This window comes from Ictalurus punctatus, chromosome 3, assembly GCF_001660625.3.
Source record: "Ictalurus punctatus breed USDA103 chromosome 3, Coco_2.0, whole genome shotgun sequence".
NCBI lineage: Eukaryota > Metazoa > Chordata > Actinopteri > Siluriformes > Ictaluridae > Ictalurus > Ictalurus punctatus.
In genome coordinates, this window is record NC_030418.2 from 19,128,110 (window position 1) to 19,254,315 (window position 126,206).

The following is a 126,206-nucleotide window of genomic DNA, read 5'->3' on the forward strand; positions in this document are numbered from 1 at the left end:
CTGTAAAGCTGCTTTGTGGAATCAGGTACAGATGGAATAATTCACCTTTATTACGAATAGATATAGCCAAGATAAGAGTTTGTAGTGAAGAACAAAATGTGTGGGTGGGGCAAACTATGAGAATCAGTGGTTGGTCTTTGTGAACAACTGTCATCAGTGATTTGTCTTTGAAAACAGTCGTGATTGGTGATTGGTCATTGGGAACAGAGGAGATCAGTGATTGGTTGTGGGGAACAAGTGGAACTCAGTCAGGTTTTACACACTGGTGGTGAGTTGAGTGATCCTTCTCCTCAAATTGTATAACCATAAGTTATGAGCTAGAGAGCTGTATGGAGTGCAGGACAGTCGCTCGTGTCTGCTCAAAAAAGCACTAGATTTGTTGCTAGGCTGTTTTTTTTTTTTTTTTTTTTTTTTTTTTTTTTTTTTTTTAATGTAGTTGCTAAAGAAGTCTAAAAATGAGACCTTGTATGACAGCTAGAGCTTTGGTTCTAGTTAGTTGGCAGGTGAAGTTTTGCTAACTTGGCTACTAAATCGATCCATCTATTTTCCATACTACTTAACCTACACAGGGTCACAAGGGAACCTGGGAACTCTGGAATATAAGGTGGGGGACACACACTGGACAGGGTGCCAACCCATTTCAGTGCACAGTTGCACACACATTAACACACTAAGAACCATCTGAAAATGCCAATCAACCTACAAGCATGGGGAGAACATGCAAACGCCATGCACACAGGTTAAAGGTGGGATTTGAACCCCCAACCCCAGAGGTGTGAGGCAATGTGTTAACCAATAATCCAGATGCCACTCTAGATATTAAATTTAATACCTTTTTTCTGACCTGACTTGTACTTAGATTATGGGATGAAGTCATTCACTTTTGTTAATGCACAATGAGTGGTTGCCTTTTAACAAACATACTTTCTCCCATGGGTATGGTGAATTTGTGCACATGGTGGCTCTCTTTTCACTGGACTACAGTGGCATCAGACTAATAGAATGAAGGCTAACACAAATATCCTCCAACTTATATATATTACTAGACATTTGTGTGTTAGCCTTCATTCTATTAGTCTGATGCTACATAAGGGAAAGAGAGACATGGAGAGACAATACACTTGTAGAAGCATGCACTTTGATACCAACATTTGCAAGGATCCTGTGATGAAATTTTTGGGTTCTTGGAGACTTCTTTTTGCATCAGATGGGCTGCTCTTTGGCTGAATTTGCTGGAATGGCCAGTCCTGGACAAATTGGCAGCTGTTTGAAATCTGTGGCATTTACAGATTCTTTTCCTTACAGTGAAATTATATAGTTCAAATAATTTCAAGTTCTTTTTAAATCCCTTGCCAGACTCATAGGCATTCACAACCATTTTTTCCCTGAAGGCCTTATAGAACCCTTTAGATCTTGGCATGATGACACCACACACCTCTATAGCAAAGGGAACACCAGACACTAGATCTAAGAGGTTTAAATAATACCTGCACTCCCTAAGCAGGCTATAATCACTGGCACCCTGATTCTAATATAATCAAAATCTGATTCTAATTTTATGGATTTAAGGTGTGATATTTATGGAGCATAAGGTGTGATCAGTATAGGGGTGTACTTACTTTTCCTTTTATTACTTTTTCTATGCGACTGATCTGTTTTTTTGTCAATTTAAATTGTGAAAATTGTTTCAAAGCAGATCAAATGTTTGCTTGTCCAAATATGTCAAAAAAGCCAACAATTTTCAAGGGGTTTACTAATTTTTTCCGACAAAAAAAAATGTGTGTGTGTGTGTGTGTGTGTGTGTGTGTGTGTGTGTGTGTGTGTGTGTGTGTATATATATATATATATATATATATATATATATATATATATATATATATATATATATGTATGTATATATATATATATATATATATATGTATGTATATATATATATGTATGTATATATATATATATATGTATGTATATATATATATATGTATGTTAATAATAATTACTTTTTCCACATTTTGTTACAGCCTTATTCCAAAATGGATTAAATTCATTATTTTCCTCAAAATTCTACAAACAATACCCCATAATGTGAAAGAAGTTTGTTTGAAATCTTTGCAAATTTATTAAAAATAAAAAACAAAAAAGCACACGTGCATAATTCAATTCAATTCAATTCAATTCAATTTTATTTGTATAGCGCTTTTTACAATAGACATTGTCTCAAAGCAGCTTTACAGAAATATCAACACGGTATACAGATATTAAAGGTGTGAATTTATCCCAACTGAGCAAGCCACTGAGTGGCGACGGTGGCAAGGAAAAACTCCCTAAGATGTTTTAAGAGGAAGAAACCTTGAGAGGAACCCGACTCAGAAGGGAACCCATCCTCATCTGGGTAACAACAGATATTGTGAAAAAGTTCATTATGGATTTATATGAAGTCTGTATGGCGTTAAGAGCAGCCGTAGTCCCAGCAGTCTGGAATTAAAGAAGATTTGAGCTCCATCCAGAGGCAGAAAGGATCTGGATCTCTAGTATCTCCATAAATTCGTGTGGGGCTCGGCGAAAGGAGAGAGGGAGAAAGTAGAACAGAATCTAGTCAGGGTAGGCTTGAGTAAACAAATACGTTTTAAGCTTAGACTTAAACACTGAGACTGTGTCTGAGTCCCGAACACTAATAGGAAGACTGTTCCATAACTGTGGGGCCCTATAAGAGAAAGCTCTTCCCCCTGCTGTAGCCTTCACTATTCGAGGTACCGTCAGATAGCCTGCATCTTTTGATCTAAGTAGGCGTGGCGGATCATATAAAACCAAAAGGTCGCTTAGATATTGTGGCGCGAGACCATTTAGTGCTTTATAGGTTAATAAGAGTATTTTATAATTAATGCGAGATTTTACTGGGAGCCAATGCAGTATTGATAATATCGGTGTGATATGGTCGTATCTTCTAGTTCTAGTTAGGACTCTAGCAGCTGCATTCTGGACTAATTGGAGCTTATTTATATTCCTACTGGAACATCCAGACAGTATGGCATTACAATAATCTAATCTAGAGGTGACGAATGCATGAACTAGTATTTCCGCATCATGTAGTGACAATATGTTTCTTATTTTAGAAATATTTCTGAAATGAAAGAAGGCTATCCTAGTAATATTATCTACATGAGCATCAAATGATAGGCTGGAGTCAATAATCACTCCAAGGTCTTTAACTGCTGCACATGATGAAACAGAAAGACCATCCAGAGTAACCATGTGATCAGAAAGAATACTTCTAGCTACACGTGGGCCTAATAAAAGTATTTCTGTTTTATCAGAATTAAGCAGAAGGAAGTTAATTAACATCCAATGTCTAATGTCCTTTACACAATCCTCAACTTTACTAAGCTTATGTCTGTCCTCTGGCTTCGCTGAAACATACAACTGTGTATCATCAGCATAACAGTGGAAGCTAATTCCATGTTTACGAATAATTTGACCTAGGGGTAGCATATATAAAGTAAAGAGCAGTGGGCCTAAAACAGAACCCTGTGGAACTCCAAAAGTAACCTCAGTACGCATGGAGAATTCACCATTTACATCTACGAACTGATAACGATCGGTCAGATAAGACCTGAGCCAGGAGAGGACTGTTCCCTTAATACCAACAACATTTTCTAATCTATCAAGGAGAATAGTGTGATCTATAGTATCAAAAGCTGCACTAAGGTCGAGTAACACAAGCAGCGAGACACAACCCTGATCGTAAGTCAGTAGAAGGTCATTTACTACTTTAACTAACGCTGTCTCTGTGCTATGATGAGGTCTAAATCCTGACTGATATATTTCATGAATGTTATTCCTATCTAAGTATGAGCATAACTGCTTTGCTACAACCTTTTCTAAAATCTTAGAGATGAAGGGGAGATTTGATATTGGTCTATAGTTGGACAATTGAGACGGGTCAAGATCAGTATTCACAGCCTCTGCCATGACACTCAAAATTGAGCTCAGGTGCATCCTGTTTCCACTGATCATCCTTGAGATGTTTCTTCAACTCGATTGGAGTCCACCTGTGGTAAATTCATTTGATTGGGCATGATTTGGAAAGGCACACACCTGTCTATATAAGGTCACAGTTAACAATGCATGTCAGAGCACAAAGTTCAAGGAATTGTCTGTAGACCTCTGAGACAGGATTGTATCGAGGCACAGATCTGGGGAAGGGTACAGAAACATTTCTGCAGCATTGAAGGTCCCAATGAGCACAGTGGTCTCCATCATCCGTAAATGGAAGAAGTTTGGAACCACTAGGACTCTTCCTAGAGCTGGCCACCCAGCCAAACTGAGCAATCGGGGGAGAAGAGCCTTAGTCAGGGAGGTGACCAAGAACCCGATGGTCACTCTGACAGAGCTCCAGCGTGTCTCTGTGGAGAGAGGAGAACCTTCCAGAATAACAACCATCTCTGCAGCACTCCACCAATCAGACCTGTATGGTAGAGTGGCCATACAGAAGCCACAGCCCACCTGGAGTTTGCCAAAAGGCACCTGAAAGACCCTCAGACCATGAGAAACAAAATTCTCTGGTCTGATGAAACAAAGATTGAACTCTTTGGCTTGAATGGCAAGCATCATGTCTGGAGGAAACCAGGCACCACTCATTACGTGGCCAATACCATCCCTACAAAGAAGCATGGTGGTGGCAGCATCATGCTGTGGGGATGTTTTTCAGTGGCAGGAACTGGGAGACTAGTCAGGATCGAGGGAAAGATGATTGCAGCAAAGTACAGAGACATCCTTGAGGAAAACCTGCTCCAGAGTGCTCTGGACCTCAGACTGGGGCGAAGGTTCATCTTCCAAAAGAACAACGACCCTAAGCACACAGCCAAGATAACAAGGGAGTGGCTACAGGACAACTCTGTGAATGTCCATGAGAGGCCCATCCAGAGCCCAGATTTGAACCCAGTTGAACATCTCTGGAGAGATCTGATAATGGCTGTGTACCAACACTTCCCATCCAACCTGATGGAGCTTGAGAGGTCCTGCAAAGAAGAATGGGAGAAACTGCCCACAAATAGGTGTGCCAAGCTTGTAGCATCATACTCAAAAAGGCTTGAGGCTGTAATTGGTGTCAAAGGTGCTTCACAAAGTATTTAGCAAAGGCTGTGAATACTTATGTACATGTGCTTTTTTTGTGTTTTTTAATACATTTGCAAAGATTTCAAACAAACTTCTTTCATCATGGCATTGCTTCTGTCATTGTGGGGTATTGTCTGTAGAATTTTGAGGGAAATAATGATTGTAATCCATTTTGGAATATGGCTGTAACATAACAAAATGTGGAAAAAGTGAAGCGCTATGAATACTTTCTGGATGCACTGTATGTATGTATGTATTTATGTATGTGTATATATATATATATATATATATATATATATATATATATATATATATATATATATATATATATATAAATATATATATATATATATATGTGTGTGTGTGTGTGTGTGTGTGTGTGTGTGTGTATGAAGCCTGACAAAAGTGTTTCGTCTTTCCATGTCTCTCTTACCATACTCAGAGAAAAACACATCCAGATGCTAGATTGGCTAGTATATACATCTGCCCTTTCTTCCTTTCCTCACAATGAAAGCATGATAAGCTACATTCTCACAAAACCTTCAACCGCATAGTACACAAGCATTGCTGAGGTCTAGCTGTTGCATGCATGTCTGCAATGCCAAGCTGCAGTTTTCTTTCCAGAATAACAAAATGTGGATAAGTTGAATTATGTTCAGAATTGCAAGCAGTTTTCTCTTAATATAAGCAGATTATTCCCCCAAGACTGTGACTCATGGTACAGAGTGAGTGTATATTGCTGTGTACACATACCTGCTTAATTCTATCAGTGTCATTTTCAGCAAAGCATGCCACATAAAAGAATTCTTCTCTTTTATAACATAATACCAGGTTAAGTTCAAGTTCATATAGACTCACAGTCCTTAATAAACAAAACACTAAAACACACTTTGCTGTACTCAGTCAAAAAAAAGCATCCCTAGGCTATATAGCACAAACGATTTCTGATCAAACGCTTTACGCAGAGCAAGACAAGCTCACTAATTAGTTTAACCTCAAATGTCTAGACACATTTAACTCTTGTCTTTACCTGTCTGTTTCAAAAATAGGGCTGTTTGAAACATGTGCCAAGACTTTTAAGATTACAAGGAGGGAGAGAATGGATAATTTTACCTATGGGTATTCAGATTAATTAGGTCTGTAAAATATAGGCTGAAGCAAAGGCCAGAGTGAGAGATAAATCTGATTAGTGCTATCATGGGGATCTGGAGACATACAGTAGGTAAGACCTGTGCCCATTTTACCATTCCCCTGTTTGTTTTTTATGCCTGTGTTAAAATGTATGGCATTTCATTTCTTTTATTATTGTACACATGATGCACATTTCCATGCTTCTGAATTTTATGCTTTTTAGCACCAGAGAGTTGCTTTCAACCTGAAAAGCTGATCTGATATAAGTTTTCTTTTATAACACTACATCAGCCCATGCTGATATCACAGCTCTGTAGTCCCTCAAGAACCATATTATTTATGATAAAGCAGACGGGAAAGGAGTGTTTCACAAGGAACATAATGAAACTAGTTATAACTATTAGCAAGCAAATTCCATTAATTTTTTTTCTGGGGAGAAGTGAATAAGGGTGCAGACTTCAGTTACAGCAGTAGTAATCGGCACAACATTACTAATCTGCGAAATTTCAAGATGGTATCAGTAAGCATTAAATCCAGGGCCGTTCTGCTAAATTTCAGAGTAATGGTAAAAGTTAAGAGTTCAGTTACACTTGATATTCCATATTCCCAAATGGATCTGGAAACCAGTGCCAGAGAGGCTGCGACCCAGTACTCCACATGAAAAGGAATTTAAAAAAAAATCACATGGGTTTAGAGAAAGTGCTGACCTTCCTGAATGTTCTCAGATTGCAGTATGTTTTATGAGGGTAATAATGGCTTCAGGGGTCACCAGAAAACAATGCTTAGTTGGCTAAAGAAGATTCAGAGATTCCACTTTTTCATCTTCTTTCCAGTTATAACAAGTGATATTTCGGTTGATTTGGAATCAACTTTGTGTCTTATCTAAAAATGAAATATAATCTGTCATTTGTTTTATAAAAAACAAAAATGGAACTTTCCTGATAAATTCCTTATAATTCTTGACTATAGGTTCAATCTAGCATTACAATATTTCAAAATTATCTTTCCTTAATTCATTATCATAACATTACATTTACTTGCTTGTTTTGGGGGAATTTGATTGAAATAAGCAAAATATATGCTAAACGTTTTCTTTTTCAGAGTCTTTTCTTTATCGCTACAAAAAAAGAAAAAAGAATTAATCATTCACAGCTTTAGCAAAACGATAACAGTTTAACGATTTAGCTTCCAGTCCTGTGTGTGTAATTTCCTGCTTGGTGTTCCTGCTAGGGTTCTATGTGAAGGTGAAGGTCATGGGCCTCTGGGACATTTTCAGGAAACAGCAGCTCACAGTATATATGTTAATGAATATAACTGTGTCACTGTATATACAACGGCAAAACTGTGGCTTTGGAGGTTGCCTTGTTGAATTTTTCTATCTACAAAAGCATGCTGGTGAACACAACCTCAAGGCTAACTTTTCTTGAGTGCTAGGTTTTCACACATGTGGGGGGTAGGGGTTAGAGAGCTGCAGTTGGGGACCATGAAACCAACTGTCAAGAAGTGGCTCCAAGGGGATTATGTTACCCTCAAAATCAAGTCATTTATATTTTTGAGTGGTTGAGAAATCCTTTCCTTTGTCACTGCCAAAAACTATTAAGATGCATATCTACTGAAAATGACCAGCTGCCATAGCTAATTTAAAAAATGCTGTTGATAACTAATTTGTACTTTGAGTCCTTTGAATAATAACAATAATAATAATAATAATAATAATAATAATAATAATAATAATAATAATAATAATAATAACAACAAGAAGAATCATAATCATAATAATAAAAAAACAGGCCCAAACTTTGGTACTAGAAAATTAGAAAAGTATAAATTATAAAATTATTACATTATTGTCTAATTCTATTATATGCCAAATGGATTAAGAATAAAGAAGCAGCTTCTGTTTGTTAGGTATAACACAAGTAGCAGTTCATCCATAGCAGAGGTAGGACAGAACTCCACCATATATATCAGCCATTCAACATATGTTAATCTTAAAGTCCTCAGAACTTACAACACCAAACATTTTAAATTCCTTTCAAATAAATACTAATTAACTCTTTTGAGCAAGCAACCACTTAAACATAAATGTTCCTTATTTGACAGATATAAGAGGATGCTCCATTGATTTAGTCATCTTTATTGCCCCACTTAGCTTGGTAGATTTATTATTGCATGTTGAGGTCAAAAAACAACAAGCACTAACAGAACCCCATTGGGACAGGTATCACATTGCCTTATGCTCACTCTATGAACATATTGTTAATAGCAGTTAATAACATCTGTGTTTATTTCACATACTGTGACAATGGCGATGGGAGCCACACCTGCTCTATCAAACACAGCTGAATTTATTTACAACAACAATTGTAGAGTGGTGCTGAAAGTTTATGAACCTTTTAGAATTTTCTACATTTCTGCATAAATATGACCTAAAACAACATCAGATGTCCACACAAGTCCTAAAAGCAGATAAAGAGAACCCGATTAAACAAATGAGACAAAAATATTATACTGGTTCATTTATTTATTGAGGAAAATGATCCAATATTACACATCTGTGAGCAGCAAAAATATCTGAATGTTTGCTTTCAGTATCTGGTGGGACTAAACTTTCCTGTAACTGTTGATCAGTCCTGCACATCGGCTTAGAGGAATTTTAGTCCATTCCTCAGTACAGAACAGCTTCAACTCTGGGACATTGGTGAGTTTCCTCACATGAACTGCTTGCTTCAGGTCCTTCCACAACATTTCTATTGGATTCAGGTCAGGACTTGGACATTCCTCTTTAACCATTCTTTAGTAGAACAACTTGTGTGCTTAGGGTCATTGTCTTGCTGCATTACCCACTTTCTCTTGAGATTCATTTCATGGACTGATGATAAATTCATTGTTCCATCAAGTCGTCCAGTCTGAGATTGAGCAAAACAAGTCCAAACCATGATACTGCCACCACTATGTTTCACTGACAGGATAAGGTTCTTGTCCTGGAATTCAGTGTTTTGCACCTTACATTGGCGTTGGTGTGAGAGTGTGTGTGTGAATGGATGAATTAGAAACAATGTAAAATGCTTTGTAGAACTGTTAAGGTTAAAAAGCACTATATAATTGCAGACCATTTACCATTTTCTCCAAACACAATGCTTCTCATTTAAACCAAGAAATTCTATTTCTATTTCTCTTTTGCATATGATCTTTAGCAAACAGCAGACGGGCAGCAATGTTCTTTTTGGAAGTCAGTGGCTTTCTCCTTGCAACCTGCCATGCACACCATTGTTGTTCAGTGTTCTCCTGATGGTGGAGTAATGAACATTAATATTAGCCAATGTGAGAGAAGCCTTTACTTGCATAGAAGTTACCCTGGCTCCTTTGTTACCTTGTGGACCATTACACATCTTGCTCTTGGAGTGATCTTTGTTGGTCCTCACTCCTGGGGAGGGTAACAATGGTCTTGAATTTCCTCCAATTGTGCACAATGTGTCTGACTGTGGATTGCTCAGTCCAAACTCTTTAGAGATGGTTTTGTAACCTTTTCCAGCTTGATGAGCATCAACAACTCTTTTTCTGAGGTCCTCAGAAATCTCCTTTGTTTGTGCCATGATACACTTCCACAGACATTTGCTGTGAAGATCAGAGTTAAAATTAACTGCTAATCCCAGAGGTTCACATACTTTTGCAACTCACAGATATGTAACATTGAATCGTTTTCCTCAATATATAAATTACCAAGTATAATATTTTTGTCCCATTTGTTTAATTGGGTTTTCATTATCTACTTTTAGGACTTGTGTGAAAATCTAATGATGTTTTAGGTCATATTATGCAGATATATGGAAAATTCAAACTTTCAAACACCACTGTACCAACTGCTTATAAAATTATAAAGATTGATTTCAATAAAGCAGGAAGATTGATGAGCCAAATTGCTAATGTCAGACGTTCAGTTTGATCAACTCAGGAATTTGAAGGCCCTGGAGGTCCCAGCTATTAGACACGACTACTTCGGTTCTCGTTCTGTTCTGTCTTTGAAAAATGGAGTACATAGTTTGTTTAAGTTCATTCAAGACTTGTTGACTACTAACTTCCTATTATGGAGTTAAAAAATTAGTAATACTCGAGATAGTCGCCTAATTCAAGTGCGGTTGCATAATTGCATAATTCAAGTGTGGCTGTCTTGACTTCATTTTGTTTGAGACTATGTCCTCATTTGATGTCTTCCCTGCTGAAATCTATGGACACAAGCTGTTGAGGTATTGGGGTTGCTGTTTTAATAGTCTCTTCATATTTGTCAACAAAAGTCGAAAGTTATTAAACAAACAAAAAAAAATTCTCAAAACAGCGTTGACCTTAAAAACCAAGAAATACATTAGTACACTGCTGGAAGGCTTTAAGCACATTTTTCCCACACAACCACACAAGCCAGGCAACTACTGTAGACAATGTGGATAATCACAAATGTAAAATAAATCAATCTGTGCTCAGTTTTCCCCCCTTCATTAACACAAGAGACCCCATAAAACCTTTGGCCACCTGCAGGAACAGCAGTACAATAGCAAAAATAGGGAACATAGGGAAGAGGGGATTGCAGAGAAAGACTATTTATTGAGACAATTTCTGTGAAGGAAGAAAAATATTTGATTGGCTTAGCAGTGAGCAGTTGGCGGTGTTGCTCTAGCCCGTGATGATATGGAGGAGAACAGCAGGCCTTTGTTTGCAGGCAGAATGGTGCTCTCTATGGGGTCACCACAGGATTCCAAACATCACAGACAGGGGAAAACTATACACTGGAATTCCTCTCTCCCCTATGAATGTTTTATTAGCCATGTGAACAGGTCAGAAAGTCACTCCCCATCACACAGTCACCCACTCTGGCACAGGGGCAGTTGTGTATAAGTGTGCTCTGAGCCCAGCTTATAGGCTCCTGACTGGATCAGCTCAGATGTGGCCATGGTGATGAAGACAGGATCAGTTTTAAAGCTAAAAGAACAGCATTCCAATGTTCTGGAAAAAGATGTACTAATGGAATGCACATGTGGGAAGTCAAAAGCAGTGTTGAGCATTTGTAAATGTAAGATATTGTCTCAGCATTTCAGCTTTAATAGTTGGCCTGCATAGAAACACTATGATTTCCATTAGTGACCCAATAAAATATAAAATAATCTCAAAAGACAGGTTTCTAATAAATTATTTGAGTTGATCAGAAACTAACTGTGATTAAATGTTTAATGTTAACAAACCTGAGCATTGAATGTGATATTACTTCAGCCTTGTGCATACTTCTTTGTTATGTCCAGTGCTGATTTAGAGCACTTTTGAGAGGACATCCATCACACCAAATATTTTGAATGTGCAGCAACGAAAAAAGTGAATGACAAATCTCTATTGTAGGCTTAAAGTTAAAATGACCATTATTGGAGCTCCAGAGCCTCAGAAAATGTAGATTTGAAGCTCGTAGTTATATTGGGAGGTTTTCAAGAACCATGGATTTGTGCTCCTATAGAAATGTTTAAGTGCACATAGATGTAGATATTAATCTAGCACTAACCAAGGTGAAAGGCCAATGTAATTTAGTACTCTGAAAGTTGGCCTTTTTGCTCCCTCTGGGTATTTATCCTAACCCAAATGCCATGGTTTCCCCTGTCCATTAACCTCTGCCTAGCTTAGACCATTGTTAATGGCGCGAACAATCTCCAAAGTCAAATGGCTTTCCGTAAATCAAACGGGATCAGGACTGGGAGTATAAAACAGACTCATGCTCTTTAATCTGGAGATCTGTGTGTGTAGTCAGGATAAAAAAGACATGCACACAAACATAAAGCAGTACACCGTCCTGTAGCAGGGATGAAAAATGATACAGGAAATGCAAATAATGGGTGATGATTGAAACCACTGATATCTTTTGAATTGTCAGGATTAAAGAACAAAACGATCACTTAAAAATACAACATAGATAAATAGAGATAAAGAAAAATAGATTGACACAATTTCTATATTATTTTTATATTTTGAAAAATATATATATTTTTTTATATTATCAAACAAATAAAAAGATTAAACTGATAAAAAAATGACATTTTACATTACTTAATTCAAGTTGCTCTAAAATTAATAGTATAAAATTAATAAATGTATAGATATTGTATTTAGAGAAAAGAGTTAATAATGTGACAAGACAAGTTTATTATCTATGTTTCTTTTTATTTGTAAGATACCATATAGGCATGGGAAAGGCTGCCAATTCCACATGCACCACTGATTATTTTCATCTTTAACAAAGTGGAATCAGAGAACATTAAACTGAAAAGTGCTGGCTTTAGCTTTTTGTGGTTCTGCAACATTGAATGATCTCAAGAATTCTTTCACTCCCTCTTTTCTCCCGAGCTTTGGTCTTAATACCCTTTATAGCCCCTGAACCCCCCCCCCCCACACACACACACAATCTGTGCTCCTAGTTTACAGGGTGTCATGTGTGCTTCTACTGCAGGTCAGTAGGCAGGAGCAGATAGAGCCATTATTTGGTTAGCTTTCACACCAGCTGGCCTTCTCATGCGGTGAATGAAGCTGCCATTGTGGAGCATAAGAGACCTGCTGGGCATGGTGAAAAAACATCCACGGGGTGAGCTGGGAAAGTGACAGCCTCTGCCAAAGCATAGCACAGTCACAGCCATACTCTAGCTCTGGAGGAATATTATCCTTGTGGCAGCCCTCAGAGCAGAGGGCTAGACTGATGCAGGAGACGGTTATGGAAGTAAAATCAACAGGCTGAAATGTTTCAGCAAACCGAAGGGGTCTTAAAGCAAACTGAGCAAAACTAGCATAATGTCCTGCAGCATATTTTTCACTTTGAAAGACTTATTATAACTATGAGCTCTTTGTCTACATACAAAGCAAAATAAATGAAGGAAAAGAGCACATGTAGAAATCAAAAAAGCATTTCATATGATGTTTAAAGATCAAAGAACAGATAATATGTCAAGAGATAAAAGAAAATAAATTCACCACGACGGTGGCCAGTGTCTGTGAAACAGTGGCTCGTCTATGACAGCATTTTGCTGTAACGCTGACACATCTGGAGCAGCAGAAGACTGATGGGTCCTGTCATCTTTGGTCACATTTTTTGAATGCCAGGTTATTACCATGGTGTTAACTGAGGAGTAATTGATCTCAGCTGTAGCAGCGTTCAAGTCAGTAGCAGGTGTGACATGTTGCTCTGATGTCCTTTAGGCTGTTTGGAAAGAACACAGTCTTTGTTAGAGCCATAGTGACAAACCTCTAAAGCTAATTCAGTTCATTTACTATAAACTCCCATATATTATATTTCAAAGGATTTCCGGCTGCAGAGCAAGAAATTCATCCACCAGTCTGAATAATTCCAGATTGCCTCTTAAATCTTCAATTCAGTGTCTTTTCACACCTGGCATAAGTTATAATATTATTTTCACCATGATGTTCAGTAAAAGCTAACCCAATTTTCTATGATGTAGTCTTAAAAAGAGATGAGACAGATGTAATATATATCAGAAAATAATATCTTATAAAATAAGTTTTCTAAATTACAGGAAGTTCTAAATTCCTAGTATCACAGGGGAGTACTGGCCTCTGGGTACTGTAAAGTTCTTAAAATGAAATATATAATGCTGACATTGGAGATAAAGTCATGACTTACTACAGCTGAAGGTGCCAAAGAAATTTATAGCATTTATAGAAGTTTTAACATGTGTTCAGTTCTAGTCTTGTGCTATTGGTTTTGCAGCACTGGTGTTAACTACCAAAAGCTCAGTAAAAACAAACAAGCTAAAATAAATAAATTAATTAATTAAAAAGAAAAAACACACAGGACCCCAAACTAAATCCTCAGCTGGCTTTGTATTGAGTGCAGAAAGATGGTATGACAAAGGCAAAACATGCTGAGGGGGCAGAATGCAATAAATACAAGCTGGGAAGACTTTGCAGCTCTTTTTTCAGCGGCATATATTTAAATCCTATTTGCATTTAATATGTACAATTATTAATGGAAAGTCTTTTTTTTATTATTATTATTTTTTACTTTTCCCCAAAGATCTTGCCATAGTGTAAAAAGGACAGCTATTCATGTTACTTTTACTCAAAGGGTTTCCTCCAGTGGCTAAAAACCTCAGCTGTATTTAAAAAAAACAAAACCTTGTTTGAAAACAGAGTTCCCCTCACCATTTCCTGAAGACTTTCATACATTCCAGTCCAAACAGGGATAGCCCCAGGCACACTTTCTTCCAGGCTGGTTGGTGTGGAAAATGCGAGTGTTTCCCCATGACCTACAGAACCAGAACACTTCAAACATGGAAGGAAACCTCGGCAGTTCCCATCAATGAGGCTTTTCTCTCAATAAAGTGCAAGCCCTCCAGCTCTGGCCAGGGTAAATGTCAGGACTCAAGAGTATATTTTTCTTGGAGCAAGTTGATATTTTTACACCTTTCATAAAAGTCTTGCCTGGCCACTCCATTAGCAGGAGGCCGTCACTGGACAGGCGTCTGCTCTCAGAAACCATACATTTCTCCTGTCATGCCAGTACATGGTGTGTGTGTGTGTGTGTGTGTGTGTGTGTGTGTGTGTGTGTGTGTGCCAGCACACCTATATAGAGTAAACATTTAAATATTAATAATGTAGTAGAGCACAATTTAGTTCATGTTGTGCATATTAAGGTGTATGCATGCATATTGGCTATTCATAAAGTCTGTCCTATTCTTTACCTCATTAGTCATGAGATATGAGCAGCTGTTTTTTTAGCAGCAGAATGTTGCCCTCTGAGCTCTTATTCAACTGTAAGTTATATTTATGTAGATTTTCCTCCAATCTTTGAAAATTGAATGAATATTCTGACATACACAAGAATAATAATAAATAATAAATAAAAATAATAAAGTAATAATAAAGTGACAGGTCATTCAAAGCAGGCGATTTCCATTTATAGTGCTCTCACTAACCAAAGCCTGGGTTAATTTTATCCAAACATTTTAAGGTGTAGGTTAATATTGTGCAAATAAACTTTTTTTTTTTTTTTTTTGTAAATGTGATAACTGTGCAGTTATACAAGGCAATGAACTGCTTTCACTGTGGACTAAACACTCATTTCCTCTTGAGATGATTTTGTTTAGGGATTTGGGTAAAACGAACAGAATACGGGCCTCGTTCCCACTATCGCAGCTGTAGTTTATTTTTGCTAACCTGCATCAGGTCTCTAACACGGCAGCCTCTGCTGAATAAGACATAGCGAGATGTTACTGTGTACAAAGCCTGTCGTTTCTCCCTGCTGTGCAACCCATGAACATAAATTGCTAAAGGCCCTGCCATGTATAAATGCTTTCTATACCAAATTAGTCACACTCACCCGCTGAGCAATGCAGTGTGACTCACACTGTAGGTAGAACTAAAGGCACACAATGCACATCAGCAATCTTTACCAGTGAAATGGTGCCAAAGTTTGCTTAAATGGAAATGAATACAATTTAGAGTACTGTGTTGAATTACAGTGTGATTAATTCTTACGCATTTAAAATGGATAATTCAAATGAGTTTTCTTGAACCATGTTTAACTTTTGGAAACAATAATGAAGAATTAAAAAGCAGACTTTAGCAGATCTCTCAGGAGTGACACATCTTTGGAGGTGAAAAAGATTGCCAGTGATTTAAAAAATATATATTTAAACTGTAAATTCTCATATTGATAAAATATGATGAATCGTATAATTCTTCATTCTAGCTAAAGCAATGCAATCTCAGGAAATTTCTGTGCAGACACTGCTCTCACATGCTGTTTACTCTTGCCAAATTACCAAAGTGTGTGAAGACCTGGAAAATGTCCCCAGAAAAAAAGAAAGAATGTATATATATATATATATATATATATATATATATATATATATATATATATATATATATATATATAGAGAGAGAGAGAGAGAGAGAGAGAGAGAATATGAGAATGGCAGATCACTTATGACCTCACTGCTTTTTGGATTGCTATACGCATGGAGGTGGCAAACTTAATATTTCAGTGCTGCCTAACGACTTGTGAATTTCATATTTCACAAAAATGGAGTGTGAGTGAGCACTCATTGTTGCATGATATTAATCATGGCTTTGAACCCCAGTGGAACCACAAAGCCAGTGACCTTATATGGCAGCAGTAAAAAGGCAGGGGGGCTTTCATTTACTCATGCTCTCAGGAACTGCAGACCTACTATTTTCCTATAGCAGTATTTCATGTCATCCCTGCTGTTTGGGATGGCTCAGTTACTGGCTTCAGTTTTACAGGTAGACTTTTTGGCATTTCTAATTTTAGTGATACATAATTCATACATCCATTCATTCATCTTCAACCATTTTGTCATGGTCAAGGCTGTTTTTACATAGCACAGTCATTCTTACCAGTATAACATAATTATGCATGACACTACAACAATAACAACAACAACAACAATAACAACAACAACAGTAACAATAGTAACAACAACGACAACAACAACAACAATACTACTACTACTACTACTACTACTACTACTAATAATAATAATAATAAATTGATAGATCTGATCATTAATACCCTTTCACTTTCATCTTCCTCTCCTTGTTGCTTTACTTTGGGTAATATAATCTTGGCCATTTTAAATTTATTGAGTTTCCATATGTGGAAAAATATTACTAGCCCTTCACTCATCACTTTCTTAACGCTCAAATTTGTATTTTTTTTGGGCAAAAAGGTGATAAATTTAACAAATGTTAAATTACTTACCAAGTTACCATGCTTTATGACTGTCTTACCTCCTTTTCTGAGCTTTCTTTCTAAACCCTGTTGAAATGTAGTAATCTGAGCTGATGTTAGTGCTTTGTATGAGAAAGAACTGTGTGTCTTTTGTATCAGGATACACAGGCTCTTGTACCATAGTGTCTGTCTCTTTTAACAATGGTATAACATTACACCTGAATAAAAAACATGAAACATATGCTTGTAAATGCATGGTACAAGCTGTCAATGAAGTTACAACACTGAGGCATATATATATAAAAATAGATGTCATGAATAATGGGCTCTTTATTAGTAATTTACTTCTACTATAATGCTATAAATACATCATTCCTAAAGCTCTGAAAAACCTGATTATCAGATTTTCTCATTTGCACATGACAGGCTTTTCCTTATGCCTTATCAAAACTCCCATAAAGGGCCAAAATTCCCTAAATGTATAGAAAATTTATACAATCTTGTCTTTATATGACAATATTATATTATACATATTAAATTCAATGCTATTTAATTCAGTTTAAAAAACTGATATCAGTGAAGCCATTTGTGCCACCTACTGGTAGACTGACAGCTCATGGTACATTTTCTCATTCTAAAGTTATACTAACGGGTTAAGAACATGTCATCATATGTGTTTCCCTTGTATCTTTGCAGTTCCTTGTACAGTATGAATAAATATAAAACCCCTTTTTATCTCAGAGTTTCCATTCTTGTAACGGATGATGTCATTGGCAGCCATGTTCTCTCTTGACCCAAACAAAGAGCCTTTAGCGCCTCAGGAACCTGCACATTACAGCAGGTGATAAGAGGCACAGTGCAGAGCATGCCAAATACACAGACATGTCTGCAAAAAAAAAAAAAAAAAAAGGAGAATCTGTCTGTATTTCCCAAATGAATTCCATATGGCGTGCTACTGTTGCAAATGAAAAGAACTCAAGAGCACCTCATTTTACATAACAGAAGTTAATCATACAAATAAGTGCTTTTAGCTTTAAATCATTAATAAGCACATATTTGAATGGCAAATATATGTTTGCAACGTTTCATCCATTTAAATCAATTGATTTTGTCTTAAGGATTGACAGAAACTTTCCTAATGCATAATGAATGAGATTTGATTCTTGCATTTTGGCTTTGACATATTTCCATTTTTTTCCTTCAGCTTAATAAATGAAGTGGCATATAGGAAAAAACTTGGCTTTCTAAAACTTTGTATTTTCAACATATTTCTTACCATAGGATTAGGATTAGAAACACAATATTTTGTCTTTTCACGCCTAAAGAACACTGTTACTGTAACTGTATCCTCTCACACATACCAAGGCAAATCCCATTAGATTGAGCTTTTGTCCTTTTTTCGGATGAAGACAGGAGTGAATTTTTCACATAGGCCTGCTGATTAAATGACCTTTGGCAGTTTGCATCTGATAAAGTTACTCACTTTCCAATGTGCCATGATGGATCAACACTCATTCAGCATCAGAGCTGTTTGTATTGCTGCTCCAGCGCCATGTGACAAGTGAAGGAACAAGAACTCAGTGTCATTTGATGTTATCTGAATGACAGTGACCTACTTTTGCCCTTTTGTTCTGTCAAATGTCACTAGGATTCTGAATGGAGAGTCTGTGTCTGGCTTTTTGAATTCAGAGCAAAGTGATTTTGGTGACTTTGTGACTCCTGATAGCTTGTTGTGTCTTTGCTAGCCAGAATGATGCGCTCACTGTGCTGTGGCCATCAATTTGGATGGCTCAGAAGCAAATCAAGCACAAAATGAAGGAGGTACGTAAAAGGCATCTCTCACATGGCTCATATGCTGGAAACAAGTGACCTGAATTAAAGGTCTCATCAGGGCTGTCTTACCGATTAAAGCCCCTCTGGCTGTCAAAGTCACATTTTAATCACAGACGTAATTTAAAATTGCATTAATGAAAACAAATGGCTCTCTTGGTTCCTGGTGCTCTGCATAATGAATTATTATCGCTGCTAACAATCACATTTCTCTGCATTTTTCAATTACATGCCCCGGCTGAGTTGCTCAAGGATAGCCCTCTTTGATGAAGATAAACGATGTTCATGGGGTAGATTAAGTTTCTGGTACTTCACTATAATAGTTTTCTAATTTGGGCACATTTTCTGTGATGCAAGACATGATTTATCTATTTGTAACTCCAGCTTGACACTGCAGTAATATAATTGAAAGCAGGTGCTAATTATACTTTTGATTGGGCTCGGAAGTTAACAAATAGAAGACAGCATCCTGATTAACTAGCCTGTTTTCAACACATAGCAATTAAACAATAATTAGGACCTTGTCACCAAGTTTTCTTCATAAAAGTCAAACCCAGGCTAATACTTCTTGTGCATAGTCTTTGGATGAACCTTGCAACTGGTGTTCTAAAGTATGGGATTGTTTCCTTCTTCATCTGGCAATGTGTTTCATTGTGTTTATATTTTATTCTGTTGTCACCACTTCCCTGAGCCTTACTATTAATGACTATTATCTATCACATGATTCTAGCTGTATTTGGTTTTTGTCTGCCTATATACAGCAAACTCTGCAAAAGCTTTTGATTTATTATTTTGAAACCATATTTATTATTTGTTATACCCTATTAAAATGATCAACTGCCTGAATATATACAACAGTCTGAGAAACGGAAGCACCATGTGGATTCTGTTGACTTCAGATGTGAAATTGTTTAAACTTGGCTCTGTAAAACAATGAGATATAATTTTGATTAATCATCTCAAAACACGCAAGCCAACGTTCGCTTGAGTTGTGGTGGGAAATGACATCAGCATAATCATCACTACACAGGGACTTAAAGTTCACAGGTCTGAACTGAGGTGAAATATCTAAATAAGTAACACAGTGTTGCTGAGAAGAACAACAGCACCTCTTTTGAAAGAAAGGTGTTCATTTTTGCAGACACGCATTTGAGAACACAGCGCCAACCCACAGTCATGTTAATGATGGGTACTCATTCAATGTCTCCCGCTCCCTGGAAGAACTTATGATAATTGCTCTAATGTCGTGGAAAATTTGAGCTCGGAAGATGGGCTGAGACTTGAGACCCAGCCAACGGGCCTGAAACTAGATGATTCACTTTCTCCTGTTGAATTTATGATTTGTTTTTGAGTGAAAAAAACCCTTCCATTTGTTTTTATTTCATCAGAGTGGCTGGGTTTGGGGGATGGAGGCTGTCAAAGAGGTGTTTTTATTAATTCTGGCACAAATGTGAGGCTAGTAGAGAGGTTGCAATGTTGGCAGTCTGTCCAGTTCAGAACTTTTATTAAAAAATAAAAAAGAAAGAAAGAAAGAAAGAAGAAAGAAAGAAAGAAAGAAAGAAAGAAAGAAAGAAAGAAAGGTCTGACTTTGGTGATAGAGTACATATATACAGTACAGTGGTTTGTGGTCAATGGACACATGATATCACAAGATGCAAATGGCTAACTGTATCACGTTCCAAACCAAGGCTCACATCTGCAATGCGTTTCACATTTCACAACCTTGGGCTCATCCTTGGTTGCAAGTTAATAATGAAACATAACTCCAATATCAAAATATTCTCCATTCACCCTACAGACATTCGCTTTGTCTTTAGATCAGATTCTTGCTGAATGACATAAAAGAGGCTGTTTGGAAAGTGCTTGGAAAGTGCTTTTCAGTATCGTTTTTGATTATTTCATTGACATTGCCCGTCCTTGGAGGACCACTGAACTCTTTAACGGGATGCAAATCAGAACTGACTCACAAATGTTCACCTCAGTTTACCTCTGAAGTCATCAAATTGTGTCTGTCTTCTCTCACTTGGAGTCTTAGTATCACTTGCCATGCTATATTGGGGATTGAGTTGCTTGGTGATGGTCCAACAAGTCATAATGCTACATTTTGTTTGGGCAACACATGAGCATGACCTGTGAGCATGAATGCCATATTAAGCTTAAAGTATACTTCACGTTTTATGCATACGCTAGGAACAATGTACAATATGCATGACGCAAATTTCATCATCAGCAGAGTACGTGTGTACTGTACGTGTGCCGCCAGATTTTTCAAACCGCATATGTGAAAGTGATTCTTTTGCACTATTTCATTGCTCCATAAGATGGCAACAGTGACCCAGGGCCATTGATTCTCAAGGTAGTCAAAGAAAAAAATGGAATAAATGGAAAAGACAGAAACGAGTGCAGGTTAGAAAGTACTCACATTTGTATAATTCTAGCCTTAGATAGCTAATTTTGGTGAGAGATTGCCTAAGCATTGTTCTGTCAGTTGTGATTCTTCTTCATTGTCATCTTTCACACCAAAATACCTGCTTTACTGCTCTGTACTGACTCTTGTAGGTCTGGAGGGATAGTGCAAGTTGTCATAATGCGCATAAGTCGACCACCTGTGTACACGTACATGTCAAATGGAGTATACTTTGAAAGGCTAAGCGTACGACTGTGCGCATACGCTAACATACGCTTAAAAAAAATATACCAGTATACCAAAGTATACCAGAGGCTTAACAGAAGGCAGTTAGCTTTAGCTAAGTTCCATTAGCTCAGTAGTAACTGGAAAATTCATTCATTCAACTTCAGTAACCACTTTAGTCAATCCACTGAATGACATGTTTTTGGGAAGTGGGAGAAAACTGGAGAACTCAGAGGAAACCCGCACAGTGTTCGGGAGAGCATGTGAAACATCACACATACAGTGAGGGAAAGAAGTATTTGATCCCCTGCTGATTTTGTACGTTTGCCCACTGACAAAGAAATGATCAGTCTATAATTTTAATGGTAGGTTTATTTGAACAGTGAGAGACAGAATAACAACAAGAAAATACAGAAAAACACATGTCAAAAATGTTATTTGTTATTTGCATTTTAATGAGGGAAATAAGTATTTGACCCCCTCAATCAGATCTCTCAATCAGAGAGATTTCTGGCTCCCAGGTGTCTTTTATACAGGTAACGAGCTGAGATGAGGAGCACACTATTAAAGGGAGTGCTCCTAATCTCAGCTTGTTACCTGTATAAAAGACACCTGTCCACAGAAGCAATCAATCAATCAGATTCCAAACTCTCCACCATGGCCAAGACCAAAGAGCTCTCCAAGGATGTCAGGGACAAGATTGTAGACCTACACAAGTCTGGTCTGGCTACAAGACCATTGCCAAGCAGCTTGGTGAGAAGGTGACAACAGTTGGTGCGATTATTCGCACATGGAAGAAACACAAAAGAACTGTCAATCTCTCTCGGCCTGGGGCTCCATGCAAGATCTCACCTCGTGGAGTTGCAATGATCATGTGAACAGTGAGGAATCAGCCCAGAACTACACGGGAGGATCTTGTCAATGATCTCAAGGCAGGTGGGACCATAGTCACCAAGAAAACAATTGGTAACACACTATGCCGTGAAGGACTGAAATCCTGCAGCGCCCGCAAGGTCCCCCTGCTCAAGAAAGCACATATACATGCCTGTCTGAAGTTTGCCAATGAACATCTGAATGATTCAGAGGACAACTGGGTGAAAGTGGTGTGGTCAGATGAGACCAAAATGGAGCTCTTTGGCATCAACTCAACTCGCCGTGTTTGGAGGAGGAGGAATGCTGCCTATGACCTCAAGAACACCATCCCCACCGTCAAACCTGGAGGTGGAAACATTACGCTTTGGGGGTGTTTTTCTGCTAAGGGGACAGGACAACTTCACCGCATCAAAGGGACGATGGACGGGGCCATGTACCATCAAATCTTGGGTGAGAACCTCCTTCCCTCAGCCAGGGCATTAAAAATGGGTCGTGGATGGGTATTCCAGCATGACAATGACCCAAAACACACGGCCTAGGCAACAAAGGAGTGGCTCAAGAAGAAGCACATTAGGGTCCTGTAGTGGCCTAGCCAGTCTCCAGACCTTATTCCCATAGAAAATCTGTGGAGGGAGCTGAAGGTTCGAGTTGCCAAACGTCAGCCTTGAAACCTTAATGACTTGGAGAAGATCTGCAAAGAGGAGTGGGACAAAATCCCTCCTGAGATGTGTGCAAACCTGGTGGCCAACTACAAGAAACGTCCGTCTGACCTCTGTGATTGCCAACAAGGGTTTTGCCACCAAGTACTAAGTCATGTTTTGCAGAGGGGTCAAATACATATTTCCTTCATTAAAATGCAAATCAATTTATAACATTTTTGACATGCGTGTTTCTGGATATTTTTTGTTGTTATTCTGTCTCTCACTGTTCAAACAAATCTACTAAATTATAGACTGATCATTTCTTTGTCAGTGGGCAAACATACAAAATCAGCAGGGATTCAAATACTTTTTTCCCCTCGCTGTACAGTAACCTGGGCTCAGTATCAAACCTGGAGTGCTTAAGGTTTATCAAGGCACTAGGGGAAAGAAGGCTATTCCATCTTGTTCGAACTGTCAGAAGGTCTACTGTGGCACATATCACAGAAAATTATAATGATATTTATAGGAGTAATGTGTCACATGTTAAATTGAAAAACATTCACTGAAAGTGCCTACAACTGGACCTTGGAGCAATGGAAGAAGGTGGTCTGTCTGAGGAGTCTCATTTTCTTTCACATCAAGTGGGGGGCTGGGTATGTGTGTGCCATTTACCTGGGGAAGTGATGGCACCAGGATCCACTGTGGGAGGAAGACAAGTCAGTGGAAGGAGTGAGATGTTCTGGCCAATGTACTGCTGGGAAAACATGGGTCCATTCATGTGGATGTCAGTTTGACACATGCCACCTACCTAAACATCATTGCAGACCATTGCAGAGCATGGATAATACATCCTTCCACACTGCACTCATTGGTTGGGAATGGTTTAAGGAACATGCAAAGAGTTCAACGTGCTGAGTTGGACTCAGAATTCCCCAGATCTCAGTCAAATCTAGCATCTGTGTAATGTGCGGGAAGTCCAATCTTCAGCAAGCACACTTTACAACTTAAAGGATATGCTGCTACCATCTTAATGAAAGATACAGTACCACAGGGCACCTTTAGAGGTCTTGTAGAGTCCATGCCTCAGCAAGTCAGACCAGTTTTAGTGAGATGCAGAGGAACAACAGCATATTAGGCAGGTAGTCATAATGTTTTGGCTCATTAGTGTATGCAGTATATACTATAGATATAGTGATGAAAACCTTTGAATACAATACATGACATGATAGAGCCATAGACAAAGAGTTATAATATTTAATATTATTGTTTTTACAAACCATTCAGGAAAGCAACATGTTCTTCAAACTCTGCATTGCAATGTACTATTGAACCAGCAAAGAGGTCTTTGGGTAAAATTCACAACTAAATGTATAGTGCAAGACAGAGAATAAAAGCCATCTCCAGCTCTAGTATGAAAATTCCCAACAAAACCTACAAGACTGGCCTGTCATAATTGGCTTTTCTTGACTTTCCTTTGCCTCTTTCTCATTACTGTGATTTGGCAAAGCCTAAGTTAATTTCTTTTCAGGCTTGCGCTGAATGGCTCTTCTGCGTATCACTACTCGATCACCAGAGAGACGCCGAAGGGGTGTATTCATACAAAGGACAACGTCAACAACAAACACACCAGAACCACAGCCAGCTGCACAGTGCTGGCTCAGATGGACTTGTCTTCAGTTGTCTCATATTCAACAGACCACCTTTCAGAGGTAAATGTTGAGAGTCTTTATTCATAGGCTTGTTGCTAACCAAATACAGAGAACTTTTAATTAGTAAATAATTACTTCCACAGGGTTAGAGCTGATATGTTCTGAGGTCTTTTCCAAACCCATTATACTTTGACTTGTTAACATAGCTACCATTCAGTGTTACATTTGCTTTGACTGTGGAATCACCATCATGAATAAAAGGTGTTCGTCTAAACACTTTCTTGACAAGGAAGCAGCCAAGATTTGACCTGACATTATTATTATATCTTTCAGCCCAAACACAAACTTTGTTATAGATTTTTTATTTTATGACTTCTACATTATCAAGTTAGTGCAAAAAACATTTTAGATTCCCAAATATTATTATCCCAAACACAAAATTAAATGTTACAGAAAAATGTTTGTATGTCAGTAAAGAAAGCAGCATATTAAGTGGCAAGAGACACTTTTCAGACAAAAAAAACACAATAAAGGCTGCTGGGTTTGCTGCAAAAATAAGGAGAAAGTGCGACACTCAAAGTCTCCAGAAGAACCGTGACTGGTTCTGCAAGATGCTCAATAAAACTCACATTACCTTATAAAACTGCACAAATTGTACTAGCGACTACTATTTTTATTTATTTATTTTTTGTCACACCAAAATATTCACTTTGTTTCATTTACTACTGTTTACTGCTCTTTACTGTATTTTTTTTTAAAATGTAGAAACATTTAATTTCATTATTTTGAAGGCATCTTTGCTCTACAGCATTGCTTTGCATATGCCTAACTTTTGCACAGTACTGTGTATATATATATATATATATATATATATATATATATATATATATATATATATATATATATATATATATATATATATGTGAGCGAGTGATCATATGAGCGAGAGAGAGAGAGAGAGAGAGAGAGAGAGAGAGACACTGCACGCATGTGAATTATGCAGTCTGTCTGTCTACTAATAATGAAGCTGTGAGTTTTTTAACAAAGAAAAGATGAGAGGAAGATGAGAGACACCAGGTCCAACAATACAGATGAGCTGAAAGCCGCTATCAACGCAACCTGGGCTTCCATAACACCTCAGCAGTGCCACAGGCTGATTGCCTCCATGCCATGCACCACAGATGCAGGAATTCATGCAAAAGGAGTCCCGACCAAGTAAATTAACATACTTTTCAGAAGGTCGACATTTCTGTATTATAAATTCTTTACTCAAATATTTTGAGATACTAGATTTTTGATTTCCATGAGCTGTAAACTGTAATCATCAAGATTAAAACAAAAAAAGGCTTGAAATATTTCACTTTATGTGTAATGAATCTAGAATTTATGAAAGTCCCACTTTTTTAATTCAACTACAGGAAAAAATGTACTTTTCCACGATATTCAAATTTTTTGAGATGCACTTGTGTGTGTCTGTCTGTGTGTGTGTGTGTGTGTGTGTGTGTGTGTGTGTGTGTATATATATATATATATATATATATATATATATATATATATATATATATATATATATATATATATATATATATATACGACAAAAAAAAAAAAAAGCCCAGTTTGTAGTGTTACTGAGAAACCAGAAATTGGAAACTCCACTGTCATGCAAACTCTCCTGTGGTGGAAAACTTACTGACTGTTGCAATGCACTAGCACCTGAGACTCCTCCCATAAAGGTTAAATACATCTCCTTAAGCTCCATTATATGAATGATTATGCAGTTTTCTTTGTTAAATAAAATTGTTTCCTTAATCTATTTATTCTTAAATTATGTGGAGTGTCTGCCATACAGTACAAGTCCCTGTGAATGAGTTACTATAGCAAAAATAATGCTGTAGAACAGGCTCATTAACATAAATCTGTCATTTATGTTATAGAAAATGAATCAACACCTTCTGATTCAAGAAATCAACAGTGCTGTTGTATAAAAGCTGAAACAAGATTGGTTCTTGATGTGTCCTGTGAAACAAGTTTGGTTTCTGTGAAGCAGTGACTGTGAGTTTGGTTCCTGCTGTCCATCATACCACAGATACCATCAGATAATTTTACCCTCTCCAAGTTACTGAAAGTGAGGGAAGGAGTTCCGGATTGTCTTGGCTCACTTTAACAAATGCTCTGAGGTTACTATTAAAAAATGTTTTCTTGATGACATGGTGATAAGTTTGTACATGATCTCTGTGAGCCAGTCATAAATAGCAGGACACACGTAGAGACAGTGGAGGTGAAACACCATCCTACTGGCCTTCCTGTCATCACATGCCCTAGAGCTACAAAACCCACACTCAGAGAGAAAGAAACCGGCTAACACACACATCTGCTTCCTCCATTAGTCCCTCCCATCATCATCATCATCATCATCATCATCATCATCATCATCATCATCATCATTTTCTGATGCTCTCCAGGTAAACTTTTCGTAAGTGAAGGTCCAGCTGCTTGTATCTGACACATGCTTTCAGCATATTGGTCTCAAGTTATTCCCAAAAGTCAAATGGTAAGCCATTAGGGGGAAAATAGTTCTCATCTGATTTCAACATGCCTGCATGGTCCACAAACAACAGTTAATACACTGAACTGGTATTTTTAATGGATTCATAAACATATTGGTGACTAGCAAGTTTTCTGGCCAACTGAATGGATGAGGTAATAAAAATTTATACCAGCAATGTGGCTAGTACTTGTTTTGTAAGCAGTAACTCCACTTTAATTGTGATTCATAAAGTAGAATTAGAATGGTCAGGTATAAGCCCATTATTTGGTTTCTATTTTTACATTTGCACTAGAAAAAGTCATGTCTGCACAACGTAGTGAACCCAGCGGTTGGTGGATTTACAAGGAGGCTGTGAGATCATTTCTACACTTTCCATGGCTTGTAAAATTACTGCCCCCCCACCCTCCCACCCCCAAAAATGTACTGTTTCAAATGACTTTACCACTTCAGTAAACCTATTCCTCTATATTTCACAGTGAAATGAGAGTGTACCTTGTCTTTAGTAACAGCAGAAGATTAACTTTTTTTCCTTTTCCTCTGTGGGTGAATATAGGATGTGCTCAGTTCCTTTTTATAGTAGCCTTTAAAAAAAAAAAAAATATATATATATATATATATATATATATATATATATATATATATATATATAATGTTAGAAATTGGGGATTAATTGTAGATTTGTAGCACTCTAATTATAAATTAGATGAACTAAATGCTTTTAAGCAATATCCCTGGTATTAGTTTTACAGTGGTCTTCTTGGTACAAACTTATTGAAATCATGTACACTTCGTTTTAATGGAAACAGAGGTGTTAATGCATTCCAGATGGGCTACTAAAAATCTGACAGCTTGAACATAGGCAATAAACTAGAGCAATACACACAAACATAGACTCTAATCCAAAGCATTATTGTTTCCTACTCCAGGTAAAAATACAGATTATTTTTCCTTGGTGGTGTAAGAAACTTGCACATTCCCTTAAGGAAAATTCACTACCACAACTGAAAGAATAATAGGGCCTGGATTTTCCCACTCCTGAACACAACAGTCTCTGGCTTTCCATACTGTCACTATGATCCATGGGAGAGGCTGTATTTATTCAGCAGTAAAAGTTGAACATGAGGACCCTGCTTCATGTGCGTGTGTTTGACTGGCAAATCCTGTTTATGTTTCGCCCCTGAAATGCATCAGAAACGGTGAAACAGTAGCAGGACCTGCAACCATGTGAGGAAATCAGCAGACACAGATATCTGTCGAAGTTGTGTCTTGTATCAATCTGCTCTACAGAATAATCTAAGAACTTTGTTAAACTTGAAACATTCACATGTCAGAACCACTTAATAACTATTTTAAACATATACTTATAAATGTGTTATTATTAGTATTTGCAAAATAACTAAAATAACAGATTACTTAGGTATTTAAACATTTCTAAATATAATACATTCACCCTAGAGATTCCAAAGACACTGCAAATATACTGTATATCTACAATGTGAACAAATAACAGCAGCACATCTCTGCACACCACGAATAATCATAAAAAAAATGATCATAGCAATACAGCATAAGCAGCAAAATGATATTGGATAAATAGCAGCTTCAACGTGTTCATTTACTGTAACAGCATGGAAATAAGTTCCATTTCATATTTCAGCTGACCAGGTGAGTAGAATGAATCATGTTTCACCAAGGCATTTTTAGATTTTAGAAATTGAGAAGAAAACCTGGAATCTTAAGCATTAAAGAATAAATAAAAATCTCTGTCATACAAGTCTGCCTCTTTTATTTGGTGATATACTGTATCGGAAATGTTCTTTGGAACATTGGCAGTTTTCATACTACTACTGCTACTCCATGTTTTCGATGTGGAGCATGCTCTATATAAATCATTTCAAGTTTTCCGACATGACTTGAAATGTTTAAAACAAGTGGAATACTAAAAATCTGATGCTTAAGATGTGTAAGCAAAGGGTAGAGCCCAGAAATATATATCCTTAATTTTAGAATTCTATATCCTTAAGTCACTCAAACTTTACTGTGTGTATGTGTGTGTGTAAAAAGAATAGCATAAGTTTTACCTAATTCTGATTCATACATGATTTTACAACCCATTTTCAATATAGTCCTGACCAAAAAACAAACAAAAAATTTTAACTGGAAAAATGACCATCTTTCTTTTGTCTTTTTCTTCAGTCGATCATAAGTACACAACTGAAATAAAAGAAACTATGCAGTAAACAAGATTATCATGAGGGAAAAATATGGAATTAATGGCATTATTTCATGCCTGCTGCTAAGGTTTTGGAATTTACAAATACTAATAAGAAGGTTCTATTTGCTAATTTCATATATTCACCCACTCTTCTTTGGGTTAGTTTGATTTTTGATTTCTGACAGCTTGCAGCTTGCAGCCAAAATTAGTTTACTTCAGTGAGAGAGACAACTGAGGAAGCTCCTCAACAGGAAAAATTAAAAGGCACTTTTCTCAATGTTTTTTTAGCTCTTAAAAGTAAAAATAGCTCTTTAAAATGATTAAGTCATGTCTAAGAAAAGTATAATAATGACTTCTAGTTGAATTTTGTTTTTAAATCCTACATGAAATATCAGTCGGTTGTTCGCTTATATTGCTGTTGTCATGATATTGTGCAGCATTGATCTTGTCTAAATAATAGTAGTAACAATAATGACAATTAATGAAAGATACATATTAAAAGACACGTTTCCATATATTCAGTCGGCTGTACCTGACTACACATTCAAGGCAAAATAGCAAAGCGCATTTGATGGCTAGGAAATCTGTGCTTTGAGTTATGCATGGTAGGTGAAGATATAAATCAAGTCATACGAGGTCATAACACAGTTGATGAAAATGTCTAGTGTGCTTCCTGTGCCATATATTTAATACTAAACGATCAGAACAGCACTGAAACTCAAACTCAGTGCACGTGATTAACTTCTTATAACAGTATTTCAACACCATTCAAACAGATGAGAGCTGTCGCCCCACTGAGGAAACTGTGGAATAACTTAACGTGGAAAAAAGCCAGAACTCATTCACTCGTTCACAAGGGGGTTTCTGATTGCCACTGGTTGCCATGAAGAAGGGAGATGCTCTGCAACACATCCAGCCACACTTTGTAACAGAAGATGTACTGTTCCTGGAAACAAAAAGAACAACAGTAAGTCCATAAACTCAGTCTCATTAATGAAACCCTGCCTGGGCAATTATCATATCAGTGTCTGTAAATCATATATCAAAGTATACAAAAGCAAACACATGCCCTTCCTGAAACAGAGAGACATTCCATTGAGACAGCTAATTATAGGCTGCTTAAATCAGAGATGATACATTAGTGGTTATCAGGGATGGGTGGGAATCTGGCAGCATTCGGATCTGTAAATGCTCTAATTAGTGTGGGCTATTGAAATCCTAAATAGTAAGGTCACATACATTTCACTTTACAACTAGCAGCTTGACTTACTGACCTTGGTTTGAATCATCCCATGGCGCTGGAGCCGCATCTCCTTCACAATCTCACTCACATTAATCTGAGAGGCAGATTAAGCAGACGCAGGTGGGTGTATGTTATAAGCAGTTCAAATAGGAAACCAGATCATACTTCATTAAATTTGATGGTTAAAAAAAAACTTAAAAGCAGCAGGAACAAAATTTGCTTTAGGGAGACCAAGTGAATTTCAAACGTTTTGCAAATTACCAAATCGGAATATTTATTGTCAGTCTGGTAATTAATTTTTTCCTACCTCTATCATAGTTACATTCTATTCACTTACCTCTATTGTCCTTTTCCTTAACACTCTACCCCAGTTAGTTACACACGTGTCTTGTTGTTAATATGATCTTTGCACTCAACTTTATGCCTTATGAATATACTATGGTCAAGCATTTTGGACTGCTATTATCTTATTTTCCTCTTTGCTCACCTTTATACTTACACAGCAAAAAATGTCTTAGCAAGGGAAAATATCTTGAATATAGTCAAATTTATCGAGTATTTCCTATTATAAGATTACAGTAAACTAAATATAAGATTATTAAACCTATTTCTAGACATTATATTTTTTTTTACACATTTCAAGCTTGAAATAGTCTTGTTCTTTTGCCAGATAATTTTGATAATTTTAAACATTTATTTCTAAAAAGATCTGACATTAGAATATCAGATTTTCAAGCATTTTAAGGTTGAATTTCATAAGAATAATCTTAAATTATCTTAAAAATAATTATAGTCTTAATCTGATTAATTATCTTATATTTGGTTTATTATAATCTTATAATAGGAAATACTAGATAATTTGTATTTTCTTTTGCAAAGATGTATTAGTTTTTCATTGTATTACAACATTTATTAATTAATTCATCTTCAATAGCCTCTTTTTCCTCATCAAGATCACTTTGGATCCAGAGTCTATCCTGGTAATACTCAGCACAATGCAGAATACATGGTTGATAGGATGCCAGTCCATCACAGGACACCATCTGTATACCATCATATAGCCAATCTGCCTACAGATGTATGTACTTGTTTTGGACAGTAAGAGGAAAATGGAAAGCCAACAGGAAACCCATGCAGACATGGGGAGATAATGCGAAAATCTGCACAGACAGTAACCTGAGCTCAGGATCAAACCTAGGACCCTGGAACTGTGAGGCAGGAATGCTACCCACTGTGGTAACATTCCACCCCTTATTACAGCATATATTGTTATGAATCTGTTCACATTTATTTTGCTGATTACTCTAACTACCATAGCATTGTTTAGTATCTATATTTTTTCCTCATTACTATACTGTGTGAATCACCAAACAAATATATCCATGGAAAAACAGATACCTCATGGAAAACATGTACCACATATACTCACAGTGAGGTCTCGCTCTATGAGGCCGAGTATGACATCAGTGCAGATGAGGACACCGGCCCGGCCTATGCCTGCGCTGCAGTGTACTGTGATGGGCCCGTTCAAGTGTACTGCACGCATGTATCGGATAAAGTGCACTAGCTGCTTGGAAGAGCGAGGCGTGCTGTGGTCAGGCCATGTGGTGAACTTCAGGTGCTTCACAAAGTGTGTGGCTCCAGTCTAGAGTTGAGCACAGGGTATAACAGGATGAGGATTTGTTGTCATCCCATATAGACATTTACTATAGGATGAATTATTAGGCCTAATATTTTGCAGACTAAAAACCAATGAATGTCTCTCTGTGATTGACTACAAAGTACAAATGGTATGAAAGTGTAAAAGAGAGACTGTAAAGGACCGAAGGGATAACTATACACTTCCTACAGGAACAGCATGACGAGAATCAGCACTAAACTGAGCAGTTGGGACATGCAAACTGAAAAGCAACAAAAATAACAGCAAGTAACAGTAAGTGAATAATAAGTATTGATAAATAAGCAAAACATCTGAAACTACTGTGAAGCCTCTGTGTTGTATGATCACTAATAAAAAATATAATGGCCAATCCAGCACTAAACACTAACTGTCTACAGTAGTGGTCACCAACCCTGTTCCTGGAGATCTACCTTCCTGAAGACTTTAACTCCAAAAATAATTGCGCCCACCTGACCATCTAATCATTGCCTTAAGAAGTTCTTTATCAACTAAAACAGGTGTGTTTGATTTTGGCTGGAGATGAAACCTGCAGGAAGGTAGGTCTCAAGGAAGATGGTAGGTGACCACTGCTCTGGGGTCTACCTCTCACCTCTTTCTCTACCATCTTGATGACCTTTATGTGGAAGTAGTCCAAGTTCTGGTAGTTCTTCAGGATCAGTTGGTAGTGGCTAGTTTCTATGGGAACATCAAGTTTCTCAGGCCAGTACTTGTGGCACTTGATTCTGCCGCGCTCCACTTCCCGGGTCATCATGGCAATGATGTCAGACTTGTTCTCCCAAACCATTTGCCAGAAGCAGTCCTGAGTGTTGGGCAGAGGTCCCTGTGATGAGATGTAGAAAAACTCATCTGGGCCCACCTTCATCTGGATGTAGCTGGCATTAATATAGTCCTGTTTCTCTCCCACAGGAACTCGTGTCTTATCATCTGTGTGTAGAAGTATGAGAGTCCAAATTAGTTTAGAGGTTAATTTCAGGTCTATTTTACTGGCACCTTTTTTACTGCTCATGTATCATTCCTATATTTTGGGTCCCTCATAAAAGTTTACGGGAAGTTGAGCCTATTGTAAATTTTGTGTGTTATGATGAGCTGATTAATGTTAGTTTAACACTACACTACCTAAAGCACCCATAGCAGTAGCCATTAGCATCGCCAAATTCTGTTTTAAGCACTATTATATCACAGTACTGTTGAATTCTCATTTCTGATTGGTCAGATGTTGCTGGCTGTCATTCAAAATATACTTTAGGTTATTATTAATTCAATTGTTGTAATATGTTATTGTTTCTATAGTAACAGCTAATTCATAGAGACATGGAGTACAGACGCATCTAATCATCTAATAATCAACATAATCTAAGCCCTAATAGTAAACAGACAATGTTAGAAAATGTTATTTAACAAAGAAAAATATAATCATTGGTCATGCTTTTTGTATGGAAATATTTATTTAACAGCTATGGAATGAGTTTTCCTACGCAATAAATTAAGTCTAAGGCTGGAGAGCATTGCATTTAGCAGATTACCTTGTTACGCTGTAACAAGGTAAAAGAAGAAAAAAAAGAAGAACTGGACCCCAGTTTGAGAGCCACTGATCAAAAACACAGGTCAACAAAAACAAACAACAAAACAGCTATTGGTATTTTGATCATAGTTTGTTTTGCTGCTTTGAAATCTAACAGTATTAATTATCTGAGACCAAAATGCTAATTGTGAAGAATTAAATTAACTGAATATCCCCCTGGTTTAATAAATAAGTACAAATTTAAAAAAGCAGGAAGGCAGACCAGGATGACTGTACAGAGAGGAATGTTCTAGACTATTCCCATAGTAGTCATTTTGGTTGATACAGTCATGTTTGTGGGAATGAAGGAAGGCATGTTGAGGTGTCTCTGCATGAAGTCTTGGTACATGATTTCTCACTACCCTGGTAGCTTGCTGACCTACATGTAAGACTGGACCTACATGTAATGATCTACAAGGGGCCTGCCTGTAAAAACATGTTCAACAGCCGCAGAGAGAAAGGGGTTCATGAAAAAGAGTGAAAACACAAAAGAGGCTTCCAAAGAGAAGTGGAATTCTCTGAGAGTAGGTAGATGTGTGCAGAGACATCCTCACAATGGGTGGCATCAGACTTCTTATTGGAGGCCTTGAACTACTTCCACCAAAAACAGTCAAGTCTCAGGGGCCTCACACTTTGTAATCATAGGGGCTTTATTTGAGGGAACAGAAGCCCAGTGAACAGCCATGATAATAAACAAACACTCAAGGGCAGGCAAGGGCCAGTCTGCCTCCTGCCAGCACAAGAACTCCTGCATTGTACCTCAGTGCCCGCCTCTGAGCACACACATCGCCTGTGTGTGTTCCTCAGGGACTCATATAGCCCTCTCGCACAAACACAGTACCAACCCAGAGGTTTACAAATCTTTCAGACTGCTTCCCATTACAGTAAAAGAGGAACTGCAGGTCAAAATGATGTAAAAATGGAGGAGTGTAAACTTGATAACAAAAGCTGCAGTGTGAGAATCAGGCCAAGAGAGGAGGCCTGGAAAACCACAATAAGGGAATGACTGGAGTTTAGTCATACAGACACACAAGAACTGTAAAGCGACACCCTCTAATGTGTGTCAGTAGATTGGCTACTCTACATTGCCACTAGATGTGACTGAGTGTGTGATTGTATATGTGCATGGTGCCCTGCACTGAAATGTCCTATTCAGGATCTATTCCTTCCTCATGCCTGGTGTTTGCAGGATGGGCTTCAGCTCCACTGTGACGAGGATGAAGCAGTTAGTGAAGATGAATGAATGGATGAATGGATGAATGAATGAATTAATGAAAATTGTTTTAGCAGTGTTTCTTTGCAATAAATACTTGCAGGAGGGCTTACAGGGCAGGATTTCTCTGTATCGGTTCTTCTCTCGGTTCTCTGGTGCTTTTCCAACCAGGCAGTTATCTGAGGGTGTCAGATGCCCTAATGCCTACAGTGAAAAAGATACATATGTAATATTGTTTGAATAAACATCACATTAAGAAGTGAAATGGAACAAAGGTAAGTGAAACCCAAGTTTTGCAAAGCCACTTTCATGATGGATAATTACACTTTTTCCAAAATAGGTCAGATTACCATATAAGCTCAGTAAACAGTACATCATAAGGCAGCTACTGCAGCTGTAACTAGAAGGAGCTGAATAATGTTAGTTCCTGATTTACTTTATGTATTTTTTCTCAAAAGTGTTATAGTTGCTTTGTGGGCTGTGTATTAAAAAATACATGTCAGAACATTTATTTAAAATCTTTTACTAAAGGAAAGTGTGAAGATGCTGTGCTGTAATCACAGCCTGTAACATTTTCTAGCCAACTATCAGCCAGACATAATGGTGTAATGTCATTATGTGTTATTTGTAGAGGACCGATAGCCTTTATGTTCAGTGTTAGCCTTAATGTCTAACTCTATAGCGGGAGCTCATTTGACCCTACAGATTCAGTGGACGTAAAACACTAACATGGAACAAATGACTGGATGCAAAATGACAAAAATAATGTAAAGATTTTCTTTCTACTAAATGTTATTTAATCTACCTCTAGTGGGACAAAAAAATATAGCTATATTATTCCATTCTAAATAATTCCAAATTAGGCACATTTCAAACCTTGAAAATGTTAGAAATCAAGCAATTTCCACATTTTGAGCATTTATATGAATTACATTTATATGAACAGGAATCTAATGAAAAGAACCTACCATAAACTCTTTGACCAGGTCATGCTGATCCAATTGATTATGAAGATTTTGAATAAGACTTTTGAGCCTGGACCCTGAGTACTGGCCATTCATAGGTGGGCTGATCAAGGCAAGTCTGGTCAGTTCCTCCTCTGACACAATGGGTGGACCTAAAATTGAATGCATGCATGTTTAATATTCTAATATTAAAACTATGCATTTACTTGTAACTTTAATACAATGATATGACATACTTCAGTATAAACCTGGTCTCAATGCATATAAAATATAGTCAATGTATAACATTCAGTTTCCTCTACCTGTGTGTGGTGTTGTTTCTTTAGAGGAAGGCTGAGAAGTATCATCACCATCGCCTTCATCTTCATCATCATCACTGCTCCAGCTGTCTGTGGAATTTTTTTCCATGATTTTGCCAGAATTTTCTAGATTCTGTTTCTGGGGGTCTGTCCTGAAAGGGGTATAGGGTTGGTATGAACATGACTTTTATCATGCAAGGCTAATATTCCTGTGACTTTTCCTCCTAACATGCAAAAAACGGCTAAATGGAGTGCACTACAAGATGTACACTAGAAGAAAAAAAAAAGCTCAGCATTTAGTGTGGGAAAGTTGGGTCTGTTTCATTCATAACTTGTTGGTGCCCCCTTGTGTTCTACACAAAGCAACACAAAACCCAATGTCATTCTGCAGTTCAGTATTTGACTTAATTATTTATTCTCACACTGCAGCATGTTTTATTTTATGGATGATTTGGTACAGTGATCATTAGTCTGCCAAAGGTTAAAAAGTCAAGTGAAGATTTACTTTCATAATTATGAAACAATCCTGCTATTATGGAAGAATCAATTTTTATTTGAGGAACCTCTATACATTAATTTTTGCAGATACTGAATATGGTGAAAACAAGCTAAACCATTGTCAGACAGAAAGAAATAACACTTACCTGCTCTGTAGCATATCTGTGACACTCAGAGATGGGCAACAGCCCTGAAAGGTAGGTGTACAGTTTCCACTATCCTGCAGAGAGAGGATTTAAGATTTAAAGCCAGGCGCATTGTTGAGTTTCAGCATCTTCTGCTAAGTTTATTTTGATGGGTTGTGCAAATTAATTTTTTGATTTCCTATTACAAAAGTCATAAAACAGTTTATATTGTCTTAATGTCTTAATGTTTGGGCAGGCGGGTGTTACTCTGAAATATATGTTGCAATATATTCACAATGAAAGTGTGAAAGTTTAATAACCTGTTCTGATTCCAGCTTTACCCCAGGACACCCGGACGACTGAAAAGACAAATGATCCTCCGGCACCTCTAGAAGTGAGCTTACTCCTGCCAGAGAAATACACCACACTTGACCTTGATTAAAATACAATGTGAAGTGAGAACATGAACACTTACAATACCTAAATTCTAACCCCTGAACATTTGCAGCCATATTATGTGTGGTTTGCTCTAATCGTGCAGAATAAACGTGTCATAGTTGGTCAGAGGCTTAGGTGAATGGAGAGATGGAAGACCTTTAGTGTTGCGCTCTTGAGGGTCTTCAGTATAGGAATTAGGGCCAGTGCAGGAAGTGATGGGGAAAGTGTCTCTGTATACAGTCAGCTGAACTGTCCCCTCTGTTCTTCTCAGAATATCCACAACTTTAATGTAGCTCAATCCTGACACGATCACACCATTCACCTGCACACAGAGGTTAGAATTTTTCTGCTCTGGTCATGTGACTAAGCTTAAACAAAACTGGAAGGACACATAAATTCTTTATTGACACCCACCTCCAGGAGGATGTCTCCCACATGTAGACGGCCATCCTGCTCAGCCATGCCCCCACAGCAGATGTCCTTTATTTGCAGACTGCTGCCATTGATTCCACCTACCAGAGAAAAGCCCAACCCACCTCTCTCAGGTTTAGTAAACTCCAGCTGAAGAATGCAGCTCTGAGTGAGACAGACATAGAGCACAAACATATAAATGGCAACCCTTCACATGGTGATATATTTAAAAATATATATATTTTCCACTATACAAAGTTATGAACACTACTATCCACATTAACAGGAACAACTGTAAACATGTACATTCATGTAATCAACAGTTTACACAGAATGGTACAAAAACAAAAAATGTCCAGTGTGCAGTGGTTCTTCAGGCAGAAATGTTGATAAGAGAGCTCTGAGGAGATTGGCCAGATTCATTCAGGCTTCATTCAGGTTTATTCAGACAAAAAGTCAACAATAACTCAAATAACCACTCTCTACAATCATACTAAGCAGTTCATTATTTTGCACATGTTGATCCCTGAAGGTGATGGGCTACAGCAGTAGACCACCACAACAGGTTCCACTCCTATCAGCCAAGAACAGGAATCTGAAGGTACAGTGGACACAGGTATACTGAAACTAAACACTTGAAAACTGGAAAAATGTTGCATGCTCTGATGAATCTCAATTCTTACTGCCAACAATCAGATGGTAGGGTCAGAATTCAGCATCAACAGCAAGAATCCATGGACTAAACCTGCATTGTATTGTATCAACAGTCCTTAATACTAATCGAGCATTGTTTGAATGTCACAGCCTGGCTGAGTATTGCTGCTAACCACATGCATCCCTACATGGACACAATTTACCATCTTATAATTGTGAGATATAAGATATTTTGGACCTTCCAGTTGGACATGTTTGATATGGCTATCCTTGGAGCTGATCAGGGATATACAAATAATACATATGAGCATTAAAAACTATGCCTTATCTTTAATTACTATAATAACTTTAATAACTAAGATGTGCCTTAAGCCATTTTGAAACCTGGCTCCTTATGATTTTTTATTTTTTTTTTTTTTGGCTCCTTATGACATAATTTTAATTTTATGTTTTTGGAAAAAAATATTTGCAAGTTTAGAAAGTTAATGAAAACATTTGTATATCATTATAGGAAAGTATATTTCTGTTTTCTATAGGCAGAAAAAAAAAAAAAAACTTTTGGTCAAAATCATTTTGGACTGTTTGCCAGAAAAATACAACTGTGACCCGAAGTGACTAATAGGACTCAGTTTTACACAAAACTCCAAAGATCAGAGAAGACTACTCAAAAGACCATTCCTCTGATCCCTGACTGTATGAGTACTTTCAAACCGAGAAATATTAATGTATGAATCAATGGCAAAAATTGTGACAAAGATAGTAAACAGAGAGAGGATTACTAGACTCAGGTTTCAGTGTCATCATTTAGATACAAAGCACAATTACCTCTTGCTGAGAGGTTACAGAGGGCATTGGCCCAAATCCTTCTGCCTTTTCAGCCATGAGTTTAACTGCAAAAACAAAGAAAGAGAGACAAACAGAGACAAATATGAGACCCAGAAACATGCATTTTATATAAGAACAGGTTATGCAGTAAACCTGTAACGTAAACACACCCAAAGCAAAACTGAAAATTTACAGATGTACAATATCTCCACAAAACAAACCTCTAAAGCATTTATGAAACAGACTCAACACTCACGGTAACCTCCCTCCTCTGCCGCCATCCCAGGAGGAGATGTGCTGACTGGCGTAATACTCTGAAAGGTGAGCAACACTAGCCTTTTCAGGCGCTGTTGGACCCCCCAGCTAGCCGTCGCCCAGCAACCCAGGTGTCACACAGGATCACCTGGGACACGTCCATCAGGCACGACAAAAATGCCATATGATGGTTGAAAGAGGGTAGGGGCACTCGCTAATAATTAATTTTGCACTTTATGCCCTTTGGTCCAGGCACGCTCTGTCTGTCAGCATGGAGCTAAAGCTACAGCACTCAGGGAATAGAGACAAAGAGACGCAGAAACCAGAGTCCTTACCATCAGCAGCAGCCTCCACCTCAGATGACCTAGGCTCCTCATAGTGAGGGACGGACTTCTTCTCTTTCTTCCAATCAAAGAAACCTGGGGATGAAAAGAATAAGAACGGACCAAGAAATGTAAACATATTATGAAAACAACATTATGGTACAAACAATGGTAGATCTAATTTAATCTATATTTTTGTACATACAGTACATAAATTATTGTTTTGTATACTGCAGAGTAGACTCATAGATAACTGAATTTAATTGCACTGTTATTGTTCTTTTCCTTACTATTTTTTTCTGTCCTCTTTTACTTAATTTCTGCATGTAACAAAGGAGCAATAGCATATAGACTGAACCAACCCTGTCATTTCATATTTACGTATTATTTTCTACACTAAAATCTGGGCTATTGACAAATTATCAATATAAATCACTAAGAAAATAATTTGTATTAATTTCACGTAGCAAGACCTGAACCCTAATCCTGAACAATTTTCTTGTTTCCCAAGGTAGAACAGGACTATTATACTCAATAAATATTGGAATATAGGGTTTTGATATTGCAGAATCACTAGTGAACATTTCTGCTCAATATTTTGAGCTTCACGCCAAGACCCAAAATTGGTGGGTGGGTCCAAATCCCGGGAACAGCGGGAATACACCATGGATGGGACGCTAGTCAACTGCAGGGCACAATTAAGGCTAAGTTCACACTACACGACTTTCAATGTAGGCATATCGCTGTGCTGTTCACACCACACAACTTACTCTCTTGTAATCGGGCATCATGAAGTTGTTGTGGTGTTCACACTATGTCGCTCAGTGACAGGGGGTCACACACTACACGATCTGACAATGACTCTGTCACCCAAATGACTCTATCTGGTGTCCAAACTACATTTTGTCACGAAAAAACACGTGACAAGTGACACGGATATATTACGCAAAAAACCATGCGCAAAAACAAGAGTTGTTTATTTGAAGATGGTCATGGAGAGAAACAAGCGGTGTGCCCTGTTTGCGCAATGATTTGTGCTGAAGAAACCCCAAAAAGGAAAAGTCAAAGAAAATGGGTGAAAGAATGATGGATTAGCACATGCAGGTAGCAGGGATTGTGTGTGTTACAGAGAGAGTTGGAGGTGAGTAAAAATTTTTTTGTAATAACAAGCCAGTTTCACAGAAGGAAGGTTTCGTGGGTTTCCCATCCTCACGGTGACCTCACCCCATGCCTTTCTCTCTCATTGGCTGTAGCTCATCACCACAATCACTGCCAGTGATGACACTTTTCACATCACAGGATGTGGAGTCACCCATCAGCTAGAGATATTTAACATGCCAAATATCTGTTTGGCATTGGTGATGCCTGCGATGAGTCGTTGAGTAGGTCACACATAACTATCGACTGCCGATTGGCGGGCGCCAATTGCTTGCCGAGTTGCCTCAGATCAAAGTTTTTGTCTGCGAGCTTGACGACTTGCAAATCAAGCTTAAAATCATGTAGTGTGAACTAGGCTTAACACACACATTCACACATAGGGGCAATTTATCTTAGCCAGCCAACCTACTGGCATGTTTTTGGGAAGTGGAAGAAAACCGACATTCTCTGTTGACATGAGGAGAACATGCACAGAACCTCCACACATAAAGTCACCCAAGCTGGAGCAATGACACAATCTGCTGCACTATGCTGCTGTGACCCAAACCAACAGAATAAAACATTAGTCAGCACTGAAGTTGAAGGAGGGCGCTCATCTAATCTGAGCTGACAATGCACTCAACAATGTCGCTGTGGCCACTGAAGCATTCAGTGAATCCCAGGCCACAGTGGCAGCCACCGGAGCAGCTCGCTGTCTCACTTCTGTCACTTTAGACTAGAATGAGACATGTCGGCCATGTGCTGAGAGCGTGACAAGCACATACACCCACTCGTGTCTTATAGAGAGGAGTATGAAGCCTAACCCAGGGCAAGGTGAAATGCTGTATACTGAACACTGACTAACAGCTAAATGCAGACAACATATCCATAGGTTACTTATAATCTTAGATGGTTCGTGGCATTAATTTAAAGAATAAACATGTTTAAAACATCTTATTCTTATGCTAGTGATTAAATTAATCAGATGCCTACCATTCCATTTGCTTTTGGGTATCACAGGTTGATCATCTCTGTAGTAAAGGGAATAAAAACAAAAAAGGATGAACCAATATAAACATTTTATAGACATTTTTAATTGACTCCCATATTTGTCAGGTATCTTCTGCAACCTGCAACCTAAATTTTTCAAGAATGAACTGTATTATTTCTGATTTTAATAGATGGAGATACCGTGCACATCTTATATTGTGTAGGTCCCCCTTGTGCCGCCAAAACGGTTGTGACCTATTAAGTCATGGACTCCAAAAGACCTTTAAAGATCTCTGACCTCTGCTATGCTATCTGGCACTAAGACGTTAGCAGCAGATCCTTTAAATCCTTTAAGTTGTAAGGTGTGGCCTCTATGGATTGGACTTCTTTGTTCAGCACATCCCACAGATGCTCAATCAGATTGAAATCTGGGGAATTTGGAGGCCAGGTCAACACCTTGAACTTTTTTTTTCATGTTCCTCAAACTATTTCTGAACAATTTTTTTTGCAGTTTGGAAGAGGGCATTATCCTGCTGAAAGAAGCCACTGCCATTAGGGAATACCATTGCCATGAAGGGGTGTACTTGGTCTGCGACATTGTTTAGGTAGGTGGTACATGTCAAAGTCTTGTCTGTGGTCCCTAGTTTAGCAACAGGGTGGAGCTGCCTACAGAGCCAGTATGCTGCTGTGGGTGCCGCTGGATTTTGAACCTCACTCATGATGTCTTTCCATGCTATACGATCAGTTGTCTTGGGATCATGGAGACTGAATCGTTGGTTTTTCAGAACCACCTTGATTTGCTTGGACCATGTCTTCTTTGGCTCAGAACTTTGCACCTTCCAGTCTGCTGGTCTGTCAAGGTGAACATGGCATGTGAACCATCCATTGTCAGGACTTTGGTTTTGTCTGGGTTGATCTTCAGGTAATATGGCTGGGTGACGTAAGCAATGACATAAAGGATATTGGTGGCCTTAGCATCTGTGTCAGCAAATATGGCACTGTCATCGGTCAAATCAGTCACAAAGCTCTTGTCGTCATACTGGACTCCTTGTATGCCCTCAAATACATTGCTCATAGTTGTGTCTAACACTGTGTTGAACAGCAGAGGAGAGATGATTCCTTGGCAGACGTCTTTGGATATTTCATTGCGGAGCCACACCGTTAGTCGATCCTTTGCATGACTCTTGGAGGAGTCAGATGATTTTCTGAGGCACGTGCTTGGCTTCCAATGTCCTCCTCAGGGCTGGCCAATAAAAGACAAAGAAGATAATGACAGTATGCTTCCCACACTTAATCCTCTCTTCCATCAGTTGACAAATAGCAAAGATCTGATCACAGCAGCCCTGATTTGGACTGAATCCTGTTTGTTCCTCTCAGCTGGTCTGCTCATGGTGGTTCTCTAGTCTAGATTAAGTGACCTTCATGAAGACCTTGCAGACAATGGATAGAAGGCTGATGTTGTGGTAGTTCTTGCATTCCCCATTGTTGACTTTCATCAAATTGGCACGATGACAGCCTCCTTCCAGATGATTCTGCATTCATGCATTCTGTATGACAGATCAGTTTCAGGAGCATATGGAGTCAATGCAGTAGGATGTCTCCTACAGCCTTGAGCACTTCAGTGGTTTTGAAAAAATATGCCCAGCTCAGTTTCTCCCATTTGAACCTTGGAAGCCTTTTGGTCACGTGGGCCATGAATTATAAAAAGGGCTAACAATGGTTTACAGTATCTCACCTCATGGCTTTGAGTTTGACTTTGTGGGAAGCATGTTCACAGGTCTTCACAGCATCTTCCAACGTCATTCCCAGGGTACACCTGCCACTAATGTAGACAATTCGGTCATTTGGCTGAATGCTGCCCTCCTCACTGGCAGGTGAGTTTGGCACCACTTCTTGAACATAAATCCCCTGCCATTTACTGCCAATGCCACCTCTGAGCTTAATTCCTGCATAGCAAAAACAAGACAACTGTAATTAAATAGAAGAAAGAGAAAGATATATTTATCTCTTTGATGTCACAGTTGTATAATTATCTATATATCCAACCAAACTACCAGAACTGAAGTACAGTATAGATTGAGTAGACTGGAATACACAAAGAAGACACGTGGTGTAAGATGTGCTCAATTCTATTTATATTCATGAATCAACACACATTCTTTAAAATCTACAGTACTGTGCAAAAGTCTTATGCACCCTAATGCACCCCAATTTTTAATTCTAATTTTGCCTTAGAAGTTTATTTTATGACTTTATAATATAATAATATAAATAATATAATATATTTATATTATTATAAACAGTACATTTAGATTGGGTAAGTAAAATATTTCCAAACATTACTTTTCCAACCAAAATTTGTGACATGTGACAGAAAAATGCTAGAAATGTTGGATGCTTAGAAAAACTTAACAGCCATATTCCTTATAAAACTGGTCAAATTATACCTGAGGGTACAGATGCATTTTTAAAGACAAAGGGTTGTCATGCCAAATATTGATTTTGTTCAGTTTAGTGCTGTTTACGGCTCTTTTTTAAATGTAGAAAATGTTATAGTAACTGCATTATTTTTTAAAACCATGTCAGCATTTATTTACACAAGACTTTTTCTCAGTACTCTATATATCGTCCATTTGTAATGCCTCACCCATTTGTCCAGAGGTGGGCTTGTATATGATAATGTCCTGAAGGCTGTCTGGTGGTGGAGGAGGCAAGAGGTTCTGTACAGCTCTGCCTAACACCATGTGGAGTCTTTTAGGGGAGTATCTCAGAATAGCCATGGCCACTTCATCAGACACATTGGTCACATAGTGACCATTCACCTGAAAAAAAATATGATATGAGTTAGTCAGACTTGCTAGATTACTAACTAGACTTTACTGACTAGATACAGTAGTAACTGTGTTTTGTAAAGTATCACTGAAATAAATAGAAAAATTAGAAACTATTAGAAAAATTGTATCACTGTTAATGGATGCATTTCCTGAATTTTTTGTCAGACTGAATCCATGGCTGTGAAATGGGCCAAGCATTTTTAATTATGATACATAATAAGTACCATGATTAGCCTGTCTCCCGCTCTGAGTCGGCCATCTGCCTTGGCTGGATTATCCAGGATTTCCTGTATGTAATAGCAATTGTCTAATTTACTCCTGGTGATAGTAAACCCAAAACTTCCACTTCTGGATTTAGTAAGGGTTACTGTCAGCTCAAACTCCTTAAACACTTCCTGTACAAAAAAATAAATAAATCAAAAACAAAACAAAACAAAACAAAACAAAAAAACCCCAGAAAATTAACCTTAGGACATCTTTTTATGTCTAAGCACATCAAATAATGCTACATCATATAAATTGTAAAAATTAACAAGTCTACACATCTTGTACCCTTCTAGGGTCTTCATCATCCTCCTCCTCATCATCATCCCAGCCATTGTTTGTGTTTGTTGAAGTGGGCTGAGCTAGAGGAGGGGGTGATTTTGTTGTTTTAGATGGACTGGTATGTGGAGAAGGTGAGGGAGGTAGTGGAAAAGGTGCAGGAGGGATCAAAGCATTGGTAGAGTCAGTGCTGCAGATTGGAGGACTAGCTGCAGTGGTGGTAATGGTCAAATATTCTTCATCAGCTAAGATATCCAGTCCATTGGCCATGAAGCATGCTCTACTTCCATCCAAATCCTCAGCAAGCTCACTGTAAGCACAAGTGATTATTAAATTATTTTGTATTGCACTACAAAGAGTCTACTACAAAGAATAGCATTTCTTTCAATAGATTAAACAATGTTAAATGATATTACATCAAATAAGATTGCAACATTCTTTACTTTTTTCATTTAAAATATAATAAAATAAAATAAAAATTATGAATATATGCTAAAAGCAGTACACCAAAATCAATCCTGTGTTCAATAACTCAAAAACATAGAATGGCAATTACAAAATTCACAATATTAAGAATCTTTCATAATTTCAAGATCGTGAGATATAATTTCAAGAAGCTAAAGGTTTTATTTTGTCTTCAAATAACAGAAATGGGCTTATAATTTTTTTTTTAGCTGCTCTGAGGTGGTATTAATTGGTCTATGCAGTTGTGACATCGTTAAGTGTGGTTTAGCAAATATCTTTGTGGATACTAAATTTATTTACATTGGCATGACTATATTTTACATCCTACATTTCTGTAGAAATGCCCTAAAATGTATATGCATTAAGACCAGGCTTGGGGAGTAACAGAATACATGTAACAGCACTACAAAATCAAGAAACAAAAATCTGGTAACTGTAGTCTGTTACAGTTAAGTAAAAAAACAAAATAATCATATTGCAGGTACATTTAGTAAAAAATTGTAATACTATCAGTATTACAATTTCTTTTCATTTAAAACCAAAGTAATTAATCTATTGACAAAACACAATATAGACAGCTGCTTGATTATAGTTCTGGTTCTCTCTTGCCAGTCATGACTCACATGATCAACGGCCTGGGGCATGCGCAAATAAATTTGGTAGAAATTTGGTAGATATTAACACAAATACATTCTCTTTTTTTATGACACGTAATCTTTTTCAGACCTTAAAAAAGCGTCCGGCCGGAATTTCTAAATTTGAGAAAATGTCCGGGATTCAGCTTTAGTTTCATTATGATGTGCTTATGGTCTAATTCATGTGTGCACATGTTTGCATTGCTTTAACCCCTCTCCGTAATTCCCACCTTCTCGTACACCATTTGGTCGATTATAAAAGGCTTGCAGCAACTATTGGCCAGATTCCTGCCTTTCAACCATTAGCCTACTCTCAGTGAACACACGTAGGTGAAGCGCTGTTGTATAGAGCTTCAAACAGTTGCTTGACAATAGCAGCAAATGACAGCTGTCCTGAGTCAAAACAATGCCCATTGAATACATCACAACTTTTTTGGAGCTGGGGTTGTAGGGTTGCACGAGGTCATTTTTAATTTCATGTTATCACATTGCTTCATATTACATGACCATTCAAAAGTGTAAATGATGGCAGTAGGTACACTCATGGCATCTGATATTGTATTTTATTCCATGGACATTCAAAATAATGTTTTGAAACGTGGTCAGAGTGAAACCAATTTTATTTATATATATTTATGTGATGCTAATAGTGTCTTTTTCAGTGAATTAAAGTCTGCATTCATAGTAATACTGTTTTAAATGCTATTAAGCCCCCCCCCACCTCAAAAAAAGGTCACAACAAATCCAAACAAACAAATCCAAACATTGAACATGTTTTTAAACTCTGAAATAAGATCTAAATAAAATTATTTTAGTATTTTAAATATTTTCATATTGCTTTTCTCTTGACATTATTTACATATCTGGCCTTGAAGTAATCAGATTACATTACTTTAATATGATGATACTTGGATTACTTTACTGATTACATTTTTTATGAAGTAGTTTGTAACTGTAACGGAATTCATTTTTAAAGTAACCCTCCCAACCCTGATTAAGACAAACATGCAAAACAGACAAGACATGTTATTTTGTTTAATTTGAAAAACACAGTCTTACTTACGTCCTGTTTGTAAATCAGCTTACACATTTTTGTTTCGTGGATATTGTCAAGTTTGCATGTGATTTTGTAGTAAATCATGGCCTTAGTGCTTAACAATTTAAATAATATATGTGGAATCACAATATTTTTCTTCAAAGAAGCAAATGGTTCACAATCTGAAGATTCGGGATTTTTAACAAAAAATTTCAAATAAGGATTTATTAAATACTTAAAATCTCCATATCTCCATTTTTAATTAATGTATTCCAGAATAACAAGCATCACCGAATTACTGTTGGATGAATAATAAAGTAGTTAGGTATTTGGGCTCTAGTGTAGTTCATATTTACTGTAGTGTCAACAGAACAGTATGACCTTGTGTGAGCCAGTCCTGTCTATATAAATCCAAATATAGTGTGGGAGAGTACCTGGTAATAGCTGAGCTGTGGTTGCTTTTTGAGGACATATTTGAGGACTCTTTTACTTCTGGCTCTGGGTTTGGGAATGTTGGAGAAGGTGCTAGTAAGAGTGGAGGTTGTACAGGGTTCGGGGTTGTTGTTGTGAGTGTGGTTGGTGTTTGGGAAAGAGAAGTGCCGGAGAGAACATGCTCCTCAACTGGATTTTCTTCTTGCTGTCCATCAGTAGATGGAGTAGGAGGAGATGACAGGGTGGATGGAGTCTCATCCTGTTCGCTGTCCTGTCTCTGATGAATTAATTGGACATTATGGGGTTTGGGTGAAGCACAGTCCTTCCTCTGGCATAGTGCTGTGTTTTTTTGTTGGAGTATTTCACTGAAGTCCGGAGAGACAGACTCCTCCCGCAGGTCTAACGACCGAGACCTCTGTTTTTTACTCGGAAATGGGGAAGGACTCTATCATAGAAAGATAACAAAAAATATTTATATGACACACTGGAATGACTTTTAAAAAGAGATCAAATTCACTGATTTTACAATCTTACCAGTGAGATGAAGTCCATCTCTGGAAGTTGGCCAGATGAAGGTCTGCAGATTAACAGCTTGAGCTCAGATGGTGTTCCCCGCAGCAGCTGTAGGACTTTCTGTTGGTGACATGAAACATCTTTAGCAGGCCTAGCTCTCAGAAAATACATACATTCCATATTCTTTAAAAAAAAAAAGGTACAAAACAATACCTTTCCTTATCACCAGGGTGTTACCATCAATGATACATCTTTTGTACATATTGATTGTACTGCCCCATGACAAGGAAAAGTACAGTTTGATCCTTTTATTCCTGAGAATACATAGTCCAGCATGTCTATCTTTTATACATACATACATAAATATATACATATATGTGTGTGTATATATATATATATATATATATATATATATATATATATATATATATATATATATATATATATGTGTGTGTGTGTGTGTGTGTGTGTGTGTGTGTGTGTGTGTGATTGTGATGTACCTTTTTTAAAAAAAGAAAAGAAAAGAATATTATCTTTAAAATGATATCAATACTTTAATTATTGGTTTGTGTTTCCATTTAAAATAATACACTGTATTATGAAGTATAAGCAAAGCTTTTTATTTCTTTTTTATTTATTATGTTTATTATTATTTTATTATTTATTATTATTTGATTTAACAGTTGAAGACTAAAATAACTCAACAATTAAAATGCCTAATCCTGATCTTCTGCCAGACACAATATGGTGTAATACATCATCTTTTCTTAAATATTACGTGTACATGAGCACAGTACCTCATAGGAAAGTCCTTTCACAGATTCTCCATTAACCGCGAGGATGACGTCTCCCTCCCTGAGTTGGCTGATCTCTTCAGACGACTGACCAGAGAACAGTTTCCTAATGCGCACTACACTTCCTTCCCCAGGACTAAAGTCACTGATGAGGAAGCTAAAGCCCAAAACACCTAGTCTCTTCTCTAGAGTCACCTCCAGAGTGTTCTCTAGCACCCAAAAAAGCAAACATACAGATGTATTTAACTACACAGGTCATACTAGCAGAAAGAGTGATTATTAGTGGTGGCATTATTTAAACATACAATATACATATGATTGATGTCGTGTTGTTTATATATGTTTTATGCTAACAATAATGTGTTATTGCATAAAATGTGATTGTTAATGTAATACATATAGTACTAAATTAATTCCAAACTTTTTAACCACATGCTCAAAAAACAATATAATTTTCAACCTTTATTTATTTATTTTTTTAAAATTTAGAGTTACATTTGCAGAACAGATAAGGCAGCTAGCCCAACAATGCTGTCAAATTTATTTGAAATGTCTCACTATGCTGCCTTCCTGCTCTCACCGCTGTTTCGTACCGTCTGACACAAAGCTGTAGTCCTTGGTCCTGACAGACAAGGGCGTTTCCATGGTAGTGTATTTGCCAGTGGGGGTGCTGGTGCTCTGTGCACTGAGGGATAATGGAGATTTCTGTCTTTTCACTGCGGACGGGGAACTGGAGGTCTCCATCACCAGAGGAGGCTCCCGCTCTAGAAGCAGAGACACAACCTAAAACAGAGCATTGCTCATTATAAATTATCAAAAAGGATTCTCCTACACAAAACTTTCTCAGTTTTTCTAGTGAAGATCTTTTAAAAACATTTATATAACAAAAGTAATGCCCTCAAACATCAATGAAATGTGACAATGTGACAGTCTGATAAACTCCTACAGAAAATGTTTACTCCAGGTTATTGTTGCTAAAGGTGGTTCTATAATTACAGGGCATTCTTATTTGTTCCCACCTGGTTTCTGAATCTTGGTTTGCTTTTTGGAAAGAAAATATTATATATTGAAATCTGTTGTGTTTTTCTGTTGTTACCTGAGGTTATTTGTTTATTTATAGAAGCTGGAGAGGACAATACAATTGTTATTTAGGCCCTGATGAATAAAAACATTGAATTCGAGGAAGATGTACTTTCTTTTTCCCATGACACTATGTAATTGTGAAGCCAATTATGCTGAAATTTTCCGTGTTAAAATGTTCTGTACATTTCAATGTTCTGTACAGTTCAGCACCTCTCCAGTTTTCTTCAAACAATCCACAGCTTGCTTGTGGGTGACACCTTGCAGGTTACAGCCATTCACCTCCAGTAGCCTATCACCTATAACACACACACACACACACACACACACACACACACACACACACACACACACACACACACACACACACACACACACAGGTGGGATAAATTAGGTAAGTAGTTGTAACTAATTAAAGTAGTCAAATGTACAGTTAATAACAAACCATACATATACAGTAGTTGTTGATGGGTTTATTTTTTTATTAACATAAAATATTGCTGTTTGGTGCCACAACTTAGTCATAGAGTGTATTCAAGATCAGTTTGTTTATATACCAGTCTGTATTCGACCATCCAGATCGGCAGCTCCTCCAGGTATCAGGCTTTTGATATAGATCCCTCCATGGCGCACACTGGTGTTGATGCCACCCTGGAAATGACTGACACTGACTTTTGTTCCAAAAGCTTATTTAAATATTTCAACTGTCTTTTTGTCTATTGGTAAGATGTACTTATCAGCATTAGATGACAATATATTGATATATTAAACTGTCTTGTTTTAATTTTTTCACATGTTAATTAAAACAAGTAAAGATTTACAGCAACACAGATGCCCAGGCTGCCATTGACTTTCTTGAGCTCCACACTGACCAAGTCACCTGGCCTGAGACTGGACTTAGAGGATGACCTAGAGAACACATCCTGCACAGGGAAGACAAGGAACAAGATCAGTCGTTCTGGCTCATATACACTGCCTTACGTAAGTATTCATCCTCCTTGAGTTTTCCTCCTTGAAAGTTGTAATGTTGCAACCTAGAATTGAAATGGACTTGGGATTTTTACCATTTGATTTACACAATGTGTCTAATGGGTCAGTACTTGGTAGTCCCATCTTTGGCTGCGATTATTGCTGCAAGTCATGGGGGATATGTCTCCACAAGATTTACACATTTTAATCCATATTTTTGCCCATTCTTCTGGGTGAAATTGCTCAAGCTCTGTTAGATTGGATGGAGACAGTTAGTGAACGACAATGTTCAGGTTTTTCCCCAATCTCAATCAGATTGAGGTCTGAGCTTTGTCTGGTATAATCAAATAAGCTCAGGTTTGAACCACTCCTATGTTGCTTTGACAGTATGCATATGGTTGTTGTCCTGAAGGTGAACCACACCGGTTCCACATGTCTCATGGCAGACTGGAACAGATTTTCTTCTAGGACTGTCCCGTAGTTGACTCTATGCCCTCAACCTCAACCAGTTTTCCAGTCCCTGCTGATGAAAAGCATCTCCACAACAACACAGTGCTACTACCACCATGCTTCACTGAGGGGATAGCATTCTCTGTTTACTGTGTATGTCTTTTGACAAACATCAAACTTTTATTTTATTTTTTTAAATTATGGCTTTCTTCTTTCTTTCTTCCCCTGGCCACTTGATTGTTTCCCTGACTCCTCAATGCAGAGTCAGTATTGTGCCAAATTATTCCCATTTTTAATAATAGATGGGATGTTCAAAGTTTGGGATGTTTTGCTTATAATCAAGCAAAAATTGTCCTGGACATGGTTTGGTATCTGGGGCCTTCCAGGAACAGGTATATTTATATTGATATCACGTGACCCTTTAACTGCACACAGGTGAACTCCATTCAACTAATTATGTGACTTCTGATAGCACCTGGCACCAGAACTAATATAATCCTTTCACAGTAATGTAGGTGAATACTTTTGCAATCAAAAATATATATATATTTTTTAAATAATTATTGTGCGCTTTATACATTTTCCCCCTACTTCAATATTATAGGTTATTTTGTGAAGCTTTCTGATATATAATTCCAAATAAGTCCATTTCATTTCCAGGTTATAATGCTACAAAATGTGGAAAGGTTTAAGTTGAGTGAATACTTACAGCAAGAAACAGAAATAACTGTCTTCACCAAATAACTTCATACCTTAGTATCTAGAATTCGTACAACAGGGATATGTAACTTTTTTCCCATTTTGGGAGTGACAGTGTTGGATTCAGTGTCCTCTTTCACTGTCTTGTTCTCTGCATTCTGGGTAATCCGAGAGTCAGAGCCTCTCTCCAGCATCAGCCCTAGGTTGCCAGGAGTCAGAGAGCTTTTACGGTCCCCAAACTCATCTGATAATACAACAGTAAAAAAAATGTTCTGTTTTAAACAATGCTAACATTGCATAAACATTTAAACAATTAAATAATTACAATATCAAGATATACATTTTGGTTGAGACACTATAAGATCCACTTCATCTGGGCTGTTCTGTAAGATGGCAGCAGCTGCACTGAAAGTTACTCCTTCCAGACTGGTCTTATTAAGAGAAATCAGTCGTCCTCCTATATAAAAAAACATTGTAAAAAGTAAATGTGAAACCTGTAGAGTGTGAATCCACTGGGTATTGAAAAGGGGGAAAAAATTCCTACCTGGCCTGATTCTGCCATCTTTATCAGCTGGCCCATCAGGTATGATGGATGCGATGAAGATTCCGAGATCTAATTTTCCTGTATTGTCCTCTCCAACTATTATAAATCCTGTCATAAAAAGGGGCATGCATTATGACTGTTATATAACATAATATTTGTTTGTCTGGCTGGTAATATATTAGGCAGCTTTTCACATTGGAAAGGAGGAGGCATTGTCAAACCATTCAATTCATAACAGTTCTGCTACTATTACACGAAATTCAATTACCAAAGCCGTGTTTTGGATCTTTCTTCAATGTAACACAGATAATTTCTCTTTCTGGTGGAGTTCTAACAGGAGTGTCGACTGTCAAAACAAAAAAGTTGTTTAAAGTGACAGCATACTTGCAATTAAAATCCATTAACATGAAAAACAGACGTAAGTGCATGAGATTACCTCTGGATGAGACTGAGTAAGGCTCGGAGTCTTGCCTTTGCAGGGAGACGTTCGACATTATCCGATAAATTGGCGAACCAAAGCTCTCTGGGGAGCTGAGAGAAAGAAAGCAAGAATTATAATGACTAGCTCATGCTGTACCATATGTGAATGTCTCGTCCCCATGTTTATGAAAAACACATGTGGTTATGTGAAGTGCTCTCAGTACCTGCAGCTCTCACTTGGTTTCGTCAGTTCTTTCAGACTTCTTATTCCGGCAATGTCATGTGTTTTGTGCAGGTCTCTTGACTGCTGGATTTTGGCTGAAAGGTCATCGCATGACTTGCTTATGGAGTTTATAGATGATATGCTCAGACCAACATTATTTAGCCCAACTTCTGAACATGACATCCTCTTCAACAGGTTTTGTCGAGCACGCCATATCAAAGGATGTTTCACTTTGTTGCCATCTGGAGCAAATAAAATACTCTAAATTGCAGTCTAGGATATTGGAAGAGCACTCAGACAATTACTATATTATAGTCCCTTTTGAAAATAAATTTTATTACCACAGTGGTTAAATGTGACAGAGCAGGAGTAATAGGAATTATTTAATGAAAGCACCTGATGCTGAACTGTAGGTGAGCTGTCGAGAAGTCATCTCACTATGGAATTTGTGCTGAGCAGAGCAGAGGTCCAGGAGGTATTGTGCTATCTTGGAACTCTCAGTTACAAAGGAGTGCTTTTTCCCACTGGGGCCACATTCTACAGTGAATTTCCGCCACTACAGGAGAGAAAGAAAAGCAGAACAACATTACCATTATATATGCTGTATTATCACATGCACTTCTGGTTTATTTAAAATATATTATTGTTTTCCAGAGAAAATGTACATTTAATTTTTCTGTAAATATTTAAAGAACACTTTTAAGGATATGTTCATCAATGTCTGGGTAATCTCAAGGACAAACAATGAGAATGCAATCTGGTCTCTTCTCTGAGATTAAGAACCTTATACTATTCTCTTTATTAGGAACTCTATACTAATACTGGCTAGGACCTCCCTTTGCTCTCAAAACAGCCTCAGTTCTTCATGTCATTGATTCCACAAGATGATGGAAACAGTCCTTTGAGATTCTGGTCCATGTTGACATGCATGATTGCATCACACAATTCCTGCAGATTTTTCAGGTGCAGTTTCATGCTGTAAATCTCCCGGTCTACCACATCCCAAAGGTGTTCTATTGAATTTAGATCTGGTGACTGGGAAGACCACTGAAGATCATTGAACTCAAGTGATATTTGATTGGTATTAAGTGGCCAAATGTGTGCCAAGAATCATTCCCCACAACATTACACTACCTCCACCATCCTGGAATATTGGCACAAGGCAGGTTGGATTGATGGATATATTTGTAGAATAAATTTGTATTCAATAAAATGTTGTCCAGAGGATAGTGGATGATGTGTTAAGATTCACTTGCAATTATTAGCATCTAACACAAACTCTCAAACTGCACATTATAGTACATGCCTTTTCTTCTGATCCTCCACCCAGCTCAACTATCAGTTATTACTGTCTTCTGTTTCTTCAAAATATGATATTTAAACTGATCTGTGGTCTAAATCACAGTTTTTCGGTGCTAAAAGATTTGTTATCATCAAGTTCAGCTAATTTAATATAACCATTTGATGGTCTTTCATTTGAACTCCTTTAACTAACATTTGCATTTTTTTATAATGCTGTCTTTAAGCAGTTTAATTATTATATATTTAAGTTCATTGGTAATATCTCCTTCAGGGAATGGGTTCAAAAATAAAGTCAGTGTTACATTTGCACAGCTTTTTTGTAAAATGTATGAACACACAAAAAAGTGGACATACATAAAATAATACTATTAATAGTAATATTTGTTTTGTTGTAAGTTCATAATGAATATATTAGATAAAATTGCTTATATTAACATATTTTCAAATGCTATAACATTGCTTTTTGCAGTGTTTTGCTTAATCAGGCGGAAATATCTGCATTGACACAAACACACAAAAATATAGAATTGCATTGTTCACCTGCCTTTGAACAGTAAATAGATCCAATTTTGAATCATTTATGAGAAACATTTCACTGTTAACATCGGTTCAGCTAATTTATAGCCACCAAACTTTGTTATTTTACTCTGTATAAAATACAATTTAGAAGTGAGTTTTACAGTTGTTGTACTCACACTTGTGGAAACACTGTCAATTTCAGACCACTGAAATCTGCGGATTAATATACGACAGTTGTTCTTGACTTCATAAACCATAATTCCTTTGGCACAAACTCCAAGAAGGAGTTCTCCAATGGCAAGCTTCTTCTCTCGAGCAACTCGATGAAACAACACCCCATATTCCGGCAGCTGTTGTGCAATCTGTGGATGTGTGCCAGAATGTATTACTCAGGAGACAATATAAACTAAATATACTGTATTCTGACCTAAAAACTCTCAGCAACTGTTGTATTTCTAGAACTACCTAAACACTTATTATGACTGGTTCGATCTGCTGTGTAACATGCAATGAAACTAATTGATTACCTTTACAAATTCTATCTCCGCATCTTCTCGAAGAATATTTGCATTACTGGCATGTAACCTTGACAACTCATCCCTCACACAATGCATGGCCATTTTTTCCATCACTCTTTTTGGAATGTAGTGCTCCATCTGGAAGTAGTTCTTTCCATAAACCTGGATAAAATCAGTAACATTACTGCAAAATAAACAGTCCACAATAAAGTACGATGGAGGAAATGAAGTTGATATTCTGATCGTCCTCCAATCTACTAAATGCACAAACAATTAAAATGATACACTATATTTTACCTCTGGTATGTAGTCTCCAAACTCAGCCTGCAGAGCCAAGGCAGCAAGGAACATGGCACTGTCCTCACTACAGTACACTCTGCCCTCCAAAATATCTCTTCTCAGCTGGATATAGTACTGATGACGTGTGAGTTTGTGCCTTCCAGATCAAACAACAAGAGCTTATTGTCCTTTCCATAAATGTTAAGAGTAAATTGTCCTAAGTGAAACTTTGACCATGCAATTCAGACTTGTAGCAGACACAGTACTGCACAGATTAGCACTTACAATATGTAGGAGACATCATCAGCAAAAAATTTCACACGGAGAAACAGTGTGAATGTCGAAGTCGCTAATTTCTTCCAACAGTCTGGCGCCACTTTGGAGATTTTCGTCTCATGTTTCAAAAAGAAAAATTCATCATCTAGTCGAGATATAACATGCAAAGGCATTAAGTGATTAAAACAAACAAACAAAACAGCTGGTGACAAAGTGGAATTCTGAAAACTTTGAAAATAACTGTCAGACAGTAACAAAATTTATATTACCATCCATGAAAGCAAGGCCAAAGTAAAAATGCTCCACAAGGTTTGCATGAGCGACGACCATGTCGAAGACATCTCTTCCCCTAGACTTAATATCACATCTCACCACCATACACTGTGCATTTGGCATCATCACATTAACTTCCCTCTGAGATAAGGAAGACCTTCCTTTCTTTGACTGTATTGAATCACAGTATCAAAGAAAAAAGGAGCATTCACTCTAACTGGTATTACATAATGTGCTTTGACTAATCCTAAACATTATCTATGATATTAAAATAAAGTTTACCACTATAGATCCAGGCAGCTCTAAAATAATATGAGGCTCATCAGCCATTTTTGCAAACTCAGGTCCTAGACTCTGAAATCCAAAACACAGAAAACACATTATCATGAATATATAGAATAAAGAGATAAGTGTATATATTATAAAACAAACAAACAAAACAAAAATAGAAAAATGTACTTTTGTCTTCCTTTGGCTGAGGCTGACTGTAGACTCGCTGAGAGAAATAGAAGGGTTGGAAAGTCTATGTTCAGTTTTGCAGGGTGTGGTATGGTATGAATTCCTAGACAGCCAACTTTCATCTCCAATGTTATGAGCTCCATGTAGAAATCTGGGACATCAAATCAAAAGTTCTTCCAATCAGAGAAAAATATTTCTCTAACATCAACTTCTAGTCACTTCAAACTGTGTCAGATGTTTACCTGCTCTGAATGCTTTGGTAAACAGGAATCTGCGAGCATCTGTTTTTGAGGGACCAGGATTTCTGTTGATGTACAGCTGCTGGTCAACAAAACATACTATCTTAAAATACATCATACCCAAGTGATGTCTGCTTGTGATATTAGATTGGAGGGCTAAAATCTAATATCTATCAATCACTTGACAATGAACCTAATAGGGTTGAGTCTTGCATCATATGACAAGGACACATCAATAGAATAAAAAGAATGATGTGGGCAAATTATTATACACACACCCCTGCTGAACCCGCCGGGTTCACTGGACATGACAATGTCTCCTCTGTTTACTATTAGCTTCTCATTGGATCAGTACACCTATGACTGTATTTTACATGAGCTTTCTCAATCACTGCAGGTGGTGTGTTTCTGATGTGTCAGCATTATGGGATGAAAAAAAAATATTAGCCCAAAGGAAGATTACATGTGCTTCACCTGAGACAAAGCTGACTTATTGGCTGCATGAATTTACACTATGGCCTAGAATGAAATCAGCCTCAGCCTTGCTTCTTATAATTCTGTGTATTTGGTTTTTCGACCATTGGTAGTGCTGTTGCGCTTCATTCCATAAAAACTAAAATAATCCACCTGAAAACCTGTTAACAGCAAATAATTTGGCTCCTGTAGTAACCTGCCATATTTGACTAGACAATTTTGAAAAGCAAAATACAGCATGTTTTTGCTCATTGCTCAACTCATATAAAACCATTTCATACCCTTATTGGCAAAGAAATTCCACTCATTAAGCATACAATTGACACTGTAGAGACACTGTAGCAGGAAAATGCTTGGATCACCCTGTTTTAGCTCTGAGTCAAGTGACAGTCTGCGTCTCACTGCTGCACTTGCATTCCCTTCTGCATATGCAGGGTACGCTATCCGTTTTCCTGTCAAGCCAGTAGAGAAACAGATAATTAATCAAAGAGCTACTACACAAGCAGCAACGCATAACCTCACACAGACTGGATCTTTCCTTTATCTTAACAGCAGAACGCCACAACAAGGTCTAACTCTAAGCAGCTTACCTTAGGCTGATTATCAGTTTTCAGTCAGCTGTTCAGTTTATTGTAAACCTTTAATCCTATTTTGAATCCCTGGTTGGTATTAAGGCAAACATAACACGAGCACGGTTTAGTTTTACTATCCATCTTATGGCTAGCATATACTGTATCAGCATTATGTCCATGATGAGCAGTGAAAAAAGTATAAATCTTTAATGGATAAATATTAATGGATGAAGTGATATGAAATATGATGATAATAATATGAATAATAATATAATAATATTAAAGTGCATGCCATTTTGGGTTCTATTCAAGCATTATTTGTTTGAGATTTAATAGATCTCACTTTAGCTGCTTAATGTACTTCAGTAGTATCTCATCATCAGTTTTGCACACAATTAACTTTGACAACATTATAGGTTTCTTTATAAAAAATAAAAAATGCAAAATGATTAAAAGTATAATTTTTTGTGCAATATTGAACTAGATTAACAGCAACAGAAGCATTATAATACTGTTCAATAGCTCATAGCTACTGTAACTATGCAGGAAATAAGAAGAAATAAATGAGTAGTACTACAGGGAGTCCAAAAGTCAGAAACCAATGGGAATATGTTCAGCAAATATGAGCAAAATTTGAAAAAACATTAAATAGAGGCTGAGAAAATACATAGAGCATAATGGTGCAAAAGCATTTGTTGTAAGTAATAAATACAAAATTAAGTATATGTACTTTTACTCTCCTTGGTTTCTGACATTTCAGACACTGTATATTAACACCTAAGTCCTTACTATAATAATACTAATGAATACTGGGTAATTATTCATTAAGTAATAATAAAGTAATGCAGTAATTACTGAGATTTATATCTATTAGCTACCTACTGATTACTTATTGAGTAATTACAAAGTAATTCTCCAGAATTAATTAGCTGTTAATATGAGTGACTTATGTCTTACTATAGTACTACTCATTAATAAGGTATTGCTAAAAATTATTGAACCGTTTTGTAAAGTATTTACTCCCACTAGTTTGATGTCAAAGATATAAAAACAATGGCTACAGCACCTAAAATGTTATTAAATGTATATATTGTATAGCCATCCATCAATTTTCCATACTGCTTATCCTACACAGGGTCACAAGGGAGCCTGGAGCCTATCCCAGGGAACTCGGGTCACAAGACAGGGGACACCTTGGACGGGTTGCCAACCCATTGCAGGGCACAATCGCACACACATTCATACACTATGGACAATTTGTAAATGCCAATCATTTTGTGGGAGGAAACCAGAGTACCCAAAGTAAACCCTGAGGGACAGGGAGAACATGCAAACTCCAAGCACATAGGGTGGAGGCAGGATTCGAACCTACAATCCCGGAGGTATTTTTTTAAAAAATGAAACGATGGCATCATGATCTATGCTGAAGTCTTTGATTACTCAACCAGGAATGGCTTGGTTGATACTCATCATTATATCATGGTTCTAACATTTGGAAATATTAAAGTGATTAAATCCATGAACGTGTAGCTTTCTAAATACATTGCAAGCAGTCTTACCATGAAGTCTTTCTCTGACCATCAAACTTCTCCCACTTAGCTGCACAGTGTTCTCTGTGAGAGTGGGTTGGTCAACCTAAAGGCACACAAAAAAAGTATTAATAAAGTGACTCAAGTTGCTGTGAATCTTGAATGATTTGTTGTATTTAAGACACACAGAGTTTTGGAAGAGCTCTTCCACCAGCCGCTGGATGACTTTGTTGGGTGGCGGCAGGATTGAGGCTTTATGGTGTGATTCACAGGCCTCCAGGATGGTGCTGAGGTTCCCTCGCCAATGGGCCACATCCTCACACATGCTCAGGAGGAGGCGGTTCAGAGAATCACTTAGCTGAACAGGCTGCACATCGGAACAACACATTTTGTAGTCCAAAGATAAGTTATTCAACCAAACTAAATATCTATATGTAGCATTCTAATTAAATCTTCTTGTTGGACTCACTTGGTTTTGAGGAATGTGATAGTCAACTGACCAATAGAGAGTCATGCCAAGAGAGTATACAATCATCTGAAAAGAAAAGGAAACATGTTAAATGTACTATACTTTAGAAATAGTCATTGCATAAAGTCTATAATGCTTTTTACTGGCCATCACTATGGTGAGACTAGAAGCTAAATGTGTTATTAGTCAGCACTCTCTATCTGAGTGTCTGTCTGGGGAGCTAAGTTCAAACATGTGGCCAAAACCAGAATATCTACCAAAGATGTTGATGCAGCAATTTATCAGTAAATCTCTTCCACTTGCAGGTGAGACTGTATCCTTTTCACATTTATGTTTACATACACTATATTGCCTAGTGTATGTGGACACCTGACCAATCATGTGTCTCATATGTGCTTTTTGAACATCCCATTCCAAATATAGACCGCCGTTTTCTATACATCTTGGAGCATGGTTGTGGGGATTTGCTCATTCGGCCACGACAGCATTAGTGAGGTCAGGCACTGATGTCGGGTGAGGAGTCCTGGTGTGCAGTTGGCATTCCATTTCATCCCAAAGGTGTTCAGTGGGGTTGAGGTCAGGGCTCTGTGGAGACCATTCAAATTCTTCCATACCAACCTTGGCAAACCATGTCTTCATGGATTTCATTTTGTGCACAGGAACATTGTCATGCTGGAACAGGTTTGGGCTAGGCTCCATAGTTCCAGTGAAGAGAAAACTTAATGCTACATAGGGCTTTTTTTTTTTTTTTTTTAGGTTCAGTCCATTGTAGAACCACAGTTACATATGTAACCCCAATGTTTCTAATGAGGCTTCCTAAGCAAGTTGGAACCCTCTCTGATAGGGAAACATTATGTTGTAACATTCTACATAGAACCTTTAAGAGTTTTCTAAGGGGACAAAAGCATAAATTAGGATGGAAGAATGAACCTTTTCCCCTCAACTAGTTCATATATTTATATTTTGACTTGCTGTGTCTTGTTATTACTGATATCCAGCACTAGATGGCAGGCTCATTAAGCCGAGGGTCTGTTTTAATAATGTGTATTATTACTGTGCTAGGACTAATGCTGACTTTTTCCATAGCCGTTCTGGTGGTGATGGAACGGCCCTGCAGCATCTCTGGTGCAGTGAAGGCACACGCCTCATCCGTCATTGTGCAGTTCTTAAATGCTAGTGTACCGTTTGCAGACAAGAGCAGTGATGTCGGACTCATGATGCTGCAGATGTTGCTATGACCTAGAAAAATAAAACAGACACTTACTCAACACAACATATACCAAAGTATAGACCTAATTTGTGATTGGATTTTACTGCTTGTCTGCATGCTTTACCTGTGCTAAAGATATCCAGCAGTGATTCAGCAGAGGTGATCAAGATGGCCCAAACCTCATCCTCCTCCAGTGGCCCTCCTCTAGCCTCCAGCACTTCAGCTAGGGTCACAAATGTGCTGCTCATCCTGTACACTCACAGGACACACTACTGATCATATAGAATCTAGCTCACTAAATGGAGGCAGGTGGAGACAAGAGAAAGAAGAAGGTGCATGTGGATTATGAGTATGATGTGGATGATGGAGGCAAAAAAAAAAAAATCAGTTTTCATCAGCATCATTGCTACCAGCAAAGTATATTTGAAAGATAGCATTTACGGGTTTTTATATTAAGCCTTTTTCAAAGAAGACAGTAAGGATATTTCAATAATACCTGTTTACTCCAAGCTTGCTCACTAGATTTAGTTACCTGGCATTTTACCACACATTATTTTTCTGCATCCCTTTAGACACTTGTTGAGGTCCACTTGACATGTCTTCACTTTTCATACTTTAATGTCATAAACTCTTCCTTGAATTTCAAACAATACACATACAGTGTAGGCACTGTACTACTCTATATACATATATACAGTATGTATGCTAGATCATTTTTAAACTAGATAAACATATTGTCTAACTTGCATATAAAATGTTTTAGCAGCTTTCAGTGAAATTAATCATTATTATCAACACGATCTACTTCATTAAGTGTTTAAAAAAACCTTGGCTGAACATAACCACATTGCATTTACCACTCGATTCCACTTACATCATATTTATTGAAGATATAAGGTCCAGGAACTCTCATGCAAATCAAAGATAATGGATTCTAATGTAAAAAATAATATTATAAATATTAATTTATGTTCTTCTAACTAAACATCCAAAAGATTAGCCTTTATAACATAAAACCATGGTTTAATTAATTTATTTATTTATGCAAATAAGAATATGGTTTACTTTATTAAGCTTTGTCTCTTAATTTCTGACTTAACATTCAGAAATACAGCCTTGCCAGTTGAATTGTGAATCTTACCTTCTTTTTTTTTTCTTCTTTTTTTTTTTTTTTTGTCAAGGACTAAAGAAAAATCTATATGATGCATATTTACAGTGTAGATAATTACATAATTACAATGTGCGACATAAATTTGAATCCAGACACTTATTTAGTGCACTTGCAGTGAATGAAATGGATAAAATACTACATATATTCCAAAGCATATCCCTCTATTGGTTATTGAAATTGGTGTTTGATACAATCCAAAGCAATAAGGCCAACATCATTGCTTTCCTACCAAATTTAATAGACCAATAAACATGTTTCCTCAAAAATGAACAGCAATCACAAAGAATTACTTCACTGTTTCTGCTACGGTATACCAAAAACATGTTGAAGTATGGCTGTAAACACAAGTCCAGTGCAAAATTCTCTACTGAATACTGCATATTTTTTTAGTAGTTGATGACTGCCACACTATAAGTTTCATAAGACACCTAAAATGCTTTTTTGTTTGTTTGTTTACTCTAGGCTACTTAATTGTAAAAGTCGCTGGTTTATATAATGTTTAAGCAATGCATTTGAAAAGATTTTACCTTGTTTAATTCCATGTCTGTTAAAGTTCCTTTGTTGATGTTCATGAAACAGGACTACAATCGCTAATCCACTTGCTCCAGCACGCTTTGTTTACCTCCTGTTACTAAGAACACACAGCATACAGATGTAGGACTACTAAACTTTCTATACTTTGCCCTCATCGCACCTCTAAAATACTATAATTTACAAACATTTATATACAGATATATAGGCATATCTATGTCTGTATCTTGTGGTGTGTAGAATGACTGTGACTCTACACAGTTTTGGCACTGTATTTACTGCCACTATAGTTAGAATACTGCCATAAGAACTCAATTGGATTAAACCGAGTCTGAGGATCCCTGATTGCATCCTTCTGTTTTCTGTTTCACTGACAACATGGTGACTGTGGGAGTAATTTATAACATTATCATTTAGGATATCTCTCATTGTATGGAGAGAGAGGGGGTGCTATTGCTGGGACATGCAATGTCTTTTATTTGAAGAAGACCTACAACATATTTAGTGTAAGTTAGGTAAAGCAGGAAATAAAATAGTCAAATATTGAATGTTAACATATTGATTGATAAACTACAAATGTTTTATTATTAGTAAAGAACATTATTATTATTATTATTATTATTATTATTATTATTAAAAGTATTAGTAGTAGTAGTAGAAGGAATAGTAGAAATAGAAGTATTAGTAGTACTAAAAGTAGTAGTAGAAATAATAGAAGTACTAGTAGAAGTAGTAATACTAATAGTAGTGGATACAGTAGTATGACTATATTATTGACAGACCTGGTTATGTTTGGCTATGAGTCAGTGGTGCATGATGCTACAGAAACAGAAATTTTCCCATCCATCCATCCATCCATCCATCCATACATACATACTTATATACATACATACATACAACCCCAATTCCAAAAAAAGTTGGGACACTGTGTAAAATGTAAATAAAAACAGAATGCAATGATTAGCAAATCTCGTAAACCCACATGTTATACACAATAGAACATAGAAACATATCAAATGTTTAAATTGTGTAAATGTACCATTTTAATAAAAAATTAGGTAATTTTTAATTTGATGGCCACAACATGCCTCAAAAAAGTTGGGAGGGGTGCAACAAAAGGCTGGAAAAGTATGTGTTACTAAAAAGAAACAGCTGGAGGATAATTGGCAACAGGTCAGTAGTATAATTGGGTATAAAAAAGAGTATCTTAGGGAGGCAGTCTTTCAGAAGTAAAGATGAGCAGTATATCTGCAAAATCTGTGAAAAACTGCATCTACAATTTGGGGATAATATCATCAAAAGATTTGGAGAATCTGGAGAAATCTCTGTGTGCAAGGGACAAGGGTGAAAATCAATTTTGCCTGCTTGTGATCTTTGGGCCCTCAGGCGGCACTGCATTAAAAACAGGCAAGATCATTCCATTCTTTAATGGAAATCACTGCATGGGCTCAGAAACGGCTCTAGAACTCATTGTCTGTGAATATTTGCCATCCACAAATGCTGGTTAAAGCTCTATCATGCAAGAAGCCATATGTGAACATGATCCAGAAATGCTGCCATCATTTCTGGGCCAAAGCTCATTTAAAATGGACTGAGGCAAAGTGGAAAACTGTTCTGTGGCCAGACTAATCGAAATTTTTAATTATTTTTGGAAACCATGGACGCCACATCCTCTAAACTAAAGAGGACAAAAGAGGAGAGGGACCATCCAGCTTATTATATTCACTCGGTTCAAAGGCCTGCATCTCTGATGGTATGTGGTGCATTAGTGCTTATGGAACGGGCAACTTGCACATCTGGAAAGGCACCATCAATGCTGAAAAGTACATACAGGTTTTAGAGCAACATATGCTTCCTTCCAGATTCCATCCCATCTTACTGGGCAGAGGCAGAGACTCTGCCTCTCTAAGATACTCTTTTTATAACCAGTCATGTTACTGACTTGTTGCCAATTAACCTAATTAGTTGCAAAATGTTCCTCCAGCTGTTTCTTTTTAGTAACACTTACTTTCCAGCCTTTTGTTGCCCTGTCCCAACTTTTTTGAGACGTGTTGTGACCATGAATTAAAAATGACCTTACTTTTTCCTTAAAATGGTACATTTTCTCAGTTGAAACTTTTGATATGTTTTCTATGTTCTATTTTGAATAACATATGGGTTTATGAGATTTGCAAATCACTGCATTCTGTTTTTATTTATATTTACTTACATTTTACACAGTGTCACAGCTTTTTTGGATTTGGGGTTGTACATATATACACATGGAAGTGGAGCCTATCCAGGCAATACCTTGCAGGAGAATTCACGCCAGGTTACGGAGTATGGCCAGCCGGTCGACCAGGTCTAGGAAGAGTCCTGATTCCAAACTTCTTCCATTTCACAATAATGGAGCTCACTGTACTCCTGGGAACATTCAAAGCTTTAGAAATATGGTTTTCTACCCTTTGATCATAGAGATCTACAAACAGTTCGCTCTACTTCATGGTTTGGGTTTTGGTCTGACATGCACTGTGAATTGTGGGACATTATACACACAGGTGTTTACCTTTCTAAATCCTGTCCAATCAATTGTATTTTGCACAGGTGGGTTTAAGTCAGGTTCTAGTGACATCTCAAGATAATCAGATGAAATAAGATTTGCACCACCTGAGCTCAATTTGTGGTGCCTTAACCAAGGTTCTGAATACTTAGCTAAATTAGAAATTTTAGTTTTCAATTTTTAATACATTTAAAAAAAAAAAAATATATATATATATATATATATATATATATATATATATATATATATATATATATATATATATATATATATATATGTATATATGGCCAAAAAAGTAAATAAGAATAAATAAATAAATATTTAAATAAATAAATAAATAAATAAATAAATAAATAAATAAATACAGTCCATTTAAAATGAAATACCTTACAAAATATAACGTGCGTATAAACTGAAGGGGTCTGAGTACTTTCTGAACCCACTGTAGCTACAGTATATGATTGACAGGACTGCTTGGCTGTGAGTCTGGGTGCGCGTGATGCCACGGAAACGCGGAGATTCGGTGACGTAGAGCGCAATGTCGCGTGCGCTGCATGCAAGGCCTGTCAGAGCTAGGAAGCGGTGTGTATGCGGTCAGGTCATGGTTTTTTCAGCCGAACAACCACATACTCGTTAGCTGTTTGCGTTAAAAGCTTCGTTTGCACGCATTTACATGTTCCGTGGATATTAATATAGAAGGGAATAACTGGAGTTGAATTCCCGGCAGGTAAGCCAGCGTTTTACACGGTTTAAGGCGGTATTGTTTGGCTGTGGGGGAGGGTGTCTGCATACAGCACACAGCTGATTTCGCCTTCTCACCACTGAACAACGCTGCAAGCTTTCCCTTCTGGAGCATGGAAATACAATGCGCTTAAACACAACATGCTGCATACACAAACAGGTTTATTCTCAATACGGCTTTCGGTAGATACAGTGGTTTGTTTTCAGGCTAGCTAGGCTAGTTGACAATGTGCTAGAGGTGCCATTCAGTCAGCTGCACTTCCAGCATCTTTACTGTTCAGTTCAGTGTAATGCCACGGTTACTATAATATCACGCCTTAATTTGGCATATTTGTGTTTGTGCATGTTCAGAACATGCAAGGAAAATGCAAGGAAAATGCAAGAGAGAGAGAGAGAGAGAGAGAGAGAGAGAGAGAGAGAGAGAAACGGACTGCTTTCTTTTCAGTCTAAAGCCTGACAGGAGTGAATGGAGTGGGACAGTTTAAGTCTAATCCAGGTTGTAGCTTTCCAGCTCAGGACACCTAAAATCCCCAACAAGCAAGGAGTGTGTCGATTTATCGAACCGCTCATTAAACCGGTTTTCACTATTGAAGACGGTATTATGCATATATGCATACTGTTCTTACTGTCATTTTCCTGCCTGTTTTACAAAACAAGCTTTCTTTAGGTTGGTTGGTGAAGGTTGACATTTATTAAGAAATGCATTGGTCTCCAGTATAAATAATCTACACCTGTAGTGTCTGAACATAGTATGTCAGTTCAATCAGTCCAGGATAGCACATGTTTTATATAGAACAGATTATGCTCACTATTCACTAGTAGTGAAATGATCCTACTCTGTTTTCATACACATAGAAAGGTGAATTTGTATGAATTGTCCAGCATTTAAATAAATAATTAAATACATGATCATATCTTTCTGGCTCATTGGCTGTTTTTTTTTGTTTGTTTGTGTGTATTAATATTTTCATTTGAAAGCCATTAAAGAAAGCTGTTGTCTTTCTGGTAATGTAACGTATGAATTTTTAGATAAAGAATATTTGTTGTTTTACGGTTGAATCTGTTTGTGCGTTTTGAAGGCTTTGTTTTGACAAAAAGCTTACAGCAACTCGTGACTATTCTATGCTGAGCAGATATTTCATCCTGTTGCTTCTTGCCAAATTCATTATTTTCTTTAAAAACAGGATGCTATGCGTCGCCGCTCCCAGACTAAACCTCTGTGCTGAGTCTATCATTCAGCGCAATATTACCATCTGTAATACACAAAGTCTAATGCTGCCTTTTTTTCTATGATCGATAATCCACAATATTTCATTGCTTGCGGTATAGGTACATAGACGTGTGTTGTATGAATGATCAGACATCAATTTGCCAGGACATCACCATGAATAAAAACAAAAGGGAGAAGGAATTCTACAGTATAGATGTGGGGGATTCAACGTTCACAGTTCTGAAGCGTTATCAGAACCTGAGGCCGATCGGCTCGGGAGCACAGGGAATAGTCTGGTATGTTCTCACTCCTGAATATCCATTAGCAATTACATAGCAGAACAGCATAGATCATTGACCATTTGTTTGATATTTGCCCAATGTGTCCTTTTTATTCCCTTGTAGTTCAGCATATGACCAACATCTTGAAAGAAACGTAGCTATTAAGAAACTTAGCCGGCCCTTTCAGAATCAGACACATGCCAAGCGAGCATACAGAGAGCTGGTGCTAATGAAGTGTGTCGACCATAAAAATGTAAGTGAGTTTCAGGAAATTAATCTATATAAATTCTTGTTGGTGAATTCTGTTGTGTTTTTACTATACTATTGTTTTTGTATATTTTATATAGTTGATGTTAAAGTATGATTATCTTTTACATTTCCAGATTATCGGCCTTTTAAATGTATTTACACCACAAAAAACGTTAGAAGAATTTCAAGATGTGTGAGTATACTGCAGAATGCTAACAATGTTCAAAAATGACCAGCTATTGTGTAGACTCTCAAACAGCTTATCCTTGTTTAGTACACTGAAGGTGAGAGAAAACTGGACCACTGCCTAATCGACACCAAATATTCTCTCTCTCTCTCTCTCTCTCTCTCTCTCTTTCTGATACACATGCTCACACGTGCGCGCACACACACACACACACACACACACACACACACACACACACACACCCCTCCTCCTCCTCCTCCTCCTTCTCCTCCTCTCTCTCTTGTCTCTTGCACCCCCTTCCCCCATTCCGCCCTCTTTTGCCACTCCCTCTCTCTCCTACCAACCCACCGACAGTTACCTTGTAATGGAGCTGATGGATGCCAACCTTTGCCAAGTCATTCAGATGGAGCTTGACCACGAGCGGCTGTCCTATCTGCTGTACCAGATGCTGTGTGGAATTAAACACCTCCACGCGGCAGGGATCATCCACAGGGTCTGTGCTCTATTGCTTAAAAGGAAACACAGTCATTCGGAGCCAGCGTTGCACTGATAGCAAAAAGCTTAATAATCAGTTAAGGTGAGGGTGGGGGAGGGGCAGCATCCTCCGAGCATAAGACAAAAAGCTCGAGCTCGTCCTGCTTGCTGCTGCTGCTGCCGGTGACTGCATTGCGCTGGCGAGGCAGGAACGTGCTGAGAGGAATCAAGGAGAGAAGTGATCCGTCCTGAGTGAACACTTCTCATCTATCACACATGATCAGGGAGCACCGATCGATTTTTCTTTTTCCTAAGCATAATTTAGTCTGTTTATCTAATAGGAATATGTAATAGGAAATGTTTAAGGGTAAATTATATCATAGCAAGGTCATTTGTTTTCTGTAGTAATAAAACCTGCATACACTATAAACTGCTCACTAATTTGATTGAATCATCAGCAGGGAATTTCAAGCATATTTGTACAGTAATTAAAGCCCACAGACAAACACTTGCATTTTTGTTAGGTGGTTAACAGGCAAAATTATTATAAACAGCTTCCATCCACTATTTAATCACTATTCTTTTCCAGCAACTTAAAATTAATTTCTAATTTATTTCAAGGGGAGAATGCATGAAACACCACCTGAAGCATGATCCCATCCACAGCTCCAGGCAAATCCTAATAATTGTTAAGTAAATAAGAAATGAATTACTTGCAGTTAACTCAATTTGTTGTTCACAGTGCATTATTACCCAAATCATATATAAATATACACATACCTTAATAGGAACACCTGCACACCTGCTTGTTCATGCAATTATTCAGTCAGCCAGTCATATGGCAGCAGCACAGTGTATAAAGTCATGCAGATAAATGATTTCACATCAACTTGCTGTTCACCCAGTATAGCTGTATCAGACGTTTCCCACTGGCAGACCCAGGACCTGCTTGAGACGTTATATCCAGTCCATGCAGGATTTCGTGGAGTTTTTTTTGGTGGTGGTTGTGGCCAAAAATGCTTGAAGTTTCTGCAGCTAATTTTATTATTATAAACTTGCGATGCAACTTGCAGAGTTTTTTGTGCTTTTTTTGGTGGAAAGCTACTTGAATTGACAAAATTGCAGTTGTGCAAAATTGTTTTGCACATTCTTTCGCAGTGATGTTTGTTGATAAATGAGACCTTTTAGGTGTACTCCTGTTCGACACACAGGAATCAAAGAGGGCTTTGGCTGAATGTGTGTTGTGATGACGTCACATGATGCGTCTTGGCCCAAATCTGTGGAAAATCTGCAGTAATTTTGAAAAAATTGCAGGCTCCTAGGAATATTGCAGCATTTGTCTGATTTTATAAGCTGGTAAATTGTGGCCATAACTGGACGCATGTGGTCGGCAACAATACTTGGATAACAACTCAAACAATGCTCAATTATTGTTAAGGGCCCACACCATTATACCACCAGCAGCCTGAACTGTTGACACAAGTAAAGTTGGGTCCTGGATTGTGTGCTAGTTTCGGTATGCCTGTACCCACTGTAGCCTCAGATTCCTGTTCTTGGCTGATAGGAGTGGAATCTGGTGTGGTCTGGCCATTCTCCTCTGACCTCTCTCATCAGCCAGGTCTTTTAGCTTATGGAACTGCTGCTCACAGTTTTTCTGTGGTTTTTTTTTTGTTGTTGTTTTTTGTTTTTTTTTGTACAATTGAGTGTAAACTCTAGAGATCATTGTGCATGAAAATCCCAGGAGATTAGCAGTCTAAGCGAGCATAAATGCCCTACTCTCTGTCTGGATAGGATGTGTTAGAGGGCTTTCCTCTGAGTATGTCCAGCTGCATTTTGTTGTAGCATGTGTAGCAGTTTGAAAAGATATAGTGACTGACTTCATGTGTTATCCCTCATGCCCCCTGGTTGGTGGTGGTTGTGTGAGAGGTGAGAGCTAGCTAGTTGGTGGGAATTGGCAATCACTAAAGTTTGGAGAAAATGGGGAAACAATAACAAATCTATCAGTCCATATAATCAGAGTTGACCACCCAAGATAGATCCTAGACCATGTGTAACCAATAATTGCAACTGATTGGTTGCAAAGGTTAGTCAACTGTAGATTAAATTTTGATGTGTGCACTTTACTTTGTATACACTGGATAAACTACCTTGCAATCCTGTAAGTGTTTTTCTTTAACACTGCAGGACCTGAAACCTAGTAACATAGTAGTCAAGTCAGACTGTACCCTAAAGATCCTGGACTTTGGCTTGGCCCGGACAGCAGCCACTGGTTTGCTGATGACACCATATGTGGTGACCCGCTACTACAGAGCCCCTGAAGTCATCCTGGGAATGGGATATCAAGCCAATGGTGAGTACTGCTGACAAGCTTTTGAATGCCTGACTGGCATTTATTGCAAATGCTTAGCTGCAAACATCATTCTCACCTTGCCTGTCTCATGATGCACTCTTGTGTTTTTTAACATTCATATATATATATATATATATATATATATATATATATATATATATATATATATATATATATGTGTATATATATATATATATATATATATATATATGTATATATATGTATATGTTTTGCTTAAAAAAAAATCAGCTTTTATAATTCCAGGAAGTCAAATGTGCTATGAATGAAACCAGATAACTAACAGCTACTACTTCACACAGATTTGCTTTTTAACCACCTTCTCTCTTTCTTTCTGCTACAAACAATTAGTGGACATTTGGTCAGTGGGCTGTATTTTGGCAGAAATGGTTCGTCACAAAATCCTTTTCCCAGGAAGGGATTGTATCCTTGCATGCTTTACAGTTTTTAAAGGAGAATTTTTTAGATGAAAAGATGTAGAAACCATGTTTAATCTGTCTTCAGTTGATGTGTGTGTGTGTGTGTGTGTGTGTGTGTGTGTGTGTGTGTGTGTTCGTGTGGAAAAAAAATAAATATAATGTTATATATATATATAAAATTATTATTTTTTTACTGAAACAGACATAGAGATACTTCAATGTTTTCAGCTGTAAAACTAATGTTTATGTATTCTGTGTACTTTTGGGACTGTACAGCTGATGGGGCAAATACTATATTGATGACCCTGATACCATAACTCAGTATGCTTGGTATGTTACGCTCTTCCATGTGGGAGTTTCCATTTGGGGTCAGAGTGACTAGTAGTAAAGGGTGTTGATGAGGTGTTGATGAATTCAAGACTGGTTTCTCATGGCTCGAATGTTTGACTGTCAAGATCACCGTGTTATTGAATAGGAGTCTCACCACGAAGAAAAAAAAAAATACATATTGTATTTGTTACACGGATAGTAAAATTTAATTCTACCACTATCCTAAATATGCTGTACTGTTCCATGTAGTTGAAATAAATGTCGTTATATGAATGAGTTGAGGACAACTTTATATATGAGTTGCTGGTTTGTGAGGCTTTTTAACATTTGATGGAAGATGATTGTAGGTGCTTAAAATTTATGTGTTATTTTATTCACTGTTTTGGCAGCACTTGCATCTTCATTATTTTCACCCTTGTATTTTCCCTTCCCTCATTTCCTGTCCTAGGTCTGTCTGTTTTTAGTTATGTGTTGCATGCTAATTTAATTTTCATTTCATTTTTTCAGTTGATGTCTGGTCTGTTGGCTGTATCATGGCTGAAATGGTCAGAGGTAGTGTGTTGTTTCCAGGCACTGATCGTATCCTTACCCATCATTCATTGTTTGCTTTTATGTTTTTTACACAACACATTCACACCGAGAGCAAAGAAAGTCTAAAATATCTAGGATTGGATTATCACAAACAAAACAAATTGATTCTTAATTTATAATAGCTTTAGTCAACTATTAGGTAAGATTTAATTTAAAGTGCAGGCAGGAATGTTTGTTAACTTCGGTCATTCATTTCTTCATGTATGTCCAGAGATTGTTGGTCCCTTTTCAATCCTCTATTCTTTCCTGTGCACACTGCAGTGTTGTTGTTGTTGTTGTTGTTGTTTTTTAATCATGTGATATCCAAGATATTGATCAGTGGAACAAAGTCATTGAGCAGCTGGGGACCCCATCCCAAGAGTTCCTAATGAAACTCAATCAGTCTGTAAGGACATATGTGGAGAACCGGCCTCGCTATGCCGGATACAGTTTTGAGAAGCTTTTCCCTGATGTTCTTTTCCCTGCTGATTCAGATCACAACAAACTTAAAGGTAATATGTGGTTTAATAGATCTGCATGTCATGGGTTTTCACTTGGGAGAGGTGCAAAATTAAGTACTTCAGCTCTTTTAAATTCATCCATGTAAATGTCTGAATGAATCTAAAGGCATGTGACAGGCACTGTGCATGTGAAACAAGCAGGTGCTGACTGAATGTTTATCTCTGTTTTAGCGAGCCAGGCTCGAGACCTGCTTTCCAAAATGCTAGTTATAGATGCATCCAAGCGCATCTCGGTAGATGAGGCTCTACAGCACCCCTACATTAACGTGTGGTATGATCCAGCTGAGGTTGAGGCTGTGAGTATACTCACACACATGCGGAGTATTAAGTCATTGCTTTCTAGAGGAGAGTGCTATTATAAGAGTAAAAATTTTTTTTTTTTTTTTTTAAATCCCAACCATTACTCACTCATTCACCAGTGGTTTTGTGTAGTCATGCATATCCTGATTATTTCCTCATATAACTTGTTTTCTATTTGTGCATGTTACAGTTAGTAAAATGGCAAATTGTATTGGGCATAAAAATATGAAGTTAAAGTTATTCAGCATGTTTTAGTAAATAAGTAATAGTAATAAAGTATTCACTAGTCATTTTTGAATGAAGAGAAGCTAGTGAGGTAAATATATATATATATATATATATATATATATATATATATATTTTCACCTTTTCTTAATTTTCAAAATATTCTTTTTTTAATTTTTTTATTTTATTATTATTTTTTTTTAAACTATAACCAATGGGTGGCACAGTGAATGTTGACACCCCACAGCTCCAGGGTTCTGGGTTCTGTCCACAGTTTGGGTTACTGTCTGTGTGGAGTTTTGCATGTTCTCCCTGCATTTGCGTGGGTTTCCTCTGGGTTTACTGGTTTCCTCCTACTGCCCAAAAACATGCAGGTAGGCAGATTGGCTACACTAAATTGTCCCTATGTGTAAATGCGTATGTATGTATGCATGTATGCATGTATGCATGTACACACACATATGCATGTATGTGTGTGCCCTGCCATGGACTGGCATCCCATCCAAGGATAATGGGGTTACTGTAGATAAATGAAGACATAAATTAATACTGTAACCAAAGTGTGTACTTTTGCTGTCTTGTGTTTTTTCAGCCCCCTCCCATGATCACTGACAAGCAGTTGGATGAAAGGGAGCATACAGTGGAGGAGTGGAAAGGTGGCATCAGCCTCTATTCCTTTTTCACACTTAAACTTCTATGAAATCTGATGCCGGGGAAAGTACCAGAAGTTCAGTATGAATATCATTTGCGCTCAGTCAGAAGCCTGTCTGATGAAGTCACTTGAATGTGTTAATGACTCCCTCAGGCATGTTTAAATGGCTTGTGCATGCTACTAAATTTAGAAAGACAGATATTTTGTCACACGTGGGATTGTATTCTTTGGCAACTTGCACCTTGCCCGCTTCCATGACGTGTCTGTGTGCCTGACTATTTTCCTCTATCTATATCTATGTCTTTTTGCATCAGAGTTGATCTATAAGGAAGTGCTGGACTGGGAGGACAGGATGAAGAACAGTGTGATCCGTGGCCAGCCACCTCCTCTAGGTTGGTTAAACTGATTTTCTTCTACAAAAAAAATTTAAAAATTATGAGTCTGTTGAGTAAAAGCACTATTATGTTAATGCAATATATTTACCCATTGAAACATTAATATTAAGGGTGTATCAATATTAATATTAATATCAATCTGATACCAGGCTCGTTTACTTGTGTAAAAAAAAAAAGTTCAGATACTAACATGCAATATCATGTGTTACTGTCTGACATAATCTTTCTGTACAAATTCACAATCCTAAGCATTCAAAGTATAGGAGACTGCAAACTGTGCGCTACAAAAATATCAAGTGTAGGAATTACAGCATCTTCCTACAATACAAGTAACCTGATAAAACATCTTAAATATAAAAGACATCATGAGGAGGTCATTGCTAACAGCACACAGCAGCACTAGCAATAGCCAGTGTTGCACCAAACAAAATATATTGTTCTTTATGATTGGTCATTTGCAATGAGGGTTTCTGACACAATTAAATTTACTTACAGCTGTAAAGATGTGAAGTAGAAAAAAAAAAATGCTCTTCTGCACTGTAACCCCATTCGACTCAAGGAGTCTAATGTAACTAGATACTGCACTTCGTTTAAAACCAACTAGCTAATGTTATAAAGAATGAGCTGGGGAAACTGAGCTAAATAAAGTTTTCTGAGATGTCTGTAATTGATTAATACTAAGTAGGTTACTCATTTTGGTACTCTGTGTCACAAAGTAACGAAAACATGTAGTAGTCTGAAAAGAAATGGTGTTGATGTATCTTTAATTTCTAAATATACTATGCCCTCATTAAACTTAGTAATACAATATTCATACAGTATTACAGTATCAGTAGTACAGAGGCTGCGTGTATTGATGTCTGACTGATGTGTGTGTTTCTCATAGCACAGGTGGAGCAGTAGTCAATGGCTCGCCTCAGGCTTCCTCTTCCTCCTCCATCAACGATGTGTCCTCCATGTCTACAGAACCCACCATGGCGTCAGACACAGACAGCAGTCTGGAGGCCACAGCCGGAGCGCTGAGCTGCTGCAGATGACTATCACCTTCCCCTGGAGCATCGCAGTGTGTCGCATGGTATCAGATTTAGGCCAGTCAGTTTTGCTTTTCTTAATGCTTGTCCTTTTAAAGGTCTTTTTTTTTATCTATATTTGTATTGGGTAAAGAAGGTTTGCAATGCAAAGGCAATGTAAATACACATGGAGTTATAAGTGTGTATGGGTTGGCGTTATTTGCTTCCTCTCTAAATACTGCAATATTCCATCGTCATTTATTCTCCCATCAAGAAGCTCCAGCAGCCCCTAACTACTGAATGTGAGTACTTTTAACATGCTCACTGAATTCTTCCTTTAAAATAACATATTGGTGTAGAATGTAAAGACTAAATTGTAAATATATATTTTTATTTATTTTATTTTACTTTATATATATATATATGTGTGTGTGGGTTTTATGTTTGAGTGGATATATCTGGGGCTACAAGCTTCCTTATACTATTTTGATCCTTAGGTAGTGGATGTAAAATTTTAAATAGTGCATAAACTGCTATCAGTGTAGTATAACTATTTAATTTCCGTTGTTTTGAGATGGTTTCATCTACTTGGTGGTTTCTACAGCTCTGACCCATAATTAATTTTTTTTACTTGTACATTTTTTTTTTTAAGAACAAAATTGTTTATTTCATCCAGAGCTACTTCATGTATACAGTATGAAGGTTATAATGAGGCTGCATGGATCCTTATTTTGGCTTTTGCTCTGCAATTTCTTTTTTCTTTTTGATTGTGGCAAAGAATGACACTGAGATATTATGGCTTTCAGAATCATTATTCCCAATTTTGGTACCAGATTTGAACTGTAATTCACATTTGACATTTACTGGATATTTAATCCAGTTTAAACAGTATTAAAGGTAGTTCTCTTATACTTGAAATGCTGTCCTGCATTGAATGTGGAGTAGGTCATTGTGAATCAAGGAAAGTATTCTCATTTTTGTATGCAAAATCTATTTATAGTTCATGACGTCTGCTGATTATTTTTGTGAAATGTAACAAAAAAAATATTTCAATGTTCTTTAAAGGTATTTTTATTTATATTTTTGGAAATGATGGAAAGGTTAGTAATGACCGGTGCTGTAAAAATAAGTGTGTAGTGTATTAAGTATGTCAGTTGCATTAGCTGCTTCTGTACTGCATTACAGAAGTGTTTTACATTAATTGCTGAACGTTTGAGCTGTGTGTGGGAATTTCTTCATCTTTCCTAAAGAATGTTTTTTTTTTTATTTCTTCTTTAAGAAAAATAAGTTGTCTATGAATTAATGGTTATGAATGTTAGTGAGACGTTTAGTCCGTTTGCTTTCTAAAAAGAAAACCCTTGAAACAGGTTTTGGGTTTACATCATTTCTAATTTTAAGTGCTCTTATGACTGTGATGATAACTCTAAATGACCCATTGGAAATTCTTAACTGTTATAGTTTAACCTGGAAATAAATTGGAATTTGCACAAAAGCATGTATTACATTAACAGGGGACAGAGCAGGATCAGCTTCAGTAGAATTTGAACTACCTCACGCTTAACATTTTAGTTTCTCATGAATGTGAATTTTATCATTTGTGTTTGTTTGTTTATTTATTTATTACAAAAGTCATAATTGTTACAATGATAGCTGGGAGTATATGGATTTGTGTGAATGATTATGTATGTAGTATGTAACCCCGTGTCGTTTTAAATAGACGAGTGATTTGCTACCACGACCCTCATTAGGATAAGTGGAATTGAGTATGATTTGCTCTCTCTCGTTTTGTTCGTTCATGTAGAACACTATTTCATATCCTTCCCTATAAATAATGAGAATCCTGTCATTTACATTTTTCTTTCTGAGATGGAGCTTAAAGTTTAAAGTTGTTGTGGGCCATGTAGTTCTTTTTACTGATAACCCAGTCTGAACCTTATACTATATCTGAGCCCACTTCATTAAACTTTCCCATTTGATCTGGATACTTGTAGCATTTATGGAAATCTTACACTAGCCACTAAATATAATCATACACAGCTTGGACATTTCTCCAACTATATGGACTGCTAACGGAGTTAAGTTGAGAATGCAAAATAGCCGTTATCAGGAAGACCACATCGATAGTATGATCATGACTTGGCGATGATGGTTAGTTGCTGTAGAACGCTCCACACATGCAGTTATATGTAAAGGTCATCAGTGTGTACCACATCATTAGATTGCACTGGCATTCAACAGTGTTGTAACCACTGCAAATAAATACATCAAATAATTCGTGTTTGTGATCATTTCACTTTTGCTACATGAATGTGTTCGAGATTTGTTGCAAGTGCACATGCTAGGATATCCTGCATTCATATTTGCTGAAATGTACAATTATAATTTGTGCATTTAATATTTTGTTAAATTTAGAAAGAAAACATATATACGGTAGTAACTAAAATGTGTTTTACAGTTCTTTCAAGGTAGGTGACACATTCCTAAGTGCAAATTTTGTCAAATTGGATCAAGGTAAAATTCTTTGGGAACATCTGTGACCATAAAGCCTGTGATGATAACTTTATTATGTTTCCTTTGCTTTCAGTCATATAATGTCAATAACCAATGATACGAAAGCAGTACAACCTCGATTTTGGCACTTTCATGAGGGGAAAGCACAATAAGATTTTAACTTTACAAGTCATTCACATTAATTTCTGCCTTTTATATACCAAAAAACAGTATGTTTATTCAGTGTGGTTTTTTTTCCCCCAACAACACCTGAGAAATAAGTTATACAGCAATAATCCTTTTAACCGTGGCAACCTCATTAATGCTAAATGTATTATTTTTTTATTTTTTTATTTATTTATTTTTTTTCAGGAATAAATATGCAAATGCCGCTAGAGTTTATTTGTTGGTCTTTCCACCAGTCTTCTCAAAAATGTCTTTGCCTTTTTAGCAAACTGTGTTTCACTTTACAGTAAAGGGATTTGATAAACGAGGTGGGAAGTGTAACAATCATTGACTAAACCAGCAACGATTTGCCATTGTATATTTCTTTAAGACTGGACAGCCATAGGTATTTTGTGGTCATGGACTTCAAGTAACAAAATTGTAAAGGAGTTGTGAGAAATGTGGAGCTATGAGATCATATGTAATGCCTCGTCTGTGGTTAAGCTGTATTTTCCCAATAGCATGCATCAACACAAAAGGCACTATCATGGAAATAATCTGTCTTATGAAAATCATTGAGAGTAGGCAACCATAATTACAGCAACTGCAAACAATCAGTGATATCATGCTTTGGTATCGTCTGTGCACACTGGAAGCGAAGTGATTGAGACGCCGGTGATGGTAATTATCATTTAAACATATCCTAAAATTTCAGGTTGAAGTTTGAGGGGAAAAATAGATTTGCTACTAATAGATAAGAGTTGATCAAGTTGCTGCAATGGAACAGCTTGAAATTGCCTCAGAATACCCATGATACATGAGTATAGAGATTTAAAAATGCATCTAATGTGGAGTCACATTTTCTTTGTCCTTGTCCCCATCGTTAGATCTCCTAAAGTGGAGAAGAACTCCTCCATCTCGTTCTGCAGTAGTCGGTTCCGGTTCTCTGCATCCTCACGGGCTCGCTCTGAGTTCCGCAGTTTAATTTCCAACATTCTATACTTCTTCCTCTCCTGGTCTAATTCCTCCTCTAACCTGTCGACCTGCTGAGTCAGCAATTCACTGTTCTCTTCCAGCCTGTTAGAAAAAACCATGATGAGGTAGGGAAGACATAAACTCATACAAGCATGTGTTCATTAATTATACTTCTTTACAGTCAGTGCAGCACACACTATTGTGTCCTAGATACTGTGATGAGATGCAAAAAAAAAAAAATAATAATAAAAAAAAATAATAAATGACTTTAAAAACTTGCTTGAAAACATGGACTATTATTTCCTCTTTAAACTGCTGTTCAAGCAACATTTAGACCAACTGAACCCACTTACAGGAAATGCTAACTGACTATTTGGTATGCATTCTGGATATATTCTCTGTATCCCAGATGACCATGACCGATTTATGTCACTATGCTGTGCTTTGCAGTCCTTATCTCTATCTCTTGGATGTCCAGTCGTGGATGACGTTGTTGGGAACATTTCACATTTTAGGTTACTATACTCAAGAACACAAAGGCTCTACCTCATTACAAAGATGTGTTTCTCTGTAATTCTACCAAACCTAAGCTCTTAAAAAAGGTTCTGTTTTTACATTGTCCCTCTGAAGGAACCCTGTTAAGATGCAAGAACCCTTAAAGAACCATTCAAGAATGCTTTAATAGCCATTTTTATAAGGGTTTATTGAAACTTTGTACATACAGAAGTATTCACCCCCTTGAACTGTTACACAGTTTCTAGTGTTACATCCTGGAACCGAAGTGAACTTAGATAGACGTATACACTATATGGCCAAAAGTTTGTGGGCCCCTGACCATCACACCCAGATTTAGTCCCCCTTTACTGTTATAATAACCTCCACACTTATGGGAAGGCTTTCCACTAGTTTTTGAAGCGTGGCTGTGCAGATTTTCTCAATTAGGCACAAGGGCATTCCGGTTCATCCCAAAGGTGTTCAGTGGGGTTGAGGTCAGGGCTCTGTGCAGGCACTTGAGTTCTTCTACTCCAACCTTGGCAAACCATGTTTTGTTGTGCACTGGGGCATTGTCATGCTAGAACAGGTTTGGGCCTCTTAGTTCCAGTGAAGAGGAATCTTAATGCTACAGTATACAAAGACATCCTGTACAATTGTATGCTTCTAATTCTGTGGCAACAATTTGGGGAAGACCCACATATAGAAGTGATGGTTAGTGATGGTTCCACAAACTTTTGACATATAATGTATGTCATTTAACCAGTCACTGACTTGACTTTTCATAACTTTGGCTCGGACTTGTTTTGATAACACATTGGTATTCAGGATGCTATTTGTTTAGGTTCTCTGGGGGCGTCCAGGAACAACTATTGAGTCTCCAAGGCGTACTCTATTTAACTAATTATGTGACATCTGATGGGTTGTACCAGAACTAATATAAAGGTTTAACAACAGTGAGGGTAAATACTTATGCATTCACAAATGTAACTGTTTTATTTAAAGTAGTAATATTGTAAATTAAAGTCCATTTCAGTTTCAGGTTGTAACACCACAGAGGGTAAAAATTGAATTTTTTTTTGGGGGGGTGGGGGGTGGATTGGGATACTTATGCAAGGCACTGTACATCTGAATCTTGAAAGACCCATGGAGATTGACCTAATCTTGACTATCCACTGATTCTTTTAGCTCTTTGGGTTCTGTAATACATTTAAGACTACATTAAATAAAAATAAACACAATATCACTGACAGCTACCACTTGTAACTCTCATGAATGATTAACTATTACATAAGTCTATTTTTTGATCTGAGTACAATTCATTTTTGAATAAATGAATAAAAATCGAAGCTTTCCTACTTACCTCCGTATTCGGGCTTCATAATAAATTTTTTGTTTCTTCAGCTCGTTCTTCAGTTCAGTTATAAGGCTGTTAAGAGCTTGTGAGTTGTCATCAGGATCTGTTGATTCATCCACGGTATCATCCACATTCCCATACTCACTGCATCCCGTGCTGCTTACACACAATTCCAGTGCTTCACTACTTTCTGTGATGTCTTTCTCTTCCACCCTTGTCTCTACCCACTTGTCCTGGTCTGTACTCAGTGCTGAAGGCTCGCTACTCACTGAGTTCACTACCGATATCTCACAGGAGGAAGTGGACCAGGGTGAGCTGGCCACACTGGGCACACTCACGCTGGAAACAGTTACGTTGTCATAGGTGGAAAGGCGATGAGACAGCACTGAGTCCTTGCCCACACGCTCTCCTGACGATGTGCGTCGATGGCTTCTCAGAGATGACAGGCCATTCATCAGCCAGTTCCCACTGTTCGATACGTCCACAGATGAGCCTCCAATCTTAGGCAGCTGAGCCCGTGTACTGCTGCTTTTAAAAGAATATTTCCATGAAGGGAGAGATTTGGCCTGTTTGCTTGGGCTGACCGCAGGCCCAGCTTTTCCCTGAGGTGCACGTTTTGCATTATTGGGCATGCCCATGTTTGTATCCAGAGATATGGCACTGCCACACATGTGGTCAGGAAGGCTAGGTGTCTGACTAGAAGAGGGGCAGTGCTGTATTTCATCCTCTGATTCCCAAGCTACCATGCCACGCTGGCCCTGAGCAGGTGTCTTACTCTGCTTTGAGGATGTCTCAACCTCTGTGCCTCCATAAAGTCTCTCATGCTCGCTGATCAGTACTGTCATGAGGTGCTGCACCTGAGAGGTACCTGAAACAGCCTCAAATGTTAGCTTTTCATTATTCCATTATCTCTCATGTAATTTATTGCTTCTGATGCAGGTTAATGATCCACTAATGTCTCAGATTCTCAAACATTTAAGTACTGTACTATATTTTACTTAGTGAGGTCAGGCAATTACTATATTTCTATAGAAACAGCTAGCAGAGAGACGTGCATGCTGGACACTCCACATGAACAGAATAACAAAATGTGTAATTGTTGATATGGTGAAGTTTTCTGTAAGAGGCCTTTTATTTAGCATTTTTGGAATAATTCTCCAGTGTTACTGGTTTGTATCGGAGGCAACACTGCTTTCTGACAAGTTTTCTGACATGGGAAAGTCTTCAGTACAGATGACTTTGCACAGTTAAGGCTGGCATGTGAATGAATAACAGAAATGTGTTACACAGCAATAAATGTCACTATAAATGGATGAAAAGTATAACGTCATTCTGCAATAATTTAAAACCTTGTTAGCATTGGCAAGTTGCTGTGGTGTAAGAGGAAAATAACACCACCCTGATGCTCCTTATTTTCCTATAACAGCCCACCTTTTAATGTTTTATTCCTTGCATAACATAATTCATCATTAATTAACTGCCAAAACATATAACTATAGTATTTCCCAACTGGGCCTTAAGTTGCATTCCCAAACCTAGCTTAATTAAATGCCTCCAGTCAGTAATAGCTTCTTGTTTTTTTCTATTTAAAATGCTTATATTATTTGTTATTACATATGATTCATTCTGGCATACTCCACAGCAAAGGTCACCAAAACATTGTTTGCCTTACCCTCCATCATTGAAACAGGATCCTCCATTTTTGCTCTGAGGATATTTGGCCCAAATACTGTTGCAAGGTTCTGAACACTCATTTTATTTTCATTTGCATAAGACTGGACTTCATCCAAGAATCTAAAATATATCATGAAAATACTGGCTTAAAAGATCATGTAACATTTGGAGAAACTTATAAATACATTTGTATGCTAACCATTGTTACTTATCTGACTTTGTTGGCTTACTTGCAAATGTACTTCAGCAGGTTGTAGTTGGCTTGAGGAAGAGTGCTCACCTGCTTTGCCAGCTCACTGAGGCCCTTTAAAAGGAATGTAAAAGCGTGCTATGTTTGGAATTACACTCATGTTTGAAAAGCAATGCTCTCTGTGACCTCCTCTCTACCTTGCAACGTGCATAACATTTATGAACTGAAATAAATGACAATGTAAAATGGACAAAGGTAATCTGATAACATTAATGACCATGTCTCACCACTTCCTCATCTTTGAGCAGTAGCTGGGCACAGGTGAGGAAGTCCTCATATTTGTTGAAGGGGATGACTGGTTCAGGCAGCTCCCTGAGGTACAGCTTCAGCAGAGATGCCACCGTATGAACATCAGTATTGCTGCAAAACATTAAAAATGTTTGTGTAGACCACCAACTGCATTTTTTTTTTTTTTTTTTTTTACACAGGTGTACAGTACTGATACGGGGGATTTCCTGCTGCCATAAAGTCTGCTTGTATTGTTTTTAATGGTCATTAAGACAACAATGTGATAACATTGATTAAGATAAACTGGTGTCAGAGACAGAATTTTATTGGTTGAAAAAGACATACAGAGAAACTTCCACAGAAAACATGACTGGCAAGCTCAGCTCTCATCAAAACCTTAACATTGTATAGAAATATAATGAAAAGAGCAGTTTCTTGGAATTTATTTTTGCCTTGACTTCATTATTAAATATCTACCTAAACGAATCCGATTTTCTTTTATTGCTTTAAATTGACCTCAGGCTTTTCTATGTTGCAATTTTAATTTAGTTTCAGCTTTTATTAAAGAGCAGCCACCACAATAAAACAGTTGCTTAATTATTCGATTTGTGTTGCCCTGGTACACTCTTACCGCTCTGTCCTTCCAATCTTCATGTGACTTTTTGGCATGTGTGAAATTCTTTATAAGTAACTAAGCAACACTTTCAGTGCGAAGTGAAAGCCTAATTTTTGTGTAAATATTCCACTCGGCAGAAACAGAGCGAGAAAGGGCGAGAGGAGGAGGCATCAATCACTGTAGCCTCTTAACTCTTAATTAAATGTGGTGTGTGTGCATGTGCACGTGTACATGGAGAGGTGTTACAGTGTATTCAGTGGACAGATTGTCCAGCTCCTGCACTAAAAAAACCCAGTGAAGCGGCTCAGACAGGATTAATGAGGCAGGATGTGAATGGTGTGTACACACACACACACACACACACACACACACACACAGTCCTCAGGTTCACATGGTAATTATACAGACGTCAAAAAGAAACACAAGTATTGTGAATCATCTGTACAACTACGTTCAGTAATGTGATATAAATTGTGTAATAAATCCTCACCATCTTCTCCAATATTATTCAGTACTGGGATTGACAAACCAATAGCCTGAGCACCTGTGACAAGCAGACAGGGTTTTGATACTCTCTTGGAAACAAATTGGTATGCATGTTTAAACATTTCATGTGGTTTGTCGCATCTTGATGATGCAACCATAGTGCCACGACTCGTTCTGAATGCCACCACCTGTTCAACTACACACATCCGCCGAGACGGCATCTTTTTTTTTTTATTGTCGGTACGATTTTTACATTGTGTTCTTTTGCATGCAGATGATCTTGGGAGAATCAGAAAGAAGAAAAAGTGAGAGAAAATAAAGATGTTATCTAGACTTGAATAATATATTTAGAGCTGCAGCAACTAATTGATAAAATCGATAATAATTGCTTATAAAAATCGTTGTCAACGAATCTCATTATCGATTAGTTGGTCTGCGCGCAGCACGGGACTCATTACGTTACTTCTCTTCTGAAAACACGCACTGGAGAGTAAATACTAAAGTTGTGTACCAAATGACATACTATACAATTGCACTATGCACTGTATACTCTACCGTCTAGTGTATGAATTTTAGAAAGGTAATATCATCTCAAATGGAACAGGAGCATTTTTTTTTTTTTGCTAACCGAAAGTATAAGCTGTTTCCCAGTCAACGGCACATGATGTCATACGCACAAATGTGACGCTGCTAGCTTTAGCAGATACCCAGAGTCTCCAATAATGACTTTCTTCAGTTTACTGTTTGTTTGCGTTACCTTTTATTCCCAACATGACTTCAGTCACCATCAGACAGAGGCAAAATCGTCAAGTGACTGAGGAAGAAAGTGTGTGACCTATAAGGCATTGGAGCATTTTATATTATACACTGCAGAGAAGATCAAGCTTTACAAAGCGTGTAGCATGGACACACGACAGTGCTGCACGAGCACAAACTTATGTTTATATCCTAAAAAGCTCTACTGTGTGCAAGGGGTGGGGAAACTGGTGCAAGTTGCTTAAAAGGTTTAATTTAATTAAAGTTTATTGTCATTATATGCTGTATTCGCGTGCTTGCAGTGTAAATTCTGTTGTTTATTATAACGGAAGTGATCTATTAGTAACGAGGCCACATTGCTCCTCACTCGCGGTGTAGACGCGGTGATGCACAGTGGGAGCGCGAGTAAGATCTGTAATGTCCAATTAAAACTCTATGATCACAAATAAACACAAGTAAAACAATATGTCTATAGGCAGTGAGGAACAGAAACTACAATTGTGCATCCATTAAAATAATGAATAAATACTATTATATAAACTAATAATTATGCATTATTTTTTATGGATGCAAAAGCACTGTATTATAAAACTGCAGTCCTAAATAAATAATATTTATTCTGCTGTGTGTCTGTGTGTATTGGGCTCTTTTCAATCTTAGTGAGTAAAAAGTAGTATAAATTTTAGTCTGAAGTTTATATTTGTAACACATTTGCCCCCCCCCCCCCCAGTCTGATTAATCGATTAATCAAATAAATAATCGTTAGTTGCAGACCTAGTGCCAACCAATCTGAGGGCACAAACGCACATACATTCAAACACTGCAGACAATTTGGAAATGCCAATCAGCCTACAGTGCATGTCTTTAGACTGGGGGGAGGAAACCCGAGTACCCGGAGAAAACCCCTGAAGCATGGGGAGAACATGCAAACTCAGTGCACACAGGGCGGAGACAGGATTCCAACCCTTAACCCCAGAGGTGTAAGACAAACATTCTAGCCACGGTGTACCCTCTTTTGTTGCTTTCCTCCTAAAAACAAACAAACAAAAAGATTCCATAGTTTACAGGCTTTTTGAATGCAACAGTGCTGTGTTGCAGACTCTTTGTTACAGAACATAATACTTAGGTTTGTTATCATGAATCAATCTTAATGCGCTCTCTCAGTTTGTTTGTCGCATTTTGATGCCAGAAATGATCTTTCATATTTTCTGTATGTTTGTGGGTAAAATTGTTGGAGTATAGACAGTTCTACTGTATTGCGATCAGGGCAAAAATAAAAATTTGAGAGTAATGTTCTGTACTGTTCTTTATGTAAGCAAAGGCTTTTTAACACAAGGTGTATTATTGCCGTCCCTATTTGTAGAAACCTTACAGGTCATGCATGTCAGCCAAAACTACAGGAAATTGCCCTTTACTTGGATTTTTATTCTCTCTCTCAGGCTTTTTCTCGCTCTCACTGACACATTCTGGTCCCTGTTGTGCCAGAAACATGTTCTTATTACCTGTCTGCTCTAGATGCCAGTTTCCCCTTATTTTCTCTCAGAGGACTGGAGAGGGAGAGTGTGAGAGCACGGGAGAGGGAGGCCGCGAGAGAATGATATGGCAGGAGAGGGAGACTGCGAGAGTGTGAGAGGGTGGGAGAGGGAGACCGTGAGAGTGTGAGAGGGCAGGAGAAGGAGGCCGCGAGAGTGTGAGAGAGCGTGAGAGGGAGAGTGTGAGAGGGCGGGAGAGAGAGACTGCGAGAGAGTGAGAGGGCGGGAGACGGAGAGAGTGAGAGGGCAGGAGAGGAAGACCGCGAGAGTGGGAGAGGGTGGGAGAGGGAGAGTGTGAGAGGGTGGGAGAGGGAGGCCGGGAGAGCGTGAGAGGGCAGGAGAGGGAGAGAGTGAGAGGGCGGGAGAGGGAGAGAAAGAAAGGGCGGGACCGCGAGAGTGTGAGAGGGCGGGAGAGAGAGACTGCGAGAGTGTGAGAGGGCGGGAGAGGGACAGTGTGAGAGGGCAGGAGAGGGAGAGAGTGAGAGGGCAGGACCGCGAGAGTGTAAGAGGGTGGGATAGGGAGACTACGAGACTGTGAGACGGCGGGAGAGAGGGAGAGTGTGAGAGGGCGGGAGAGGGAGGCCGCGAGAGTGTGATAGGGCAGGAGAGGGAGAGAGTGAGATGGTGGGAGAGGGAGAGAGTGAGATGGTGGGAGAGGGAGACCGTGAGAGAGTGAGAGGGCGGGAGAGGGAGAGTGTGAGAGGGCGGGAGAGGGAGAGTCTGAGGGGGCGGGAGAGAGGGACTGCGAGAGTGTGAGAGGGCGGGAGAGGGAGACCGTGAGAGTGTGAGACGGCGGGCGAGAGGGAGAGTGTGAGAGGGTGGGAAAGGGAGAGTGTGAGAGGGCAGGAGACAAGGCTCTACAGTGACTGAAAAGTACTTTGTGCGACTATGAAATAATATATATTCGCACCAGTGTGAGTGACCTGTTCGAAGTTATATAATACAATCGGAATAAAAACTATCTCCAAATTGTGTCTAGCTACACCATGCAACAGTTACTTTCACACTATTTTTCATCACCTCAGTCAACTGAACATGTGTGCAAATACTTCAAAGAAGCCATTATGATGACAAGAGTAACTCTGTACATCATCTGCTTCAACTCGCCGATCTCACAACCTTTATTTGATCACGCAAAATGACCTGAACCTGCAACTGTGACATGCTCATGTAGCCACAGTGGCGTCAGGCGCCAGTAAGTTAATAATATTGCTACTGCTACAAGGTGGGTATTAATTCAAACTTCTTTATTAAATAATTCCTCACCAATCATAATCAAGAGTAGCAACTGTTCAGTCTACAAACATACAGTACACTGCCGCTCTCCTTCACTCTCTTCACTAACTCTAATAGACAACACATTCACTTCATTTAAACTCACAGTTGCCAGATATCACTATCAAGTCAACTCCAGTTTTCATGTTTTGATATAATCCCACAGAAAACCAATATTATCAGCAGACATGGCAACACTGTACTGGGGGACTGATCTAAATGGAACAACTGATAAACAAACAAAAAAAAAGTAGAGATGCACCCATACCTAAATTTCTCAGCCGAGATAACCGATTATACAGAGTGATATCGGCCAATACTGATAACTGATACCGATAGTTCTGCCTTTTTAAAAAAAAATTAATAATAATTAATTTAACAAGTCTGAAAAAAATGTGTTTTATTCTCTCCATTTTAACGAGTTGTTTCACAGTAACAGGTCTCATAAACAGAAAACACATTACTCAAATTAACATTAACACATTAACTAAATTCTAAAGATTAGTATAAGTTATTTCTTAACTTATTGAATGTTATTACTTCATATTAACAGAATTAATTGACTGAATTCTACAAAAAACCTCCTGTTAGGCTCACATTCACTCACCACAAACAAAAGCATTTCTACTTCATTATTGAACATCAAACTGGTAATATATAATATAAACTTTTTTATATATTAACATTAACTAGATATGAAATATACTACTCTACAAATATATTTTTCTGTGCTATATATACTTTTTTGTCAAGTCATCTTCATTTAAATCTTTGAACGATGTGCTGGCACTTTAATTCAGCGCAAGCAGTGCGGCAAAATTTTTTTGACTCAATGCTGAAACTCCCGCTTCACTGCTGCAGCATCTAGTGTAAAATTTTAGCAGTGCAGAGCTTACATACTGCAGTTTTGTCATCATTCCACACAAGAGACATCATCTTTACACACAGCATTATTGGGCGATACATCGGTGCATCTCTAAAATAAAAAAATTGTACGCTCATGCCTACTTGTGCATTATATTGTGGCACAAGTGCTCCTAAAAGAAATGGTTACCATAGAACCCTGGGAAGGATGTGTGAGGAGCTTATTTTGGTCTACTGTTCTTTAGTACAACATGGTCAGAGCCTAAAGACATCAAGAATCTAAGGGCGTTATTACACCTAGTTCGTTTGAGCGTTCAAAGCGGTCTCAGGCCGATATAATGTGTATATGAGAACACTACAAATGATCTCCGACCACCCCTAAAAAGACCTACAAACAAACCGTACTGAGACCACCTAACCACATCCTCTCCCTATCATATAATATAAGCTTCGAGCCATTTGTGTGCTGAGTCAGTGTGGTATGTGTGGTATGAGGTGAGATCTGCATTTAGTTGCAGTTTTCTTCTTTCTTTCTTAATTCCCTCCTTTTGCTGTTCTTAGAAGACCGCAACCAAAATATTTTGAAATGCCATATACCTATGATGTTCAAGAGCTTTTGAGTTGTCTCATCATTTATCACTGAGTAGTTCCCTCCATTGTAACATGGAAACCAATTTCGTGGAAGGCTGCACAGAGTAATATTTAGTTCAACAATTAATTGTATATTATACACTTATATTTGAATTGTACATTTTTAACAGGATCTTATCCTACCTGTCAAACAAAGGTTTGTCACCACAGTCAAAAGCATCCTGGAGCTCTTTGACTAAGTTTGCCTGTCCTGGCATGCGGAAGAGGCCCTCTTCTTTCAGACCTTGTTCTCGTATGAAGTCCACACACTGCTCCACCAGCAGAGGTGCCAGCCGGGTCCCAAACTTTCGCTCATACTGCACCGTGTCCTCCAGATGCTGTCCAAAGATCCCTTTCACAACATACGCAAATGTAGGATGACCTTTAAAAAGGGCATCAAAGCCTCAGCACATGCATCTATCGCCACAAATTTAGTTAGTAGTTGCATTTAAGATTTAGCACTGACTCTGATGTGGCCTACCTCTGCACCTGTGATGCACACACAGCTCAGGATGTGTGAACAGACAAGAGCTACACAGCAGCTGAATAATCTCAGGCATTAGATTCATTACATGTCCATTCACATATCCATGCCACTCACAGAAACCCTATAAGCCTTTGCAAATGTACTGTATGTTATGGATGTCTAATTAATCCACAATGGAGCATCTGTTCTGCCATGCTTTTTATGAGCTGTAATCCAAGCTAAAAGATGGTGGATTGTGGAACCACAGGCACTCAGACAGGTATAATCTTGCCTGTGATTGGTGCAGCTAGTGTAAATAACTGTGTTTGTGATATGTCTGTCAGCTATATAACAGGCTCCAAAAAAATGATGACTCTGTTTCTGATAAGGTGAGCAAATAAAGGTTTATACAGCAAATATCCTACAAGAAGTCATAAAATATGTTGAGCCATGCGTGTGTGTAACCATACTAAGTATATCTTAATAGGATGCTTTTATAATGGAACACTTGAAGGGTCTAGTCTAAGATTGAAAGGATTAACACAGATTGTGGTAAGTGCTGTTTTTAGTATAAGCACTTCTCTGTGGAATCCATAATGCACACATCTGGGATGTGCCACATTGTTAGCTGTCAAAAATAAAATTAAAATACAAGAGGGAAAAATAAAGCTTTTGGATACTTTCCTTTGTACATAGGAAGTATAAAATAACCCCACAAGCATCAGGCCTGTAACATAATGCCTAAGACATTTTGGCAGCAGGCTCTATGTGTTTAGCTGCTATTTGTGTGAGCTTGGGCATCAGTGAAGGAAAAAAGTGAAGCAACAAATGATACATCATCCAATATAGGAAACTGTATAGGAATAGAAAAGAGGGTAGATTGGGTGCTTGATTTTATTTTTATCTTTGACTAACATGTTGAATGTGCTACCTCCGCCAAAAGGTGCCCAGATGACACGTCTAATGGCTTTGACCCAGTCCTCCATGTCATTTTGGGAGTTTGCCATAAGCAGGAAGGCATCATGGCTAGGAGCTGATCGGTCCTTTTCTGTACCTGTAACACCTACAGAGAGAGAGAGAGAGAGAGAGAGAGAGAGAGAGAGAGAGAGAGAGAGAGAGAGAGACTTCAAATATCAACTCCTGTAGATTTCAAAAATTATTTTTTAAAAAAAAGATTTTTTTTAACCTTTTTAAGATTCATCAATCAATGTATCAAGGCTATACAAAGTATAGAAAGTATACAAAGTATATATATACAAAGTATACAAAGTATATATATATATATATATATATATATATATATATATATATATATATATATATATATATATATATATATACACACACACACACACACACACACACACACAACATATAACAGGCCAACTGAGTCACTTTACTCAAATGACAAAATTACAATAGCCATTCACTTCTGTAACAGCTATTCAACACCATGTCTGTAACTGGTGTCAAAACTAGACAATATCTGATGAAATTGGGTGTTTGACCCACTTTTAATATAGTTGTAATGTAATTACTAACCACTAGATGGAATCAAAGTAAAAGGAGTTTCATTGCACCCACCTCCAAAACAATTTAAGCATTATGGTAAGTTCAGATCAGGTTTTGTGTTAAGCTCAGGTTTGTGTTTTTGGTAAGTTCAGGTCAGGTTTTATGATAAATTCAGGTTTTGTGGATGGCTGATTCCATTATCTGCTCTAAATGGCTGCTTATGAGGCTAGAGGTTTGGCTCATGTCAGTTTATAAAGAGCAGTGCAAGCTGACATCCAAACTGCTCCCCACTATGCTTTGTCTTTAGAGTATACTGAAAGGAGTGAGGAAATGGAAAAGGTATAGTAACATTGTCTTTCAAAAGCACACTGTCCCATAGCCTTTTGTAGGGTATATTGTCCGTAGGATACATTAGTCTCACTGCCCGTTTGACTAAAAAAAATAAATGAAAAGCCTTAATACCTATACAAATCCCTGGAAAATACTGTATATTTGAAAACACTCTTATATCATCATCGATTTGCTTCTGAAAGAGTAATGGCCATGGAAAATGGAGAAAGTGTATGCAGTTTCAGTGCAAATCTGGGTCATTTGAACAAGTCACAAGAATCATGCAGTGCATTAATATACTTGTCAGTCGAGCAGTTTGCAGTGGGTGTTGATGCATGGTCATGAAGGCTGCCCATCTGGGTCAACATTTTCCCCATACACCATAAACTGGCTGACCTCACATATTCTCAAATATTCTCCTTTGCTTTATCATCCTCGACTCCCACGAGAAAAAAAAGCAGCCTCCATATCTGTGCTCCACACCAGCGCTGATATCCCTGTGTTTCTCATGGCCATGCTTTAATGTGTGCAGCGCAACCCTGGGACCAAAACAGTTTCCCAGCCTGCATGCAATGTGGACAATGCTTTTACTATGACGGCCAGCATTTTCCCCCCTTGTGATGGAAGGTCATGGTGTTGGACTGTTTATAAGGGGGAGGCCCAAGCTGTGATGTGCGTTGTTAACATTCCAGAGGATTGTAAGCACTAAACATTGTCAGAGCTTAATGTCCACCATTTAATATTGTAGGCACAAAACAAATCTGCACATGGTTTGTTCTCTGGATCAGAGCCAAAAATGTACGCTGCTTTACATGCCTCATATAATAAGGAATGTCATCCTCACAATGCTTAACAAACTACTACACTAGAATTTGGACAGATTTTGATATTCCATTTTGCCCGTTAGCACTTTCAACACATTACATTATACTACACAAATGCTGTATTCTTAATGTAGAGTTTTACAGAGTGTAAGTTACAGTAAGAATGTACTTATAATAATAATCAGTAGCTCTCAGATACTCACTCACTCACTCATTCTCTCTCTCTCTCTCTCTCTCTCTCTCACACACACACACACACACACACACACACACACACACACACACACACACACCACATATAAAGAAATAGACTGCCTTAAGGCAGAGGGCTTTTTTTGACCAGCAGTAAGAGTGGAGTGGAGGACATCCAGCACTTCGGCCCCTCAGGCTTAAGATTTAAAAAAAAAAATCTTGGATGCAATTCACCAAAGACACGCAAGCTTTTGATGAGGTGAAATTCTGCCTTTCCCTCCCCACACTATGGAAAAGATGAGAAATTGGAGTCTAGATCAAACCAGTAATTTGAAAGGGAGTGATTTTAATAAAATCAACAATCACGCTTCTCTCCTCAAAGGCACTAAATGCTTTAAACTAAACCTTGAAATGAATCAAAGCTGAGGGATTTTTGTAGATATTGTCTGCAGAAAGCCACATGTTTGATGTGTTGAAGAGCTGTGATCACATGCGACAATAAAAACGGTTCTCTGCACTCTTTCCTGGAGGACTACAATATGCAGTAACAGACATTCATGCGCTATATCCTTTTTATCTCTGTGAGCTACTGCTTTATGGCCTGATTGTTAGAGGTCTCCTCCCTGCAAATGGATACCAATCTATGGTAGAAAGTCCTCTTTACCTCCTGCTCTCCCTCTTTTCTCTCCCTCCCCCTCTCACTCTCTCTTTCTGTGTCCAGATTTCCTATTGCTTCCACAACAATTACATCAGCTCAAACCCCCCCAACTCCACCCACCTCAGCTTTATGATTACTGAAACTTCCTGTGTGGCACAATCCCCAACTCACCTCACTCTCTCTCACATGCATACACTTTTAGTACCACCAACATGAAATCAGCCCGTCCATATTGCAGAAAGAGAATTGTGTTACAAAAACAGATCAAGACAGAATCAAAAACAGATCATGACAGAATCATGGCATGGTGGGATTTATGTCTCTGAGTGAAGGCTGCCATTGTGCAGGCAACCAATCCAAATGCTCCTTTCAGCTGCACTCAGCAATTATGCTGACCTCGGATATCATTGTGTCATTAACAGCAAGTAGCAAGGCTCACATATAAGACAGCACTGCTGCCAAGAGACTTCAGTCAGAAAAACTGAATATTTTTTAAATCCATCAGCAAAAACAGGAAATCACTAACGAGCACTATAGTGTTTTTGGTTTAGCAATTGTAAAATGCTAAAGATTTTTGTATGAAGATCGGAAGAATGAAAGTTTGCATATACAAAGTTTAAAATGTGTGAAAATCAGCACTGACCTTTGCGCTTCCATTTTTTATTTTATTTTTTTACAGTCTTAGTGGTCTGCTGATTTTTTTTTTCTAGTCTGATCTCAGAGGCTTCCCCTTTTCACTGTGGCTATCAAATATCCAGACAAAAAAAATGCATACTCAGCAGTGCTCCATTTCTGCATCCAGACTGTTAGGTTACCTCCAAGAGCTTTGATAAAATTTACAAAGAGACTGTGGGAAACTACAATAACTCTCCTATATCCCCAGTATGGCAATTATTTATTTACCACCACTTTGTTTCCACTCACATGCAATGGCCTGAAGCACTGTTTAAGCCTCAAATTATGTTACTGAGTGCATAGTAAACCCACTGACCTTATTTTACAGCTATATCGAATGTTTCAACATGCAACATATTTGTGCATGCAAGGTTCTGTCTATATTAGGAATACTATAAACATAAAACACATCACAGAAAACAGCAGTTCTGAATAACACAATCTCACAAAAAGGTGTATATTCTCTTACAGCTAACCATGATAGTTGGGAGAATTTGGGAAGTAAAGGGTTAAAATGGCAGTGTCAGATCAGAGAGCAGCAGAACACCTTTCAGCACACTTCATGTCAAATTACAGGGACACATTCATGCAAGACTCTCTCACCAGCAGCCCTTATGCTCTTTACAAAGCCTTCCAAAAATACTTATAAAAATAGCTCACGAGTGAAGCCACAGCTTCCTGGATCCTGGATCCTTTTTCGTGCATGTGCCAGTCCAGATGTTTCAGTCTTTACCACCAGCAGCTCTTTTCAAAACTCAGCAATTATTTGCAGCAGAATGAATGAAGCTCCAATTACTCCTATAAATCCCAACAAAAGTATTGGCGGTACTTCCAAAGAGAAGAGAAACCATATCCATTGTCGTATTCTCCTCTTCCTTGGGCAAAGACACAGGATGGAGGATTGCACACAGATCCTGAGTGAGAAGTTAGAGTAAAGAAAGCTTACCCTTAAGCTGAGCAGTGTAGTGCTCCTGCACTCTGCAGCAGCTGAGCCCCATGTTGGCACACAGCAGCTGCCGGGGGCTCAGCTACACAAATGCCATGCCAGTTCCACCCATGGCCCTCCCGGAAGGTGAATCCTTTACACAGGTATGTGCCAGGGGCACTTAAGTGCATGAGAGGAAGAATGAGCAAGAGAGAGAAAGAGAGTAAGAGTGCCAAAAACGAACCAAAGCAGTAGCATTACAGACAGAAACCTGAAAAACGAGTCCTTCATTTGCTTCATTCATTCATTCAGAAAAGAAGTTTTTCTCTTCTTTTTTCCCCCCTCTTCTTTTTGCCGGCACCTCGCTCTGGCAGAGACGGACTCAAACCCATACGTGCGCACACACACACACACACACACACACACACACACACACACACACACACAGCCCCTCCAGACTGGGAGTGGAGCTCTGGCTTGCCCTCACTCACCCTCATGAGACACGCCACCACCGAGCACATCTTTGCCAAACACTGCAACCCCCCCCCCCCCAAAACACAAACAGAAAGAGCTAATCAATCTGTGTGTGTGACTCTGTGAGTCTGTAAGTGTGTGTGTAGAAGTGACTTCACATGCGCGTGGGTTAATATTTCTGCAAGCCTGATGCACATATCTCTGCATGTCGCAGGGATCTTATTTCCCCCATTAAACTAAACGGCTTATTAATTAAGCACACATCTCTTTGAAGATACTTTCAGAGGCCATACACCGATTATGTGTTGCACAGATGCTTTGATTACACAGTACTGGACCCGAGGTGTGTGTGTGTGGGGGGGGGGGGGGGGGGGGGGGTGTTGTGGCGTTGGTGTTATCTGAGCTTGCAGTGTACAGTAAGGTACTGCAGACCCGACATGAGTCTTCCCCAAATGACCATGAGCCACAAGCACATGCTCAGTTCAGACCTCCACTGTGCAGACTCACTAGACTCACTGCTCCTGCTTTTGTGTCAAGATCAGACATTAATGGAGCCATTGTTCAACTGTCTGACATCTAGTGCATGTGAAGCGAAAAGAGCTGGACATTTAAGGACATTTAATCATGAAGCAATTGTGCAAAAAGCATAACCAGAGCTCCTTTAAGATGACTGAATGCCAGTGAAAATATAAAATTAGAAAAAATGTTACAGCTTGCAATTCTGAGTTCATTTAAAATGATGGGATATGTATATGAAGGTTTCTGGCAAGAGAGAACACTGACAAGTGCTCATCTGGCCTTGGATAATCCAGGATGAAAGACCAACAAGAAGTGCATTTTCCCCACAATACACCAGTCACTGTATGAAAGAGCACACTGGCTGGTTATTTCCCACATGACAAAAAACCCCCATAAAATGTAAGAGTCAAGAATCCATATCATTTGGAGATAATTTTACATTCTGATATCATTCAATAGCCTTTTGTGTTTGGCTGCACTGAGACCTACAAATTAAACGTGCAGGTAAACAGTACACATTTATTGACAGGCATGTCAAAAATTCATGGAATACAATATAGAAATAATTCATATGTCAATAGGCATTTAAAAGAATTATTTACACTATGGATATGAAAAGCCTACACACTCCTATTAAAATGACAGGTTTTTGTGATGTAAAAAATTAAACGAAAATCAAACATATCTGATCTTTTTCCACGTTTAACGTGATATACTGTAGCAACCAACAAAATTCAAGTAAAAAACAAATAGAAATATTTTAGGGAGGGAAAAAAAAAAGAAAAAAAAACTTAAGTAACCCGGTCGCATAAGTGTGCACACCCCTAACAAATAATTTGTTATTACATTTCTTATAATAAATCACTCCACCTTTTTAAAACCCTAACTTAGCACATCTTGTGTTGGCAGTTTTAATCCACTCTTCCTTGCAAAAAGGAATCCAGATCTTAAATGCTCCTGCGTACTCTGTTCAACTCACTGCAAGGTTTTTCAGTATGCTTTAAATCCGGGCTGTAACTAGGACATTCCAAAACATTGATCTTCTTCTGAAGCCATTATATTGTTGACTTGGATTTTGTGCTTTGGGTCATTATCATGGTGGATGTTACATTTTTTCTTTATCTTCAGCTGTCTAAAAGAGGCCTGCAGGTTTTGTGCCAAAATAGATTAGTATTTGAAGCTATCCATCTATCCCACTATCTTGACCAAAGCTCCAGTCCCAGCTGAAGAAAAAGGGGGGTTTATGCTGAAAAAGTTTGAGAACCACTGCTTTAGGTGACAAGCGGTCTTGTTTTTGTTTGGCACAAACATATATTTTAGAATTATGCCCAAAAAGTTTTTCCTTGGTTGCATCACATTTACTACATTTTGCCACTTGGTTTTGGCAAATTGTGGGCAGGCGTTTATATATGTTTTTTGTTTGTTTGTTTCCATGAGAAAGGGCTTCTGTCTAGCCACCCTACCCCATACCACTTACATGTTAAGAATACGAGAGATTGTTGTCACATGCAGGGAGTGACCAGTACTTGCCAGATGTTCCTGCAGCACCTTTAATGTCGCTGTAGATTTCTTGCAAGCCTCCCTGATAAGTTTTCTTCTTATCCTTTTGTTTTCTTGTTCTTCTGTGACTGTGGTGCTCCATTATCAACACTTGTTGATGATAGCCTTCACAGTTCCATGGCATATCTAATGTTTTGGAAATTCTTTTGTAATACTCCTCTCCATTCAACAATGAAATCCTGTACATGCTTTGTACAACCCCAATTCTAAAAAAGTTGGGACGCTGTGAAAAATGTAAATAAAAACAGAATGCAATGATTTGAAAATCTCATAAACCCATGTGTTATTCACAATAGAACATTGGAAACATACAAAATGTTTCAACTGAGTAAATGTACCATTTTAAGAAAAAAAAAAAAAAAGGTAATTTTGAATTTAATGGCCTCAACACGTCTCAAAAAAGGGGGCAACAAAAGGCTGGAAAAGTAAGTGTTAAGTGTAATTTAAATTACCTTCATTTTTTCCTTAAAATATTACATTTGTTATGTTTTCTATGTTCTACTGTGAATAATATGTGGGTTTATGAGATTTGCAAATCAGTGCATTCTGTTTTTATTTACATTTTACACAGCGTCCCAACTTTTTTGGAATTGAGGTTGTACGTTCTTTGTGGACTATGGCTTCAGCAGTTGCATGAAATCAAGAAGCTGTCAAGAAAATCCTACAGAAACAGCTAATCTTTATTTGGGGGTAATCAGAATCACTTCACCGATGTCAGGTGTATGATAATTACTTTTGAATGCAAGTTTGAATGTGATTCACTTCAGTTTTGAATGAACTTGAATTTTGCCAGATGCCATGTCACATTAAAGGTAGAAAAATCTCTGACATGATTCATCTTGGTTTCATGTTCACAAAACCCTTCCATTTTAAAGGGGGTGTGTAGACTTTCTACATCCACTGCATACACAGTGTTATCCTATTGTTGACATTTAATCTCTGTCTTTTGTCAGGTACTTGTATAAAGATTTACCGGCATATAAGATCATATAGGAAAGCTGTGAATATGAAATCTGCATGGCCACAGCTAAGAAAATTATTACTAGTGTGGCCACATGTGCACTTCAGCAGCAGCTGAATTTAACCCTGCAGTCAGATGGATATAGCACCAGCTTGTGATATTTACTTGGTGTAAATGAAAGTATTCCCTCATCAGCTAGTTACGACAAAAAGGAGGAGCACTTTACATCAATCCACAAGTTGCTAGGCAATGCAAAAAAAAAAGTATCCCAATAAACAGGCAAAGCACTACATGTTCCAACAAAGTGTGGCAAGTGGCTATGCAATCTACATAATTCGAATGCACTGTGACCAGTTCAGACCTGATGAAATGACAGAGTAATGACATAGCAGTTATATATAGTAAAGTGACTAAATTAAAAGGCCTGTTAACGATTTTGATAGAATTTGCTTCATTATTTCTGTCATGAATTTCCTTAGAACTTGAACATCCTGCGTTATCATTTCCCAACATTTCCATAGTTAGTTATCAAAACTGAGGCTACCCCACTGACAACAGTGAACTGAGGACATAGGTAAAGGCAGTAAGCTCAAGCTTCCACACCACAGACCTAAGGAAAGATGCATCTGAATACCACAAGCACAAGCCTATAATACTGACTGATTCCTGCAACAGCAAACTACCAATTACCAAAGATGATCAAAAAGCTTATAATGGTTTCATAACATTGCATATCATGTGAAACAGATGAATCAAAGTGTGTGGTGGTTCCCATGAGACATAAACAGAATCTGTGTCAGCAGATGTGATTTCATGGGAAAATACTGGTGTGCACCTGTAGCTGGAGCACTGAGGGTGGAGAAGGGTTGGGAATTGTTGGCTTTTGAGGTTGGAGGTTGTTTGGACTCTGGAAGTTTTTTTTCCTTGAGCTGGTATATTCAGTGGGGTATAAAAAAAACTGATAATACAGCATATTGGATTAAGTCTGCAAAATGGTAAAGATCTTGCACATAGGACATTATAGGCTACACTTGCAAAGGAATATAAGCTTCTCACAGATATTGTGCTCTAATTGAAGAATGGCTGTCAGTGTTACATAGAGTAGAAGACTATTCACTTGTCTCAAATGATCTTCAGGTAGCCTTCCTGCTAAAGGTAAGTATGTGCGGAATAGTGAATAAAGCATTAATGAGGAAGCAGTCTATCATCTGCTGCAATATTCGGAGCCCTTTCAGTAAACTGCCCTGACTGGAAGCTCGTTTTCCCAAATTCTTTCCTAAAGGTGAACTTGAGGGCGATCACACAAGCACTTCAAACAGCATTACATAAGCAACCAGATTGCTTCGCTCCAACTCACCTGGAACTATCTCAAAAAGATGCCGTCCAGGCTCATCAGGATTGGCACTTAACTCGTTGACCTGGCAGCCATGTAATGGGATGCAGCCCTGGAAAAAAACAAGAAAACAGGATATATAGGCCAGTTCAAGGATAAAATGCACACGCGCGCACACACACAAAATATCTATTCCAATATTACTGGAATTAATAGCTATTTTCTGTGGATTATTATAGATTAGTGCTCCGTGAAGACATTTTAAATGGAAAATTGATTCTGATGGTAATTACTAAAAGAGCGATGTACCTATGACATAACAGTCCTGATAAAATGCAGAGGGAGTAGAGCTTACTGTGTTATATGCAAGGCTCTATTTTATGCTGTATTTGCTGAGACATGCACAATTAAACCACTTTCACCATTATAAATTATGCACCTCTAGATCTGAACCTCATGCTAACACTCACATAGTCACTTCAATAGTTATGTAGTGCAAAGAAAACTGCTTACAAATCCAAATTGGCCTTTTTAATTTCCAGCTGCAGCTAAATGAAAATATCAGTATGTATGCATTGATAAGGCTGAAATATCATTTAAACAAGCTGAGCACTTTTCCGGAGCAGAAATTGGATTTGGTTAAAGGGAGTTGGCACATGAGAACATTAAGGTTGTGGACTTCTAGTAAAAAAGCAGCGAGAATCTGAAGAAGGTTGGACAAATTGTCCATTCTTTTACACAGAGCTATGCTGTCTCACTCCCTCGGCCTGCACGCTACTAAATCTACAGTTCAAAGGTCATCTGCTCTACATCTGCTAAGCAGTGTGTGACTTATGAGGCTTCCGAGCAGGAGCACAGGCTGTTATCAAATTAGCTCGTCAGGTCAAGAGTGACTACCCAAGCAGTGCACTGTGAGATGCCCCCAGCATCAGGTTTTTCAAAATGTATTTCATCTAATGGATCCGATAAATGGCCTAAGTAAAGGAGGCACTTTGTGTTCTGTAATATCAAAACCCCTTCAATCCAGCCATTATCTCAACCCTCAGAATTGAAAAGAATTTATAGAAGATGTGAGGAGACACAATATTATAGCAAAAGTGGAAAAAGAAACAGAATATTCTTCACACAAGGGTCAGGCTCTTCACTATACTCGACATGGGATATTTCACACAGGAAACAAATTACAGTAAAACAGGAAGTGTTACACCATAAGGTCCATGAAAAGGCAAATATTAATACTTAATTAATGCTTTTGTAATGATGAATTAATACATGCACTAATCCTTAAGAAATAATGAAATAGTTATTGAACTGAAACATAATCAGTTAACAGCCAAATGAGTAATATAGTATGAATATACATATGAATAACAAACATCTTCTTAACTCATTTTGTTAATTAATACTGTGATAAAGTATTAATACGCTAAATAACAGTTATTAACTTTTTTTTGTTTTTCACATTTTAACCTACTTGAGACTTCATATTTGCGTTTTAACACTTTCTTCTCAGTGAACCCTAAACTATACTCCTTCACACAATACATTCTAAATACAAAGGAGGTTAATATTTTGTACATGTTAAAAAAACTTTTTTTTAAATTTTTTTTTTTTTAAGAAAAAGTGTATAACAAAGTATAGTGGCCTAACTGGGTTAACCTGCAAACACAACATCCATAATGTAAATAATCTTTATTAATCCTTCAAATCAAAGTATTAATTAACAGAATGAGTTAACAAAATATCAGTACTTAACTATTATCATTATTATTCATATATGATTCAACTGGCTGTTATCATACACTTCATTAATTCCTTATATTGTTTTCTTACCCCATTTTTCTCACAGTTGGGTCATTTTGGCAATTCCCACTAACTAGCTCACCTTGATCATACAAAAGACTCTGCCTCTCTAAGATACTCTTTTTTATACCCAATCATGTTACTGACCTGTTGCCAATTAACCTCCAGCTGTTTATTCTTAGTAACACTTACTTTTCCAGCCTTTTGTTTCCCCGTCCCAACTTTTATGAGATGTTGCGGTCAACAAATTCAAAATTACCTTATTTTTTCTTAAAATGGAAAATTTACTCGGTTTAAACATTTGATATGTTTTCTATGTTCTATTGTGAATAACATATGGGTTTATGAGATTTGCAAATCATTGCATTCTGTTTTTATTTACATTTTACACAGCATCCCAATTTTTTTGGAATTGGGGTTGTATGAGTATATAACATATGGAAATACATATTCACATGAATCTAGCATACACCAAAGAGAATCTTTCAGCAACATAATTAGTGCTTAAAGATGGCTGTGGAACCAGAAAATTGGATATCTTATGCTGGATTTAAAAATATATTTAATAAATCACTTTTATTTTACTACTAAAGTACTCTGAAAGCACGTTTCACTAATCTTGCCATACAGCATATGTAGTACAGTAAAATGTGCATGTGCTTTCTGCTCATGGGACTATAATAAGTGTAGCCTTTTGGAGATACCTGTGGCTTAGTTTCCTCTTCATCTTTGAAGAAGTAAAGTTGGTCAGTTCTCAGCACAAACCAGCGCAGCTGCCAGTTCTTCATGATGCTGCGCTGTTTCTTCAGCCAGCCAGCCTTCAGTGCTTTCTCCTGGAGACTAGGGGAGGACGGCCGGCTCGAGGCCCGTGTCAGCTCCCCCATCACCATGCTCTTAGACCTGGCTGTATGTACACAAACACACGACAAAAAATGACAACCAGTAAGAAAACTGTAGGCTGTTTCTTTATTATTTTTTTAAATTTACATTTATTTAGTGTTCAGAAAAAAAAATGTCAGAGACTGCCATATGTTCTTCATTTCTCCATAACGCAATAAAAAAAAAGACAGTTTCTTTAATATATTCAGCAGTGCATGTTCTTTTATTACCAATAGCAATAATATTTCTTCCAGCAAAGACTCATATAAAGTCTAACTGAGTTAGAGTGCTATAATGATTTCAACCAACTAGTGTACTGCACACACACACACACACACACACACACACACACACACACACACACACACACACACACACACACACATATATATCAGTTAAAAAAAAAAAAAAGATACATATATTTCATATGCAATATGAACTCTAGTAGCTGACCAGGACAAAGTACATTATTCACTTGATGGCAGCAAAATAAATCTTCATGTATTTCATCTCCTTCACCTCGGAGCAACAGGCCTAGGATATCAACACTTCAGAATGCTATCAGGTTTCTTTTTCAGCATTAGAAGAAAAAAAAAATGAAAAGAACTCTGCTACTCCTAGGTCTAGTCATGCACTTTTGCCTTTGTGCCTTATGTATCTTATTTACAAAGTCACAATTGTGTCTTGTGGTCTCCGGCCATAATGGACAATCCATTCCCTGAGTCCATTTATCTGAAGGAGGATAGGAGACACTGCCAAAATCTCATTAAATCACTGTGGGTAATGGAAGCCTCATCAGTGTTAGTGTAGGCTACTCAGCCCAAGGGGAGCAAAGTGGAGGAGGAGGGGGAGGAGGTGTAGGCAAAGGAGAAGGAGGATGAGGAGGGGGGCTCCTAAAATCAGTTACACCTTAAAACACAAACCTCCAGGAACAGACCTCCTGTTAACAGTAAAATGTGAAAGCCAAGTAATACAAATTTAAAGCTGATGCTTATGGATTTAACAGTTTGCAGAGGAGAAGCTGGATGCACTATCATACTTTCTTCCATTAACCCACTTGTCTGCTCATTGCCATATGATTTAAAAATAAGGGAAGACTGATGAGACCTATGCATATTTTATGAATACCCATTTTAGGACTATGGGAATTTATTTTTGTGTCTGACCTCAAACTATCCTCTTTGTCCCTCACCAACTTTAATATAACATGAATATTTGATGTTAAGTATTAATTTAACAATTAATTTCTTCCTGTAGTGAGCAGATAGCTAAAACATAAATAGCCCACTGGAGATAATGATGTTATCAAAATGGGGGAAAAAGAAAAAGTTTGGAGTACGGCTCATTGTCATTTTATGAGGACACCCTGAGGATGGCATGAAGATCGGCATGATAATGAATCCTGCTGGACGTGGCTCTGCACTCCTTCCTTCTTACCAGAGATAACACATTCTGGTTAGCTCTGAAGCATAATAAGCATCATAGTCAGTCCAGGTCTGTGATAATCATAGTGACAAAAGCAAAGCAAATCAAATGTCTCTCAATTCCAATCAGGGAATGGGCATGCTGTGTAATGCACCTGACTCGTGCATTTTCCAGCAGAAAACTCTAATGGTAAAGATTTTTCATGGGGGTCCAGCATTCACGATCGGCAATAAATCTTATCTCAGGCATGTACATAAACGTCTTTAAACAGCACATAGTTAATGGCAAGGGCTTCAGTCCAATTGTCCAATAACACAGAGAATATAGTGAGTGAATCTAGTGACTGAATGGCTCCACACTCAAATTCATCAGCAGATGAAACTTCCTTCATTTGTGATGGCACTCATCCACATGTGTTTTACAGCAATTAATTAAAGTGCCTGAGCAATATACCACTGCTGAATAGATACACGCTGCTCTTGTATGTGACAGAAATGCAAATATGGCTTCCCTCTCTTCTAAAAAACAAACAAACAATGTAATCGCTTCACATATCAATAATTAAAATCATGCTGCCATGAGAATGACCTCCTCTCATTAGACTCATTAGCAACATGTGTCTAACAAAATTCTACACTGCCATTACACCATGAGTTAATTATAATGATATAATTATAAGCAAACCTAGTAGTGTGAAAATGCTGGCATTCAGTCAGAAATAAAACACACACACACACATTCTGACAGCTGATCTGTGAGTGGCCGAGCTCCAACTGTAATAAATCACTGGAGAGCAAAAAATGAGATGTGACCTCGGATCTTCGCTCAACATGAGAAAAACATGCTGGTGGAGCGTCTAACATGGCAGGTGAAGCCAGAACACTCATCAAATGTGACATGCTCCATATGCAGGATGACAGAAGCAGAGGTAAGCAAGAAAGCAGTATGGATCAGCTCCCTGTGCCTGTATTATGTTGCACAGCAGGCAGGGGGATCAATCCACAAATAGCTTTTTACAGCCAGAATGCATTAGTGCTGAAACAGACAAGCACCACGCCTTTAACCTGCTTTCAAGAGACAAATGCACAGCATAGGACCATGCACTCTGCAAATGCATACTAGACCAGTCACTTTAAGTGCTCCATCTTAAGATTTTCAATTGTATTTAGCCATTCTGCTAGTACCACCGTCGACTGATTATCACACTGTTATACGAGCGGCTGTTGGAGCAGTCCTAAACGAGCTAACGTTGACATTCAGCTGTTATGATTTATTATGTGTAAGACCTCAGCGCCTGAGTGTTGAAACTACAATGTACCACAGAACTAAGAATAGGATCTGCAATGCAACCAGAAGAAACTTTGTAACAGAACTAAGCATACAGCTTTTATGACATCACCCATATCAACATATCAGGAGACATTAGAAGACTTCTGCTTACTGTCATAAGGAGCATGTGTCAGAAATATCATGCTGCATCCTAAAGTCATAACTTGTCTCTGTCATGCCACCTTCACATTTAGCTCAGCTCATAAAGAGCATGGAACCTTCACTTACTCAGTGAGGTAAGTGACAAGGAACAGGAAGTCATTTAGGTCAATATTCATACTAATCAAATGAAAACAGCAACAGAGCTGTATTATCTATGCTGAGCCGTACAAGAGCATCGAGAGACATGAGATGAAAGCAGGATGCTGAGAGCATGGGAGGCAGTGAAAAGTGTTGAGGCTGAGGGGATGGGAGTGGACAGAGAGAAGCAGTGCAGTGCTTACCTCGCCTCGTCTGTCTGATCTTGGGGCTCAGCATAGTGCTCATCGTTGGATAGCAGTGCACTCTCCCATCCACATGTTTGGATCTTCACTAGCCTCTCCTCCACTGCCTCGCCCTGTTGCACCTCATCCACCGGCTCTAACCAGCATCCCCCCTCTCTCTCTTTCTCTCTCTCTGTCTCTCTCTCTCTATCTCTCTCACTCTCTCGTGTACCACTGGCCCATTGCTCTGAGCTGTATGTTTCCTGAGCCCCTCCCACTCTCATTATGCAGAGGCAGCTGGAGAAGAGGACCTCTTGCACGCGCTCAGATCTGCCCTTACGCGTGATGAATTATTTATCCCCACCACCACCCAAATGAATTCTACTCTGTCCTGGCCATTAAATGCCTGAATGATTACTGTCAATAATTCAGCGGAGAAGAAACAGAAGGGGTCTTCGCCATTTTCCTCCTGCTTCCTTCCTCCAAATTGGCTTTGTGGTTTGTGTTAGTTGGTGTATGCGGTAACTGCTGATGAGGGCATGGGCGTGTGTGTGTGTGTGTGTGTGTGTGTGTGTGTGTGGGTGGGTGTGTGTATCAATCCCACTTCCCTGTTCCTATCACATGTTCTCTGTTTTACTTGTAATCTGTCTGCATTAGTCACAGGTCCACATTGAAATGTCACTTACTTAAACCAGCATTCATAATCTTTCATAAATGTGTGGTTTTACAGACTCTTAAACCCAATGCCATTTTTTGCATGCTTCTCAAACACTGACTTTCTAGATATGAAATATTTTAATAAAATTAATGATCACTTAGACATTTATATGGGGTCTGACTCCAACCATAAGCCCCACTCTCTCATTCTAAGGAAAGATATTAGGCACTTACTACAACAACTACTACCGACATAATAGACAACCCAAAAAAGCAGTGTAATAAACAAGTAACTGTCTCAGGGTGAATATGATACGTACAAGATGATATAATATGAGAAACTGAGACAATCTAATTATGTGTATTGCACCGGTGTGTCTTGTCTTCTTGGTTTAATAGCATGGTGATAACACTTGTCTTGTTATCTAACTTTATATCCTTATTATAATTCTTTTTTGAACACCTCTATCTCATAATATGTTGCACAGTTAACAATCTATAAAGAGTACTCCGTATAACACTCCTTACATTACAAATAAAGCATGCACTTGACAATATTTCATAATGACAAGATAAATAATATCTGGTAATTATACATAATTTAAACTTAGCTCATTTTAAAAAAATTAAATCTATTCATCTTTATGTAATGTTTCTTTTTGCTTCTCTGAACTTGATATATCACCATACATGTGACACTCAAAACTTCATTCAAAGAGTCGCTTGGTATATACACACAGGATATGAAAGGGGTTAACAGTAACACAATCTTGAGCCATATACTGTAAACATTAATTATTTAGTGTAGATTTCATGATCATCTGCTGCTAAAGGTTCAACAATATGGGAGCATGTGGGTCATTACCTAAACGCTTCAAGTTTCTCTCCAGCCGATGATACTTTGTGCTATTCATCACTGAGCCTGGTCCATCTTCATAAACATCCAATACGTACTAGAGCTGATGTCTGCTGTCTCCATGTAGGTACTGCAAGTGAAGGTTAAGACTGATGACACCATGTACTCAATGCAGTCAGCTCTCGATTTAAATAAAGAAATTAGAGTACGAGCATGTCACCAAAATGTAAGTAGAACTGGGAAACAGACTCCACAGTAGTGATTCTTATTAAAACAAAGATGCTGTGTAACAGGATGTTACCATGTGCTTAACCTACTACAACAAATTAAATGCATTGTGGAAGAATCTCCCACAACACAAACACATGACAGCACAGACAAAAAGTGTCAAAGAGCTGACAACTGGGTAATGTGAGAATGTGACGGCTGACACACAAAGCAAAATCCAGGATGGTGCTTGCTACATTCAGGATGATTTTCAGGAAGCTGTTTAATACAGAAGTGAAAATGGCTTAGCTTAGTATAAATAACACTAAAATTTACCTCGCTGTCTTCCATGCAGACATTTTTATAACAGAGGATGGAATGAAGATATTGCACGTAATAAACACAAGACGAAATTATTCATACACAATTACTTCCATACTGATTCTGTTCCTTTTGACCCAGCCTTCTGCAGCACCAACTGTCTATTTCCTTATATGCTCATAGTATCCTGTTGTCACTGACCCTTATGTATTGTTGTTGATTGGTTGCACCTATTCCTTGTTTCCAACTTTTTATATACAGTGGTGCTTGAAAGTTTGTGAACTGTTTACAATTTACTATATTTCTGCATACATATGACCTAAAATAACATCAGATTTTCACACAAGTCCTAAAAGAAGTAAAAAATATTATACTTGGTGATTTATTTATTGAGGAAAATGATCCAATATTACACATCTGTGAGTGGCAAAAGTATGTGAACCTTTGTGTTCAGTATCTGGTGTGACCCCCCTGTGCAGCAATAACAGCAACTAAACATTTCCAGTAACTGTTGATCAGTTCTGCACACCAGCTTGGAGGAATTTTAGTCCATTCCTCAGTACAGAACAGCTTCAACTCTAGGATGCTGGTGGGTTTCCTCACATGAACTGATAGCTTCAGGTCCTTCCATGACATTTCTATTGGATTAAGGACTTTGACTTGGCCGTTCCAAAACAATAACTTTATCCCTTTAACCATTCTTTAATTGAACAACTTAGGGTGTGCTTAAGGTCATTGTCTTGCTGCATTACCCACTTTCTCTTGAGATTCAGTTCACAGACAGATGTCCTGACATGCTCTTTTAGAAAATTCACTGATATACTTCAGAATTCATTGATTCATTAACTTACATCAATTATGGCAAGTCCTCCAGGCCCAGATGCAGCAAAACAGGCCCAAACCATGATACTACCACCAGCATGTTTCACAGAAGGTATAAGGTTCTTATGCTGGAATGCAGTGTGGGGAGGGTAACAATGGTCTTGAATTTCCTCCATTTGTACACAATGTGTCTGACTGTGGATTGGTGCAGTCCACACTCTTTAGAGATAGTTTTGTAACCTTTTCCAGCCTGATGAGCATCAACAACTCTTTTTCTGAGGTCCTCGGATATTGCCTTTGTTTGTGCCATGATACACTTCCACAAACGTGTTGTGAAGATCAGATTTTGATATATTACTGTTCTTTAAATAAAACAGGGTACTCACTCAGACCTGATTGTCATCCCACTGATTGAAAACACCTGACTCTAATTTCACCTTCAAATAAACTGCTAATTCTAGAGGTTCACATACTCACAGATATAAAATATTAGATAATTTTCCTCAATAAATAAATGACCAAGTATAATATTTTTGTCTGATTTGTTTAATTGGGTTCTATTTATCTACTTTTAGGGCTTGTGTGAAAATCTGATGATGTTTTAGGTCAAATTTATACAGAAATATAACAATTCTGTCTGCATTTCATTCACTTTGCTATCATTCAACATCAAACAAATGTCACCCCTATAAAAGGTAAAAATAAGAAACACAAACAAACGTACACTCACCATCCTCTTTATCTACACCTCTACATTCATGCAGTTATCTAAACAACCAATCATGTGGCAGAAGCACAATGCATAAAATCATGCAGATACAGGTCAAGAGCTTCACTTAATGTTCACTTCAAACATCAGAATGGTAAAATAATGTGATCTCTGTGAATTATCCATGGCAAAACTGCTCATCTCCTGGTATTTTCACACACAACAGTTTATCCAGAGTGGTGGGAAAAACAAAAAATTATCCTATGTGGTCTGCAAACTGAAATACCTTGTTTCACAAGGCATTTCTACCCACAGAACTGTCACTCACTCAGTGTTTTTTTCACTATTCAGTGTAAACTCTAGAGACTATTGTGTGTGAAATTCCCAGGAAATCAGCAGTTTCTGAAATACTCAAAGCAGCATGAACATTAACTGAAGCTCTTGGCCTGTATCTACATGATTTTATGCATTGTGCTATTGCCACATGATTGATTAGATAACTTCATGAATGCACAGGTGTACCTAATAAAGTGGACTGTGAGTGTAAATATATACAGTGTTTTCTAGTTAAAGTACTGTATATCTGTATATTATCTGCATTGTCTTTGCTGTAGTTCAATTAGTTTACTACTCTATATTAGTGATTAACTGTAATCTAGCAAAATATGTGTGACCATTGGCGATATGTCAAGTGTATATTATTTTATTCATAATATTTTTTTTTGGTTCATTATTAATGGTTTACAGTTGTTACAGGTGTTTAAAAGCCAAAACACTTTTTGTAATGTTTAGTGCCTCACAGTGTGCTAGCTGAAATATCTGCACAGAACGGGAAAAAAAATCTGATCTCTGTGGTGCCTCAGTCTAGGTAAAAAAATTTAATCAGGAAAAAGAGACATCTGTACTTGCCTGTCAGTCATGGAGCTTGTCAATTCATACAGCTTGCCCTCTTGCATTAGTATGAAAGCATAGTCTAGTTCGAGCTCATGCATGTGCCTTGGGGGTGTGACTTTTGAGGAAGTACTGATGGCTGGTGATGTATCTTTGACCAAAATGGCTAAGCATACAAATCTCTTTAAATAGTTGACTATTGATTTTATATATATATATATATATATATATATATATATATATATATATATATATATATATATATATATATATATATAAAAATATATATAAATAAATAAATATATATAAATAAATATATATATATAAATAAAATATATATTATTTATATATATATATATATATATATATATATATATATATAAATAAAATATATATTATTTATATATATATATATATATATATATATATATATATATATAAATAAAATATATATTATTTATATATATATATATATATATATATATATATATATATATATATATATATATGTGTTTAAATGATGGTTGGTTCTCTGTTCCTTGTTTTTATAAGCATTGTCATCTTCCTACTGTTGAAGTCTTGTATGTTTGTCTGTAATACATAACTATATTTTCCTAATCTTCACTTTGTGTCAATAGATTAGACCCTAGTGTGTCTGTTTTTATCATTATGAGTTACCTTGCTCCATTCTTGTGAAACTGTTTTGACACGTGCTTAACCAATAAAATAGCTCAAATAAACACAGACTGATTAAGCTCTTGCATCCTGCACCACCATGTAACACCACAGGTTACACAAACTAAGAAAAGGTCCAAAAACAGATGTGCATCCACATATTTTAGGTTAAAATAAAATTTGCAATTTGTGCTCTCCACAGCTAGGAGAGCAAAACACAAAATCCTCATGATATGTCTTTTTGAACCCTCAACCAAATCACATCAAAACTGGAATGACAGCATTCTAGACATTTATGCCCTCATATACAATCAAGTTATAGACAGAAACAGAAGTACAGAAGCAGAACAACAGCACATTAACATATTACAGACAGATTATATTTTAATCTATTAATAAAGACTGTGTAGTTGAAGGTGGGTAACACTTCCTCAAACAAGCTCCACAGGGTTTTTTAAAAAATCTCATTATTACTGTAAACACAGTGATGTCAATACAGAGGTCTTAATGTCTGTTCAAACTTTAAGCATGGACTTCTTAAAAGAAAAATTCTTAACATTTTATAGCAGTTGGCTGGCATGACTGTGCAGAGAAACTCCTGCAGCACATTTACATCTGTTAGAACCTACCTGACCGATAAACTTACAAACTGAATAATAATTAATGTAATGGAAATCAAAGAAGCAAAGACCTCTGACCACTGATTATCCTTGTCAGTGTCACGGTGGATCTAGAGCCTATCCTAGGAATGCTGAGCACTAGGTGTGAATACACCCTTGATGGGCTACCAGTTGATCACAGGCCACCATGCACACATACAGTATATTCACATACAGATTCACACCTAGGGGCAATTTAGCACGGCCACTTCACCTATTGGCATTTCATTGGGAAGTGGGAAGACACCTGAGAACCTAGAGGAAACGGACATGCATGTGGAAGGCATTGCTACCCACTGCACTGCAATGTTATCCTGACTCAAATAATTATTCTCCTAAATCAGTCCTACAGGATTTCACAGAGGGCTTTTTTTTTTGGTTATTGTTGGCCAAAAATGCTTGAATTTGCTATGGATTTTTCATAATTTGCACTGTAACTTGCTGAGTTTTTGTGCTTTTTTTTGTGGAAAACTACTTGAATTGGTGAAATTGCACGAAATTGTTTTGCATGGTCTTTCGCAGTGATGTTTGTTGGGAAATGAGACCTTTTAGTTATACACGTCTTCGTCTTGCATGAATCGAAGAGGGCTTTGTCTGAACGAGCATTGTGATGATGTCACATGACACGTCTCAGTCCAAATCTGCTAAAAATCTGTTGTAATTTAGGAAAATTTAAAGCTCCTCTGAATGATCCACATCAGCTTGATTTTTTGGTAATTTCTTCGATCGCAAAATCGTGAAATCCTGGAGGGACTGCTAAATATTTCAAGTTGGCTAGTAATAAAACTTTTTTTGTGATTATTACTGATTATGTTAAAGTTGATTACATTGATGGCTTCTCTGCTCTACCATCTCAGGCCACAGATTGAAACCCACTGCTCTGAAGCCCTTGATACATATGCTTGGAGATTAGCAGATAAATTGCATTTCCTCTGAAATCTGCACTGACAAGACAAAGAAGGAGGGATGAGGGTGGATGCAACAGTGACTAGGCCTGTGTCAGAGCAGTAATGAAATGTAATTATCCATGGCCGTCCTTCTCAACTTTGCAGATTCATGTTCCTTTACTTGACTGGTATTACCACAAGAAAATCAATGAGAACTTAGGCTCAGAGCAAACACAGACTATGCAGATGATTGATGATGAAATCTCAGCTTAAAAGCATTGCTTTTGCTCTAGCAGAGCAATCTAGTGTCTAATGCAAGGAGTCTGTCCAATACTGCATGCAGCAAACAAAACATGTTCTTAACAACTCAGAAGAGTTATTATATTTGACAGTTAAATCAAATGAGCTGCCTTTGTTCAGATTAATGCTAACATTGGTACTCATCATTGTGCTATAACTATTGATCAGATATAAGGATAGATAGATTAACCTTGTTATACAATTTATGTTTAATATTAGTTTTACGATTCAGATATGCAGAGAGGCCAGTGAGACTTCAAGGATGACCAATATGAATGTATGAAATATTCTTCACGTGTTTGTAAAAAGGAACACCTGTATATGTCAGCCAAGAACATGGTATCTGAGGCTACACTGGGCACAGACTGACTGAAACTGGACAGTTGAAGATTGCTAAAATGTTTTCTTTTTCCAATCTTCATCTGTCCAGAGCCTGTGTCCACTATAGCCTCAGATTCCTTTTCTTGGTTGACAGGAATTGAAACTAATGTGATCTGCTGTTGTAGCCTATCTACCTGAAGGTTTCACGTGCATTCTGAGATGCTTTTCTGCTCACCATGGTTGTAAAGTGTGTTTATTTTAGTTACTGTAGCCTTCCTGTCAGCTCAAAACAGTCTGCTCATTCTCTTCTGATCCATCAACAAGGTGTTTCTGCCCACAGAACTGCTGCTCAGTGGATGTTTATTGTTTTTTACACTATTCTGTGTAATTTCTAGAGACTGTTGTACACAAAAGTCCCAGGTTAACCATGCCATTGAAATCACATTTTCCCTGTTCTGATTTTTTTCATCTGAACATCAACCTGACCTGTAGGTGCTTGATGTGTGTATACACTGATCAGCCATAACATTAAAACCACCTGCCTAATACTGTGTAGGTCCCCTTGTGCTGGCAAAACAGTTCTGACCTGTGGAGGCATGGACTCCAAGACCTCTCAAGGTGTGCTGTGGTATCTGGCACCAAGATGTTAGCAGCTGATCCTTTAAGTCCTGTAAGTAATGAGGTGGGGCCTCCGTGGATCGGACTTGTCTGTCCAGCACATCCCACAGATGCTCCATCAGTTCGAGGTCTGGGGAATTCGGAGGCCAAGTCAACACCTTGAACTCTATCATGTTCCTCAAACTGTTCCTGAAAATTTTTTGCAGTGTGGCAGGGAGCATTTTCCTACTGAAAGAGGCCACTGCTAATAGAGAATATCGTTGACATGAAGGAGTGTACTTGGTCTGCAACAATGTTCAGGTAGGTTTCCCTGGTGACAGACACACACACCCACAGCCATCCACATGATGTCAAAGAAAATGTGATTCATCAGACCAGGCCACCTTCTTCCATTGCTCCATGGTCCAGTTCTAAAACAGCAGGTCTTGTGGGGTGTTTCCGGTATGCAGTGGTTAGTACCTACCAAAAGTAGCCCAAGGAAGGACAACCAGTGAAACAGCAACAGGGTCGTGGGTGCTCAAGGCTCACTGATGCATGTTGGGAGCGAAGGCTAACCTTCGCTCCCAACATTATTTCATTATATATATATATATATATATATATATATATATATATATATATATATATATATATATATATATAAAATCTCCCTTGCCATTTAGGCCGTAACTACTATAAAAGGTATAAAGCAGAATACAGATACACACTAACATTTGTAGCAATGAACAGATACAGATAATGCCATTGCATTACACCCTGAATATACACTGTATCCACTTTAATAGGTACACTGAACATGTCACTGTCGAAGCTGGACTGAGCATGTCTGCTCAGTGGCAGTTCTATAATGGTCCCTTTCCACTGATGGCTGACAAACTGCATAGCTGCAGATGGGCTACAGTCAGTAATATTTGGTGGGTGGACCTGAGCAAGTGCCAGTGACTGCAGGTATAAGCTCAGTATACCCAATTCCATCCTGTTAATTTTATATCCTTAACAAAAACATTCCGAGCACATGAGACTCCAAGGTAACCATGTAAGACGATTATCATATATTGTATTAAAATATTCAAAAGTTTATGATCTGTGTATGAACAGTATGAATACATTAAATGGTTCAGTGCAAAAGTTCAAACTAACTCTTTGGTCAATATGAAAACAGTGGTGTACCAAACAGTGAGAAGATGAAATGCCTCCTCTGTAAGAAGCACACAGTGAAACTTGTTCAGTTTAAAAAAAAAAAATCAATTAAAACCAACTCCAAGTGACATCAGTTATTCCTCAATCTTCATGAACTATTAAAAATTACTGTAAAGCTGCTGTCTGTATAGAAAGTCACTTGTGTTACAGTTAAATATCAACAGCATTTTGATTTTGACACCTAAAATTCTTCCCTTCAACCAGAAACAAAAGAACTGTGGCCACACGCTTGATACAAGAAGACTTCTTATGGTGACATTGTCTGAAGTACATGGTGCTTCCAGTAGAGATGGCATTAAACTGCTCAGAGAGCAGCCAGGTCTCCCACAGGACAGCAAGTGCATTGATTATGAGAAGCAGAAGCACCCACGCTTCTCTCATTGCTATTGAGCTCCAGCTAAAACCCTCTTCCACCTTCGACCTCCACTGAAGGTAATATCCAGCAATGCTGACGAAGAAGAGCTGAGCCACTATCATGGCCAGTAAGAAGAGTAAGAAGACACGGTGGTTGTTCCGGCCCACGCAGCGGTTTAGGAAGAGGCAGTGGTGATCATAATCCATGACACAAATGTCACACAGACGACAGTGCTTACAGTTGGCCACTTGGAACAGCTAAAATGATAAATAGGAAATTAATGAGACAGAAATCTAATATAAATTAGATTAAATTGATCTAATAAATTAGATCTAAATTGAGAAGAGAAATTATATTATTAATTATTAATTATAAATTTACAATCAAGATGACTAGCAAAAAATAAACAAACAAACAATAATAATAATAATAATAATAATAATAATAATAATAATCCCCATCAGTAAAAATCAAGACATTCCGTCTGCTATGGAATTTTCTCACCTCACAGTAAATACAAAACCGACTGAGATTCTGATTAGACTCCACCAAGTCTGCTATGCTGGAGAATCTAGGATCTGTATCGGCTGCCTGCAGTTGTCCTGGATCCTGGGTTAGAAGCTTCCAGAAAAGCCAGATAACCACAGAGAAATTAAGTACTGTAACATTTAAGAGAGCATAAGCTGGCCAAATATGTACTAGGTTAAGGGCAACGTTAATGTAGTGTGTATCAGAACAATCAAAACAGCTTTTATGCAGTGTATATCAGCTTTTGCCAGTGAAGGATATTAGGTAGAATTTTATAGTAAAAGCAGATTAAGGTATGAATCATGCCTGCAGTCAAAGTTCCAAGATAGATGGGATTTGGTAACCTAGAAGCGAAAAACAGAAGAAGAAAATTTTTTTAAGTCCAAATAAACGATTTGATAAAATAGTGTAATGACACGGGATAGTAACATAACCCTCTAACCTTTGATAGTCACTCATTCTGTGGTACTGAGACAAGGTGACTTTTGCCAGCAAGGGAAAGAACAATCCACAGAGCACACCTCCTTTTTCTCCCAGGGACGCAGCTATGAGTAGCACCACTGCCCCACTGATACTCGGCAAAAGAAGCGTCCAGTAGTACAGCACTGTATTAGACATAAAAACACAACATCCATCAGAGTAGAAATCCTCACATACATAATCTAGTCTGTGTGTGTGTGTGTGTGTGTGTGTGTGTGTTTGAGACAGTTCAAAACTACCATATGATTCTCTGGGCTTCTGATCCTTTGGTTTGTTGATGAACTTCACGAACATTTTGGTGAGCTGCCGATGTCTGAAATACATAAAGATAAAGAATGACACAAACGTTGACAGAGAACAAAGGTGCATGTGATTTTGCAGAATGATGTCTTATGGCTTAGAATTGTTACGTCTCCACTCTGAGAGGAGCAACTAACGACGAATAGCGGTGTTAAACACACCTACAAGTCGTTCCGCGACTGCAGAGGTCTAAAGGTGTGAGGCCACTGTGGGTTTTCACGTGTAAAATGTGGAGTCCGGTGCTGCGCAGCAGTAACCAGCACACTTCAACTGCGCCTTTCTCAGCAGCCACGTGCAGCGCTGTTGCCCCCTGGTGGTCTACTGCATCTGCTAAGCATCTCTGATTAGGGAGAGAAAAAAATAAAATCAGCTGCAAGAATATATATTATTAAATGTTTGATCCTACGATTTCTACCCATGTTACGGCCTGACAGACACACGTGTGTTCAAATGATTAAAGACTTACAGTGATTGGGTTATGATGGCATTGTCCTAAAGCCAATTAGTAAAAATCCCTGAAATCTCTGTCTGCTCCACTTCACTACAGTGACCTAGTAAAGGTCTGTACATAGACAACTGTTAATGAACCTCCTAAAAAATATGGCTCAACTTTCCCAGTAACACTGTTAATGAACTAATAGCTTTAGAGGTATACTGTATGTTTAGACAATCGAACACATTATCCACACATCTACGCTAGTTTTCACTCCCTCTTATTTACTCTTTAAATGAGCTTACAATATACAAATTTGTTTAAATTTGGTGGCAAATGTGTAAATGCATGCCTGATCTCCTTTATATAGATGAATGGATTAAGAAATATTTCAGTCAGTGTATGAGGAAGCAATAAGGAAGGTGACATTGCATATATACAGTATTATATGATGACATCTCAGGATGTTTTAACAAAGCATGATGAAGTTGAATTCTATTGCAACTTTTAAAAAATGTTTTAATGAAAACAGTTTGTTTTATTATTCTTGCTTTTTCCTACTACTATTTCACTTTAAAATAAAAGAAAATATTAAATATTCGAGATATTGAATTCAACGTTTTAAATATTTAAACATTCTAATTTTATTTTATATTTATTTCCTATTTTAAAGGGAAAAACAAATTAAGATTTTCAATGTGGTTTTAGATTTTAGGACCCCACTGTATATCTATTATTATTATTATTATTATTATTATTATTGTTATTATTATTATTATTAATAATAATAATATGAATATGAATATGAATAGTAGTAGTAGTAGCAGCAGTGGTGGTGGCAGTAGTAGTATTGCAATGAAGATTTTATTTAAGGTCTAAAATAAGTCTAACAATTTAACACAAAATAAAATATTCAGTACAAAAATATACTGGATGTTCCACTTTTGAGTGGAAGTCCCTGAATGTTATAAAAGCGCTGAGAAACCTAAATATATAAGTGTATTGTGTCAGAATTATAATATTGTTGTACCTTCCAACCCAATTCAACAGCTTACATTTTCTCGTAGCAGATACTGGACCACATCTGTATTCCCGGTGGATGCCGCCATGTGTAGTGGAGTGATCAGGAACTTATCAGAATCTGAGAATCGGAACATGGTCGTCTCCCAGAGGTACTGCATGGCAACACTGCTCATCAGACAGCAGTGAAAAAGATTATCAGTGCTATGAGATATTATCAATGTTCGCTCCCAGTCCCAGCAATGGCCCTTTGCTTGTCCTGTATTCACAGGAATTACATTAATGCAGAACAGGACACAGGTTGCAGATGAGCTGAGCGTAATGTTTAAATCAGATTAAACAGAAAATTGAGTTACTCACATGCTTCCTCCACTGACTGCATGATGCAATGATGTTTTCCCCTGCTGATCTACAATGTGCAGGTCTGCGCCCTGCTGCAACATTTTGTGCATGATTCTGATGTTGCCATGTCTGTTACAGAAAAATAAATAAATCACAACGCACATACTGCACCAGTTGCTAGACAAAAATGTGGGTGGAAAATGTGCTGTACACTATACTGAATTCTGCTATTAACAACATGAAATGGAGAGAGATCTTGTCATGAAGGGACTCCATACCGGCAAGCAAAGTGAAAGGGGGTTTGTCCACTATCACAGGGTATGTTGGGGTTCGCACCACTGTTCAGGAGGAGTTCAGCTATTGGCTGATTCCCATGAAGAGCCGCAAAATGGAGGGCAGTAAATCCACCCCAACCTGAAAATAAAACACGTTCTTACTTTCCAATGATTACGTGTGATGCTTGCAAATCCAGACGGGCTAGCCTTCATTCCCATAAATTAAGTTGTGTAATAAAGTGGAATGACACAGGAAAAAAGTACTGAACAGGCTAACTGAAATTTATTTAATATTTAGTGGAGAAGCCTTTGTTTGTAATGACAGCTTCAAGACACTTCCTGTATGAAGAAATTAATCGGCTGCAGTATTCAGGTGTGATTTTGGCCCATTCTTCTAAAAATATTGTCTTTAAATCTTGTTCAACTGGATTCAAGTCAGGTGATTGACTGGGCCATTCTAACCCCTTCTTTTTTTCCCTCTGAAACCTATTGAGTTTCCTTTGCTGTGCTTTGGATTGTTCTCCTGCTGGAAGGTCCACCAACGTTTCATCTTAATCATCCTGCTGGATGGCAGCAGATTCTTCTCAAGAATCTCCCGGTAAAGGGATCCATTCATCGTTCCTTCAATTATATGAAGTCTGCCAGTACCATGTGATGAAAAACAGCCCCACACCATGATGCTTCCACCTCCAAACCACACTGTTGATATAGTGTTTTCAGGGTGATGTGCAGTGCAATTTCTTCTCCAAACATGGTGTGTAGTATGACAGCCAAAAAGTTTTGCTTTCGTCTCACCGGACTACACTCTCCCAGTATTTCATAGGCTTGTACAAATGACTTGTAGCAAACTTTAAACGAGCTTCGAGATGCCTTTTCTTTAGTAATGGAGTCCTGCAGGTGAGCGTGAGCAGTGAAGTGCATTGCCTATTGTTTTCTCTGTGACGATGGTACCTGCTGCCTCCAAGTGTTTCTGGAGCTCTTTCCGAGTGGTCCTTGGCTCTTGGGCTACTCTTCTGACTATTCTTCTGACTCCCTGGTCAGAAATCTTGTGAGGAGCTCCTGTGTGTGGTCGGTTGATAACAGAGTGGTATTGCTTCCACTTGCAGATAATGGCCCCAATGGTGCTTACAGGAGGATTCAGAAGTTTTGAAATACGTCTATATCCAATTCCATCAATATGTTTTGCAACAATAAGGGTGTGATTCATAAAATCTGCTAAATGAATAAAATAGCTGCGTTTACATGGACAACAATAATCCACTCTTAATCCGATTAAGACCATACTTTGATTAAGAAACTACCATGTAAACAGCAATTTTTACTTACCTTAATCTAATTAAGGTCATAATCGAATTAAGCTCTAATCGAATTAAGACAGGTGGAGTACTCCTGTTTTAGTCGCATTATGGACGTGTATTACAGACATGTAAACACCTTAATCACATTATGAGCATCGTGTGAGAGTTTTCACCGCATTTTGCGACAGGACACGATCACACACGACAGTTTTACATTTTATGGCAAACAAGAGAGCATGGCTGCGTCCCAAATCGCATACTTTCCTACTATAGGCCTGTAGTGGGAAAAATACATGTATCTCGGCTACTATATAGATGGTAACTACGCGATTTGAGACGCAGCCCATGGCTTCAAGCAGTTGTCTATTAGCACGTATAGCATGACAAATAATTAACTGCACTTAAAGCGTTCGTAAAAAATAAATAAATAAAAACACCCAAAACTGTATACAGTACCGTAACGAAGACGAACTGTATGTTGATATGTGAAATTCTGGAGGGATGGCGGACGGCGGTGACGTAATGACGCGGGCTGTTAATTATGTTCTATAACTTGTAAAACGGGAACATGACAGGAGTACTCTAAAAGCAACTCATGTAAACACCTTAATCACATTATTATCTTAATCAGAGTAAGGTCACTAATTAGATTACTGCTGTCCATGTAAACGTAGTCAGTGTGAAAGTCTTGGGAGAACTCTTTGCTTTTACCCATCATGAGATGTTTCTTGTTTGTCACCTTGGTAATGCAAAGCCTTTTTGTAGACCATCAATTTACTAACCCAGCTGATAATAATTTACACAGTTAGGAGGTATAATTACTTACAGATTTCAGCTGGTTCCTTGCCTTGGAGAACAGCTTTTTCTTAGCTCGTTCAATATTTTTTTCCTGTGTCATTCCACTTTATTACACATAAATATATTTATGGATTTTAATGTTGTGAATTCTTTATATTTCCAGATGTCTTGAGTTAATACTGATGTCTGATGAAAACTTCATGTGAATAACCTCAGTGGAAATATATTTACTGAAAAAAAGTTGATGTGTTCAATACTTATTTCCCCCAATGCATGTTGGCCATTTATTGGTGGCATATTTAAACAGCATTATGTTTTAGAAAATGTTTTATTTGTTTGGAATATATCCTGCTTGTTTCCATAGAATCAGTTTTCTTCATTGTATGTAGCCTTACTATGGGCCCACATAATGGTTCGGACCTATAACTTCTTTGGGACACACACACACCCCTTCACACCCTTACACATCCCTCCCATTTATTCGAGCTGTCAGAATGCCTACTCATAAATCTGGTGCTGAAAAACGAAAAGAAAAGAAGAGAGAGAGAAAGATGACATCATACAGCCAAGAGAGCAAATGGCGAAATTTCTGAAACTGGGAAGACAGAGTGAAGAATCAAAGAAGCAAGGTTGGATATGTTAATGCATGTACCACTTTTACACTAACACGTGTATGGTTCTTCACATGCGGCCACAGAACGCTGACTTATGCTAGCCTACAGTGAGCTAACGTTAGCCCAGCGTTTCACCGTTTCCCCCAAAGCCTAGTCGCTTCTTAAGGCTTTCATTTTTCTACCTCAACAAACTCCGCTCTTCTGCGCCTCCATAGAGAGCCAGTTGGCACAGAACGTGAACTTCAGTGACATTATACACGACTTCGCTACCAAAAAGGTGCAGTGGGTGGTATTGTCATTCTGTTTACAGTGTAGTTTCTTAATCAGAGTATTGTTTTAATTGGGTTAATATCGGATTATTGTTGTCCATGTACTGTTTTAGGCTTTAGGCTACTCGATGTTTACGAGACGTTTTTGAGTGCATTTTGTTGAATGAATGTTTTAATGACAGTTGTCCTAATAGTTGTTCGCACGAATAAAAGATTATTTCGAATGGTTACCGTAGGTGCAGCGCAAACTCTGTTTTGAACAAGCTTCAGGTTACATAATCAAGTTTGGTGAACGTTTTTGAATGACATTTTGTTGAATGAATGTTTTAATGACACTACAGTTGTCCTAATAGTTGTTCGCACGAATAAAAGATTATTTCGAATGGTTACCGTAGGTGCAGCGCAAACTCTGTTTTGAACAAGCTTCAGGTTACATAATCAAGTTTGGTGAACGTTTTTGAATGACATTTGTCAGCAGTTGTTTGAATAGTTGTTAATAAAGCATGGCGCAGAATATCCCAAGCCAACTGTAAAGGGAAGGGGGGAAATTAAACAGTTTTGTTCCGGGCCCCGGCATAACTAATACCGGCCCTGCTGCAAACAACAACAAGAAGAGACGAAATGCTGTTAAGTCCATGACTCCTTTCCGGCACAGAGGCCTGATTAACACAGCTGTCTGAATAACCCACCTCTCTGTTTCAGGATGGTTCGGTCCTGTTGAATGAGCAGCTCCACTTGTTCACCATCACCCCTTTGAACCGCCTCAAACACACAGCTTCCTCCAGTCACCAGCGACATTGTGCCACAGTTATAACCGACACCTATATAATACTATTCATCCCCGTAGTCTGCACACTTTAATGGAAAAGAACAGTGCTCTTCAGTCGGTGTAATAAACCAACGATTTTACACCGACCAACACACTAAAGATACAGAAACATCAAGACTAGCGTGCGCCGCCAAACCTGATTGGACAGCCCCGATTCTTCTTCTTCTTTTTGTTTTAATGGCGGTTGGAAAACCACTAAAGGTGCATTACCGCCACCTACTGGACTGGAGTGTGGGCAGTAGATTGACAGAAAAAAACAAAATAAAATGAAAACAAACAAAAAGTAATAATAATAATACCAAAACAATAATTAATTAATAAAAGAAAATAAAGAGATAAATAACTATATACTAGATATTCCTACTAGATTACTAATTTCTCTCACTTATCCCAGTAGTTCAGCCCCGATTCTCACATCTGATTGGGTTCTTGTATTCACGTGATTACCGATAACATAAACCTAACTGAGCTTCAAAGTACAAGTCGAAAAAAAAATAATTAATAAACGTTCCAGCATATTAACGTTTGAAACATTTTAGGTTTCTGTATTTCTAACCCATCTACGCTAAATATTTAAATGGTGGAATGAACGAACAAACATTTAAATACACACATTATAAGGACATTGATGGTTTAAATCAGTAAGGTGTCAAGTCAAAAAGACAGATTTCCAATGTTGCTATTAACTGGGTGATTTTTAAAAAATACATAATTGAAGGTTAGTTATTGAAGTTCAGTTATTGCAACTTAATTGTCCTTAATACTGTTTACATTTCAGGTCCAGACCCCTTAATGAAAACTCTATTGACCATCTACCAGCTACCAAAACATAGGCCGAGCTGGTCAAACCGGTAGACCATCCTTTCCAGCTGGTAAAGGAGCTCTACAAGTTTGAACATCTTGACCTGTGTTTTGGAAGCTGGTACATGGTCAGACTAAGCTGGATTTTTAGCTGAACATTTCCCCTGAACATATACACAATCTAGTCATTCACTGTGATTCAAAGAGTCTTACTGCAACACTGACAAGCATAGTAGACGTAACACAATGCACAAGTGTATTAGGCCTGTGGCAAGGTGGAATTACTTTAAATGAGAAAACAACAGTACTCAATAAGAGCTCATTTACAAACTGGAGCAGAGCCTGTGGAATTATTTCAACATTTCCATTATTGACATTTCACAGCACTTGTGTACATAAAAATGATATGCCCTTTCTCCCAGCCCAAACAGTGTAGAATAATTTTTTTAAAAGATGTCTAGAATAGAGAAAGTCTATTTAAAGTTGCAGACAGTATAAAATAGGACAAAATATACAAGTGAAATATCAAGTTATAATATATCCAAATGAATATTCAATTTAACAATGGACATTGTCCCAAAGCAGCTTAATATAAATATATAAATTCAGGATATAAATTTTGAATGTATGAATTTATCCCAATTAAGCAAGCCAGAGATGACGGTGGCAAGAAAAATAAACTCCCTGAGACGATATGAGGAAGAAACCTTTTGAGGAACAGGGACTCAAAAGGGAACCCATCCTCATCTGGGTGACCACGGATTGGGCAATTATAAATAAATCCCTTCTGTAACTGTGCACTAGAAATTCAAATAGTGCAGTTGTGTAACCAGGAAATTCATTACAGTTTTCACATGAAGTCTGTTTTGTTGAACTTATCCATTGTTCACTGATGGAGACTTGAATGCAAAACTGTTTGCGGCAATTGTAGTCCTAAGCAATCATAGCAAAACTGTTCATATGAATTGTGGCCAAAGCCATTTTCATGGTTTTTAAGTGATACCATCCTCAGTAATTTCAATGATCTTCAGCCTGTCCATATGGGGCCATCCTCAGCAGCAGCGAGGGAATATCACTAAATACACAAAACACCTGGTAAAGGTTAGATGCGGGGTAAGAATGAAAATAAAATAAACAGCTAGCAAGCACAATGTGTAATTATTCCTGCTGCAAATTTTGTTTGAGACTTTTGCTCACTGTTGAACTGTGTATTTCATCCATTGATGTGTCTTTTAGCTACTGCACCATGTTTTAGCTGGTGAGCTAGTCATAACTGGATAGTGGCAAACAAGATGTATTTGGTGTCCTCCACCAGCCTGGACTGTTGACACAAGGCAGGTCTGATCCATGGATTTGTGCTGCTGGCACCAAATTCTGACCCTACCATCTGTGTGCCTCAGAAGAAACTGAGATTCATCAGTTCAGGCTACATGTTTCCAGTCTTCAACTGTCCAGTTTTTGCGATTCTGTGCCCACTGCAGCCTCAGGTTTCTGTTCATGGCTGACAGGACTTGACATGGTCTTCTGCTGTTGTAGCTCATCTGCCTCAAGCTTTGATGTATTGTGCATTCTGAGATGCTTTTCTGCTCACCACAATTGTAAAGAGTGGTTATCTGAGTTACTGTAGCCTTTCTTTCTTCAGCTCAAACCAGTCCGGCCATTCTCCATTGAACTCTCTCTCATCAAGAAGGTGTTTCCGTCCACAGAACTGCTGCTCACCAGATGTTTTTTCTTTATTACTCTATGCTGAGTAAACTCTAGAGTTGTGTGTGAAAATCCCAGGAGATCAGCAGGTATCAAATACTCAAACCAGTCATCAACCCACAGTCAAAATTACTGGGATCACATTTTTTCCCCATTTAGATGGTTGATGTGAACATTACCTGAAGCTGCCTGCCTGTACCTACATGATTTTCTGCAATGCACTGCTGTTTGGTGAGTGTATTATATCATATAATATGATGTTATGTGCTCTCTATGTAAAAACTATTCTATTTAATTGATTTTGTCACATTTTAATTGTGAAGTAGTGAACAAGTGCTCACTGGAATACTTAACAAGCCAAGTTGAAACATTTTCCTCACACAAAATGTTCATGTTATGTAGGATGTTTGTCACTATCTACTTGGATTTTAAGGTAAATCCCAGCCTGTTTGTTCTCATAAATGGTAGTGATGGAAAAATGGATGAATAAATAACAAAAACAGCAGTTTATCTTTAACACATAAATGGAAAAGGTCAAGCGTACATAAGTGTATGGAGTACTGTATAGCATGTTGCCAGTGTACTCCCTCTTTAGCCATCAATTTGCTGCTGATGACCTCAACTAACATGTCTTGGTGTCTACAGATTTGTAATTTTGCTATTTTTCATCTTGCTTCCATATAGAAAGATGAAAAACCAAACAAATCAGTGTATTTGATTTGTTTGTTTATTTTCTGCTTTAAAATATATATTTTAAATTTATATATGCCAGCATATCCATTGCACCCATTTCCCCCACCTTTGTGATTATTCCTCTGCAAACCACACGAGGTCAGTACTGTTCTAAAATGGTGAATTGTAGGCTGCTCATTTACCCCAGTAATTACCCAAGCCCGCTCTCCCGAACCCCGCCCCCCCCCCCCCCTTCTTCCGGGCGTGCAGCCATGAATTTGGGTTTTATACTGTATGTGCAGTTAGGAGAATTGTACAGGTGTATAAGCATTTCTGAAATCGGAAATAATAAATAAGGTGTTATTAGTGTATAGT

The 126,206-nt window shown here is 37.8% G+C and overlaps 4 protein-coding genes across 8 annotated transcripts; 1 reads left to right on the top strand and 3 right to left on the bottom strand.

The window, feature by feature from the left end:
• Nucleotides 1-27,887: 27,887 nt before the first annotated feature.
• ptpn20 (protein tyrosine phosphatase non-receptor type 20) lies at nt 27,888-62,031 on the bottom strand. The gene is made up of 46 exons (XM_053679042.1): nt 61,865-62,031; nt 61,606-61,793; nt 60,531-60,596; nt 60,249-60,428; nt 60,092-60,167; nt 58,323-58,412; nt 57,490-57,568; nt 57,248-57,398; nt 57,071-57,142; nt 56,785-56,959; nt 56,525-56,660; nt 56,258-56,396; nt 55,970-56,122; nt 55,619-55,804; nt 54,018-54,177; nt 53,623-53,863; nt 53,415-53,509; nt 53,247-53,324; nt 52,979-53,086; nt 52,775-52,891; nt 52,488-52,678; nt 51,138-51,239; nt 50,874-50,967; nt 50,530-50,615; nt 49,830-50,019; nt 49,240-49,445; nt 48,464-48,562; nt 47,932-48,374; nt 45,371-45,671; nt 45,043-45,213; nt 44,632-44,806; nt 43,720-43,930; nt 41,988-42,025; nt 39,870-39,953; nt 39,280-39,344; nt 37,804-37,965; nt 37,546-37,711; nt 37,272-37,501; nt 36,973-37,046; nt 36,332-36,480; nt 36,033-36,181; nt 35,178-35,268; nt 32,880-33,214; nt 32,039-32,254; nt 30,641-30,703; nt 27,888-30,312 (listed from the first exon to the last, which is right to left on the bottom strand). Exons 1-46 carry the CDS (start codon nt 61,986-61,988, stop codon nt 30,217-30,219), a joined length of 6,801 nt encoding a protein of 2,266 aa, XP_053535017.1. The 5' UTR covers nt 61,989-62,031; the 3' UTR covers nt 27,888-30,216.
• A 4,477-nt stretch (nt 62,032-66,508) lies between these two features.
• mapk8a (mitogen-activated protein kinase 8a) lies at nt 66,509-78,185 on the top strand. 4 transcript variants are annotated; one of them, XM_017464716.3, is made up of 12 exons: nt 66,512-66,708; nt 68,052-68,228; nt 68,337-68,466; nt 68,597-68,655; nt 69,004-69,142; nt 71,308-71,473; nt 72,748-72,819; nt 73,140-73,322; nt 73,503-73,627; nt 74,449-74,512; nt 74,823-74,900; nt 75,790-75,941. In XM_017464716.3, exons 2-12 carry the CDS (start codon nt 68,071-68,073, stop codon nt 75,804-75,806), a joined length of 1,191 nt encoding a protein of 396 aa, XP_017320205.1. In that variant the 5' UTR covers nt 66,512-66,708; nt 68,052-68,070; the 3' UTR covers nt 75,807-75,941. The 4 variants fall into 4 exon arrangements, 3 of the variants coding, with proteins under 3 accessions (XP_047010111.2, XP_017320205.1, XP_017320204.1); XM_017464715.3 differs by having other exon boundaries at nt 66,513-66,708; nt 75,795-78,185; XR_008396307.1 differs by lacking the exons at nt 73,503-73,627; nt 74,449-74,512; nt 74,823-74,900; nt 75,790-75,941 and adding exons at nt 71,843-71,880; nt 72,187-72,240 and having other exon boundaries at nt 66,510-66,708; nt 73,140-73,200.
• On the bottom strand, nt 77,864-107,995 carry arhgap22 (Rho GTPase activating protein 22). Of its 2 annotated transcripts, none has more exons than XM_017464710.3 (10): nt 107,513-107,995; nt 102,640-102,839; nt 100,157-100,244; nt 91,101-91,232; nt 89,848-90,055; nt 83,544-83,676; nt 83,297-83,370; nt 83,065-83,186; nt 81,399-82,260; nt 77,864-79,645 (listed from the first exon to the last, which is right to left on the bottom strand). In XM_017464710.3, exons 1-10 carry the CDS (start codon nt 107,559-107,561, stop codon nt 79,423-79,425), a joined length of 2,091 nt encoding a protein of 696 aa, XP_017320199.1. In that variant the 5' UTR covers nt 107,562-107,995; the 3' UTR covers nt 77,864-79,422. The 2 variants fall into 2 exon arrangements, with proteins under 2 accessions (XP_017320199.1, XP_017320202.1); XM_017464713.3 differs by lacking the exon at nt 107,513-107,995 and adding an exon at nt 106,012-106,794.
• A 6,955-nt stretch (nt 107,996-114,950) lies between these two features.
• si:ch211-223a10.1 (uncharacterized) lies at nt 114,951-122,830 on the bottom strand. Its single transcript, XM_017464091.3, has 10 exons — nt 122,515-122,830; nt 118,850-118,985; nt 118,590-118,700; nt 118,265-118,397; nt 116,938-117,116; nt 116,716-116,789; nt 116,439-116,601; nt 116,258-116,340; nt 115,973-116,163; nt 114,951-115,725 (listed from the first exon to the last, which is right to left on the bottom strand). Exons 1-10 carry the CDS (start codon nt 122,621-122,623, stop codon nt 115,264-115,266), a joined length of 1,641 nt encoding a protein of 546 aa, XP_017319580.1. The 5' UTR covers nt 122,624-122,830; the 3' UTR covers nt 114,951-115,263.
• Nucleotides 122,831-126,206: the final 3,376 nt, after the last annotated feature.

Coding starts and splice junctions, on each gene's coding strand:
- arhgap22 (XM_017464710.3), bottom strand. CDS start 107,561: ATGAATAGCACAAAGTATCATCGGCTGGAGAGAAACTTGAAGCGTTTA. Junction 100,245..102,639: donor AAGAGGAAACTAAGCCACAG/GTATCTCCAAAA, acceptor GTTTTTTTCCAG/GGCTGCATCCCATTACATGG. Junction 91,233..100,156: donor TCTTTTTGAGATAGTTCCAG/GTGAGTTGGAGC, acceptor CTCTCTCTGTAG/GTGTTACAGGTACAGAAAAG.
- mapk8a (XM_017464715.3), top strand. CDS start 68,071: ATGAATGATCAGACATCAATTTGCCAGGACATCACCATGAATAAAAAC. Junction 68,656..69,003: donor TTAGAAGAATTTCAAGATGT/GTGAGTATACTG, acceptor ACCCACCGACAG/TTACCTTGTAATGGAGCTGA. Junction 69,143..71,307: donor CGGCAGGGATCATCCACAGG/GTCTGTGCTCTA, acceptor TTAACACTGCAG/GACCTGAAACCTAGTAACAT.
- si:ch211-223a10.1 (XM_017464091.3), bottom strand. CDS start 122,623: ATGTCGCTGGTGACTGGAGGAAGCTGTGTGTTTGAGGCGGTTCAAAGG. Junction 117,117..118,264: donor AGTATCTGCTACGAGAAAAT/GTAAGCTGTTGA, acceptor CTCCCTAATCAG/AGATGCTTAGCAGATGCAGT. Junction 115,726..115,972: donor GGTTTTGTATTTACTGTGAG/GTGAGAAAATTC, acceptor TTATCATTTTAG/CTGTTCCAAGTGGCCAACTG.
- ptpn20 (XM_053679042.1), bottom strand. CDS start 61,988: ATGAGCAGCACATTTGTGACCCTAGCTGAAGTGCTGGAGGCTAGAGGA. Junction 56,397..56,524: donor GATGATGTCTCCTACATATT/GTAAGTGCTAAT, acceptor TTGATCTGGAAG/GCACAAACTCACACGTCATC. Junction 50,616..50,873: donor GGATGGTCGAATACAGACTG/GTATATAAACAA, acceptor TGTGTGTTATAG/GTGATAGGCTACTGGAGGTG.